The sequence below is a fragment of the Ips typographus genome, linkage group LG14 (genome assembly GCF_016097725.1).
Source record: "Ips typographus isolate SLU linkage group LG14, UJ_Ityp_2.0, whole genome shotgun sequence".
Classification (NCBI taxonomy): domain Eukaryota; kingdom Metazoa; phylum Arthropoda; class Insecta; order Coleoptera; family Curculionidae; genus Ips; species Ips typographus.
Genome location: NC_138435.1, coordinates 5,828,269 through 5,972,447, shown reverse-complemented (window position 1 = coordinate 5,972,447; position 144,179 = coordinate 5,828,269). Strand labels below are relative to the sequence as shown.

The 144,179-nt window shown below is 34.5% G+C and overlaps 4 protein-coding genes, 3 long non-coding RNA genes and 1 pseudogene across 19 annotated transcripts in view; 4 read left to right on the top strand and 4 right to left on the bottom strand.

Moving 5' to 3' along the window:
- The window catches only part of LOC145737513 (uncharacterized), a 5,312-nt gene extending 2,672 nt beyond the window's left edge, over positions 1–2,640 (bottom strand). The window contains exon 1 of the mRNA XM_081992217.1: positions 1,853–2,640. The gene's annotated coding sequence lies outside the window, so the exon portion shown is untranslated. The remainder of the gene's footprint in view (positions 1–1,852) is intronic.
- Positions 2,641–6,690: 4,050 nt separating this feature from the next.
- On the top strand, positions 6,691–7,752 carry LOC145737492 (uncharacterized). The gene has a single exon (XM_081992197.1). It carries the CDS (start codon positions 6,691–6,693, stop codon positions 7,750–7,752), a length of 1,062 nt encoding a protein of 353 aa, XP_081848323.1.
- A 30,196-nt stretch (positions 7,753–37,948) lies between these two features.
- LOC145737491 (uncharacterized) lies at positions 37,949–39,275 on the bottom strand. The gene is made up of 2 exons (XM_081992196.1): positions 39,070–39,275; positions 37,949–38,993 (listed from the first exon to the last, which is right to left on the bottom strand). Exons 1-2 carry the CDS (start codon positions 39,273–39,275, stop codon positions 37,949–37,951), a joined length of 1,251 nt encoding a protein of 416 aa, XP_081848322.1.
- A 667-nt stretch (positions 39,276–39,942) lies between these two features.
- LOC145737490 (uncharacterized) lies at positions 39,943–40,617 on the top strand. The gene has a single exon (XM_081992194.1). It carries the CDS (start codon positions 39,943–39,945, stop codon positions 40,615–40,617), a length of 675 nt encoding a protein of 224 aa, XP_081848320.1.
- An 18,748-nt stretch (positions 40,618–59,365) lies between these two features.
- Positions 59,366–62,096, bottom strand: LOC145737489 (uncharacterized; annotated as a pseudogene).
- A 4,607-nt stretch (positions 62,097–66,703) lies between these two features.
- LOC145737628 (uncharacterized) lies at positions 66,704–71,409 on the bottom strand. Its single transcript, XR_014180444.1, has 2 exons — positions 70,762–71,409; positions 66,704–70,676 (listed from the first exon to the last, which is right to left on the bottom strand). It is a non-coding gene; the product is annotated as an uncharacterized LOC145737628 (long non-coding RNA).
- A 166-nt stretch (positions 71,410–71,575) lies between these two features.
- On the top strand, positions 71,576–92,624 carry LOC145737436 (uncharacterized). 13 transcript variants are annotated; one of them, XR_014180387.1, is made up of 8 exons: positions 71,576–71,855; positions 71,945–72,128; positions 79,723–79,979; positions 80,103–80,288; positions 80,360–86,808; positions 89,651–89,768; positions 90,098–90,360; positions 91,973–92,624. It is a non-coding gene; the product is annotated as an uncharacterized LOC145737436 (long non-coding RNA). The 13 variants fall into 13 exon arrangements; XR_014180382.1 differs by having other exon boundaries at positions 71,577–71,855; positions 71,945–72,140; positions 89,651–89,764; positions 90,188–90,360; XR_014180376.1 differs by having other exon boundaries at positions 71,577–71,855; positions 71,945–72,140; positions 89,651–89,764.
- An 18,208-nt stretch (positions 92,625–110,832) lies between these two features.
- Positions 110,833–114,850, top strand: LOC145737782 (uncharacterized). Its single transcript, XR_014180479.1, has 2 exons — positions 110,833–114,119; positions 114,178–114,850. It is a non-coding gene; the product is annotated as an uncharacterized LOC145737782 (long non-coding RNA).
- Positions 114,851–144,179: the final 29,329 nt, after the last annotated feature.

The following is a 144,179-nucleotide window of genomic DNA, read 5'->3' as shown; positions in this document are numbered from 1 at the left end:
AGTGTTATTTTTATCTTGAATGAAGTTATACTCTTCAGTATACCTATGAATCACTTGCTGTAAAGGTTGATGAGCCTTTCTTACATATTTTAACAACTTCTGCATATAGTTTTCGAAAGGAAATGAGCTAAAGTTATCTAAAGCTCCAAACTCTCTACAGCTATCTACTAAGTGAATAAGGGAATGCACATTTAAAGAAAAAAAATTTTGTCCATAAATATCTTTAGAAAGAGATAAAAAGACAGATATTAAATCTGCGGCATATTTAAGAAATATTTCGTTTTTTACAAGCTCATTGCTGAGCAGTATGGATATAGAAACACTAAGGGTCAAAAAGTGGTGGTATCTGTCTTTGTTCAAAATATTTTTTAATACAACTGGACCAGTATATAATAAGAAATTTCTAAACTCTGTTGCTTTGTACCTCTTGCATTCAGTTATGCTACGTGTTCTTCTTGAAAACTCCATAGGTATGAAATTTCTACAGAACCGCAATCTCCTATTAATTTTTAAAATGTCAGATGCTCTGAGTTTATAAGGTGGCTTTCCAAAAACAAATCCATATTTAACATGACTTAAAAGTCTTTCAACAACACCTAAGCATACTAAATGCATGTAGTCTAAAACAACATTCTGTACTAGGTCAAAATTAGGAAGGAGCTCCATTACTGTGTTACCAATATGATGGTCTGGATTCTGTTTTCACGAAATCCCTTGTCAGTACGTTTGGGACAATTATGTTCAATAAAGTATACATGTCTGTCAGCATCTCCCTCAACCACACATTTTGTGCAGGAATAATATCCTGTGGGCCCCTTAATTTGTAATACAAAAGATTTGGCTGGTGCATCACAAACTAACATAACTAACTTAAATTGTAAAATGACATTTTGAATATTAATAGTATCCCCAAGTTCAAGGCATTCTTGTACAAAATCATCCAAAAGAACATTAGGATGACTAGGCTTTTCATAACCATGATAAAGACCTATTAGAAATACTTCATTTTCGAGTTCAGGAATATTTTTTAGAAGTCCTAAAATAGGCCAAAACACACTATTTGAACTTTTGGCCAAGGGTAACCCATCAATATTAATAGCCAAGTCAATGTTTCCATAATTTTTTATTTGAATATTGTGTCTCTCACAAAGAAGATTTATTGATTTCTCAATTCCAAAATAACAGTAATTATTGTTTGTGACTTTTAAATGAATTACCTTTTTATTAGTTTTAAGTAAAGTTCGAGAATCTTTTGGAAAATCACAATGAGGAAAATGCTTTCGGAGAACACCATTCAGCAATTTATTTAATACTACATGAGGAACTTTATTATCTATAGCCCATCTCTGCAAATCTATCGAGACTAAATGTTTCGATAGATGCTCCTTAAACTTATGTTTCTCACATGTTTCATCTCTTTCTTTACTCTGATTAACTACATCCAGAATTTCAAAATGTCTTTGAGGATTACTCGAGGTTTTAAATGTTTCAATAAAAGATGAACAATCTGAGCTATGATGATCTAGAAATTCTGAGACAGATGAGTTCGTAGATTTATTATTATTTTTACCAGGAATAAAAGGAGGAGCTACTGGATTATTAGTAACATTGACATCATTATTTATATATGATAAGTCACTGCAGGATGCCAGTAAATCCATTTCAGTTTGGTTTGCAATGACCCTCTGAAAAGATCGTTTACTAGTTCCACATCTTATGGCTGTTTTAACAGGTGAAGACATATTTACACAATAAATAACGATGCAAAGTTCAAATGCCAACAAAAAATATTCAAACTAGGAAAATAGGTATTTTCAAACTAAAAAGTTGAAAAACATATTATTTTACATACCTTTTCCAATCGTTGTTTCACACAGTTCACAACCGAAAAAACGGAAAGTCCACAAAAAAACTGTAAAAGTATACCGTCAAGTCGCAGAAAATCGCCAAGGAAACAAAATGGAGTATTGTACCACGCCACACGCCACGATGCATTCATTAGAACACACGTTTTCGACGGTTCTCGTCGCACGACGGCGGTTTGAAGGCCAAAGACAGACGTTTGACCAATCAAAACGCTTGCCTACTGTTTCTATGCCAGCGCAGCGAGCCACGACGGTTACCGAGCGCGCCAATTCGCTAAACGCTAAACGACCGAACAGTGCACAGTAACCTTTATTATTTCTAAAGCTGAGAACCCAGAAATATTAATTATGTACTTACATTATTTATTTATATTCAAAACGACTTGTTCCTAATAATTCACGGAACATTGACATTGAATGATAATATACGTTGTTAAAATCTCATTTCTACAATTATTGCATATATATGTATTTAAATTTAAAAGCTTTTTTTATAGTCTTTCAATTTATAGTTTGAACTCGAAAATTAACGGTATCTTATACAGTTAAGCTTCAGATATTTAATATCCATTGGAGAATGTACTGTCTATATATTAAAATATATCCGGCGCCGAATATGCGTTTTGGGATATACTGTGGCTATACGTGTTATTCTAAGGTATGTATATGCGATTTAGAATTTACTAAGTACATTCGAAGAATATCAAGTGCCTCATATTCGTTTCAAAATATTCTAAGAATATACTATAGATGTGAATGTCCGTTTTATGCTATGTGGGATGTTTTTTCTATTGTTTAAAGTTTTTATTATTGTTCATATAAAACTGGGGACCAGTTTTTCTAGGGCGGAGGCATATGTCACGAATGGAAAATCCGTTAATTGGAAAGTTGGACTGATTAACTTAAAAAACATAAGAGTATTCGAGGATTGCGAAATATTAAGCGCACGAGGCAAGGTCGCATCACGATGCACCGAGTGTGTCATGCACCGAGTGCACCGTATCGGTGATGAGTCACCACCACCTGCTTTACAGAAATGTGAAAAACAAGCGACAATAACAAACTGCGTCAGCCGATCAATCGGGTATAAAATACGCCGATTTTAGCAGTATAGGAGAAGTGTGAACCGATCAACGGTAGTGCGACCAGCTGACCCGAGAAGTCGAAATGTCGACTCTCCTCGGGAAAAGATCAAGTTAATTAGTCCGTTCTCCAAAGTTGTTCAAACGCGAAGTGACCAAGCCAGCCACCAGGAAATGCTAAGTCCTTAGCTTGTGACTATGTAAGTACAATTGTAGAATTGTCAACTTTTAGTGCTTATAACCGTATTGTGCAGACACGTTTGTGTATACCATATTTAATAGATTTAAGTGTTATATGAGAAAAACTCAGTGTTTGATTCCATCCCTAAAACTGAGATCCCGACGCGACGTTTAACGTCGTGAGTCAGTTTAATTGGTGAACCCAGAAGGGCTCATAAATTAAACGTGACAATATTATACAAAGCCACCACAGATAAAGACGGCTTAGAATATGCGCTCGTAATACGACGGGCACTAAGGGAGGAAGTGCTATGGGAAGCCCACAACGCACCCACAAGTGGACACATGGGTATGACCAAAACTCTGAGTAGACTAAGCCCAAAATACTACTGGGACAACATGGTGAAGGACGTGCACAAATACATCCGGGGATGCAGGGATTGTCAAGCAAGAAAAGGACCCTCAAACAGAAAACCCCTAAGGCTACTCCAGCCTATTCAAGTGGGACAAGTGTTCGATCAGCTGGGGATAGACCTGTTGGGTCCTTTTCGAAAAAGCAGTCTGGGAAAGACAACCATTGTGGTGGTAACAGACTATGCAACGAGGTACGCGATAACAGCAGCCCTACCTAACGGCAAGGCAGGGCCAGTAGCAAAATTCTTGCTAGAAAAGGTGCTCTTATTACACGGTGTGCCCCGTACTATTCTGAGCGACAGGGGAAAAGTTTTCCAGTCTGAGATAGTGCAAGAGCTTCAACAAATAATGGGCGTCCAAAGCACCTTCACCACAGCATATCACCCTTCGTGCAATGGGCTAACGGAAAGGTTGAACAAAACATTAGCCGACATGCTGTCGCTGTATTGTAACACAGAACAAACGGACTGGTGTTCATACCTGCCCTTCGTCACCTTCGCGTACAACACAGCGAAACAGGAGACGACGCAATTCACGCCCTTTGAATTAATATTTGCACGAAGCCCGACTCTGCCATTGGATGCAGCTCTCTTAGATAAAGAAACGAGCACGAATGCCAAGGAGCTAAGAGAAAAAGCGTTGATGATAAGGGCATTGGCCGTAGACAACATACAGAAAAAACAAGGGAAAGACAAGGAGCTCTACGACTCTTAGCATAGAGAGGGGGAGTATGAAGTCGGGGACAGAGTAAAAATATTTATACCAATAAGAAAAGTGGGCAAGAGCGAGAAATTGTTGTTAAGGTGGTTTGGGCCATACAGGATTACAAAAAAAATAAGCGAGGTGAATTACGAAGTAAAGCAAGAGGGTGGAAGGAAAACAGACGTGGTGCATATAGGCAGAATACTGCCATTCCACGACGAATGGACGTTGGGGGAAATAGCAGAAGAAACAGAAGGCCGGCTACTCACCAGTAAATTCCATCCTAGCACACTCTTGTGGGGTTTCGGATACCAAATTGGTTAACAGGATAGGTAGTCATAAGAATAAGTGACAATGCATCGTGAGTAAAAAATTAGTAGGGTACTAGATTAAGTTTATTTTATTATTGTTTATCCATTTTGTTTTATATTTTTTTTTACATGTCGCCCGGGTCAAGCCCGGAATGCCCTGAGACACTAGTCTAGGGTTCTATTCACCCCCGGTAAGCGTGCGCCCTCCGCGAACCTCCACAACCATTCCCACAGACACCCCGCACATCATGATCCTCGTCTTCTTGGCAATCGGGGGGTAAGACCATTGTAGTGTTATCTTAAATAAAAGCGGATTACCTGTATACCTGTGGTTTTCTTCTTCTGAGCTACCCCTTAACGTGACAATACTATAGTAGTATCCGCAGATGTGGAAAAAATGTATAGAATGTGTCGAGTAGTAAAGGAGCAGAGACCATTACATCGCATACTTTGGAGAGACAACCGGGACGAGCCTATTGGAGTTTACGAGTTGAATACTGTAACATATGGTACCGCGTCCGCTGCCTTCTTGGCAATCAGGTGTTTGTTTCAACTAGGAATAGGAACTGAAGCAAGTCATCCTAAGGCTTCAAAAATTATTAAGCGGAACTTTTATGTAGACTTACTCATATCTGTCATTCTTTCAAAGGTAGGCTTTCATTTAAGAAAGTGGGCTAGCAATTCTATTCGCGTTTCTCAGGGAATTCAGACTGGAGATCAAAGAGAGATCATTGATTTTGGCAACAATGAAAATACTAAAACCCTGGGTATGTTTTGGAACGGACATGATGATTACTTTTTTTATAATATCACTAACAAGTTTAGCAAGAATGTCACCAAGCGTCATGTTCTTTCCGAAATAACACAAATATTTGACCCTTTGGGACTCTTGAGCCCTTGTATTATTAGAGCAAAATTGTTGTTACGGGACATTTGGTTAGAAAAGTTGGACTGGGATCATTCTTTAACGCAGCCTCTACATACAAGATGGCTAAACTTACGTGACAACCTTCATACTTTAAATAACTTGAAAATAACCAGACAAATTACTTGTAGAAACGTAATTCGTAATGAAATACACGGGTTTTGTGACGCCTCTTCTCAAGCATATGGAGCGTGTGTGTACTTAAATTCATGGAATAAAAATAACGATACTTTTGTAAATTTGATCGCTGCAAAATCAAAGGTAGCCCCACTTAAAACTCAAAGCATTCCTAGACTTGAATTAACTGGTGCTCTTCTTTTGGCAAATCTTGTCACTAAAATACTTAATTCACTCGACATATCCATCGACAGAATCGTGCTGTGGACTGATTCCACCATCGTCTTAGGTTGGCTTCGCATGGAGCTAAATCAATTGCAAGTTTTTGTGGCAAATCGAATCTCTATGATTTTAGAACTTACCCAGGTTAGCAGCTGGCGTCATGTACCAACAGCAGATAATCCCGCCGATTGTGTTTCACGTGGCATTAATTGTCAAGAGCTTTTATTTCTCAATACTTATTGGGAGGGACCCAACTGGCTTTTACTGTCAGAAGAACATTGGCCTCAAACTCTTCCTACTGCTCGTGATTTACCTGAGTTGCGTAAGGTTGCAATCTTACTCAACATAAACTTAGTAACTGATAGCATAGATTTTACGCGATATTCATCTTTGACCAAATTAGAACGCGTAATTGCCTACTGTATTAGGTTCGTAAGGAACTGTTCAAAACAAAAGATAGATAGAACCTCCGGATGTTTGCGGGCAACTGAAATTAAAGAAGCTTCACAGGTTTCTCAAAGGCAAACTTTTGGTGAAGAAATAGCCTCCGGCAATGACATCAATCCTAAAAGCAAGTTAATGCCACTTAGTCCGTTTTTAGATCATCAGGGTATACTAAGAGTAGGTTAGGTAGGTAGATTGGCCAATGCGAATCTTAAATATGCTAAAAAACATCCTATTATTCTTAGTTCGAAGCATCGGTTTACAAAAATGCTTTTTGAACGTGAACATATCCGACTACTTCATAGTGGGCCACAACTTACACTTTCATCAGTACGTCAGAGTTACTGGCCGTTCGAAAAATAGCCCGACAAACCATTCACAAGTGTATAAGATGTTATCGAGCGCGGCCAAAAAACTTGACACCTGTCATGGGTAATTTACCTTCAGAGCGCATTGAACCAGCACCACCATTTTATAATACAGGCGTAGACTACGCCGGTCCCTTTCTCATAAAAGACCGAAATGGTCGAGGATGTAAGGTTAGTAAGGCTTACATTAGTGTTTTTGTCTGTTTTGCCACTAAGGCAATACATCTCGAACTTGTTTCGGACTTAACAACCGAAGCCTTTTTGGCAGCTCTAAGACGTTTTGTTTCGAGACGTGGAAAACCATGTAAAATGCACTCGGACAATGGCACTAATTTTGTTGGTGCAAGCGCAGAATTGAAGCGTTTAGCAGCCTTTTTTAATCAAAACGGCTCTGCTCTTACTGAAATCCTGGAAAATGAAGGAATTTCTTGGTTTTTTATTCCACCTCGCGGGCCTCATTTTGGCGGACTGTGGGAGGCGGGAGTAAAGTCCGCTAAATCACACCTACTGCGCGTAGCAGGAATCGCGATACTCACTTATGAGCAATTTTATACTCTGCTCGTACAGATAGAAGCAGTCTTAAACTCACGTCCTTTGTTCCCCCTCTCTAACGACCCCAACGACCTCACTCCCATAACTCCGGCTCACTTTTTAATTGGCCGACCATTAATGGCTGCACCAGATGTCAATTTACACGATGTTCGTGAAAACCGTCTGAATCATTATCAACGTATACAGCACCTTCAACAACACTTTTGGAGGCGATGGTCCACCGAATACCTAACCGAATTGCAATGTCGCAACAAATGGACCAAAAGGGTTTGCCCTATTGCTATCAATGATCTGGTTGTGATCATCGAAGACAAACCACCTTTAAAATGGGCTTTGGGACGGATAGTTTCGCTTCATCCCGGCACTGATGGAATCACAAGAGTAGTCACCGTAAGGACTGCGGGAGGAGTCCTCAAGAGGCCTGTAGCCAAATTATGCAGACTTCCAGTCGAGGTTGAAAGAGGAGCCTTTCAAGGCGGGGGCGATGTTAAGGCCGAAAATATTCAAAAAAGTGAAGTGTCAGAGTTTGAACATAACCCTAAAAACAAACTCGTGAGAGTGACGGTGTGAACTTAACCGTACTCTGTAGCGACAACAACAAAAAAAAGCGTGTGCAAAAATAATCTTTGTTCTCAACCATCCGAACGAAATCCGAAACGAAAGAAGTGAATCAAGAACCAGCAGCAATAGCAAGTGTGTTGGAACAATTAGCTTTCCACACAAATAAGCAGAAATCAAAACAAACTGAATATAATCAAAATCAATATTTTTGTTTCTTTTTTAATACTTCATTAACTCAAGCAAATTGATAAAGTAAATGGCTGAACAAGTTTTGTCAAACATTGCAATATAATTATAAATCGTTTATTAATTTATTATGTTCACTTTGACTTGCATTTCTAGACTCGTTTATAAATAAATCTCATTTTAATTATAATACCAGTCCTTGAGTATTTAAAATCAATATTGTTATTATTTTATATACGTGATTTATTTCTTAGATTAACAATGTTTATTGAGTTGGGTCATTTTTGTGTCCTCAATTTTTCAATAGGTCGTTAAAAAGGAAATTTTACTTTTGTTTGTTTACAACTTTAAATTCTAGTTTTTTGGGGGAAACAAATTATAGTTTTTAGGGTGTGTACATCTGTACACCATTAATTTTTAGGTATGATTATTTTTGAATTGAATGAAACTAGTTTGATTATTTTGTGGACTGTATTTCTAAAAACGTGATTAAAAAGATACATAACCCTATTTTTTTATAACAACAACCAACCATCAATGTCATGATCCGCGTAGACAACAACGACAATTGACACTTAAAAGTGAGGTTAGAATGGCGCACTTCTTGCACAAAACAAAGGCCTTTTTAGGCGAACACTCAAAACTACCTAAACTACACAATTAGAGGGCTCAAGTCCGAACATGCCGGCCCCCTTGACAGCCTATAGGCTTCAAAGTCAACTAAAAGTTTTCACTTGAAACACAGGCACTAGGCTTCAGTTGGAAGAACACATAACTTAGTGCAAGGTCTTCGAAGGCTTCCGGTTGATGTTCTAATTGTGGCGGCTCGAACTATACCATCATTGCCAGGATGCACTAGTTCGACTACACCCAACTGCCACTTAAGTGGAGGCAGATTATCTTCTTTAATGAGGACTATCACTCCAGGCTGAATCAAATTTGGAAAATTTTTCTTCCATTTTGATCGCACTTGCATTTCAGAAATGTACTCTTTCGACCATCTCTGCCAGAAATGTTGCACAATTTTTTGTAATTTTTGAAACTTCGAAAGGCGTCCTTCTTTAGCTTCGGTATAGTTAAAGGTTGAAAATCGGAACAGTCTGGACTCAAGGGAGATAAAGGACGGGAATTGAGGCAAGCCTCAATCTGAGTTAAGACGTTTGCAAAATCTTCAAAACCCAAAATAGCGTTACCTAAAACTCTTTTCAAATGAAATTTGACCGACTTCACTACAGCCTCCCATATACCTCCAAAATGAGGGGATCTGGGTGGTATAAAATGCCACTTTACATTGTCCAAAGTTAATTTATCTTGAATAGTTATTTTATGTTGATTGAAAAATGTTTGAATTTCATTTCTAGCTCCTAGAAAGTTACTACCGTGGTCAGAGTAAATATTAGCACTTAAACCTCTTCTATCAAAAAATCTACGAAGAGAAGCAATAAAAGCATCGGTGGATAAATCACTCACAAGCTCCAAGTGCACTGCCCTGGTAGAAAGACATACAAATAGGCAAACATAAGCCTTTATTTTTTTAAAGTTTCTAGTTAACCGATCTCTTAAAAGAAATGGGCCGCAAAAATCAATGCCAACATTGTAGAAAGCTCTACATTGGGATACTCTATGTATGGGTAGTTCTCCCATCAAATACTGAACCTTAGATGGATTAAGACGAGAACAAGTCACACAAGTTCTTATTACCTTTCGTACTAAATTTCGACCTGATATTAACCAATAACGTTCTCTCAAATTTGATAAAACAAGTTGAGGTCCTCCATGAAGTAGTCTGATATGTTCAAATCGTACAAGCAACATAGAGAAAGTATGACCGCTTGGTAAAACTATCGGAAATTATTTAGAATAAGTAAAATTTGAGTTTTGTAAACGACCACCTACTCTGATGATATTATCTTCATCAATAAAAGGATTAAGAGATAATAGTTTACTGTTATTAGAAACGCTATTTGATTTTTTAAGGTTATGAAAATCAGTTGCAAATGCATTTTCTTGAACAAGACGAATAAGAGTTTTAAGCGCGACATTCAATTCATCTACACTTAATGGACCAATACTTCTGGATATTATAGAAAGTTTAGAATTTCTTAGAAAACGCTGACAATAAGCAACAACACGTTGAAGCTTTGTGAAAGAAGAAAATCTTTTGAATAAGCTATCATCTTTGTCGTGAACAACAATCGGAAAAGATAAAGGTTTGACTGCTCGTTTTTCAGGCATATCAAAAGTAGAATGATCGGAATTTGAAAAAACTCGTTGAGGCCACTCGTTGATAGACTTATTAAGCCAAGTGGGCCCATGCCACCAAAGAGGTTCACTAACTAGTGAACCAGGATTTAATCCTCGTGAAAGTAAATCTGCGGGATTTTCACGAGTGTTTACATAAAACCAATCGTCTGGAGTAGTATAACTTTGAATTTGTGATACGCGATTAGCGATAAATATTTTCCACTGATGTGGAGATGACTTTATCCAAGATAAGGTTATGTTAGAATCGCATCAATAAAACTGTTTGTCTATATTGAGATTCAAAGCCCTTTTTACGTTGTCAGAAAGCTGAGCTAATAATAAAGCAGCACATAACTCTAAACGCGCTATTGTGACAGTTTTAAGTGGTGCAACTCTTGTTTTTGCACACAAAAGTTGTATCGAAATTTGACCCAGAGAGCTAACTGATCTGATATATAAACAAGCTCCATAAGCTACTTCACTGGCATCTGAAAAGCCATGCAGCTCAATACTAACAGGACTCTGAATCAAAACATGTCTAGGAATAACAATATGATTAATATTATCGAGTTGTGACTTGAAATTTAACCAAGCAGTGTGAACATCAAGGGGAACAGATTTGTCCCAACTTATCTTAGCTTGCCAAAGGCGTTGAACTAATAATTTGGCAATTATAACAACAGGAGCTAAAAGCCCGAGGGGATCATAAATCTTTGCTATTACTGATAAAATTGTTCGTTTTGACCAAAGATTACCAGAAATGGGCTTGATAGAATATTTTAAAATGTCTAGCTTAGGATCCCATATAAGACCTAACGTTTTGCTCTGACAAGCTTCCCCTAATTCAATAAAGTTATCTGTATTTTCGATGTTAGAGCTGGAAAGCACCTCCAAATTGTTACAAGCAAACTTGCGCAACTCAAAACCTGCGGTTTGCATAATTTCTGAAATACGCGATTTAATATACTTAGCTTCCTCCACAGAATTTCCGCCAGTACACAAATCATCAATATAAAAATCTCTGGCTATGATTGCACTTATCTCAGGATCTGTCAGTGCATAATCGATGGATAATTGCTTAAGACAGCGTGTAGACAAAAATGCAGCTGGTGTTGTCCAGTTGTTTGGATTATTTTTCCATTTGTTTTGTAGTTTTATAAGTCTGTCTGTTATTTTGGTCATGTTTGTACGTTCGTAGAGAAGTTGGTTGGATGAGTTGTGTAGTGGGTTTTCTGGGTGTCTTATTTTGGTTATTAGTCTTAGAGCAATCTGTTTCGTAGTCTGAGTATATCTGTTAGTTTTGTCAGTAGCGTTTGCTCTAAGTAAGTGTCCGTAGTCTAGAACTGGTCTACAGATGGATTTGTATATTTGTGTGGCGGTTTTCGTGCTAATACCTTTGTTTTTGTATGTCAGTGATCTAACTAAAGTGTTTTGTCCGTTTAATAGTTTCAGTTCTTGCATTTTTTAAGTGTTTTGTAAATTTTAGTTTTTGGTCCAGTATTACGCCTAAGTATTTTACGGTTATGTTTGGGGAGTCGTCTTTGATCTTATGATTTGGTAGTAAAAGTTGGTTTTTAGTTGCGTTGGGGGTCAGTCTCCATCTGTAAAACCATGTCATAGTATCGTCAGTAAGTGATTGTAGAGTGTGTTTTGAGATTGCTTTTGACGTAGTTTTGTCGTGTACTATAAGTGCAGTGTCGTCTGCGTATTGTAATATGTATGCGGTTTTGTCAAATTGATTTTTGTCCTGCTTGTTGTGATTGTATATGTCGTGGCAGTATAGGTTGTAAAGTAAAGGTGAGAGGGGTGATCCTTGGGGTAGTCCTTGTTCAGGACTGAAAGGAAAGGAAAGTGTGTTGTCTATCCGAACGTGCAGTTGTCTATTTTCTAGTAAATTTCTGATTGTGTAAAGTAAGTATTTTGGTGTATCAAGTTTATGTAGTTTGTAAAGTAGTCCTTTGTGCCAGACACTGTCAAAAGCTTTGTTAATGTCCATGAACAAACAAGCTGTTTTGTTGCCGTTGAGATGCGTTATTTGTATGTTGTTAGTGAAGATGAAAAGTGGATGTATAGTCGAGTGTTTTGGTTTAAAGCCAAACTGGTATGATAGAATGTGCTGTCCAATCTGTTCATGAAGTCTGTGATAAATAATATAAAACTACGAAACACGAAACAAAGCAATCTGGTCTATTGCAAGGGCGTCGCCAAGGGGAGTAGGTAGAAGCAGCTGCCCCCCCCCCCTTGAAATTAAAAAAAAGAAGGAGAATCGATAAAAATGTACAGGATTTTCATGATAAAGTAGTCGAGAAATTTACGAAAAACCCTCAGAGATTATGTTTTAATTAATATAATCAAGAAACGAGTTTACTGAAGAAGTTTCTTGCAATTTTCAATAAAAACCAATCTATTGACTCCGTTTTAAGCAATAAAACTGTGCAAGTCTGTCAAATAGGATTGATGGTTATCAGTCTGCAATGGAGCAATATTGTCACGAAGGAAATAAATCAAATTTATTTCACTTGAACGAAAACATTAAAAATGTGGAATTTATTTTACTTGAGCGAGTTAAATTTGAAAAAACACAAATTTATTTCGGACGAGTTACAAAGTGAACTTAATAATATGGAACTGAACCCGAGCACTACATTTCTAGTTATTTTATATAAAATTAGTTGCTGACTACACATTACATAGTTGCTGACTATACATTACATAGTTTAAGTATTTCTAATAAAAGGGTTAGGTATGTAACATATAACTCCTCCCGATCTAGAAATGAGACTACGTCGAATTTGGAAACTACACTATAATATCTGAAGCTCCGGGATCGTGTGAGGTTTCGGAGGTTGGAGGCATCCTTCTTAGAAGAGGGTAGATCTTTTTGTAACTTAAATAGATGCAAATTAATACTACAATAATATATAATGGAATGGTCCATATATTAAGAACTTGATTTGGTTTGGCGTTTTGTAAAATGTACTTTGTTTTTTCACTTTCACTATTGAGAATGTCTTGTATTTGTTGCACTTTGTTGTTGTAAAATTTAGAGCACTTAACTTTGTTTCACTGAACTTCAGAGGTTTGTACTCGTAATTTCCAATTGTGGTGTTTAACACAGGAAGCTCAATTCTCTTGCAATCGATTTTAGAGTTCTTATAGGTTTTCAAGTAAAAGTTGTTAACAATAACTTCACAATCGTTGCTTACTTCTACAAGGTAAGATCCTTTTAGGGGGACGTTTTCTTTTGTTGATCCACAGAGTTGGTGTGCCGCTACTTGATTTGGGATAATAAGCATCCTATTATAGTATCCTATATAGTATTCTACTTCAACAGGCGTCTGTTGGCATCTTGAAGAGTTTTCATTGAATTTCAGCATCTGTACTTCACAAGGGCTCTGGTCATCATTTGGTACGGAGTTGATTTCATGACAGAGGTATTCTTGTTCCTTCACGTTCTCGCAAGAGTTGTCGAAAGTAGCATGTTTTTCTTCATTGAGGATTAGATATTTTGAGGACGGAAAAATGACTTTATAGGAGTTTTGACTGGGTGTTGGTAGAGGATACAGTCGATAAAGGATGTAATTATCTTTTTCAACAATTGGAACTTCAATTATAAAGACAATTTGATCTTGTTTTGAATAGCTTTTAATTTCTAAAATTCTTTCAAATAAAAGAACATTTTCTTTATTTGGTAGAAATGGCAGTTTTCCAATATTTCCAATTTCCTCTGACATTGTTTGAATTTCCTCTAATAGATCTTCGGGATGTAAGATCGAAATATGAAATGTATTTAATTTTGAGAATGATACTGCAACTTGAAGTTTTTCGAATATGTCATATATTTCTTGATATGACGTGATTATTTGTGTTACCAACATCTGAATTAAAAAGTAGTGTCTATCTTCCAAACCTTTTGCATCTACACGTTTTACAGCACTTTCAACTTGAAGAAGCCGTGATTCTAAAATTAGTTGTTTATGAGTTAAATTTTCGGCTACTTCTTTTATTAAGTTATTGGAGCTTTGCATAATAGTTATCTGTTCTTGTACTATTGTTTTTAGATTGTTTTCATTCTCTAATACTTGATTTATTTGTTTATCATACCTCTCAGCATCTTGTTGGTCAAGGTTACCTGTAAGAGCTTTAACAATTGAGCCTAGTCCATTAATTAGTCCTCGTTTTTGTCTTTTGATCCTTAAGGGATTTATTTGTGAAAGTTGATAATTGATTTTCTTTTCTAATACAGAAGCTAAATTGTATGAATTAAAAAAATTCAATTTTGTAAATTGATGATTTGTTTAATGTTTTTAATATATTTGCTAAGTTGTCTTGCAAAGAATAAAATTCATTAATGATTGGAGTGATATCGTTAATTTGGATGAATGACCATGTATCTATTATATTTTGCGCGTTTCCAAGTTTTTGTGGAAGGATTCCAGGGTTGGAGTTAAGGTTATGATAAATTACTTCTGTCCTAGTCTGGACGATGATCCTACAACAATAGGAGTTTTTAATTCCTTAACATGTACTATTTCTTCACTATTCTTAGTAGAGGCTTGAGATAGGTGATTCGGTCGTCCTCATTAAATATTTGCAAGCAAAACCAGTGTTTTCTTAAAGAACTTTGCTACAAAGTAAATAAGTTGAGTAGAGACATTGAATGAGATTATAAATTTATAAATGCAACTCACCAGATTTTTGGGCTGTGGCCTGTGGCTACTAATAAAATATTTTTATCACAATTTATTTTTATTTTCTTTGCATTATGTGGGTAGTAACTCAACATTATTACTAAATAAACTTGTTTTGAATTGTTTTGATTACATAATGACTGACGGAGATTTGTTATAATTTTGAAACATTGGTAGCACGGCCGGATATAAGTTTTCCTTAACGACCGCTTGGCGCGAGATTTAAAATTTCCGAATTTTAAAGCTGTTTTGCGTCTTAATGGTCGAATCTACAGTATTGAAAAAATTACAAGTTGATAGCCGAAAATGTGCTCTACAACTTTTATCTAAAGCGTTTTTCCATTAAATGAACGGTACAGGGGCAAAAAAATCAAAACCGTTTTCCCATGTTAATCTCCTATGTCCAGGGTGATCTTGGACACCTGGTATAATTTTATATATATATATATATATATATATATATATATATATATATATATATATACGTATTTTTTTACCAAATTATTAAGCAATAAAATGCGCAACTTTGTCTCTATTTAACTAAAGCTCTATCAGCTATAGTTTCTGAGATAGCAATGCTAATGCCTCGAATTTGTAACATCCTGTATATGTATATATCTCTTATTTATTTCCTAATAATGAAAAGGGCTATCGACCATTTGGTTTTTCTGACCGTGATATAATACAATTATATTGGTATCAGATATTTGTATAATATGGGTAAAAGAAAATACTTAGTTTCACGCTCTAAATATTATTTACAGTACCTATACAAAAATTAACTTAAAAATTAGTCCTTTTTTTGGTAAAATGTTCCACCAGTGTATAAGGGGGAAAGGCGTAGCGAGATAGTGTAGTTGATCAAGAGTCCTATTATGCATGATTTATCAATTCTTTTACTTTAATATATGTAGGCACCCAAACATATTTTCTTAATTGTATTAAAAAAACAGAAATAGAGGCTGTATGCCATTGTCTAAACTGCTTGAAAAGGTACTTAGTAACAGAATCAGCAAATGTATTGAAACTCACAAGCTTTTCTCTGAATGTCAGTTTGGATTTCGAAATGAATAATCTACGACTATGGCTATCAATAAACTTGTGGAATTAGTTAATACCAGTTTCGACGCTGGGGACTGCTTTGTGATCTAACGAAAGCCTTTGACTACGTATTATCTAATATTCTTGCTTTACAGTTAAAACATTAGAAATTCTCTTCAGGGAGCGTCAATTTGATACGTTCTTATTTGACTGACCGGTCACAGCTCGTGAGCTTTGATTAGCAACAATTGATTAGGTTAAAGCGCACTCCGTGTCACATGATCATTCTGTTGCAAAATGGAATTATATTATGTTGACTAGGGTAATTTGACCTAAAGAAGCATTGCTGAGATATTGTGTTGAAGGCACTCGTTGTAAAAACATAATTTCTGAAACAGCACTGTAATCAGAAAACAAGTTGAATTAAAATTGTTAAAAATAGATTATGACACCCATTAGACAAATAAAAGTGACGGTGGAAACCAAAAACCAATACGTCGGATCTAAAAAATATAATTTTGCAATGTTGTAGAGGAAGAAGCCACATTTCATGGAACTTCGAATTGCTCAACTATGTCTAAATTTCGGTCTTCTCAAATAACCGAAATAACCATGGTGAGGCCCGAAGAACGAAAGATGACGCAATAACTTATATAATTTTATTATCCTAACAATTTCAGCTACGTGACTAAAAAGAATGAAAAAAAAAAGAAAAAGAATGTCCTGTCATAAAACGAGCTAAATCGTAAACTACACTTTCTTTAAATAAAGGTAACAGCTAAACTCAGGTATCAGTTTTGTTAGCTAGCTTTATGCGTTCAGTTTGCGTGTTGTTTCAAAAGTTTGATAATCGCTTTTTGTTTTAGTTATTGTTTTTGTAGTGTTCATTGTGGTGTTCATTTACGATAAGATACATATATTTAATTTTCTCTTTTTGCATTAATTCTTTACTCTTTAACTGCAGAAATTGTGGTTTTTACTGCCAAGCTTATGCGAAGCTAGTGTATTTGTATCATGTTCTCTCTTATGTCACTGAATCAATAAGCTAAAACAAGAAACAAAAATTCAAAACTTCCGGTTATACCTATCTGTATCCATTTCTGAGATATTTACCATTTTATGTAAAATAAAAATAAAATATACACTTGCAGTACCTAACCTAACTAACTACCTAAGATAACCTAAATTTTAACCCACTACCGAACTATTAGCATTAGTATTAAAAGTAAACAAATAAAAAAATACTATTTCGTACTAATTATATTATAAATAATTTTTAAACATCTTCCATTTAAATTTAATCATAAATAGAATCCATAGGAAAACAACGAAGAATTATACATTTTAAAATTTTGACGCTCTCTAGCTTGGAAACCGTAGCACTAACCAATCAACTTTTATACGTCAATAGAAAGCTTATTTCGTTGGCTATTCATTGACATACAAAAGTTTATACAAAGTGTTGCAAATAACCTAGTTATTGACAATTGTAAGAAAAGATGCACCAAAAAAAGACATAAAAAATGAATTAACTTTGACGCCCTCTAGCGGCCAAACCGTTCAACCTATTAACCCAATAGCTGTTGTGCCACATCTGGTGACATCTGTACTCAACTCTATGAGCTAGATTGTTCAAATGGCCTCCCAAAATCTAGGAATAGCACCATTGATATCACATCATTCAGTAAACAGCGACATGATTGGTGAGATTTTGTTTATCAAAAAAAAATCTTTCGTTACTAGATTGTTAACTCTTTAAAAAGTCGGCAACATCGCGGAGGTTCACCCGCAATGAGTTTAAGTTTCTAAGTGCAGTCTGCGAGAGAATGGGAAGACTCGCACAACAGTTGATTTCTTTCTGGTTTAAAACCGTTATTAAATTTTAAGATTATTAGTTGTGGAATTGACTTTTCCACTAGTTTAATTAATACAGTCCACTTGAAAAAGGAAAATGGTCTTTTCGTGTGGAGGCGAAGAAGACGAAACGCCTTTGGAAGATTACAGTCTTTGATTAGAAGGTCGTCAAGCCGCGGCGATAACCTGAAGGGTGGAATTTAAAACCTGGAGGCCTGGATTTCCAGCAGCGGCTGGTATATTGAAATGTGACGACGATCACCATTGGTTACAGTAAGCAGACCAAAAAGGAAAATCTACCAGATAGAACAGTAAGTCTTGAATTTGGCTCAATTTGATAACACTTACTTACATTAACTTAAATCGACGAAGCCTTATAAAAATAAATACATTTTAATTATAAAATCAAGACAAAATGACGGACGTTAGAGACCATTATAATCGTTTGCAGTTTAAAATAAAGCTAGTTTTAAACCACCTTTAACTCGTTTCAAAGAATGTGTTGAGTTGTTTGATCCCTTCCAAGTTGATAATAGTGCTTTTATGCAATTAGATAGCCGTTTAGCACGCACTCAACCATTGTGTGATGAGTTTAGGGAGTACCAGGACGAAATAGAATTGTTAATTGACACCGAAAATGATGAATTGGCATTATCAGCTGATAATATTAGTCAAGACAAACAAGAAAGATATCAATAATAATATATAATAAAATATATATACAGGGTGTCTAAAAAGTCTGGAATATTGCAAATATCTCGAAAACTGCTGATTTTATTTTTCTCAAAATTTGCGTCTTGTTAAAGTAAATAACAGCGCATGACGTGAGGGTGAAATGAGGTTCGCAAGTATACAGGGTCAGTCACAAAGTAAACCAACTTTCTTATTTCAAACCTAACACACTGTATATTACTTCAGATTTTAAGAGTACTCATAAAGGCCAATTCAACGATATACGATTTTTTTATTTTTTTTTAAAAATTACCTACCTATAACAATGATAGGTGTAACAATGACAGCTAACGTCAATATAATGTTAAATTAATTGGCAAATTTTCCTATTACTTAAAATGGTGTTTTTGAGTGAAAAAAAAAAAAAAAAAAAAATCTTATAAAGTAGTTTGTGTTTTATTTCTAATGTTGGGCTAGTTTTAATTAATTTACTTAACGTTTAAGTGTTTTCATAATTTCCTCAAATAAAATTGACTAATACTAAGAATAAAGTAGCAATACTGTAGATCGTTGAATTGGCCTTTATGAGTACTCTTAAAATCTGAAGTAATATACTGTGTGTTAGGTTTGAAATAAGAAAGTTGGTATACTTTGTGACTGACCCTGTATACTTGCGAACCTCATTTCACCCTCACGTCATGCGCTGTTATTTACTTTAACAAGACGCAAATTTCGAGAAAAATAAAATCAGCAGTTTTCGAGATATTTGCAATATTCCAGACTTTTTAGACACCCTGTATATATTTAATATATACAGGGTGTCCGGAAAATACGTGTACAACGTTTGACGACAGACTCCTGACGTCAAAATATGTCGATCTAAGCCGACTTAGTTATATCCAAAATTGTCTCGTTTAGCCGGTAGAGGGCGTCAAAAATTTGTAAAAATATTGGTTTTTTACTAAATTACGTGAAAACCTGCTAATCGATATTAATGAATTTTAGTATGTAGACTAATACTATAAAATGACGTTTTCTAGTAGTATAGTCACCGGCTGTAAATAAGTGGACGTGTTATAAAGGTGATATAATACGTCAACATTTCTCCTAATTTTTTATATGAACGGCGTTATGACAACCCAGATATTTTTGTCGAGTGACCGGAAGTATTTTGAAGCTATTTTACCTCTTTAATATTTTCCGTTGGATGAGCTGTTTCGCCAGAAAAAAAATATTTACAATATTTAGTATTAATAGTAATAATATTAAAAATACCTGTAACAATAATTTTTTAAGTGACCTAGTTGCTATGGCATTTAATAATTTGACAATTATTGACAAGTCGAAAGTACATGAATATTTAGCGAATATAGAGATAGCTGTCTTTTGTAATAGACGTCATTGGTCGTTATATTGGAAAGTGGAAGGTTTTTGGAGAAATCCAAGCAAATTGCTTCAGTAGATAAAACTCGTTGACTACTTATTTTGGCTTCTCTCTTCCTCTTGTAAAATTGGTCAGCCTTTAATTTATGCAGCTTAATTACTATTTTCAAGTTTCTGATATTCCTCTCTACTTGTCTAAACTGTAAAGATTATTCAGTCATTCCTCTAGTTGTTAAATTGAATCTTTCAGATTCAAGACCCTTCATTTTCGCGATGTTTATGTCGCATTGACTACAAGTGTCCGATCTAGGAAATCCGAATCCTATATTAAATTCTGTAGAGAATATCGTCCTATAAGTTTCATAAGATATTTTAACATCTAGAAACTTTTGTGAAAACATATTATGCTTCTTTTTAACGTTTAGTTCTTCAGGAAGATACAGCTTTGATGTTTTGTGTAAACTGTAATGAGTTTTTCTCCCTTTGAAGGATTTGATGTGATTTCTTATTACGTTTTTTGACACCTCCGAGAGCTTATGAGGACGGTTATGGTGTTTGCCCCTTTTATCAATGGGTGCTACACCTTTTTCTTTTAATGATCTTTGTAACACTTCTAGTTTTTTCCTACCTATGCCGTGTATTGACAGAAATGCTTTACGACATACTGAAACTTCCTTTAATTCTTCGTTGTCATGAAATCGAATATAATGATAAGAAGCATCGTGAAATTGAGCAAGTTGTTCCGCTTTTCGGGGCCTTCTCTGTTTTATTGGCAAAACTGACATTAGGCCGCATAGATAAAGATTTTGTTCATTAACTGATTTCAATTCATTAAACTTTCGAATAATTTCTTTTCGTGCTGTTACAGGAACAGCCTGGAAACATTTATCGCCAATCTAATGGCTGCTTAAATTGAATGTTTTCATCACATCAGTTAGTTTCCCGTATTTTTTCCTTTTTTTAGTTTTTCTCTCGATTTTTCTATTATACACGTCACTCTCACTATTTTCCGAACTCGACATACTTATTTAACTAGGCAAGTATACTACTAAACTTATTAACTTTTTGTTGTCTTAAAGATCTCACGTTTTCACCGAATTAAACAACCAACATAACCCCTCAAAAACAACGACTAAAATGGCGAAATTATCCTAGACCTAGAATAAAAAACCAAACATGTCTATGCAACTCAGTGGCACTGCTGACAAAGCGCCTTATTCGCCAGTGTCGCATGGACATGGCGCCTTTTTCCTCTGTACCCAAATATTTGAATGATAAATATCTCCAGACTTAGCGCGTTTATTGCAAGTTCGGTAATAGGGAATGAAAGTTTGCGAAATGCTCTAATAGATGGCACCATTATCTCAATTCCTTCAAAAATTGACAAAGCGCCTTTTTCGCCTGTGGTCTTCATTTGTAAAAGTGAAGTGCTTATCACGTGAGAATGAAAATCTTACCAAAGTTTGGGCAATCGAAGAATGTGATGTAAAGAATGTGGTTGATAATTTTGCAGAATCCCATTTTTAAAATAATTACTACAGAAATTCTCAAGGACGGTTGGTAGTTAGAATTCCTTTTAAACATAATGCTCAACTATGTAATTCAAAAGGTATGGCCTTAAAAAGATATTATTCTTTAGAAAATCGTCTTTCAAAATTTTCTAAGTTAAGAAATGAGTACAATAGCTTTATGGAGGAGTATGAAAGATTAGGTCATATGACTTTTTTGAGTGCAAATTTAGATGAATTAGGTGATGGTAGCTGTGGTAATGCTTATTCTGTGAGCCACCACGCAGTAATTGGTGAAGATAGTTTAACAACCCGTTTAAGAGTAGTTTTTAACGGATCTGGTATCACTGATAATAATTTGTCATTAAATGACACTCAAGTGGTAGGACCCACCATTCACAAATATGTCTTAAACGCAGACATATCAAAAATGTACAGACAAGTTTTGATTAATAAGTCTGATAGAAAATATCAAAGAATATTTTGGCGTAGCGACCCCACAGATGTTCTTAAGTGTTACGAACTGAATGTGATCACCTATGGATTGGCATCCTCTCCATTCTTAGCCATTAGGTGTCTCTACCAACTCACATTAGAAGATACCCGCTCTTTAGCAAGCAACGAAATACAAAACTGTTGTTACATAGATGATATGTTAACTGAATCACATTCAAAGGAGGAATTGTTAAAGATTCAAAACGAGGTCAGTGAGATTTTGTCTAATTCAGGATTTGATTTACAAAAGTATCTTTCAAATCGATCAGAATTATTAGAGAATTTTAATATAAACAGAGATTTAGAGGCCAGTATTTTAGTGCTTGGTGAAGCTGAAAATAACAAGACTTTAGGCATTTAGTGGAAACCTCAAAGTGATAAAATTCAGTACAACATAAGGAAATTTAGTTTATTTGAATCTGTGACAAAACGATTGAGTTTGTCAATAACTAGCCAGATTTTAGATATTTTAGGTCTTTTAGGGCCAATAAGAATTTGAGCTAAAATTATTTTGCAGTTGCTATGAAAAGAAAGTCTTGGGATGTCAGAATCATTACTAGAAAAATGGATTTTATTTACAATATAAGACATTGTTCATCCTAATAAATTGCAGATTCCACGGCAAGTTTTTTTTATTTCAATTCTCGATATGTAGAAGTACATGCTTTCGCCGATGCTTCAGAAAGGGCATATGGAACATGCATCTACATTCGGAGCAAAATAGATAATGAAGAGTATTCAGGCAAGTTATTAACTGCTAAAAGTAAAGTAGCACCACTTCGTTCAGTCACTCTGCTGAACTGCTCAGTGTGGTTTTGGCATGCAAATTGAGGCAAAAAGTAAAACGATCAGTAAATGTTGATTTTAATAAATGTTTTTTTTTTTGAGTGATTCCATGATCACGTTGTGTTGGATAAAAGATTTACCTGAGAAACGGAAAACATTTGTGTCCAATAGAGTGTCTTTTATCCAGGAAAACTGTAACATCGATGAATGGTTTCATGTTAAATCACAAGACAATCCAGCAGATCATATTTCAAGGGGCTTATCTGCAGAAGAGTCGTCTAAAAGGTATTTTGTGGTTTGAGGAACCTTCTTGGTTGAAATCTGATGTTTCAAAATGGCCTGTAAATTTAAAAGATTCCGGAAACCTTAAAACCATTCCTGAAGAACGAGTACATATGCATTTTGCAGTAAACGTATCTGATCTAGACTTATTTTCAAAATTTTCTAGTTTAACCAAATTAAAAAGAGTGGTAGCTTTATGCAAAAGATTTATTTTCAATTTACAACATCCAAATGAAAAATTAGTAGCTGCAGCACAACAAATAAACGTCTCAAATAATAGTCACATTTTATCCTTAAACCCGTTTCTTGATCAAGAAGGCATACTCCGAGTGGGTGGTAGACTTACTAAGTAAAATTTGCCCTTTTCAAGAAAACATGCTATTATTTTACACAATAAGAATAAATTGACCAAGTTAATAATGTGAAAGTAATGTAGACACGATTTATTAGCATTTGTGAACTTGTTTATTGTATTAAAAAAGGATGCACTCAGGCACATTTACAAGCAAACCAAAAGTTTTCAACAACCAAGCCGCTAAAACCTAATAATAAAAGTCAACGGTCAAAAACAAAAACGCGGAAAATCAGATGTCATTGTCTTGTCAAACGTCAAACGTAAACGTCAACTTAGTAACTAGGTACTTAATGTGTAATCTACCAAAAGAGAGGGGAACTCAACACTATCCGTTTGCTCATACTAGTTATGATTACGCTGGATATTTTTTGCTTAAGGATCGTAAGAGCAGGGAACTTAAGCTTGTCAAAGCATATGTGTGTGTTTTCATTTGCTTGGCTATCAAGACGATACATCTATAACTTATTACTAGTTTGGATAGTGAGGCATTCATTGCTGCGCTTAAGTGATTTATCTCTCGTCGTGGAAAACCCCAGAGCATGTATTCGGATAACGGAACTACATTTTTGGGTGCCAATAATGAATTTAGCACTTTTTGAAAATAAAATTCTCCTAAATTTTAAAATTATTTGGCTAATGAGGTTGTCAGTTGGCATTTTATTCCTCCTCGTGCCCCTAATTTTGGTGGTCTGTGGGAGGCGGGGGTTAAAAGCTTCAAATTTCATTTCAAGCATGTTATTAGAACTATACATTTAGACTATGAAAATTTTATGACAATAGTGACACAAATTGAGGCCATTTTAAATTCGAGACCGATCAGTCCGCTATCATCTGATCCCGAAGATATGCAGCTATTAATTCCTGGGAATTTTTTGGTTGGACGACCACTAACGTCGATACCTGAACCTGATTACTGTGGCATAAGGGACAATCGGATGAGCCAGTATATCGGATATGCAAAGCTTTAAGATTATTAGTTGTGGGTTTGACTTTTCCACCAGTTAAATTAATAGAGTTCACTTGAAGAAGGAACATACATAAACAAAAACAAAACTACACTACTATGAACTCAAGTTGAGATATTTTTAGAAAGCTTATTAAACTCTATACGTATAAAACTCTACCAAAATTAGTGCAATTAAACGAGTTGTTGAGGCTTAAACTAAAGGATACACCGACAAAAGTGGTCAATGTTGACGGCCTTTGGGGGCCAAACGATACTACTTAAGTAATCAACTTTTATACGTTAATGGAAAGCTTATTTCACATGACTTACCATTGTCGCTTTTCCTCCAAACAACGAGGCATTATCATTTTTGATATCCGACGTTTCGTTTTCTAGTTACCATCATCAACTTTAATTTTTACGGCCATATTGAATTTTGGCATATTGTAATAGAGCCTAGTTTTCTGATTACGATGATGTACCATAAGTTATGGTCCAGTTTTGATCATTAAAGTTAGGGTTAGTAAATGTTTGAAAATGTCTGGCAAATGCGTTAGCTTTGTCTTGGTCTGTGTATTGTTCGGTGCCATTTTCGATTATTGTCCCTAGCGGATTTGTTTTCTAGTACCGTGATAGTTTTTTAATTTTCTGCCAGTATGTTTTTCTACTCCTTCGGAAAGATTCGGGTTGGTTTTTTATTCGATTATAATGAAATCTTGGGGCTAATGTAGGCACATTGTAAAATTAGGATTGTACAGGGTGTCGCAGACAAATGTGGCATGGAAAAGTGGTCTGTTTTTTAAGAGGTACACTCTATATTTTATTTAATTCTTGGATAGAAGTATTGATTATAAAAAAGGGTTGTTAAATGAATGACATAATGTAGCATGCCCCGTTTTCGACAAAATTGCGACTAAAAATAAATGAAAATTTTTACATTCGAAAATGTATGGCAATAAACTACGAGTAAATAAATGAATAGTTAAAATCTTAACTTTTCATGAACTATGTAAAAATGCTTATTGTAATTTTGTTTGCGTCAAAAAACTTTTTGGATATGTTTCATCTAGGTAGTTTTAAGAAAAATTGTAGGGGAAATCTACTTTAAATAAAGAGTCTAAGGGCATTATAAAAAATAACGCCCTAGACATTATTTCGTAGATAATTGATCTTAATAGGTGTCATTATTGATGAATCCATAGCCCTGTCGGATATTAAATAATAAAAATTGCAAATAAGTTATCAAGTCTATTTCCAAGGTTTTGACTAACATTTCTTTATTGATACCCTTTAAAATCTACCTTTAAAACCAAAAATTAAGGGTTTTAGTCAAGTTTCATGATTGTTGTCACTGAGATTTACATTTCCACATAAAAAAGTAGTTTTTCAGCTTTGTAATTGCCTTCAAAATGTTGAAAATGGCTCAGAAATCTGTAATTGGTCTATCATCTATTAATGTTCCAGATTTCGGCTATCATTTTCTTGTTGGTAGTTAGTATAGTTTAAAATGTATCTTAAAAGCCAAAAATTAAGCCTTTTAGTCGAGTTTCATGATTGTTGTTTTTGATTTTTACATTTCCAGGTAAAAATGGTTTTGAAGCTTTGAAATTGCCTATAAAATGTTGATAATTGGCTCAAAGGCTTCTATGTTTTTGAATAAAAATTTATATATTGTATTATAGCCAACTTTTACAATTACCACATTCAAAAAAAGAAACCGGAAAGTACAGGTGTGAGTTGTGTGGGCTTTTAGCCTCCATAAAATGTTAAGTTATATGTATGTACTGGCAAAAGTTCACCTAGCAAGTTTTATATTGCATACCTAACCCTTTAATTAGGAATACCCAATGTTTATACTTAAGTCATGTAGTGCAAGTAAGTCAAGCAACTATTTTTATACAAAATTGTTAGAAATAAAATGCTCGAGTTCAGTTCTATATTATTAAGCTCACTTTGTAACTCGTCTGAAATAAATCTGGTTTTTAAAAACCATTATATTTAGTTTGTAAATTTAACTAGCAAAAATAAATGCAATGTTTTATTGCTCTATTTTACCCTGGTATACTTTGCTAAACCGAAATGACACCTGGTTTTAGTATTGAAAGCAGATAAGGTTTCTAGTCTAACCAAAAGCGACTTTTATGACTTTCTATCCTAATAAATTGTTAGGCGCCCTTTGAAGACATCCCAGACAATGTTTTGTCTTGCAGAACTTGGACTGCAAATACAAGGTGGCCAAATGAAATAATATCGCTTCAGTCAAAAATGTAATGTGATAAACTCAAAATGATAAGTCAACATGGGCAGCACATATTAAAGGGGGGTATATTAAAGATGAAGTTTTCAATCTTTCTTTAACAACAAAGGAAAATTGTAAGGAAAGAGTGAGAAACGCGTTTCGTGGTTTAAGCCCAAAGGCAATAAGAGCAGCAACCCATGAGCAGCTGATCCTAAGGTGCGAAAAGTGTCACGAAGCTGAAGGTCGAAATTTCGAACATTTGTTAAATTAATTGTTAGTGTAAGTACAAAAATATGTTGAGCGTTGTTTTTTTTTTAAAGGGCGCATTAAATCGTAATCCATACTAATCTGAATAGGGACACCTGTTTGTGGTTAATGACTAGTTGTCGTTTCTATAACTACAACGTGTTCTGATAGATATTTGTAAAATTCAACACTGGATCTAACTTATTGCAGGTCATGTATTTGGACTCCTTCGGAAAGATTCGGGTTGGTTTTTTATTCGATTATAATCAAATCTTGGGGCTAATGTAGGCACATTGTAAAATTAGTCAGGACTGTACATACAGGGTGTCGCAGACAAATGTGGCGTGGTAAAGTGGTCTGTTTTTTTAAGAGGTACACTCTATATTTTAATTAATTCTTGGATAGTAGTATTGATTATAAAAAAGATTTGTTAATTGAATGACATAATGTAGCGTGCCCCGTTTTCGACAAAATAGCGACTAAAAGTAAATGAAAATTTTTACATTCGAAAAAAATGTATAGCAATAAACTAAATAAATGAATAGTTAATATCTTAACTTTTCATGAACTATGTAAAAATGCTTATTGTAATTTTGTATCTAGGTAGTTTTAAAAAAAATTGTAGGGGAAATCTACTTTAAATAAAGAGTCTAAGGGCATTATGAAAAATAACGCCCTAGACATTATTTCGTAGATAATTGATCTTAATAGGTGTCATTATTGATGAAACCCTGTCTGATATTAAATATTAAAAATTGCACACAGTTTTAAGAAAAATTGTAGGGGAAATCTACTTTAAATAAAGAGTCTAAGGGCATTATAAAAAATAACGCCCTAGACATTATTTCGTAGATAATTGATCTTAATAGGTGTCATTATTGATGAATCCATAGCCCTGTCGGATATTAAATAATACAAATTGCAAATAAGTTATCAAGTCTATTTCCAAGGTTTTGACTAACATTTCTTTATTGATACCCTTTAAAATCTACCTTTAAAGCCAATAATTAGGGGTTTTAGTCAAGTTTCATGATTATTGTCACTGATTTTTACAATCCCACATAAAAAAGTAGTTTTGCCGCGTCGTAATTGCCTTAAAAATGTTGAAAATTACTCAGAAATTTGGTATTATATCCAACTTTTACAATTCCCACATTTAAAAAAAGAAACCGTAGAGTACAGGTGTGAGTTGTGTGGGCTTTTAGCCTCCATAAAATGTTAAGTTATATGTATGTACTGGCAAAAGTTCACCTAGCAAGTTTTATATTGCATACCTAACCCTTTAATTAAGAATACCCAATGTTTATACTTAAGTCATGTAATGTGTAGTCAGCAACTATTTTTATACAAAATTGTTAGAAATAGAATGCTCGAGTTCAGTTCTATATTATTAAGCTCACTTTGTAACTCGTCTGAAATAAATCTGGTTTTTAAAAACCATTATTTTGTTTGCCACTAAAGCATTTTTAGGAGCATATAAAAATGTTATTACACGCCAGCCGGCAAAGACATTTTTCGGACAATTTTGCCCCAATTACCTGGCAAAACTTTACAACCCACCCATTTACAACCCTGTCTAGTCTAGTTTACGCTCTAGGGAACTCACGTTGAAAAAGAAAACATTAAGTCAAAGGAGTCAAAGCGGCCGAATGAAAGCGGCCGAATTTTGATTGAATTTCGTCTCTAGCTTTTACGTTTTGGTTTTTTTGTTTTGTTCGCATCATCAGAGCGAATTTTGTTCTTATTAATGCAACTTTTGTTTTTAAAAAACTTGTATTTAATAAAAACGAACGAAATTACATTTGAACGTTAACCAAGCGAGATATCTTAATGACTAATTACATGCACAAATGCTGCTGTATAAATAGGAAAATAAATGCTGACTTAGCAAAGCTAGTCTGAGGATGTCTATTTAGTATTAGTTCTCTCTCTAGAAATGGCCATATAACTCATCCCTCACTAAGACTGAGAAAATCGGGGTACATTTTCGAGGGTTTATAGTTGTATGTCCACTTTTACATCTACGTCTTACGTCTTTATTTTTCCTATAGTAAAAGTAAATTACAATACCAATAATGATAAAAATAATAACTAATATTAATATAATTGATACGCTAGAGCTAACAACATCGAATTGAAACAACATTCGAAAAAAAACATGATAAAAACAGACCACTCGCCCGTCAGGGGAGTTTTTGCAAACACTTCCTTAATACGACCTTGTGTGTCACCTGTCAAATTATTTGTTGACCTGTCACTGTCACTTTGACAGCACCCAATTAAGTTTGTACATATCCAAAATACTGTTTTTTTTTTTTTTTTTGCATTTTTACTTTAAGTTAGGTTATTCAGAAGAATGATGGTAGGGTTTTAATAAATAAATAAATAGTACAAAAATGTAAAACCATCTCACCTCTCAATAAAAAAGTCAAAAAAGTTCCTATGAACATAAGTCACAAAACTTGACAACAAAACAACTAAAAAAGTTGGCATTGGTGCGCACTTAATTTAGAACACCCTGTATACAGGGTGATTCAGGTTTTAATACACAAATTTTAACCACGTATTCTACGTCCAAAAATAATCCCAGTTTGTCCTATAAACTATATCCCGGAAATGCGTCTTTTAGGAATTACAGGGTGTTGAAGAAAGTTATTTTTTTTTTCAAAACTCTTATACATATTTTAATAAAACTTTGTGGTTTTCATAAACAAAAAAAACCGATTATTCGCCAATTAAAAATTTGTTTTATCTTCACCACTGGCGCGAGTATTAATAAGTCATCTGATAATTTTTAAGAAAAAAAGTACGCCACTGCTTGTTATAAAAATAACATTGATTTTTCCATTTTCTGTTGAATGTATAATTTTGAAGAAAAAAGGTTTCTTGGAAATATTTTTTCCGACGCGCCGATTTCGAGTAATCGAATTGCGAACTTATCGAGGCAATAAACTAATTGTAAGCAACAAAGAACTAAACATTTGATAAAAAATTATAATAATTGATCCAAAAAAACTTCAACATCCTCTATTTCCCGAAAGTCGCATTTCTTGTGTATTAAAACCTGAATCACCCTGTATATAACTCACGCATACCCAAAACAACACCTCACCACCTCCACCAACCCCCCACCTCTCTAAATCTTCTTCAAAGAGTGGACCAATGCACAAGTTTCAGTTTCAGTCAGTCAACGGTCGGAGTCGGACGCTACGTTATTTTCGGGTGACTGTATTTTTTTTGTTTTTTCTCTTTGGAAAAATTAATATGGATTGGACTCAGAGTAAATATTTGAACAGTGTGAACTATTCACCACAACCCACACCCTCACCCAGCCCCAAACAGTCCGCGAAGTTTGGTTTGGTGTACGAGAGTGCTTCCCTCCTCATCGAGCACAACAATTTGAGTGACCCCCAGTATTATTATGAGACACCCATGAATGAGGAGGAGGTGAGTCAGAGTGAGATACTAGATTTGGATAGTCAGAAGGTAGTCAGTCAAACGTGGGAGAAGGAAAAGGAGGGACATACCGTGCAGGGGATGATTAGTTTGGGGAATAATCAACCAATAGGTTACCAAGGGGAGTTTGTGGTTGATGGTGGTTCTAGCGAGGGTGTTTCAGTGTGTTTTAGTGGTTATGAGGCTCCGGCACCGCAACCACCAGCTCCTGCCCCCACCAAGAGTACCAACTGGAAGAGTAACAAAGCACGCAGACCGAAAACCTACAATTGCACCGCGTGCAACAAGTGGTTCACCAGTTCCGGACATTTAAAGAGACACTATAACACCTCGTTGCACAAGAAAGCGGTTAAATCCAGTGGGCTGCCTGATCCAGCTATCATGCCCATCAGCGCCCATCACCATCCAGCTAGGAATTCCTCGGCTAGTAAGGATAATAGTCAGGAGGATTCGAGGAGCAGCGACAGCGTGGTGAATGTGGTGCCTACCTTGACGGAGCAGTACCCAAACGAGTTGTCCTCCCACGTTACGCAGGATACGTTTACCCCCAGCAGTACTACGGGTGATTTGGATGTGAGCCAGCCTTTGCCCAGTTTTGCGCAGGTTCTGGCGGAACTACATGGGTATGCGAACGTGGCTGCTATAGGACAGTACTACTGTCCTCTTCAGGAATACCCTCATCCTGTAATAATGGAGAATTACACCACCAATTTGACAACTGAATTTGGAGGACTTGAGGTGGACACTTTGGTGGAGGAACAAAAGGAGAATCCTCTCTCTCGTCCTTCGGAGGAGGGGAAAATCAAATGTTACGACTGTGATAAGGTGTTCAATCGTCCCTGTTATCTCACTCAACACAACAACACCTTCCATAGTGGCGATAAACCGTTCAAGTGTTCTCGGTGCGGTAAACGGTTTCCTGATGATGAAACCTACAAACGACATACGAAGAAACACGCGGGCGATAAACCGCACAAGTGCGATATGTGCCCAAAAACGTTTAATTACAAAGCGGATTTGAGAAGGCACTTGTGCAGTCACACGGGCAGGAAACCGTACGTGTGCGAGATATGCGGCAAGGGCTTTATCAGGAAGGATCACATGATCAAGCACGTGGACACGCATACCAGGAAGAGGGATAAAATGGCCGCCATCCGTAGCTAAAGCGCCCGCGCGCACTGTTGTTTCTTGAGCCACTCGATATATATAAATTTTTGGTTCACTCTGTATATTTAATTGTTTTTTTTACCTTTAAAAATTGTTTTTGACAGTTTTTCTGGCCACTAACCTAACCTAATAGTTTTTTAACACTCTCGTTTAAAATTATTGTTTTAGGACACTGACATAACCCTATATTTTTAGGACATTTTTTGCAAAAAATTAATTTTTTGGACACTAAACTAAAATTTTCAGACAATCTTTTAGAGTGTTAAAAAATTATATTTTTTACTGTTTTGGCGTGTTTTAGACAGTTTTGTTGTAAATTCTTTAGGACATATCAATTGTTACTGATTTGTGGGACAGTTTCGAAATTTTTTGCTCTCCGGTCGTTATTACTCAAGCGATTTCAATGAAATTTTCACACAACTTAGGCAACACCCCAAAAAAAATGAAACGCTGAAAAAAATCAGACAAAACCCCCCTCTCTTCACCCCCCTCAAGGGGAAAAAATTTGCTCAAAAAACAATTGCTTCGATTAAAATAACTCAAAACAATCAACAGCAACAGCAAGAGAAATTAATATTATATACCAGGTGTCCAAGAGCACCCTGGACATCATAGGAGATTAACATGGGAAAACGGTTTTGAATTTTTTGCGCCTGTACGGTTGATTTGATCGAAAAATCGTATTAATGAAGGTTGTAGTACCTATCACGGACTAGTTTTCTGTATTTTTTTCAGATCTCTAACTTGAGCCCTTTCGTCGTAAAACACGAACAAAAATGAGAAAATTTAAACTTTTAGCCTGCACTGTATAGGCGGTTGTCGGGCAACGGGTAAACAGGTCATTGTTGCTCGTACGGTTTTTCAATCAAATCAACCGTACAGGCGCAAAAAAATCAAAACCGTTTTCCCATGTTAATCTCCTATGTCCAGGGTGCTCTTGTACACCTGGTATGTATTTATTGGGTCAAAATAATACGATTTAGCACAACTTACCTTAGATGAAAAGTTAACGGAAACAGAAATACAGGAGATCAAAGTTATTTTTTTAAAATTCAAGGAGTTTTTCACTAAAATTAGGTATTCCAATGTTTCTGAGGGTGCTAGCTTATAGAGGGCGCCATCTACAATAAATGGTTTGCTTTTAAATCGCTCTAACTTTTTTCTGGTAAAGCGAAGTGACAACTGACATCAGAGTATCTGTTATCCAATATTTTCTGAACAGAAAAGGTATACTTAGTTGGTAGGACTTAGAGAGATCTTAGAGAATCAACCGTTTCCGAGATATTCGGAATTAAATTATTTGGTGCCATACATGATTGCAATTTGTCATCTTCTTGGAGGATGGAATTTAGCTCATTTCTCACTGCAAGTGAGAAATAACTTAAATAAAAATATTCCGAATCGTTGAATTGGTCGGGGATACGAAATATCGTAGAATTACTTTGACCCCCTATATATCTATTTTCGTTGACGATTGGTCTGAGGTAAGTTGTGCTAAATCGAATTATTTTGATCCCAGAAAGCCGCTATTAAATTATTTACCATTACTTAAGTTTTTTGAAAGTTATTTGAAAAATACTATTTTAAAAAAATTACTTTGACCCCCTGTATTTCTGTTTCCCTTGACTTTTCGTCTGAGGTAAGTTGTGGTAAATCGGATTATTTTGACCCAATAAATACGCCATTAAATTATTTACCATTGCATATATCTCATATATATTTCCTAATAATGAAAAGGGCTATCGACCATTTGGTTTTTCTGACCGTGATATAATACAATTATATTGGTATCAGATATTTGTAGAATATGAGTACAAAAAGAAAATACTCAGTTTCACGTTCTACCTATTATTTACAGTACCTATACAAAAATTAACATAAAAATTAGTCCGTTTTTTTTCGGCTTCGCCTCACGCTGCAATCATGTAAAAGCGGCAAAAGTACTTTTTTACGATGACTGCTGTGAGGTGGAGTGGAAGGACAACTCACATCATTTTCGTAGCTCGAACTTATTGTCACCGATAAATCACTTTGACGGAATGTGTTTATTTCAAACAGGTATGTCAAGCGTTGTTATGGAAACGCCGAAAAAGTTGGTGAGTAGATTGTTAGTAGAAAGCGAAAATGCTCTAGAGCAGAAAATGATTCATTTTCTGCTCGCGCGCGGCAAATAACTACTTTCTGCTGTTAAATGGAAGCGTACATGTGGTACTTTCAAAGTCAGTCGTCGAAAAACATAATTTCTGAAACAGCACTGTAATCAGAAAACAAGTTGAATTAACATTGTTAAAAATAGAATATGACGCCCATTAGACTAATAAAAGTGACGATGGAAACCAAAAACCAATACGTCGTATCTCAAATATAATTTTGCCATGTTGTAGAGGAAGAAGCAACATTTCATTGAACTTCGAATTGCTCAACTATGTCTAAATTCCGGTCTTCTCAAATAACCGAAATCATCATGGTGAGTCCCGAAAAATGAAAGATGACTCTAACAGTTTCAGCTTCGTGACTAAAAAATATGTACTTCTATTTGGGAGCGCCCATCAAAAGAAGGTCCTGTCATAAAACGACCCAAATCGTAAACTACACTTTTTTTAAATAAAGGTAACAGCTAAACTCAGGTATCAGTTTTGTTAGCTAGCTTTCTGCTTTCAGTTTGGGTGTTGTTTCGAAAGTTTGATAATCGCTTTTTGTTTTAGTTACTGTTTTTGTAGTGTTCATTTACGATAAAATACATATATTTGATTTTCTCTTTTTGCAATAATTATTTACTCTTTCACTTTATTAACGGCAGAAATCGTGGTTTCCATTGGCAAGCTTGTGCGAAGCTAGTGTATTTGAATCCTGTTCTATTTTATGTCACTAAATCAATATGCTAAAATAAGAAACAAAAATTCAAAACTTCCGGTTATACCTATCTGTATCCATTTCTGAGATATTTACTATTTTATGTAAAATAAAAATAAAATATACACTTGCAGTACCTAATCTAACTAATTAACTAAGCTAACCTGAATTTTAACCCGCTACCGAACTATTAGCATTAGTATTAAAAGTAAACAAATAAAAAAATACTATTTCGTACTAATTATATTATAAATAATTTTTAAACTTCTTCCATTTAAATTTAAACATAAATTAAATCCATTGGAAAACAACGAAGAATTATAAATTATATAATTTCACTCTAAAAATGTTGACTCTCTCTAGCTTCGAATCCGTAGCACTAACCAATCAACTTTTATACGTCAATAGAAAGCTTATTTCATTGGCTATTCATTGACTTACAAAAGTTTATACAAAGTGTTGCAAATAACCTAGTTATTGACGATTGTAAGAAAAGATGCACCAAAAAAGACATAAAAAAACGAGTCAAATTTGACGCTTCCTAGCGGCCGAACCGTTCAACCTATTAACTTTAACCTATAGCTGTTGTACCACATGTAGTGACATCTGTACTCAACTATATAAGGTAGAACGTTCAAATGGCGTCCCAAAATCTAGGAACAGCACCATTGATATCGCATCATTCGGTAAACAGCGATATAATTGGTGAGGTTTTGTTTATCAAAAAAAAATTCCTTCGTTACTAGATTGCTAACTCTTTAAAAAGTCGGCAACATCGCGGAGGTTCGCCCGCGATAAGTTATGTGCAGTCTGCGAGAGAATGGAAAGACTCGCACAACAGTTGATTGCTTTCTGGTTTAAAACCGTAATTAAATTTTAAGATTATTAGTTGTGGATTTGACTTTTCCACCAGTTTAATTAATACAGTCCACTTGGAGAAAGAACATGGTCCTTAAAGCCGAATAGCGATCAGACATAAGACGAAACGTTATTGAAAGATTAGAGACTTTGATTAGAGTGTCGTCAAGCCTCGGCGATAACCTTGAAGGGTGGAATTGAAAACTTGGAGACCTGGATTTCCAGAAGCGGCTGGTAAATTGACATGTGACGACGATCACCGTGGGTTACAGTAAGCAAACCAAAAGGGAAAATCTACCAGAAAGAACAGTAAGTCTTGAATTTGGCTCAATTTGATAACACTTACTTACATTAACTTGACTCGACGAAGGCTTATAAAAATAATTACATTCAAATTATAAAATCAAGACAAAATGAAGGACCTTAGAGACCATTTTAATCGTTTGCAATTAAAAAAAAAACTAGTTATTAAACAATCTTTAACTCGTTTTAAAGAGTGTGTTGAATTGTTTGATCTCGTCCAAGTTGATAATAGTGCTTTATTGCAATTAGATAGTCGTTTAGCACGCACTCAACCATTGTGTGATGAGTTTAGGGGACCACCAGGACGAAATATAATTGTTATTGACACCGATGATGAATTGGCATTATCAGCTGATAATATTAGTCAAGAAAAACCAGGAAGATATCAATTTTAAGATTTATTTTATGAAATAAGTGCGCGTGCTTCACTGATATTGTCAAATCATCATAAAATAGAGTCAATTGATAACATCTCCCGACCGAAATCACATAATTCCCAGCGACGTGTTACGGGGTTTTCAATAAAATTACCAAACATTATAAACAATTCATAAGTTGGAATTTCGAGACGCATTTTATTCAATAATTGATCAAAACTCATCAATGGATGAATTGCACAAGTTTTATTATTTAAAAGCACACCTTGATGTTAGAGTACATTAAAACTACAGAAGATAATTATAGTATTGCCTTAAACATGTTAAAAGACAGCTACGAAAATAATACACTAATTATTTTTAATTTTGTCAATGGTTTATTTAAAGCGCCTTCGGTAGTCAAAGAATCACATACTGAATTGCGTAGCTTATTTGATTTATTTAATAAAAATGTTTAAGGTTTAAAAGCATTAAATCAACCCACAGATCAGTGGTCAGTGTTACTTGTTTATTTAATGGTTACAAAACTTGACCACCCAGCTCGTTTTTGTTAAAGAGAAATGTGAGTTTTTAGAGAAACGTGAAACTGTGAGTACAAAAAGTAATAAAAATCAAAATGAAACAATAATAGAAATTTTAATTAAAAGTTCAAAAATCGTACTCATTACTAACAAATAGCAATAACAAATTTACTTGTTTTTACTGTAAATCAAGTCATTCAATATTTAGATGCAATTCATTTTTAAAATTTGATCCTAATAAAAGAAAGCACGAAGCGGTAAGGCTGAAACTGTATCTAAACTGTTTGAATCCAAAACATGCATTTGAAAATTGTAGAATATGTGCTGCAGCAAGAGAAATAAAGGCAGGCCGAGCGGTTCGAGCAGACGAGAGAAGGGCGCACATAAACATTGCGAATAATCACGACCCGGTTGAAGATAGAAACAGTATTCAACGCAACGATGACCTTGGCCGCATTTGTTTTCGCGCTCCATGGAGCGAGCAGAGCTTTTTTGACGTAACGATGACGTAATTTGGGAAAACCATAATTTGACCAATTGTCAAATTACGTCATTGTGACGTCAAAAACGCTCTGCTCGCTCCATGGAGCGCGAAAACGAATGCGGCCCTTGTCTCGCCTCAAACTACGTTAATAAGTCGGGCTAATAAATATGCGCTGTTGTCTACTGCTTCTGTTTTCATCCTAAATAAAGGATTACAGTTTAAGGCGACTGTTTTACTAGATCAAGGCTCACAATCAAATTTCATTACTGGGAGCTTTTGTAATAAAATTGGTTTTCATAAAAAAGAACTTAATTATTCTGTTTCGGGTGTTGGAAGTAATACCTTTTTGCAAGGTAGATATAAAACTAGGTGTACATTAAAATCACGCATCGGGAGTTTCCAAACAGAAGCAAATTGTTTAGTTTACCGAAAATTACTGAAGCGATGCCGATAAGATAATTTGATTCAAGTTGCATTTCGATACCGGAGCATGTAAATCTAGCCGATCCTGACTTTAACATCAGTAAATGGTGTAAGTGGTATGTGGTGTAAGTATTTTTTATGACATTTTGCTAACCAATCAAATTAAATTGGGAAAATTGGGCACTTTAGCAAATTAGGCTGGCTAATAGGAGGTGACATTAATATTTCGATTTGAAGACCACAGGGGAAAAAGGCGCTTTGTCAAAAAAATCGATTTCGAGAAAAACCAGTTTAAAGGTTTTAATTCCTTACAGTCTTGTTTAAATTTTAACTAGATTTTTGAACTAGGGTAGAAATGACGACTCAGCATTTGTAGTAGCACCTATTAGGTAGATTTTAATGTAGCATGTAGCGTGGTTTACAAAAACAACATTCTTTCACCTGACGTCATAAAAAAAAATGGAAAAACGCGCCATGTCCATGCGCGACATTCTAAGAAGGCGCCATGTCATTAAGTGAACACTCAAGTAATGGTGTTTTCAGCAAAATACTTGCATGCTTGATCTATTAAAAAACAGGATTTTTTATTAATTTTTTTTTGTTTTTAAATAGAAAACTTACCCTGCATGATACTATAAACTAATTTCGAGTCAGAGAAGCTTCAGGTATTTTAATTTATTGAATGTGGAATATTGGAAAAATAATTCTGCGCCTCGGGCCCACAAAATTTTTTCAAATCTTGCAGATTTTTCCACTTAATGGGACTTATTGGTAAAAGCTCTAAAATTTTTAAATAAATTATGATTATACCATTGTAATATTATCAGTAGAAAACTTACGTACCATTGTATAAATAATCGGGAAGTTCAAATTCTCCGTCTCTGCACTTTTGAGTAGGTTTAAATTTTGGGTCTGTTACAGGGCTGGATTCCCACATCCCATTATATGTAGTCCTGTAGTAAATTAGGCGAGGATGCTCTTTAACTATTTTTAGTTCTCGAATCGGTCGAGTTGGAAAGGGGCATTTTCTTCTGTACCTCTCTTTAAAAAAGAACGTCCAGTTCTTAAAATTGCTTTGTTCAACTTCAACCACTTCAAAGGGCATTGGTTTAACTCTAGCTGATTTGAATACTTCAATCCAATCTTCCGGTACTTCAGCTCGGCTCTTTTGATTAATCAAACCAAAGTCTTTGTCGCACTCCAAATAGAAATGCCCTCTTATTGGAAAAGTAAGTTTTATCGATTGTAGCCTCTTTTCAACGTGGACTATATAGTGAAGAATTCGGAACACAGTATAGTTCTTATTTTGCCCCCCGCACGAGTCGCAAAATATTTCTAAATGTTGAACTTCTTCGTTGAGATAGTTGAATACAAAGTGATGAAGCAAGGAACTGACCGGATCACTTCCCTTATTTCCAACAGTTTCTGGAAATGTATAAAATATTGCTTGAGAAGTCGAAAGTACATGAATATTTAGCGAATATAGAGATAGCTGTCTTTTGTAATAGACGTCATTGGTCGTTATATTGGGAAGTGGAAGGTTTTTGGAGAAATCCAAGCAAATTGCTTCAGTAGATAAAACTCGTTGACTACTTATTTTGGCTTCTCTCTTCCACTTGTAAAATTGGTCAGCCTTTAATTTATGCAGCTTAATTTCTATTTTCAAATTTCTGATATTCCTCTCTACTTGTCTAAACTGTAAAGATTCAGTCATTCCTCTAGTTGTTAAATTGAATCTTTCAGATTCAAGACCCTTCATTTTCGCGATGTTTATGTCGTATTGACTACAAGTGTCCGATCTAGGAAATGCGAATCCTATATTAAATTCTGTAGAGAATATCGTGAAATTGAGCAAGTTGTTCCGCTTTTCGGGGCCTTCTCTGTTTTATTGGCAAAACTGACATTAGGCCGCATAGATAAAGATTTTGTTCATTAACTGATTTCAATTCATTAAACTTTCGAATAATTTCTTTTTGTGTTGTTACAGGAACAGCCTGGAAACATTTATATCGACCACAAAGACAGTCCTCGCCAATCTCATGGCTGCTTAAATTGAATGTTTTCATCACATCAGTTAGTTTCCCGTATTTTTTCCTTTTTTTAATTTTTCTCTCGATTTTTCTATTAGACACGTCACTCTCACTATTTTCCGAACTCGACATACTTACTTAACTAGGCAAGTATACTACTAAACTTATTAACTTTTTGTTGTCTTAAAGATCTCACGTTTTCACCGAATTAAACAACCAACATAACCCCTCAAAAACAACGACTAAAATGGCGAAATTATCCTAGACCTAGAATAAAAAACCAAACATGTCTGTGCAACTCAGTGGCACTGCTGACAAAGCGCCTTATTCGCCAGTGTTGCATGGACATGGCGCCTTTTTCCTCTGTACCCAAATATTTGAATGATAAATATCTCCAGACTTAGCGCGTTTATTGCAAGTTCGGTAATAGGGAATGAAAGTTTGCGAAATGCTCTAATAGATGGCACCATTATCTCAATTCCTTCAAAAATTGACAAAGCGCCTTTTTCGCCTGTGGTCTTCATTTGTAAAAGTGAAGTGCTTATCACGTGACAATGAAAATCTTACCAAAGTTTGGGCAATCGAAGAATGTGATGTAAAGAATGTGGTTGATAATTTTGCTGAATCCCATTTTTAAAATAATTACTACAGAAATTCTCAAGGACGGTTGGTAGTTAGAATTCCTTTTAAACATAATGCTCAACTATGTAATTCAAAAGGTATGGCCTTAAAAAGATATTATTCTCTAGAAAATCGTCTTTCAAAATTTTCTAAGTTAAGAAATGAGTACAATAGCTTTATGGAGGAGTATGAAAGATTAGGTCATATGACTTTTTTGAGTGCAAATTTAGATGAATTAGGTGATGGTAGCTGTGGTAATGCTTATTCTGTGAGCCACCACGCAGTAATTGGTGAAGATAGTTTAACAACCCGTTTAAGAGTAGTTTTTAACGGATCTGGTATCACTGATAATAATTTGTCATTAAATGACACTCAAGTGGTAGGACCCACCATTCACAAATATGTCTTAAACGCAGACATATCAAAAATGTACAGACAAGTTTTGATTAATAAGTCTGATAGAAAATATCAAAGAATATTTTGGCGTAGCGACCCCACAGATGTTCTTAAGTGTTACGAACTGAATGTGATCACCTATGGATTGGCATCCTCTCCATTCTTAGCCATTAGGTGTCTCTACCAACTCACATTAGAAGATACCCGCTCTTTAGCAAGCAACGAAATACAAAACTGTTGTTACATAGATGATATGTTAACTGAATCACATTCAAAGGAGGAATTGTTAAAGATTCAAAACGAGGTCAGTGAGATTTTGTCTAATTCAGGATTTGATTTACAAAAGTATCTTTCAAATCGATCAGAATTATTAGAGAATTTTAATATAAACAGAGATTTAGAGGCCAGTATTTTAGTGCTTGGTGAAGCTGAAAATAACAAGACTTTAGGCATTTAGTGGAAACCTCAAAGTGATAAAATTCAGTACAACATTAGGAAATTTAGTTTATTTGAATCTGTGACAAAACGATTGAGTTTGTCAATAACTAGCCAGATTTTAGATATTTTAGGTCTTTTAGGGCCAATAAGAATTTGAGCTAAAATTATTTTGCAGTTGCTATGAAAAGAAAGTCTTGGGATGTCAGAATCATTACTAGAAAAATGGATTTTATTTACAATATAAGACATTGTTCATCCTAATAAATTGCAGATTCCACGGCAAGTTTTTTTTATTTCAATTCTCGATATGTAGAAGTACATGCTTTCGCCGATGCTTCAGAAAGGGCATATGGAACATGCATCTACATTCGGAGCAAAATAGATAATGAAGAGTATTCAGGCAAGTTATTAACTGCTAAAAGTAAAGTAGCACCACTTCGTTCAGTCACTCTGCTGAACTGCTCAGTGTGGTTTTGGCATGCAAATTGAGGCAAAAAGTAAAACGATCAGTAAATGTTGATTTTAATAAATGTTTTTTTTTTTGAGTGATTCCATGATCACGTTGTGTTGGATAAAAGATTTACCTGAGAAACGGAAAACATTTGTGTCCAATAGAGTGTCTTTTATCCAGGAAAACTGTAACATCGATGAATGGTTTCATGTTAAATCACAAGACAATCCAGCAGATCATATTTCAAGGGGCTTATCTGCAGAAGAGTCGTCTAAAAGGTATTTTGTGGTTTGAGGAACCTTCTTGGTTGAAATCTGATGTTTCAAAATGGCCTGTAAATTTAAAAGATTCCGGAAACCTTAAAACCATTCCTGAAGAACGAGTACATATGCATTTTGCAGTAAACGTATCCGATCTAGACTTATTTTCAAAATTTTCTAGTTTAACCAAATTAAAAAGAGTGGTAGCTTTATGCAAAAGATTTATTTTCAATTTACAACATCCAAATGAAAAATTAGTAGCTGCAGCACAACAAATAAACGTCTCAAATAATAGTCACATTTTATCCTTAAACCCGTTTCTTGATCAAGAAGGCATACTCCGAGTGGGTGGTAGACTTACTAAGTAAAATTTGCCCTTTTCAAGAAAACATGTTATTATTTTACACAATAAGAATAAATTGACCAAGTTAATAATGTGAAAGTAATGTAGACACGATTTATTAGCATTTGTGGACTTGTTTATTGTATTAAAAAAGGATGCACTCAGGCACATTTACAAGCAAACCAAAAGTTTTCAACAACCAAGCCGCTAAAACCTAATAATAAAAGTCAACGGTCAAAAACAAAAACGCGGAAAATCAGATGTCATTGTCTTGTCAAACGTCAAACGTAAACGTCAAGTTAGTAACTAGGTACTTAATGTGTAATCTACCAAAAGAGAGGGGAACTCAACACTATCCGTTTGCTCATACTAGTTATGATTACGCTGGATATTTTTTGCTTAAGGATCGTAAGAGCAGGGAACTTAAGCTAGTCAAAGCATATGTGTGTGTTTTCATTTGCTTGGCTATCAAGACGATACATCTATAACTTATTACTAGTTTGGATAGTGAGGCATTCATTGCTGCGCTTAAGTGATTTATCTCTCGTCGTGGAAAACCCCAGAGCATGTATTCGGATAACGGAACTACATTTTTGGGTGCCAATAATGAATTTAGCACTTTTTGAAAATAAAATTCTCCTAAATTTCAAAATTATTTGGCTAATGAGGTTGTCAGTTGGCATTTTATTCCTCCTCGTGCCCCTAATTTTGGTGGTCTGTGGGAGGCGGGGGTTAAAAGCTTCAAATTTCATTTCAAGCATGTTATTAGAACTATACATTTAGACTATGAAAATTTTATGACAATAGTGACAAAAATTGAGGCCATTTTAAATTCGAGACCGATCAGTCCGCTATCATCTGATCCCGAAGATATGCAGCTATTAATTCCTGGGAATTTTTTGGTTGGACGACCACTAACGTCGATTCCTGAACCTGATTACTGTGGCATAAGGGACAATCGGATGAGCCAGTATATCGGATATGCAAAGCTTTAAGATTATTAGTTGTGGGTTTGACTTTTCCACCAGTTAAATTAATAGAGTTCACTTGAAGAAGGAACATACATAAACAAAAACAAAACTACACTACTATGAACTCAAGTTGAGATATTTTTAGAAAGCTTATTAAACTCTATACGTATAAAACTCTACCAAAATTAGTGCAATTAAACGAGTTGTTGAGGCTTAAACTAAAGGATACACCGACAAAAGTGGTCAATGTTGACGGCCTTTGGGGGCCAAACGATACTACTTAAGTAATCAACTTTTATACGTTAATGGAAAGCTTATTTCACATGACTTACCATTGTCGCTTTTCCTCCAAACAACGAGGCATTATCATTTTTGATATCCGACGTTTCGTTTTCTAGTTACCATCATCAACTTTAATTTTTACGGCCATATTGAATTTTGGCATATTGTAATAGAGCCTAGTTTTCTGATTACGATGATGTACCATAAGTTATGGTCCAGTTTTGATCATTAAAGTTAGGGTTAGTAAATGTTTGAAAATGTCTGGCAAATGCGTTAGCTTTGTCTTGGTCTGTGTATTGTTCGGTGCCATTTTCGATTATTGTCCCTAGCGGATTTGTTTTCTAGTACCGTGATAGTTTTTTAATTTTCTGCCAGTATGTTTTTCTACTCCTTCGGAAAGATTCGGGTTGGTTTTTTATTCGATTATAATGAAATCTTGTGGCTAATGTAGGCACATTGTAAAATTAGGATTGTACAGGGTGTCGCAGACAAATGTGGCATGGAAAAGTGGTCTGTTTTTTAAGAGGTACACTCTATATTTTATTTAATTCTTGGATAGAAGTATTGATTATAAAAAAGGGTTGTTAAATGAATGACATAATGTAGCATGCCCCGTTTTCGACAAAATTGCGACTAAAAATAAATGAAAATTTTTACATTCGAAAATGTATGGCAATAAACTACGAGTAAATAAATGAATAGTTAAAATCTTAACTTTTCATGAACTATGTAAAAATGCTTATTGTAATTTTGTTTGCGTCAAAAAACTTTTTGGATATGTTTCATCTAGGTAGTTTTAAGAAAAATTGTAGGGGAAATCTACATTAAATAAAGAGTCTAAGGGCATTATAAAAAATAACGCCCTAGACATTATTTCGTAGATAATTGATCTTAATAGGTGTCATTATTGATGAATCCATAGCCCTGTCGGATATTAAATAATAAAAATTGCAAATAAGTTATCAAGTCTATTTCCAAGGTTTTGACTAACATTTCTTTATTGATACCCTTTAAAATCTACCTTTAAAACCAAAAATTAAGGGTTTTAGTCAAGTTTCATGATTGTTGTCACTGAGATTTACATTTCCACATAAAAAAGTAGTTTTTCAGCTTTGTAATTGCCTTCAAAATGTTGAAAATGGCTCAGAAATCTGTAATTGGTCTATCATCTATTAATGTTCCAGATTTCGGCTATCATTTTCTTGTTGGTAGTTAGTATAGTTTAAAATGTATCTTAAAAGCCAAAAATTAAGCCTTTTAGTCGAGTTTCATGATTGTTGTTTTTGATTTTTACATTTCCAGGTAAAAATGGTTTTGAAGCTTTGAAATTGCCTATAAAATGTTGATAATTGGCTCAAAGGCTTCTATGTTTTTGAATAAAAATTTATATATTGTATTATAGCCAACTTTTACAATTACCACATTCAAAAAAAGAAACCGGAAAGTACAGGTGTGAGTTGTGTGGGCTTTTAGCCTCCATAAAATGTTAAGTTATATGTATGTACTGGCAAAAGTTCACCTAGCAAGTTTTATATTGCATACCTAACCCTTTAATTAGGAATACCCAATGTTTATACTTAAGTCATGTAGTGCAAGTAAGTCAAGCAACTATTTTTATACAAAATTGTTAGAAATAAAATGCTCGAGTTCAGTTCTATATTATTAAGGTCACTTTGTAACTCGTCTGAAATAAATCTGGTTTTTAAAAACCATTATATTTAGTTTGTAAATTTAACTAGCAAAAATAAATGCAATGTTTTATTGCTCTATTTTACCCTGGTATACTTTGCTAAACCGAAATGACACCTGGTTTTAGTATTGAAAGCAGATAAGGTTTCTAGTCTAACCAAAAGCGACTTTTATGACTTTCTATCCTAATAAATTGTTAGGCGCCCTTTGAAGACATCCCAGACAATGTTTTGTCTTGCAGAACTTGGACTGCAAATACAAGGTGGCCAAATGAAATAATATCGCTTCAGTCAAAAATGTAATGTGATAAACTCAAAATGATAAGTCAACATGGGCAGCACATATTAAAGGGGGGTATATTAAAGATGAAGTTTTCAATCTTTCTTTAACAACAAAGGAAAATTGTAAGGAAAGAGTGAGAAACGCGTTTCGTGGTTTAAGCCCAAAGGCAATAAGAGCAGCAACCCATGAGCAGCTGATCCTAAGGTGCGAAAAGTGTCACGAAGCTGAAGGTCGAAATTTCGAACATTTGTTAAATTAATTGTTAGTGTAAGTACAAAAATATGTTGAGCGTTGTTTTTTTTTTTAAAGGGCGCATTAAATCGTAATCCATACTAATCTGAATAGGGACACCTGTTTGTGGTTAATGACTAGTTGTCGTTTCTATAACTACAACGTGTTCTGATAGATATTTGTAAAATTCAACACTGGATCTAACTTATTGCAGGTCATGTATTTGGACTCCTTCGGAAAGATTCGGGTTGGTTTTTTATTCGATTATAATCAAATCTTGGGGCTAATGTAGGCACATTGTAAAATTAGTCAGGACTGTACATACAGGGTGTCGCAGACAAATGTGGCGTGGTAAAGTGGTCTGTTTTTTTAAGAGGTACACTCTATATTTTAATTAATTCTTGGATAGTAGTATTGATTATAAAAAAGATTTGTTAATTGAATGACATAATGTAGCGTGCCCCGTTTTCGACAAAATAGCGACTAAAAATAAATGAAAATTTTTACATTCGAAAAAAATGTATAGCAATAAACTAAATAAATGAATAGTTAATATCTTAACTTTTCATGAACTATGTAAAAATGCTTATTGTAATTTTGTATCTAGGTAGTTTTAAAAAAAATTGTAGGGGAAATCTACTTTAAATAAAGAGTCTAAGGGCATTATGAAAAATAACGCCCTAGACATTATTTCGTAGATAATTGATCTTAATAGGTGTCATTATTGATGAAACCCTGTCTGATATTAAATAATAAAAATTGCACACAAGTTATCAAGTCTATTTCCAAGGTTTTGACTAACATTTCTTTATTGATACCCTTTAAAATCTACCTTTAAAGCCAATAATTAGGGGTTTTAGTCAAGTTTCATGATTATTGTCACTGATTTTTACAATCCCACATAAAAAAGTAGTTTTGCCGCGTCGTAATTGCCTTAAAAATGTTGAAAATTACTCAGAAATTTGGTATTATATCCAACTTTTACAATTCCCACATTTAAAAAAAGAAACCGTAGAGTACAGGTGTGAGTTGTGTGGGCTTTTAGCCTCCATAAAATGTTAAGTTATATGTATGTACTGGCAAAAGTTCACCTAGCAAGTTTTATATTGCATACCTAACCCTTTAATTAAGAATACCCAATGTTTATACTTAAGTCATGTAATGTGTAGTCAGCAACTATTTTTATACAAAATTGTTAGAAATAGAATGCTCGAGTTCAGTTCTATATTATTAAGCTCACTTTGTAACTCGTCTGAAATAAATCTGGTTTTTAAAAACCATTATTTTGTTTGCCACTAAAGCATTTTTAGGAGCATATAAAAATGTTATTACACGCCAGCCGGCAAAGACATTTTTCGGACAATTTTGCCCCAATTACCTGGCAAAACTTTACAACCCACCCATTTACAACCCTGTCTAGTCTAGTTTACGCTCTAGGGAACTCACGTTGAAAAAGAAAACATTAAGTCAAAGGAGTCAAAGCGGCCGAAACGTGCAATCCATGACCGTTTTGATTGAATTTCGTCTCTAGCTTTTACGTTTTGGTTTTTTTTGTTTTGTTTGTTGTTTTAGCCATCATCAGAGCGAATTTTGTTCTTATTAATGCAACTTTTGTTTTTAAAAAACTTGTATTTAATAAAAACGAACGAAATTACATTTGAACGTTAACCAAGCGAGATATCTTAATGACTAATTACATGCACAAATGCTGCTGTATAAATAGGAAAATAAATGCTGACTTAGCAAAGCTAGTCTGAGGATGTCTATTTAGTATTAGTTCTCTCTCTAGAAATGGCCATATAACTCATCCCTCACTAAGACTGAGAAAATCGGGGTACATTTTCGAGGGTTTATAGTTGTATGTCCACTTTTACATCTACGTCTTACGTCTTTATTTTTCCTATAGTAAAAGTAAATTACAATACCAATAATGATAAAAATAATAACTAATATTAATATAATTGATACGCTAGAGCTAACAACATCGAATTGAAACAACATTCGAAAAAAAACATGATAAAAACAGACCACTCGCCCGTCAGGGGAGTTTTTGCAAACACTTCCTTAATACGACCTTGTGTGTCACCTGTCAAATTATTTGTTGACATGTCACTGTCACTTTGACAGCACCCAATTAAGTTTGTACATATCCAAAATACTGTTTTTTTTTTTTTTTGCATTTTTACTTTAAGTTAGGTTATTCAGAAGAATGATGGTAGGGTTTTAATAAATAAATAAATAGTACAAAAATGTAAAACCATCTCACCTCTCAATAAAAAAGTCAAAAAAGTTCCTATGAACATGTCACAAAACTTGACAACAAAACAACTAAAAAAGTTGGCATTGGTGCGCACTTAATTTAGAACACCCTGTATACAGGGTGATTCAGGTTTTAATACACAAATTTTAACCACGTATTCTACGTCCAAAAATAATCCCAGTTTGTCCTATAAACTATATCCCGGAAATGCGTCTTTTAGGAATTACAGGGTGTTGAAGAAAGTTAATTTTTTTTTTCAAAACTCTTATACATATTTTAATAAAACTTTGTGGTTTTCATAAACAAAAAAAACCGATTATTCGCCAATTAAAAATTTGTTTTATCTTCACCAGTGGCGCGAGTATTAATAAGTCATCTGATAATTTTTAAGAAAAAAAGTACGCCACTGCTTGTTATAAAAATAACATTGATTTTTCCATTTTCTGTTGAATGTATAATTTTGAAGAAAAAAGGTTTCTTGGAAATATTTTTTCCGACGCGCCGATTTCGAGTAATCGAATTGCGAACTTATCGAGGCAATAAACTAATTGTAAGCAACAAAGAACTAAACATTTGATAAAAAATTATAATAATTGATCCAAAAAAACTTCAACATCCTCTATTTCCCGAAAGTCGCATTTCTTGTGTATTAAAACCTGAATCACCCTGTATATAACTCACGCATACCCAAAACAACACCTCACCACCTCCACCAACCTCCCACCTCTCTAAATCTTCTTCAAAGAGTGGACCAATGCACAAGTTTCAGTTTCAGTCAGTCAACGGTCGGAGTCGGACGCTACGTTATTTTCGGGTGACTGTATTTTTTTTGTTTTTTCTCTTTGGAAAAATTAATATGGATTGGACTCAGAGTAAATATTTGAACAGTGTGAACTATCCACCACAACCCACACCCTCACCCAGCCCCAAACAGTCCGAGAAGTGTGGTTTGGTGTACGAGAGTGCTTCCCTCCTCATCGAGCACAACAATTTGAGTGACCCCCAGTATTATTATGAAACACCCATGAATGAGGAGGAGGTGAGTCAGAGTGAGATACTAGATTTGGATAGTCAGAAGGTAGTCAGTCAAACGTGGGAGAAGGAAAAGGAGGGACATACCGTGCAGGGGATGATTAGTTTGGGGAATAATCAACCAATAGGTTACCAAGGGGAGTTTGTGGTTGATGGTGGTTCTAGCGAGGGTGTTTCAGTGTGTTTTAGTGGTTATGAGGCTCCGGCACCGCAACCACCAGCTCCTGCCCCCACCAAGAGTACCAACTGGAAGAGTAACAAAGCACGCAGACCGAAAACCTACAATTGCACCGCGTGCAACAAGTGGTTCACCAGTTCCGGACATTTAAAGAGACACTATAACACCTCGTTGCACAAGAAAGCGGTTAAATCCAGTGGGCTGCCTGATCCAGCTATCATGCCCATCAGCGCCCATCACCATCCAGCTAGGAATTCCTCGGCTAGTAAGGATAATAGTCAGGAGGATTCGAGGAGCAGCGACAGCGTGGTGAATGTGGTGCCTACCTTGACGGAGCAGTACCCAAACGAGTTGTCCTCCCACGTTACGCAGGATACGTTTACCCCCAGCAGTACTACGGGTGATTTGGATGTGAGCCAGCCTTTGCCCAGTTTTGCGCAGGTTCTGGCGGAACTACATGGGTATGCGAACGTGGCTGCTATAGGACAGTACTACTGTCCTCTTCAGGAATACCCTCATCCTGTAATAATGGAGAATTACACCACCAATTTGACAACTGAATTTGGAGGACTTGAGGTGGACACTTTGGTGGAGGAACAAAAGGAGAATCCTCTCTCTCGTCCTTCGGAGGAGGGGAAAATCAAATGTTACGACTGTGATAAGGTGTTCAATCGTCCCTGTTATCTCACTCAACACAACAACACCTTCCATAATGGCGATAAACCGTTCAAGTGTTCTCGGTGCGGTAAACGGTTTCCTGATGATGAAACCTACAAACGACATACGAAGAAACACGCGGGCGATAAACCGCACAAGTGCGATATGTGCCCAAAAACGTTTAATTACAAAGCGGATTTGAGAAGGCACTTGTGCAGTCACACGGGCAGGAAACCGTACGTGTGCGAGATATGCGGCAAGGGCTTTATCAGGAAGGATCACATGATCAAGCACGTGGACACGCATACCAGGAAGAGGGATAAAATGGCCGCCATCCGTAGCTAAAGCGCCCGCGCGCACTGTTGTTTCTTGAGCCACTCGATATATATAAATTTTTGGTTCACTCTGTATATTTAATTGTTTTTTTTACCTTTAAAAATTGTTTTTGACAGTTTTTCTGGCCACTAACCTAACCTAATAGTTTTTTAACACTCTCGTTTAAAATTATTGTTTTAGGACACTGACATAACCCTATATTTTTAGGACATTTTTTGCAAAAAATTAATTTTTTGGACACTAAACTAAAATTTTCAGACAATCTTTTAGAGTGTTAAAAAATTATATTTTTTACTGTTTTGGCGTGTTTTAGACAGTTTTGTTGTAAATTCTTTAGGACATATCAATTGTTACTGATTTGTGGGACAGTTTCGAAATTTTTTGCTCTCCGGTCGTTATTACTCAAGCGATTTCAATGAAATTTTCACACAACTTAGGCAACACCCCAAAAAAAATGAAATGCTGAAAAAAATCAGACAAAACCCCCCTCTCTTCACCCCCCTCAAGGGGAAAAAATTTGCTCAAAAAACAATTGCTTCGATTAAAATAACTCAAAACAATCAACAGCAACAGCAAGAGAAATTAATATTATATACCAGGTGTCCAAGAGCACCCTGGACATCATAGGAGATTAACATGGGAAAACGGTTTTGAATTTTTTGCGCCTGTACGGTTGATTTGATTTTTTTTCAGATCTCTAACTTGAGCCCTTTCGTCGTAAAACACGAACAAAAATGAGAAAATTTAAACTTTTAGCCTGCACTGTATAGGCGGTTGTCGGGCAACGGGTAAACAGGTCATTGTTGCTCGTACGGTTTTTCAATCAAATCAACCGTACAGGCGCAAAAAAATCAAAACCGTTTTCCCATGTTAATCTCCTATGTCCAGGGTGCTCTTGTACACCTGGTATGTATTTATTGGGTCAAAATAATACGATTTAGCACAACTTACCTTAGATGAAAAGTTAACGGAAACAGAAATACAGGAGATCAAAGTTATTTTTTTAAAATTCAAGGAGTTTTTCACTAAAATTAGGTATTCCAATGTTTCTGAGGGTGCTAGCTTATAGAGGGCGCCATCTACAATAAATGGTTTGCTTTTAAATCGCTCTAACTTTTTTCTGGTAAAGCGAAGTGACAACTGACATCAGAGTATCTGTTATCCAATATTTTCTGAACAGAAAAGGTATACTTAGTCACTGCAAGTGAGAAATAACTTAAATAAAAATATTCCGAATCGTTGAATTGGTCGGGGATACGAAATATCGTAGAATTACTTTGACCCCCTATATATCTATTTTCGTTGACGATTGGTCTGAGGTAAGTTGTGCTAAATCGAATTATTTTGATCCCAGAAAGCCGCTATTAAATTATTTACCATTACTTAAGTTTTTTGAAAGTTATTTGAAAAATACTATTTTAAAAAAATTACTTTGACCCCCTGTATTTCTGTTTCCCTTGACTTTTCGTCTGAGGTAAGTTGTGGTAAATCGGATTATTTTGACCCAATAAATACGCCATTAAATTATTTACCATTGCATATATCTCATATATATTTCCTAATAATGAAAAGGGCTATCGACCATTTGGTTTTTCTGACCGTGATATAATACAATTATATTGGTATCAGATATTTGTAGAATATGAGTACAAAAAGAAAATACTCAGTTTCACGTTCTACCTATTATTTACAGTACCTATACAAAAATTAACATAAAAATTAGTCCGTTTTTTTTCGGCTTCGCCTCACGCTGCAATCATGTAAAAGCGGCAAAAGTACTTTTTTACGATGACTGCTGTGAGGTGGAGTGGAAGGACAACTCACATCATTTTCGTAGCTCGAACTTATTGTCACCGATAAATCACTTTGACGGAATGTGTTTATTTCAAACAGGTATGTCAAGCGTTGTTATGGAAACGCCGAAAAAGTTGGTGAGTAGATTGTTAGTAGAAAGCGAAAATGCTCTAGAGCAGAAAATGATTCATTTTCTGCTCGCGCGCGGCAAATAACTACTTTCTGCTGTTAAATGGAAGCGTACATGTGGTACTTTCAAAGTCAGTCGTCGAAAAACATAATTTCTGAAACAGCACTGTAATCAGAAAACAAGTTGAATTAACATTGTTAAAAATAGAATATGACGCCCATTAGACTAATAAAAGTGACGATGGAAACCAAAAACCAATACGTCGTATCTCAAATATAATTTTGCCATGTTGTAGAGGAAGAAGCAACATTTCATTGAACTTCGAATTGCTCAACTATGTCTAAATTCCGGTCTTCTCAAATAACCGAAATCATCATGGTGAGTCCCGAAAAATGAAAGATGACTCTAACAGTTTCAGCTTCGTGACTAAAAAATATGTACTTCTATTTGGGAGCGCCCATCAAAAGAAGGTCCTGTCATAAAACGACCCAAATCGTAAACTACACTTTTTTTAAATAAAGGTAACAGCTAAACTCAGGTATCAGTTTTGTTAGCTAGCTTTCTGCTTTCAGTTTGGGTGTTGTTTCGAAAGTTTGATAATCGCTTTTTGTTTTAGTTACTGTTTTTGTAGTGTTCATTTACGATAAAATACATATATTTGATTTTCTCTTTTTGCAATAATTATTTACTCTTTCACTTTATTAACGGCAGAAATCGTGGTTTCCATTGGCAAGCTTGTGCGAAGCTAGTGTATTTGAATCCTGTTCTATTTTATGTCACTAAATCAATATGCTAAAATAAGAAACAAAAATTCAAAACTTCCGGTTATACCTATCTGTATCCATTTCTGAGATATTTACTATTTTATGTAAAATAAAAATAAAATATACACTTGCAGTACCTAATCTAACTAATTAACTAAGCTAACCTGAATTTTAACCCGCTACCGAACTATTAGCATTAGTATTAAAAGTAAACAAATAAAAAAATACTATTTCGTACTAATTATATTATAAATAATTTTTAAACTTCTTCCATTTAAATTTAAACATAAATTAAATCCATTGGAAAACAACGAAGAATTATAAATTATATAATTTCAATCTAAAAATGTTGACTCTCTCTAGCTTCGAATCCGTAGCACTAACCAATCAACTTTTATACGTCAATAGAAAGCTTATTTCATTGGCTATTCATTGACTTACAAAAGTTTATACAAAGTGTTGCAAATAACCTAGTTATTGACGATTGTAAGAAAAGATGCACCAAAAAAGACATAAAAAAACGAGTCAAATTTGACGCTTCCTAGCGGCCGAACCGTTCAACCTGTTAACTATAACCTATAGCTGTTGTACCACATGTAGTGACATCTGTACTCAACTATATAAGCTAGAACGTTCAAATGGCGTCCCAAAATCTAGGAACAGCACCATTGATATCGCATCATTCGGTAAACAGCGATATAATTGGTGAGGTTTTGTTTATCAAAAAAAAATTCCTTCGTTACTAGATTGCTAACTCTTTAAAAAGTCGGCAACATCGCGGAGGTTCGCCCGCGATAAGTTATGTGCAGTCTGCGAGAGAATGGAAAGACTCGCACAACAGTTGATTTCTTTCTGGTTTAAAACCGTAATTAAATTTTAAGATTATTAGTTGTGGATTTGACTTTTCCACCAGTTTAATTAATACAGTCCACTTGGAGAAAGAACATGGTCCTTAAAGCCGAATAGCGATCAGACATAAGACGAAACGTTATTGAAAGATTAGAGACTTTGATTAGAGTGTCGTCAAGCCTCGGCGATAACCTTGAAGGGTGGAATTGAAAACTTGGAGACCTGGATTTCCAGAAGCGGCTGGTAAATTGACATGTGACGACGATCACCGTGGGTTACAGTAAGCAAACCAAAAGGGAAAATCTACCAGAAAGAACAGTAAGTCTTGAATTTGGCTCAATTTGATAACACTTACTTACATTAACTTGACTCGACGAAGGCTTATAAAAATAATTACATTCAAATTATAAAATCAAGACAAAATGAAGGACCTTAGAGACCATTTTAATCGTTTGCAATTAAAAAAAAAACTAGTTATTAAACAATCTTTAACTCGTTTTAAAGAGTGTGTTGAATTGTTTGATCTCGTCCAAGTTGATAATAGTGCTTTATTGCAATTAGATAGTCGTTTAGCACGCACTCAACCATTGTGTGATGAGTTTAGGGGACCACCAGGACGAAATATAATTGTTATTGACACCGATGATGAATTGGCATTATCAGCTGATAATATTAGTCAAGAAAAACCAGGAAGATATCAATTTTAAGATTTATTTTATGAAATAAGTGCGCGTGCTTCACTGATATTGTCAAATCATCATAAAATAGAGTCAATTGATAACATCTCCCGACCGAAATCACATAATTCCCAGCGACGTGTTACGGGGTTTTCAATAAAATTACCAAACATTATAAACAATTCATAAGTTGGAATTTCGAGACGCATTTTATTCAATAATTGATCAAAACTCATCAATGGATGAATTGCACAAGTTTTATTATTTAAAAGCACACCTTGATGTTAGAGTACATTAAAACTACAAAAGATAATTATAGTATTGCCGTAAACATGTTAAAAGACAGCTACGAAAATAATAGACTAATTATTTTTAATTTTGTCAATGGTTTATTTAAAGCGCCTTCGGTAGTCAAAGAATCACATACTGAATTGCGTAGCTTATTTGATTTATTTAATAAAAATGTTTAAGGTTTAAAAGCATTAAATCAACCCACAGATCAGTGGTCAGTGTTACTTGTTTATTTAATGGTTACAAAACTTGACCACCCAGCTCGTTTTTGTTAAAGAGAAATGTGAGTTTTTAGAGAAACGTGAAACTGTGAGTACAAAAAGTAATAAAAATCAAAATGAAACAATAATAGAAATTTTAATTAAAAGTTCAAAAATCGTACTCATTACTAACAAATAGCAATAACAAATTTACTTGTTTTTACTGTAAATCAAGTCATTCAATATTTAGATGCAATTCATTTTTAAAATTTGATCCTAATAAAAGAAAGCACGAAGCGGTAAGACTGAAACTGTATCTAAACTGTTTGAATCCAAAACATGCATTTGAAAATTAGAATTAGTCTTTCAGGTTAATGTTTTTTGTTTGTCACTGAACCAGTTTCCATGAATTTTTGCATCGTCTTTAAGACATACTGATGACCAATTAATTTATCTGGATGGATTGCATTGAAAGCGCGCGCGGCAGCTCGTGCACAGTCGTTATGTTTGAATTAAAAACGTACAATTTCTATTCTTTCGGCAGTCGTGTAAACCATATTGACAATGTTCCTTCAAAACGAACTTACAAGTTGACCGACTGGCAAAAGCATGGAATGGAAAACAAGTATTCGGTAGTGTTATCAGCAGTTTGACCAAAATAACAAAAAAATGTTTTTATTTTTATCTTTTATAATAACAATGGCCATTTTTCTTAATTATTCTCATATGCTATCATGTATATCATATGGTCTCAATTCAAAGCAAATGTACAAATAAAATAGTGCAATTAATTCCTTATTAAATACCCTTTCCAACGATGCACAGAGGGGCAAGATTCTAAATTTGTGGCAGAAATGTTTATTACCAGAATTCTAATAAATTAAAGGTTTGGCATTAAAAATAATATTTAATTTATTAAATTTGACATAATTATAACATAAAACTGGGTAAAATTCTATGATTATTATAATTTTTTCTGCATCATTAAAATATTCAGAAAAAAAACAAATGTGAGTTTGTTTCCTGGACTTGATTTTAAAGAAAATACCTATATTTTTATTGAGTATCTTGATTCAGAGAGTTTTTTTTCTTAAATTCGGCATTAGTTAGAATTTCTTTTATTGGTCAAATAAATTTCTACTCAAAAAATATATTTATTCTAATCGATTTTGAGAAATAATATAATAATAGTTTATTTTTTATTTTGCTTGTTTTAGAGGTACACATACATAACAATACATGATCACATCCTTAAATTGTGAAATTACCTCTGCTGCTGAAATAACCTCGGCCTCGGCCTCGCCTCGCCTCGTTTCTTCAAGTAAAATGATTAACAGAGGAAAATAGGAAAATTTTTAGGTAACTAAATTATATAAAAACAACTAAAAAATAAAATAATTTAATTAACAAAAGTCGAACAGCAAAAAGTAGAGAAATAATGTGAACATTTCATAAACAATATGCTGACATTTTTATGTATCACAAAGTCCTATTCAAAACAAAACTTAACACAGTTCCACATCAGAAGCACTGCCCTCATCACTAGAGTTCATTTGATCAGTTTCCGATTCATCTTCTTCTGGGGAAAGTAAGTCCAGAACTTCCTTCTCAAATGACTTGCTTTTCTTCTTGGGTAATTTTCGTATACTAGAAATTGCCGGATCCGATGTTACCAAAAGTCTTTTAAACACATCTTCAAGTGTTTGCTGCCTAGAGCATTTACGAGCATAACCTTCCCTGTATTGCTTGATGCTTTTATTTAGCGCCTCTTGGGCTTCCTCGGATAAATGTCCGATAGGGAGGCAAAACGACTTAATAATATCTGGTCCATGTACAAGAATTTTGTGGAGAGTTGCGGGCATGTTGTACCATGGGTATCTTTCGACTAATAATCTAGCTGTTTGCAGGCTAAATATTTTAAACCTATCTATATTTATTTTAAAGCCAGATGATATGGTCTGCAGAATAATTTTTAGTCTTGTGATATCTGCATCAATACGAGTAATTTCAGAGGATATAAATACATTTTCAAAAAATCGCCTGGCAGTATTTCCATCGTTTGAGCTACCGAATCCAGGTTTTGGGCGATCAACAATCAAACCCATTCGCGTTTTAAACTGCTCCTGAATTTTTCTTTTGGTTTCAGCAACTACCTTCTTATGGTCCACACCTCTTGCTTGCCATTTTTTAATTGGCATTTTATAGGACAAATGTAGCAAATACTCAAAAAACCGAATCCAGGCATGCAAACTAGAAAGACCGAATGACAAAGTTGATGGCTTAATTTCTCTTTTCAGAACTAGATCAATGTTGTTAAAAGATGTTGATGTTGCTCTACAAATATAACATTTTTGTGTAGACGTTGTCGACGATGCCGCATTGCAAATTTTTCCGTCAATCATGGTAAATAATAAACTATGAGATATATTGAGAAGCTTTCCTCCTAAGTTTATATTTGTAGCCTGAAGCTCTTTTATCTGATTTTCTATATATGTTTTTTCTCTAACGATGATGACAGGAGTTTCGTGGATAAATTGTATCCTAATTGGCCGGCAAAATCGTGGTGAGCTGGTTCTTGGGTTCTGCCAAATAACTATATGTTTTTCAGGGGTTTCATATATTAATCGAAGAGGTACAAAGGATGTTATAAATATAGAGGCATCATCAAACTCTTCATCGTAGTTATATTTTTGTTTATATTGGCTTTGACCAGAAGTTCCGTCACATCCCCACTTAGAAATCAATGTTAATCGAATGTCGTCATTTTCAGTAACTGAATGCAATACCTCTTGCTGAACTTCAACAATGCGTTTCACAGTATTATCGAGAAGTGCCTGTAGCTTTACCTCGGCCACTTTGCCGTTTATTTGCATATGCTCTTTTGACGGATAACAACGTTTTTTAGCCTCCTGAATTTTCTTGTAAGACGGAAATTTCTTTTTATCTGCTTCTCTAATAATATTGTATTGATGTCTAGTCAATTTAGCTTCTATTAATACGGATAAAGCTTTATCTTCAGACAGATACAGTGATTCCCCTTCTCGTCTTTTGAATGCTTGTCTATATTTCGACGCTCGAGTAGGTGTACTAAACTTTACTTCTTTTACTATGGCTGCAGCGTCGACACTTCCCTCAGCTCTAAGGCTCATTTGAGCGGCATATGTCAGTTCAGCTGAACTCATTGTAGAACCAATTAATTTAGTTTTGTTTCTTTTGGTTCTCTCGCTACTGTGTAAAAAATCGTTTGTAGGTCTTCCAATTCTTGGCTTGCATTTGTTGGAGGATTGTAAGAACATAGGAAATGTTATAGTACCTTCCAGCCATTTTGAATTTTCAGTAATAAATCGATCCTTTTTATACTGAGCAGCTTTTATCTTTGCCATAAATTCTGACATGAAACGAGAAGTCTTTTGCTTTATTACCTTAAGTAATGTCTGAGGACAACTGGTAATATTTTTCGCATATAAGATTACGCGTTGAGTCCTGTCATCAATATTTAACAATATTTTTTTTGTCGGGTAAGACATTAATACGTCAAAAAGTTTTCTTTTAGATAATTGGATAGGGTCAACTGACCAGTAAATGAACGATTAAGGCTACTTCTTCTTTTACATTTATTGAAAATTATGAATAAGGTTGAAATGTACTTACATTTTTTTACATATTAATTTGTTTGTTTATTCTCCTAAGTATTATGGAAACAGTACTATATGGAGGATAACTGGTTTTAATATTATTTAGTATTTGTGTAACAATGTCACAATTCCTAGTAAATGAACAGATCAACCTAATCATTGAACAACAAAACTCCAATAAATGAACATTTTATTTTATTACACAAAAATACAATTTTTTTAAAAACATATATTTACTTAGAAGCTAGTAATACTTTATAAAAAACTTCACATTTCCACAGAAAATAAACCATTTGAAATATGTTTTGGTTCAGGAATTTTTTTTAACACTTGTTTACTCTGGTACCAGATTTTATCAGGTACTTTTGGCCATTGCCATTTGTTTGTAATTTTTTTTCCATTACGCTTATTTTATACTCATCTTCAGTTATACTCATCACTTTTCCAGGGTATACTTTGTTTCCATATCTAACCGCCACATAGTCATTGATAATAAATATTTTGGTTGCAGCCGATTTCTGCTTCTTAGATTTCCGATTAATATCGCCATTGTCGCTATTTTGAAGTCCTTGATTCAATTGTCCTATTATTCCTTGTTCGCCCAAAGTTGTTGTTTCACACTTATTTATTTCAGAAAGTTGTCTTGTTTCTCTTCTTTTTTTTGTTTGCAGCGTTGTAGACTCATTTTTTGAAATGTTTTCCATTTTACGTTTTCGACTATTTTTTGCGTTTTTAATATTACCACTTTTTTCTTTTTGGTTTTTCTTTTCCTCTCTTTCAACTTTCCTCTTTTTTACTTCTTCACATTTTAAATTTTTCTTCATTTCTTGTTCCTTATGATACTGGGCCCAGTTATCGGAAGTTATGGCAAATGGCATTATCACACGACTGTTAACTTTGTTCTTTGGTTTGTTTTCTTGTTGTGGCCAATATAGATGTTCATTCCAGAGGTTATTAAGTACAGTTTCTTGAGCATTTCCTATAACAATATTTGAAATTATATTAACCTTACATTTAGTATCACATTTTGTGTCAGTCTTATCAAATGCCTCTTCAGGTACAGTGCGAACATTATCGATTGTATCAAATATCTTATTCAGAACATCATCTAGAAATTCCCTGCAGACATTAGTACTATCACAGTTTTGAGTATTTACATCATTGTTGACTTTTAGTTTTTTATTAACAGCATCTAGATCAGGCTCGATTGAGGCTCTGTTGGGGTTAAGTCCTATGACATCCGTGCAGATGTTTTAAAGTAGAACATCTTCTTCTATAGTACCATAAGTATTATTTAGAGGGCTTATTGGAACTGGTGTATATACAATTCCATTTATTTCTAAAGGTAGGTCATTTATAAATGACTCATTTAAAGGATCTTTGTATAAGTTGGGTAAATATGTATCTCGATTCGATTCATCAGTGATGGGGGCTTGTTCTTGTCCTGCCTTTTGTTTACAAAGTCTCCAAAATAAGTACATACATGTCTTCTTGTTCACAATCATTAAGTCTATTTTCATACTCGTTAATTTTATCTTTCTCTAAAAATTCTTCCAACACTTTAAGGCAAGAGTCATAATCTTGATTTGTAGCTTTATTTTCAAGCCCAAAGATTTCTTTGCGCCTTGTAGATATACACTTGGTGTAATCTACCGCATCCGGGTTGAGTGGAAACAAACCACAAATCTTAAATCCATTTGTAATTGTGGTGACCTTACAAGCATTATCAAATGCTTTTTTAAAAAGCAAACTAAAATTATGACGTGTAATATGCGTATTTGAACTCTGTTTGTGTTCTCGACACACTTTTTTCCATTCTGCCTTAAGGGGTCGAAAAATACTGACGTCGCAGGATTGCAAGATATGAGTTGAGTTAGGGTATAAACAATAGAGAATTATTCCCTTCTCTATACAGAACTCGTGCAGCTCCATGTTGTAGTGAGACTTATGTTCGTCTATGAATAAAATAACCGGAAAAACAATTCTCACTCTTAACAGCCAAGGAAAAATACATATATAAATATACATTTGCAATATACTCGAAAAATGTTGCTGAGGTCATCCATCCCGAGTCGGATCTGCCAATAGCCCATTCTGCTGGAACGGACAACGACAGCTCTTTTGGTATTCTTTTATATGGAAAGACGATCATTGGCGGAACGGCAACGCCTGCTACACTATAATTACATAGCACGGTTATAGATTCCTTTTCGTTCCCAGATGCTATTTCGTAAAGGTTTTTAAAACTGCTCCTCGGGCCCAAAACTAATCCTGATTTCATACATGTTCGCATGCCAGTCTCATCTGCATTATATATTCTGTTTGGATCGGTCATCATGTCCATTATATTTTTATCGTCAATAAACTTTTTTAGCTCGGAAAACCATTGGCTAATTGCAGTTTCTGTTACTGAAGCCCGGCTCTTAGAAATTATTTCCGTGTTTCGCTTTGATATTTCAGGATGCCGTTGTAAAAATAGTTTCAACCATTTATCTCCTGGTCTGTCATCAAGAAATGGGTTTGGTCTAGACGCAATCTTTAAAACCTTTTGAACTGAGTCTTTTACTTCATTCGGGTGCATAGGAAATCCTAACTTGGCTTTATCCAAAATCCATTTCTTGATTCGTTCTTCCTCCGAATAAGTTAAAATTGGCGAAGGGCCCATTTTTCGTGCGTTAGGAACTTTACCAGTTATTTTGTTATGAAGTGTTGATTTCGGGATTAAATACTTTGAAGACGCTTTGTTTAAGGTGATGCTTCCAGAGTTAATTTCAGCAAGTGCATTGGCTAAGTCTTCCTCAGAGTATTTAAAACGTAAATATTTGGCTGCCATCTGAAAAGATGTGAGTGAAATTAGTAATCAAATATTAAATAGGTTCCCACTTTTCATTATTGAAGCGAAAAACCAACACACCTAATGAATGAACACCACTTAATGAACAGGTTATTATGGCGTTCAATAACTGGATTTTACATGACTAGACTAAAAGTATCTAAATAAGGAACTTGCCTACGAATATTAGCTTACTATAAGGCTCATTTTACAATGTTTCTGAAAATTGCGCCAAAACCCAGTAAATGAACACAATGTTCATTCTTTAGCTTTTGATGATTTCGTCGGTCTATTAATTGAACATAGAAATTATTAAAATAAATGTATGCAATATTAATTTCCCTGGATGAAAAGATACTTGCTAAATGTATATAGAGTGTTAACAAAGCTACAGCAGATGGTTTTATTGAATTTTAAAGTTTTAAAATAAGTTTTGGTTAGCACATGTTTTTTACTCACCGCTAACAAATATGGCGTCCACAGGAATCACGCAGTGCCACCACCTCGTCGCTCGAGATTTTACATATCACTGTTGCACTCAGTGTTGCCAGATACTTATTTCACCGAACAGTAGAACGGCGTAAAAAAAAACAGTAGATTGATGTATATGAACAGTAGATTATTTATTAAATACTCAGTTTTAAAAATAACACAAAAATATATCAACAAAAAATAAATTCTCACATTTATGCTAAACTTAATGTAAAATTAAAACGTAGGAAGTAAAAAATACTTAACCAAAAAATTATTCTAATTCTGATTCCGAGTCCGTCAGCTCGGATTCTTTTTTGTACATTTTCGAGTTGTGCCACTTGATTAAATCTTTACTGTCGAAATTGAAACACGAGTTTTTATTTGACCTCGACAAAAAACTTTTACTATGCAGCAACCCTATAATGCTACTTGTGGATAACTTATTCCGTAAGTCAGTTTTTAATAAGTTGACTTGCGAAAAAAGTCTCTCAACATTAGCAGAAGAGTGAGGTAAGCACAATAAATTTAATACAAAATTTGAAAGATTTAAAAACATAGGAGAGTTGTCTCCAAAGCACTTATTCTTAACAGTAACCCAAAAGTGTTCTATACTGGCTGAATGATCTAAACCGATCGTTGTATTACGTAGTAAACGCCATTCATTATCTAGTGTCTGTATTTCCGAGTCCCTAATTATATTCGGAAAGTGCTGTGCTAAGGGAACAATACTAGGGGTATTACCAGCTATTACATTAATCGGATCTATAATCGCTAAGTTTTTGAAAATATCGTTACTAAAATCAAATCTTAAATTAATTTGAACGCAACTTTCGACAAAAAAATCCAAACAACGTGTACGCAGAATGTGTTTTTGCTCACTGGTTAAATTTTTCTCAGATAAAGCCACTTTAGCGCCCAAATAAACGTCTGTTAACTGGTGATAATTATGTGGATTTTTAAAATTTATTTTTTCTATCGGTGTCGTAAGAATTACCTCTCTTTTTATGAAGCACTCTAATAATGTTTTATAAATACTAGATAAATTTGCATGCATTTTGTGTATTTTTGGATTAGAAGATTGCATTTCTTTGTTCATATTATTGAAGAACGGTAATACAAACTCCAGAAATTCTAGAAAACATTTTGTTAGTGGATCTTTCAATCGAGTTAAAATTGCTTCTGCCGTAAGAAGTCGCTCGGTAAACAACGTATCTGTGAAAAATAAAATTAAAGAATCATATTGCTCTAATAATCTTACCACAGCACTTTCCAAAGATAACCAACTAGTTTGTGAAGGATGAAGTAATTTATGAATTTTTGTATTTGTGAAGTTCTGAAACTCTTTCAGAGATTCAATTCGTTTAGGACTGTTGGAGAAAAAGTTGTATGTGTCCCTAACTATATCTTCAACCCCTCTAGGTAATTTTTCACATGCAGCCGAGGCACATAGATGAAAACTATGACAGATGCAACGCATTAAGAATATGTTCGGCACTTCTTCTTTAAATCGGCTCATCACAGAATTGTACTTGCCTGTCATCACACTTGCACCATCTGAGGCAAAGCCAATTAGATTTTCTTTATATGGTATTTTTTTGTTCAGAAAATAGCTAATAATATTTCCATAAATATCTTGTGCCCTAGCGTCCTTCATAGGTATTAGTGTTAGAAAGGTGTCGCAAATCCTAAAATTGTTATTACTTAAAAGTAATCTAAAAATCTGATAAAACAGTTACCTTTTACTTTCATCATCGAAATACCTACAAACTATCGCCAAATGCTTTGTACATGACCTATCTGTCGACTCATCAATGATTATTGAAAACTTTTTGGTTTGTAAAATACTCCTAACGTCCAACTCATTCTGTTTACCAATTACGTTTTTAACAATTGTTGAGCATTTGGTACGGCCACACTGAATTTGCTTGGCAATCTCTGAGTCGGGGCAAATTTCTTTTATTAACTTTGGCAAATGATCTATTGCATTATATGATATGTTATGTTCAGCAACATAGGCGGCCAAATGTATATCGGCTTTCTTAACTGCTTCTTCAAGCGAACTTGTCTTTTTAAAACTACTCATGGAAGTTAACGTGGGCTGTTTCTTGGCAGATTTTGATAATTTTAAGTGAACAGCACTTTCTTTATGTCGCAACAAGATTTGTTTGCCAGTGGAACCGATATTAATAGCTTTATTGCAGACAGTGCAAAATGCCTCCGTGTTGTTTTTCCTTGTCTTAGCCAACCTGCCAATAGGCACATCTTTTTCCCAATCGCGTCTGTATTTCTGATCATACTTTGCTCTTTTTGCAGGGGTTTTGCTAGTAGACGGCCCTTCCCCACCTGACAAACCATCCTCGGAACTAGAAATATTTTACAATTTAAGTAGGGACTAACATTAAAATTTACAAAAGTTAAGTACCTGCTCATCTTCGGCTGGGCTATTTCTAAAACAAATCGTTAGACGTTTTTAACAAAACCAAGCTTAGTCACTAAACGTTCGGTACGTGTAAAATGATGTAAACAGTAAAAAAATACAGGATACACAATCAACTACGGGGACCAGATTGCCTATTAACGTCATTGTTTTATCGAGTATACATCATAGATGGCAGTGGTGGTCAATGGCCTAAAAAATTTGTAAACATCGCCGCCGGTTGGTAATAATTATTATATTATTACTTATTAGCTATTCTTTGGACTTTTGATGGTAAAATCGTAGTAGAGAGGGAAGAATACCACTTTTTTCCGCATGTTGTACTCAGTAATTTTTTCAGTAGATTTTATCATGGAAACAGTAGAACAGAAGGTTGAAGGTTAAAACAGTAAATCTACTGTTAAAACAGTAGGTCTGGCAACACTGGTTGCACTTGTTTGAAATTCCAATAAATGAACGGCGTAGTTGATATGCGCAGTTAGCATTAGAGAAAGAGAGGAATATAATATTTTGTAAGGAGTTCTTGTTTTTGGCTAAAATGTGGGATTTTGTTCATTTACTAGGTGAAGTTCACTGACTGGTCAGTTGACCCTATGTGTATGATGAATGTACGTTTTTCAAAAAAAAAACTTAAATTGTCGTTGCTTCGCTTCGCAAGAACATTTTATTATTTTTGTCTTTTTTGAAAAATAAAGGTCCCTACCTTGAATGGTTAATGTTTGGTGTGACATTGTGGGCGATAATATTGGTCTTTTTTATTGATGGAAATATTAACGCGACAAAATACGCTACTTCTTAAGAGAGAACGAAGAAAATAAAGAAATAAATTTAAATCGACGAATGACCATGTGTTGGTATTAACATGGCGGCTGTCCAACTCATTCTTTTTTTCTTACGGTGGATTGGCGTGATGGTACTGTTAACTGGCCAGTATGCCAGATTTGAGCACCAGATTTCTTTCTTTAGGGACGCTTATAACAAATTGTTTATGCAGAAGTGGCAAGAACAGCAGAAAACTCGAAAGGAATGATAGGTAAGAGAATAATAATAACGTAACATTTATTTGATTTCGTTCTCAAATAAATCTCCTGCTTTAGCCAAGCAGTAGCCTAACCTGTCATAAAATTCCTGACGCACGTTAATGAAAGTTTGATTAGAAATAGAACCTAGTATTTCAACTATTTTCTGTCGCAATTGGCCTAAATCCTCAGCCCTCATATGACGATGACCGTAAAGTTTTTGGGTTACATGCCCCCAAAGAAAGAAGTCATTTGGGGCGAGGTCGGGCGATCGAGGAGGCCAATTGACAGTACCATTTCTGCAAATCAGACGATTTGGAAATGTTTGGTGCAAAAATGCTTGTACCTACTAACCGTCTTGCTGGAACCAGATTTCCTGCAAGTTAATGTTCAGATTATGTACAGCTGGTAGCACGTTCTCTCTTAAAAGGTTTAAATACTTATTGGCATTTAAGTTTCCATCAATAAAAAAAGATCCTATAATATGATTGTTTAAAATGCCAGCCCAAACATTGACCTTTTGCGGATATTGAGTCCGAATAGGTACGCTTATATGCCTATTTTCCCTTGAATAAGCCACAGTAACGGATGGATTGTGATGACCATGCAAGGAAAAAGAGGACTCATCGGTAAATAAAATATTAGCTATGAAAGTGTTGTCTTGGTTAGACCTTTCAATAATGTCTTCACAAAACAACATTCGTTTTTCGCAGTCTTCCGGAAATATTTCTTGTGTTGTGCGTAACTTATAGCACCGGTACTTGTTCCGTTTTAAAATATTTCGCACAGTAGTTCGTGCAATGACAAGCTCCGCAGTAATAGCAGTACTATTACATGGGAAGTTGACTTCTGCCAAACTGTAAACTGCCGTTTCGCGCTGCTCTTGATTTTCATTTCGAGGATGACGGATACCTTCGGGAGGCTGCGGAAAATCGTGATCTCTACATTTGGTACAGTTTTGCGTACACCCAGTATTTTCAAATCTATAGACCATATCTTTAATTGTCGTACTCGCTGGCACAGGTCGATTTTCAAACATAAATATGAATCTTCCGATAATTTCCTCCACTGTACCACCAGAATAGTACCATTTAATAATTTGTACTCGTTCTCTCTCTCAAAAAATTTTGCCAAAAATGTAATTTTAAAAGCATTTTAAGCCTTACCTTTATCTGGGGCGCAAACCGTTAATTAGGTAATTTATTTCACTTATCTAATTAATAAATATTCAGTAATGTAAAAAGTACAGTGTGACCCATTTAGAATGGAAACACCCCTATAAAATTTTAGGTTATTAACCGATTTAAATGATTTTTTTTTTGAAATAATTAGGAATGAAATGTCTATTACGGGAGAAAATTTTAAATATTTATTTCAGTTTTCAGGTCATATTACGATACTTTTTCTTGATAGAAAATGGAGAATGTTTATTAGCGATTTTTTTATTGAAAAAATTACTACGCCACTGAATCTATAGTGCTTTCAAATAGCTGTGACCAAATTTTTTTATTTATTTTTTTTATTTATTTTTTTTTTTTTTTTTTAGAAATTAATCAATTAATAATTAATAATAAACAAGTAAATAGTAAAATAGTAACACCATTTCTATGGCAACAGTTGATGCAGGGTGTTCTTTTGTGACCGTTAGCTTAGAGGATTTTTGAATTTTAATTTGTCATAACTTTGTTATTAATGAATGGATTTTCATGAAATTTTGGTCACAGCTATTTGAAAGCACTATAGATCCAGTGGCGTAGTAATTTTTTCAATAAAAAAATCGCTAATAAAAATTCTCCATTTTCTATCAAGAAAAAGTATCGTCATATGACCTGAAAACTGAAATAAATATTTAAAATTTTCTCCCGTAATAGACATTTCATTCCTAATTATTTCAAAAAAAAAATCATTGAAATCGGTTAATAACCTAAAATTTTATAGGGGTGTTTCCATTCTAAATGGGTCACACTGTATAATAATAGTGTAATAGGTAGTGTATAAGGACGTAATAAAACAGAACAAGAAAACTTCAATTTGCAAATACAAAATGTTTATTTGAAAAACAAAGGATAAACGACATGTCATTTGAAAATAAGCCCGCGTTGATTTTTGAGTTGGGCCGAATACTTTTGACAGGCTGCGTTCAGAATTTTTGATTATCCATAATTGTTTTATAATGACTATGATTTCGAGTTTGCGTACTAAAGAACTAATAGAATACTATTAAGATAAGTGGTCTAAATGATAATGTATTAATAATTCAATTAATTGTACCAAACTAGCCTAGTCTAGATTTTTGAAATTTTGAGAGAATCCTGCTACAAAATAAAATTTAAAATTTTGTGGCCTTTTTAAAAAAACCAACACTTTTACAAACAATTTTAATACATTTATTTACATACATACTATTTAAAAGAACAGATTTTTACTTAAAGACAGTTCAATAATGTTAAATTAAATATTTAGTAGCATTCCATAACTTTCTTACATCAGTAACATCAATAGAAGGAAATTAAGAAAAATATTAAGTAACATTTATTTTTATAAAACTGCCCTTTGATTCTCCTCTTGTATGTTATAAACATGGTGGGTTTTACATTATACTGTAGATTGTCAACACAAGTTCCTTTAGTTATACTAAACAGCATGTTTTTAAACAAAATAGAAGTGTATGTTTCCATTCATTAGAAGGTCAAAAATATTCTCGATGAAACCAATTTAATTTTTAAGTAGGTTATAACAAAAAAAAATGTTGGCATTTGTGTACATTGTCTATCTTGACTACTTTATTTTAACTTGTTCTGATATAATGAGATATGCTATGTTACTCCTACAGCTTAAAACTCAAGTTAATACTTTGACCAAAATATGCCTAAAGGTAAAACCCCTAGACCATATTATTATTTGATAACACCTATTTGCTATGTAAAATATTAACTATGTATTTTATTCATAATCATAAGGAATCAACTAAACTCTAAGAATAGAGGTGCAGACAAACATGTTCAATAAAAACACAAAAGCATGTCATTAGTATTACATACATACATTATTACTGACCAATTGCTACTTGTGTGGAGCAGCATGTGTGGACATGGTTTGCTACAAATATCATGCTCATAAAATAGCAATACGTATTTAGATTTTTTAGTATACCTACTATCTGGAGCATAGGTGAAGGGGGGCATGCTTTTGGCACATCTGAAGATCGGTTGCTTATGAGCAAGCCATAAAGTACATAGTGTCTACTTAAAGCAGGCATGCCTATTGCTAGGAAATGTGAACAGCTGAAGGGTACAATGATTCTTGGCATATGCTAAGAAGCAGGCCTTTTTATGAGCATGTGTGTCTGCACCTTCACTTTGGTTACAGTGGCAGATAGATACGTTGATTGAAAACTTTTTGTTATTGTATTTCCTATGATAAAACACACTATTATACTTACAAATAACCATATTACATTATTTTATGAACTGATATAATCATAGACTTGATATAATAGTTATTAAGTACAGGGTGATTGATTGAATTTTGACCACCCCCTTAACTTCCTTAAATTTGATTTTAGCAAAAAACGTTAAATACAAAACTAGTAGACATTTAGATCTACTTTATTCTTAGATAAACAGTTATTATACAGGGTGTCCTAAATTTGAGTAACGAAACAAACTTATGTTTTTTTAAATACAATGATCAACTTTTTAATCGATATTTGAATTCTACGTCAAATTCTAGGCCTAACTGATGTAAAATGTCTATATCGATATTCAACTGTTTCCGCAGCAGCGTCCTTGATTGATTGAATTCTGGACACCCCCTTAACTTCCTTATTTTTGATTTTAGTAAAAAAACTTGTTGTATCAATTTAGATGTAGATATTTAATTCTACTTTATTCTTAGATAAGCAGTTATTATACAGGGTGTCCCAAATTTGAGTAACTAAATTAACCCTTAATCACATAGTCGAGTCAACATTGTTAAAGTAACAGATGCTGCTTCGGAAACAGTTGAATATCGATACAGACATTTTACATCAGTTAGGTCTAGAATTTGACGTAGAATTCAAATATCACATAAAAAGTTGGTCATTGTATTTAAAAAAAACATAAGTTTGGTTCGTTACTCAAATTTGGGACACCCTGTATATTAACTGTTCATCTAAGAATAAAGTAGACCTAAATATCTACTAGTTTTGTATTTAACGTTTTTTGCTAAAATCAAAATTATGGAAGTTAAGGGGGTGGTCAAAATTCAATCAATCACCTTGTACAGGGTGAATCATCAACTAGAAGATATTTAGGTCTACTTTATTTTCAGATAAACAGTTATTCTACAGGGTGTCCCAAATTTGAGTAACAAACCAAACTTATGTTTTTTTAAATAGAATGACCAACTTTTTATCCGATATTTGAATTCTACGTCAAATTCTAGGCCTAATTGATGTAAAATGTCTGTATCGATATTCAACTGTTCCCGCAGCAGCGTCCTTGATTGATTGAATTTTGACCACCCTCTTAACTTCTTTAATTTTGATTTTAGCAAAAAACGTTAAGTACAAAACTAGTAGATATTTAGGTCTACTTTACTCTTAGATAAAGAGTTATTATACAGGGTGTCCCAAATTTAAGTAGCAAACCAAACATGATTTTTTTAAATACAATGACCAACTTTTTAATCGATATTTTAATTCAACGTCAAATTTTAAGCCTAATTGATGTAAAATGTCTGTATCGATATTCAAATGTTTCCGCAGCAGCGTCCTTGATTGATTGAATTTTAACCACCCCCTTAACTTCCGTATTTTTGATTTTAGTAAAAAAACTAGTTGTAGCAACAGTTATAGATATTTGGGTCTACTTTTACTCTTAGATAAGCAGTTATTATACAGGCTGCCCCAAATTTGAGTAACTAAATTAACTCTTAATCACATAGTCGAGGAAACATTGTTAAAGTAACAGATGCTGCGGAAACAGTTGAATATCGATACAGAAATTTTACATCAATTCCTAAAATTTGACGTAGAATGCAAATATCGGATAAAAAGTTGGTCATTGTGTTTAAAAAAACATAAGTTTGGTTCGTTACTAAAATTTAGGACACCCTGTATAATAACTGTTTATCTAAGAATAAAGTAGACCTAAATATCTACTAGTTTTGTAATTAACGTTTTTTGCTAAAATCAAAATTAAGAAAGTTAAGAGGGTGGTCAAAATTCAACCAATCAAGGACGCTGGTGGGGAAACAGTTGAATATCGATACAGACATTTTACATCAATTAGGCCTAGAATTTGACGTAGAATTCAAATATCGGATAAAAAGAGGGTCATCGTATTTAAAAAAACATAAGTTTGGTTTGTTACTCAAATTAGGGACACCCTGTGTAATAACTGTTTATCTAAAAATAAAGTAGACCTAAGTATCTACTAGTTTTGTATTTAACATTTTTTGCTAAAATCAAAATTATGGAAGTTAAGGGGGTGGTCAAAATTCAATCAATCACCCTGTACATCCTTGGTTGCATTCCTTAGCAATACAGATAGTGGGAGAATGAATTCTGTGTTACAACCCTGTGTGCATGATCTGAAACTACAACTGTAAATTAAAAAGCACAGTCATTAGCCAACTTTACACTTCATTTTACAGCAACCAAGTTGGGGGATGAACTTGCTTGTCACACAAAAAATTGCTCAGCAACCATAAAATTGTTTACAATTTAATTAAAATGGAGCACTGATCTAAGTATTATATCTTTTGGCAAATTGATTGAACACAACCTGAACACTGGATCAGATAGCTTGTATATTGTCTAGTGAACTGAAGCTTTTAGATGTTTCACACCTTATTATATCATTGTCATTCAACTAAGTAACTTTGCTAATAACAACAGAATACTGTACACCCCATTTGTTAGCTGGTTCCTTAAATGTGGCTTTGTTGGTAACTGGACTCTAGACTCAATAAAAGTTGCGATGTTGTATGGCTAAGGTAGCAAATCGGCTTCACTACCTAAAAATAACTTTTTAATAACACTACACTAGGGGAGTCTCCTGCTATTCTCTCACTGACGAATTGTCTGGGGGGAGTTTCCTACCTTAAATTGAGAAGGCCACCAACTAGAGGAACTCTTACTATTGTGTAAATAGTGTTATTTGTTCATGTTTTCCTAAAATCTTACAATAATTGGACTAATAGGAGTCCATTCTGGTATTAATATGCCTGTCACTGTAAATGATTTCTTGTTTACTTTTAATTTGACAATTGAGGTTAGATTTTAATCGCAGATGACAGATGAAATATAGGGAGGTGTGGTAGCGCTATAGCAATTCGACTGCTAAATGAAAAATAAATAATTTCATTCAAATTGTTAAACAAATAGACAGAAATCGGACTAAATACAGCTCGCTGACCGAAGACAGATTATCCAAATGAATGGAAATAAATTAGGAACAATCCAACAACAAAATTGGTTTTGTCGACGGTATTAGATACTTAGGCGTTTGGCAACTCGCTCAAATTTTGGCCTACTTGATATTTTTCCTGCACATGCATTTATCTATGTTTCTCTGTCCGTTACACGGTTTTCCTATGGTCGGTTTTGGATTTACCATACGTGTATAAGCCATAATCTACATGTTAAAAAAAAAGAAACAACTCGAAATTCGTGGATACCTAAAGTTAACAAGACCCAAACCATGGACAACGGCTGTTCCCTCTGGCTCCCCTTCAACCTTCCACCTGGGTTTTAATTGCATATTGTACACCCGAGCACCCACTGTGACGTCATGCAGCGTATCGCTTTATCCCAAACTCGGCTGAATATCTTCGATCTGTACATTTCTGTTGTGTTGCGAGTGTTTACAATGCCTGTCTCATTTTAACTCATTCTGATAAAAAAAGACGCCCTATGCTACTACAACGTAAAACTCAGGTTAGTACTGCCGTCAAAATACGCCTTAAACTTCCGACTTGTCAGCTGTCAGCTTGTCACTATGCATTGCTAGCTTTTTGTCGTGTTGTCAAAAAAATTGCCATGCATGCAGCATGCAGCTTAAAATAATTGTACTTTATTTTAATTTATATTACAATTATCTAATAATTGACGAAGATTATACACTAAAATCAAATGTAGAAATGTAGAGTTTTTGATATGCATAAGCACAATGGATACAACGGCTGCTTGCGCAGGTAAGAGAACACTGATTACAGTGGCAAATTGATACATAACCTGTGTAACCAACATGGCTGCATTACTACAAATTTAACAAATCTTACAGAATCTTATCCCGTATATGCTGAATACTTTCCCATTTTTCATCTGGATGAGAAAGCACAACTTCTTTGAAGAAATTGTCCTATTTGAGGCCCATATTACCCACCAAGAAGTGCAACATATCAATAAAGTTGAAGAGCCAAATCATGTGCAATTTTTGCAACTACATTACAATGGTGGATAAAAAAGTAAGTTTTAAGGTGAGTTAACTGATTTTACTTAAATTAAAGGTGGGTTTATGCAGACGTTAAATTAAAGCAAGTTAGAATTATACTAAATGAAAGTAAGGTTTGTAGTTACATTCAATTTTCAGCATGAAATTAACAGCTAAGAAAAATATGGTTCTGGTGCAATTTAGAGGCCACCTTATTTTTAGTTCTTTTTTGATGAAATCCATGTCAGATTGTTTATTTAACTTACTTTTACCAAAATAAGGGTGGATGAATCACTTTCACACAGGAAAAACTCCTATGGCATTCTCCATACTAAACATAAATGACTTGTTTTTGATCGGTACCAGCACCACCCGCCTGATTGTTGAACATTTTGTTTGGTGCCTAACAACCCTAGCAATGTTGTCAAACAGAACTGTTTTTCTGTTCAAAATTAGTAAAGTCATTCTAAAAATTGATTTTTAATTTGTTAAAATGGAAGTTTCCATATTTTTTCTCTTTTTGAGATCTTAATAATTATTGCTACATATATGAATCAGCCACTCTGGTTAGCACTAGGTTACCATGCATCTTTTTCAATACATTTACAAAAAATAAACATTGCCCCTTGTACTAATCTGACCTTGAATCTGACACTAAGGTTAACATTGTCAACTGTAATTATAGATAGTAAAGTGTCACTTTGCATGTAAAAATTAAAAATACTTATTTAATTTACAAATTTTCAAGTTATTTAACTATTAAACCCTTCATGTACTTTTTGTAACCTGACCACTTTCAAAGGCATTTTTTTACTATTCCTTTCCCAACAAACAGCTCCAACCACCCGTTTTTGGGTAGAACTAAGTTAAATAAACAATATGACATCAATTTCATCAAAAAAAAAAAAAAAAAACAAAAATATGGTTGCACCTATATCGCACCAGACCCAAAAATATACAGGGTGTTACAAATTCAAGGTGTTAGCATTGCTATCTCAGAAACTATAGTTGCTAGAGCTTTGGTTAAAGGAGGCAAAAATTTTTTATTACTTCCGGAGATATCTGATGAAAACCAAAAAAGTCAAATTTCTATTTTATTTTTTTACTACTTTATTATTGATTATTTTGGAAAATCAATGGCACCTTCTGGAGGCACTTTTTTATGCTCTTCAAGAAAACAGCTTTAGTTTTCAGCTCCGACGTTTCGTTTTTTAGATACCATCATCAACTTTGATTTTCCAAATACGGACCTGAACTTTTTATTTTATTTTTTAGGAGTTACAGACCTCCCAAAACTAATGATGTGCCACACTTGTCAAAAAATTATACCTAGTGTACTTAGGTACTTGTTTTTTTTTTTAATGCATTTGTAGTTTATATGTTGTCATAATGAGTAGACAATTTAGATTGATATGATTTAAGATTTAGGTTTTGCTCTTTTTAACACTACAAATAAAGTTTAAGCTGTTTCCTCAAAACTCAACCTCGAATTCAAACATGCGAGTATCTGAAAAATAAATAATTCACCAAAAAACCAACCAGCAATGAACCTAATTATTAAATTATATCAAACTAAATTATCTACTTATTATGACAACATATCAATTTCAATTGCTTAATTTATTTAAAAAACTTTAAGTACCAAGTACGTAATACACTAGATATACTTTTTTGACAAGTGTGACACATCATTTTTTTCAGAAGGTCGGTAGCTACTAAAAAACGAAATAAAAAGTTTAGGTCCTTATTTGAAAAATTGAAGTTGATGATGGTATCTAAAAAACGAAACGTCGGAGCTGAAAACTAAAGCTGTTTTCTTGAAGAGCATAAAAAAGTGCCTCCACAAGGTGCTATTGATTTTACAAAATAATCGCTAATAAAGTGGTAAAAAAATAAAATAGAAATTTGACTTCTCCGGAAGTAATGAAAATGTTTTGACTTTTTTTTACCAAATTATTTAGCAATAAAATGCGCAACTTTGCCTCCATTTAACCAAAGCTCTATCAACTATAGTTTCTGAGATAGCAACGCTAATGCCTCAAATTTGTAACACCCTGTATGCATGTGTCTCACCAAGTTATTTTGTTTATCGGCATTGTCAAATTGGGTTTTTTGTACTTATGTTATTAAAATAAATTGCTTCCTGTATTTGATCAGAACAATTTCTAACAAAGTTGTCCTCCTTACTGTCTAAGATCTCGGAAATAGTTTTCCAGGCATTTTGTTTAGCTAAATTCTTTTTATAATACAAATCATTTTTTGAATCATAATTTTTTGTTTAACAAGCTTTATATTAGCTTGTAATCATATCATTTGGTAGTTCATTGATAGGTACATTTGTACTTTTGTTGTACTAATTTGTTTTCATAGATAAAAGGTTATTTTTTTACCTTTTGCTTAACTGTTTGATTACAGTTTTGGTTTTGTGTTTTGTTATTTGCTCAATTCACTTATGTCAGTTTCCCCAACTTTGGCTAAGTAGATTATAAGGACATCTCAGATAAGTTTACTTTAGACTGTTGTTGCATAGTTATTTTGCATCGGATCTGTCACATTCCAACTTGAACTTAGTTAGTTGTACCGGGTGACCCAATGAGACTGTTTCTCGACCATATCTCGGGAACCGTTCGTTCTATAACTTTGGTGTAAAACAAATTATTGGGTAAATCGGCCATGAAGAATCGCTGGAAAATATTTTCAAGTTCTAAAAATAACCACCAGACGGCATAACTGCCATTTAAATTTTAAAATCGCATTTTCTCTAAATTTCTCATAATAAACTAAAAAGTTTTTTTCTCATTTTGAAAGAGAACCAGTTTATCTATAATTTTGGTTAAATAAAATGTTCAGTTATTTCAAAAACAAAGATGGTGTGGGGTATTCAATTGTTTTTGCAATAACCTGCTTTAACTTTTTAACGGTTTGACCGATTTTAACAAATTTGGTATCGTCGAAAAGAGCATTCTCATTCGAAAGAGGCAATAAGAATCAACCAAAATATAGTTATTTTAGTTGAACCTTTCTCCGCCAGGGGGCTAGTTTTGACACCATGACCCAAATACTAAAAAAAAATCAGAAAAGTCAAATGAAATGATATGACTTTTTCTTTATGAAAAAGTAGCCAAATAACATCCAAATAGGCCAGGGAAAACCGTTTTTCAAAATCTCGATCCTAACCTCAAATATTGGAAAAATTAGATTAATGGATCTTTGAAGGCCAAGGATCGCGCGGTAAATGTTCTAAAACTATTAAATATTTAGCTACAAAATGAATAAGATGTTAAAGAGGCAATTGTGAGTTTAAATAGAATTCATTTAGGCATTGTTTAAAAAAATATACAGGGTGTCTAAAAAGTCTGGAATATTGCAAATATCTCGAAAACTGCTGATTTTATTTTTCTCAAAATTTGCGTCTTGTTATAGTAAATAACAGCGCATGACGTGAGGGTGAAATGAGGTTCGCAAGTATACAGGGTCAGTCACAAAGTATACCAACTTTCTTAATTCAAACCTAACACACTGTATATTACTTCAGATTTTAAGAGTACTTATAAAGGCCAATTCAACGATATACAATTTTTTTTTTTTTTTTTTTTTTTTTTGTACCTACCTATAACAATGATAGGTGTAACAATGACAGCTAACGTCAATATAATGTTAAATTAATTGGCAAATTTTCCTATTACTTAAAATGGTGTGAAATTTTTTTTTTTTTTTTTTTGGATGGGCTAGTTTTAATTAATTTACTTAACGTTTAAGTGTTTTCATAATTTCCTCAAATAAAATTGACTAATACTAAGAATAAAGTAGCAATACTGTAGATCGTTGAATTGGCCTTTATGAGTACTCTTAAAATCTGAAGTAATATACAGTGTGTTAGGTTTGAATTAAGAAAGTTGGTATACTTTGTGACTGACCCTGTATACTTGCGAACCTCATTTCACCCTCACGTCATGCGCTGTTATTTACTTTAACAAGACGCAAATTTTGAGAAAAATAAAATCAGCAGTTTTCGAGATATTTGCAATATTCCAGACTTTTTAGACACCCTGTATATCATCAGAACATTCATGTTGCTCCAAAGGGACTAAACGCATCCTGAAATTATTAAGTCACTTTAATATTACTCTTGAAATTCTTACTTACCTTTAGTTTAGAAGAGAAGCCTAAAAACCCAAATAAATATACTATAACCAAATTATACATATTTTGGAACCATTAACAAAGATTTTTTGTCAAATTTGATGCCCCAAATTTAACATTTTGCGTAAAATTTTAAACTGTTTTTTTTGTGATTTTTTATCTCTGAGGAAGGATTAAGGATATAGTCTTTGCAACAAGGCCAACTTCCCGCGAGGATATGATTGCAAGAATTAGAAATGCCATCTTGAACATCCCAAGAGCTGAAATTGAGGCGTCTGCAGATGTGCATTCAAAATAACGGAGGCCATTTTGAACACCTGGGTCGCCATTAGATCTCTTTCTTTTTCCTCTCATGGGTTTTATTAAAAAACGAAAAAAAAAAACAGTATAAAATTTTACGCAAAATGATTTGGGGCCTCAAATTTTACAAAAAAACTTTGTTAATGATTCCAAAGTATGTGAAATTTGGATATAGTTATTTATTTAGGTTTTTAGGCTTCTTTTTTAAACTAAAAGTAAATAAGAATTCCAAGAGTAATATTAAAGTGACTTAATAAGTTCAGGATCCGTTTAGTCCCTTTGGAGCAACATGAATGTTCTGATGATATATATTTTTTTAAGTAATGCCTAAATAAATTCTATTTAGACTCACAACTGCCTCTTTAACATCTTATTCATTTTGTAGCTAAATATTTAATAGTTTTAGAACATTTACCACGCGATCCTTGGCTTTCAAAGACCCATTAATCTAATTTTTCCAATGTTTGATGTTAGGATCGAGATTTTGAAAAACGGTTTTCCCTGGCCTATTTGGATGTTATTTGGCTACATCTATATTAGGACATATCATTTCATTTGATTGTTCTGATTTTTTTAGTATATGGGTCATGGTGTCAAAACTAGCCCCCTGGCGGAGAAAGGTTCAACTAAAATAACTATATTTTGTTTGATTCTTATTGCCCAAAGGATGCTCTTTTCAACGATACGAAAATTGTTAAAATCGGTCAAACCGTTAAAACGTTAAAGCAGGTTATTGCAAAATCAATTGAACACCCCACACCATCTTTGTTGTTGAAATAACTGAAAATTTTATGTATATATATACAATCTTTATTTCGTTTACAACGAAACAGGCTATCGACCAGTTTGGTCTTTCTGCCTATGTGATAAGAAATACACACTGTAATATGATTACAAAATAAAGTATAACTTAACTAGGTAAAGTATTTACAAAATAACATATTTAAAAAAAAAGTTAGTCTAAAGTAGTTTTGAGGATTATGTTATGTGTAAGTGTTCTAGTAGGGTAGTTGTAGGAAATAGGAATTCTTCATGGCCCAATAATTTTTTTTACACCAAAGTCCTACGACGAACGGCTCCCGAGATATGGCCGAGAAACAGTCTTATTGGGTCAACCGGTACATACATAAATTTGTCTTGGAAGTGTGGGGGAAACAGGCATTAGGCCCACAGAGCCCTTTGTCGGAAAAATCTGACAAAGGAAGAAAACATTAATCAAGATAAGATGTAATTGACATTTGTCATTTGTCCAAATCCTATTCAGGCTGTGCTATAAGCAAATAATAATAATAAGTAATATTAAGTTAAGAAAGTTAAAAGTTGACCAACTTCTTAATTTAACTTAACTAAACTTAATAGAAAATTCAGTTGCATAAATGTCCAGATGCCATTACACATGTTGATGTTTCTTAGTACTAAATTAGTTTAGCTTAATTCTATTTTAACATCCTGCATAAATCCACCTTAACATTAAAATGAAATGTATTGCTGTTTTCATTATTGTTTTACATTTAACACAATAAACATCATTATACACTTTAGTAAACCGAATTGCTCAACATTGAATTAATATGTATTATACAGGGTGTTTTTTAATGATTGCAAAAAATTATTTAAAAATCTATTCTACATCGAAAAATAATGCCAGTTTATTTATACAGGGTGTTACAAATTCGATGCATTAGCATTGTTATCTCAGAAACTATAGTTGATAGAGCTTTAGTTAAATTGAGGCAAAGTTGCGCATTTTATTGCTAAATAATTTGGTGAAAAAATGTAAAAAATTTTCATACTTTGGGAGATATCCGACAAAAACCGAAAAAGTTTTGGGAAATCAATGGCACCTTCTGGAGGCACTTTTTATGCTCCTCAAGAAAATAGTTTTAGTTTTCAGCTCCGACGTTTCGTTTTTTAGATACCATCATCAACTTATTTTAATTAAATTAATTTATTTTAATTTAATTTTTCAAATACGGACCTAAACTTTTTATTTTGTTTTTTAGTAGCTAGAGACCTTCCGAAACCAATGATATATCACGTCAAAAAAATATATCTAATGTATTACGTACTTGGTACTTTAAGTATTTTAAATAAATATAATAAAAAAAAGAGAGTTTCTTATAGTACTTTTCAATTCATTAATTTAAAAAAATATGTTTTTGGTTAATTATTTATTTTTCAGATACTCACATGTTTGATTTGGAGGTTGAGTTTTGATGAAACAGCTTAAACTTTATTTTTAGTGTTAGAGCAAAACCTAATTCTTAAATCATGTCAAACTAAATTATCTACTCATTATGACAACATATGAATTCCAAAGGCATATTTAAAAAAAATAGGTACTTAAGTACAGCAGATATAATTTTTTGACAAGTGTGGCACATCATTAGTTTCAAGAGGTCTGTAGCTACTAAAAAACCAAATAAAAAGTTCAGGTCCGTATTGAAAAATTTAAGTTGATGATGGTATCTAAAAATCGAAACGTCGGAGCTGAAAACTAACTATTTTCTTAACGAGCCTAAAAAAGTGCCTCCAGAAGGTGCCATTGATTTTCCAAAATAATCAATAATAAAGTAGTAAAAAAATAAAATAGAAATTTGACTTTCGCTCTTTGTCGGATATCTCCGGAAGTAATAAAAAAAAATGTAACCAAATTATTTAGCATTCAAATGCGCAACTTTGCCTTCATTTAACTAAAGCTCTATCAACTATAGTTTCTGAGATAGCAATGTTTTTGCATCAAATTTGTAACTGTATAAACCATATTTCAAAAATGCTTTGTTATGAAATTAATGAAATACTTGAGTGTTAGTTCTGTGTTATTGTTTGGGGTTTAAGGCCTCCTTTCTCCTTCCACAAACTTTTTAATGGTGCCACAATGATTTTTTTATGAAATATTCCTGTTAATTTAGAAACTTTTTTGCTTCTTTAGTTTTTTCTGTACCTGTCACAGTTTTCGAGAAAATAACAAATTCACAATTTTACAAATTTGTCAGAAAAAACATACCAATTTCTCTATCAATGTGCATTATGAAATTGAGATGTTTTTTCTGAAAATAAAAATTAAATCTGCTAAATAACTGTCACGCACCAGAAGACTTCTTTTTAAAAAGCTTTAATAATACCAAAAGATACAGTTAAAGAATATGTCTTAACTAGATTAATAAATTTTACCGACTAACTAGAAAAAATATGGAAATGACCAATGTCCGCACTGACTGTGGAGGGGATCAGCTGACAGTGCTGACTCGGTGAATCTTCATTAGGGTTAGCGTACTGAGCGGTGAGATAATTCCTCCCCCCTGAGATCCAACGACGAGGGTTAGTGAGGTAGTTGGACATCAGCTAGCTCTATTTTAAAACGATCCTTAGCTTCTTTGTCCGCTGGTTTACTTCTGCTTTTTGGCAAACAACGGGATCGTTCCATCTTCTTATAAATGAGGTAGGCTACCACTATGATCATAAGGCAGGAACAGGCGATGGTCCATACACTGGGTACATATGATATTGTTTCTGTAGATAGAAACGGCTGATTATTCAACATTTGAGTTTTTATTGATTTTAGGTCATCAAGATTCATGTCTTCGGTGAGCTGAATTTCCATGAAGTTTTTGGGCACTTTGTGTTGATTAGATGGTTTGTTGACCAGGTCAGGAAACAACATGGGTTGAGTTTGGTTAACAAAAAACTTGATGTTGGTTACCGTGCCTTTGGATGAACTAAATCGGCAGCTTACAGGTACTTCGAACAAGTAAGTTCCCATGATAAGTCGTTGAACTTCATTTTGTGAATTGCACTTCAATTTGAACGTTTCTTCATTAGGTACCGTTATAATCCATTGGTTAGAGTTTTCTAATCGTGTGATCATTGTGCCAGATAGATTGATTGGCATTTTTTGGCAATTTGAAGTATCTTTCATTCCCAACAGTTGGATTTCACAGGGATTGTTTGCCTTTAAAGGTTCGATGTCCAGATTTGCGCAAAAGAAATGCTCAGGATATATTTCTTTGCAGGGGTTGTTTGAATATGCAAAGTACAATTGGTTTTTTATTAAGTACTTATTACGCGGTACTATAACTTGAAACTGACTCTCAGTTAGTATAGGAACTGGGTATAAGTGATAATATTTAAAACTTTCAGAAAATGAGATTGGTATTCGAAGTACATATACAACTTTGTTTCCGTAGATAAAGCTTTTAATACTGATGTATTTAATAAATAAATGCATAGTATTTTTATTTAATTTCAAAGGAAATTCATCCTTTTCTAAGAACTGCTTTATTTTGAGCAATTCGACATATAAATCAGCTGTGTTAATTATAGACGGATGCATTTGTTGTAGCATAGAAAATGAGATAGAGTTTTCTATGCCTTGCAAAATTGATGTGAATATTTCAAACATGTTTATCAGTTGGTTAGCAACGTCGGTTATCATATTCGCGTTCTCACGTTGAGTTTGCGTTTCCACAAATAATGAAATCTGACGAAGTCGTGTTTCAAGTAATTTCTCGTTATGCCTTATCTGCTGAACCGTTTCGTTGAATTTATCTATTAAGGCCACGGTTAGAGAATTTTGCGTACGTATTGTTTTTGATAATTTAATTTGATTTGTTTGAACTTGGTTAATCAATTTATCATATCGTTCGCCATCAGTATAATCTAAATTACCTGTGATTGATTTGAAAATCGATCCCAGTGTATTGATTAGTCCTCGTTTGGTTCTTAGAGGTTGAGGCAAAATTTCAGAAAGTTTTGTGTCGACTCTATTTTCGGCAAATTTAAGAATTTTTAGATAATTAGAAATCTCAAATTGATAATCTTCATTTGTTTCTACAAGTTGTTGAAGTATTAGTGATTCATTTTTAAGTTTATTAATTTCTTCAATGATTGGATTCAAGTCGTAAAAATGTATGAGTTCGTGGGAATATTTTTCTACTCTTGCTGATCCTAGTTTTAGTGGAATTATTCCAGGATTGTTATCAAGTTTCTTGATGGCAATTTTTTCTTCAAATCCGAGAATTCCAGTTAATCTGAAATTGAATACCAAGAATTAGTCGAATGAGTATGTTTTTTGCAGAGGTCGTCTTAAATTATCCATGTGAACCTTTGGTTGTCGTTCGGTAGAAACTACCTTTCTTACAGGGTTGGTTCCAGTTAATTTAACAGGTTTAGAATATTTATTAGCACTTTTTTGTCTTATGTGTTTCTTAATGTATACCTTTTGATCAGGTTGAAAAATATTAGTCTCGTCTCGTTTTTCATTCCTTTTCTCAATGAGTTTTTGTTTATTATTCATGAGATCTGAATTCAATTTTGAATACAATAATTTTGTTTTCTCTTTATGGTCATTAATGTAATCGTTTACTAGAATTTTATCTATTTCAAGATTAAATGGGTCGTCATTACAAATATGACCATTTACAACGTCGATAGGTTTTAATTGCGTTGAAGAATGTATTGAATGATTATATGATAAAATAGCGTAAAGCATTTTCATTCTAACTGATATTTTAGCAAAACCTTGAGTGTTAAGTAAACGGATATGTTCGATAATAGTACTATGAAATCTTTCTATTTGTCCATTTGACTGAGGGTGGTATGGTGAAATAAAATGGATTTTGATTTTGTGTAACTCGAGAAGTTCGGTCACAACTGAATTTTTAAACTCGGTTCCATTATCTATGATGATTTGTTTTGGAATGCCATGATGAGAGAAAAATTGAATCAAGTTGTCCGTTATTTCTGTGGTTGAAAGCGAATTTAGGAAATAGGCTTGCGCATATTTGGAAAAACTATCAATGATTGTCAAAAATTTAGATTGTTCCAAAGTAAAAGTGTCAAGATGTACAATTTCGAAGGGTTTACTGGCTGTTGGTGTTAAATTCATTTTTATTTTGATTGGATTACGCTCATATTTGCTTTGTTGGCAAATATCGCAATCATTAATGAAACTTTGTATAGCGTCTTTGGTATTGGGCCAATAATATTTTGTTTTAACACGTTGGTATGTTTCATTAATACCTCGGTGGTTCGTTTTTCCTTCGTGGTAATTTTTAATTATTTCCTTAATACTCGTTTTATCGGTTACATCAATTAGTTTTTTTAAGACATCTTAAAAGTTTAATGGACGGCCATTTAAAATATTTTTGAATTGTGGCTGAAAATTTCTCGTATATATCAGGGTTTTCAAAATAAATGTAATATTGAACACCTGGTAATACATATTCCTTGACAAAATTTACAACATCAATTTCAAAGTTGTTTTCCGATAATTGAACATGTATTCTCTTTTTCTTTTCAAACAAAATTGTAATTTTGGGATTTGCTGGAGAATGTGATACTAAACTGAAAATAATTTGATTTTGACCAAAGTTAACTGCAGTGTTACTCACGGGTATACCTACTACAGGATTTTCAAGGTTTGAATGCACCGTGACGTCATCGTCATCAGCTGGTTGTTCATTTTCTTGCGTAACTGAAGGTACTGTGGGTTCATTAACTCGGGATTCTATACTGTCGTTGTCCGTATGTACGATAAGTGATACGTTGTCAGTCTCGTCTGGAAAATGTGTTTTTAAAGCGTCTTGAATGATTTGATCTATTTCAGAATTATTTTGTTGCGGTTGGTCTTTATCCAAATTATTAGTATCAGTGTTATCTAATAAATGATGAGTTTCATTGGCGTGGATTTCTATTCTTGAAAGAGCATCGGCATTACTATTAAGTTTACCTTTTTTGTACATAATATTATAGTCATACTCTTCCAATTTGATTCTCCAACGAAGAAGTTTAGAATTTGGATCTTTTAGAGAAAAAAGCCACTGAAGCGGTTTATGGTCAGTGATGATATTAAATTTACGTCCGAAAATGTAAGGTCTAAAATATTTCGTAGCCCATACAATGGCTAACAATTCCTTTTCTATAACAGAATAATTTTGTTCCGAATCATTGAGCGTGCGCGACGCATAAGCTACAGGGAGATCTTGTCCTATCTTGCCTTGTGATAGAACAGCGCCAATTGCAACGTTACTTGCGTCGGTGGTCAAGTTAAATGTTTTAGTAAAATCAGGGTATTTTAGTATAGGTTCATTGGTCAGCAAGGATTTACATTTTTCAAAACATTCTATAAATTCGGTGTTATGCTCGATTTTTGCACCCCTTTTTAAACACTTTGTCAAAGGCTTTGTTAATTTAGCAAAATTATTTATAAAACGTCTGTAATATCCTAAAAGTCCGAGAAATGCTTTTATTTGTTTTGTAGTTTTTGGTATGGGATATTTTTTGATAGCTTCTACTTTGTTTGGGTTAGGTTTCACTCCTTCTGGGGTAACGATGTGTCCTAGATAGGCGACTTCCTTTTTCAGAAACTCTGATTTGTCTAGTTGGATTTTAAAATTGGATTCGCGTAAACGATCGAAAACTGATTTTAATTTTTCGATGTGTTCTTGTAAGGATGTAGAATAAATAATTATATCATCTAGATATACGGCACATTTTTCATTCTGGAGACCACGAAGTATGTTGTCCATTACTCGCTGGAAGGTAGCGGGGGCATTCTTCAAACCAAATGGCATGCGCGTATATTCATAATGACCTTGATCAGTGCTGAAGGCTGTTTTTTCAATATCGTCTTGATCCATCTCGATTTGGTGAAAACCACTCGCCAAATCAAGTGTCGAAAAATATTGACATTTTCCGAGCTTATCGAGAAGATCATTGATGTTAGGTAGGGGATACTTATCATCAATGGTTTTCTGATTTAAACCGCGGTAATCAACAACAACTCTCCATTTTTGTGTTCCCGAAGCGTTTAACTTTTTCGGTACTACCCAAATAGGTGAGGACCACGGAGAATTACTCGGTCTGATGATATTTTGATCAAGCATTTGTTTTATCTGTCTCTCAACTTCGGCTCTATGTATGAAGGGATATCGATAGGACTTTGTGTATATTGGTATCTCATCAGTAGTACGAATTTTATGTTTGATTTTACTCGTAAAAGTTAATGGAGTATTTTCGCGATAGAAAATGTCTGAATATTCACAAATTAATTTAAAAATTTTTGACTTTTCTTCAGGATTTAAATGATCCAGACTGAGACTTTCTGGAATTTCACAATTGTTATCAAAATTTTGGTAAGGTATAATTATTTCGCCGTTTTTTATTGAAGTTCGAATTTTAATAACCTGTTCAGTTCGAGGCGACACAGTTATTAAATTTTGGGAATTTTTTAGTTTATGATATGATATTTTTATTTTAGTATAAGGAGTTGTTAAGAAACTGCTTTCAAAATCGACATTAGCTTTTAACTGTTTGAGGATGTCTAAAACAATAAGTCCATTAAATAATTCATGAAATTTAAATAGATAAAATTTCAATTTAAAATTTTCTGGTAGATTGAAAATTTTAGATGCAGGTATTATTGCACTGTAATCATTCTGAGATTGATTGAAAACTGTTGATACAATAAATGGATCGTTTACTATAGAATTTGGAAAAAACCTAAATGCAATTTCAGGGTCAATGAATGACTTTGTTGAGCCGGAATAAATGAGCACTCTAATATTATACTCAGGAAAAACAATGTAAGCTAATTCACTTGCATTTGAGCTGTTGAAATTAAATGAAAATTTTTGAGGCGTTTGTGGTGATATTAAGTTTGTTCGTTCTCGAGAGGCGTTATTGAAAAATTTGAATTTGCAATTTCATTGTCAATGTCACAGGTATTTTGGTTCAACTCAGTGTCATTTGAGGTTTCATCTACTGAATATTGACCTGTTTCTTCATCATAAAAATATGCATATTGATTAGAAACTGCTCCGGTAAACTGTTCTTCCATGTTATTTACTTGTTGAATTTCTGTGTTATATAACTCCTCAGAAATAAAATTCTGGTTTGCAGGTGGGTTATAAGAAGTGGAAGGTTGAGGAAAACGTGGAAAACGATTGGTTGAATAACTATTTCTAGTGCATAAACTCATTGGAGTTGGTTTGTCAAGTTGTCTATTTGGATTAGGTTTAAACACATTTGTATTACGAATTGAATTGGAATTTTGAGGTCTTGGTGAGCCAAATACTTGAGAATTAGTAAAATATCTTTGAGGCCTCATTGGAGGTCTGGGTTGAATTGGAATTGGACCAGTGGGAAATGAATTTTGTATTCTGTTAAAATTATTTCCATTATTAAAAGGAAAGTTCATTGGGAAACTACTGTGTCTTTGAATTGGTTGATTTTGCTTTATGTGTGGGCGTGCTGGTGTCATATTTTGAGCATTTGGTCCAAAGGAATTCTTAATAGGTGGTTTGAAGGATGGATTTTGAAAATAATGAGCGTTATCTTCGGCCAACACGTACTGTAAAGCTTCGCTAAGAGAAACAGGTTTCATACATCTTAATGTTGTCCCTAGCGGTTCTCTTAATCCAGAAAGGAATGTCTTAAGAGCCAGATTTTGATATAGATCTCGTTTTAATTGTTTAGCTAAACCAGTAGTTTCATGAAGATCAATGTATGCACACAGTAAGTTCAAAATATTTAAAATTCTATCGTAAAATTGTTGAGGAGGTTCATGAGGATTTTGCCTCATCATAACAAGATCGCGATTCAGACAGCTTTCGTCTCTTTGGTCTGCAAAATTTCGAGTCAATGTACTTTTTACATCATACCAAGTAGCTACGTTTTGTATATTAATAACTAACTTAGCATTTCCTTGTAGTTTCGAAATTAACGAATTTAGCAGATAGACATTTTTAAAGCTTCCGGGATTTGTATTATCATAGAATTCATTTATAATGGCTTCACAAACTGCTAAGTATCTATTCAGATCGTTCGGGTTTCCATCGAAAACAGGAACACATTTGAGATATTCAGAGTTAAATGCTTGCGACATATTTGCTTCTAAATTTTTATCTTGGTTACTGTTTTGTGAAAATGTATTTGTAACGTTTGATAAAACGGATGGTTTTAAAGAAATATTATATTTATGATTAACTGTTTCAAAAATTTGAGAGTCGGTTTCAAGTGAACCTTCGGTTTCAGAATCGGAAGACATCAAACAATTGTACTTACATAAAACAAACAATCAATATCTTCATTGCGTTTGGTATTGTACTATAAGGCTAACGGTCTAAATTTGGCAATGGAGTCCTCTTCTAAACGTTATCCTTGCGGAGCTGGACGATTTGGTTCCAAGTCCCAGTCTTCTTGAATGGCTGCTGCGTCTTCGATAGATCCAACACACCACGGCACGGAAAGTCTCAAAAATTCAATATTCGGTAAATCGTTAACACGAAAGTCTATCGTTCGATACGATCGACCCCAAATATCCTACCGACTGCGCCAAATAACTGTCACGCACCAGAAGACTTCTTTTTAAAAAGCTTTAATAATACCAAAAGATACAGTTAAAGAATATGTCTTAACTAGATTAATAAATTTTACCGACTAACTAGAAAAAATATGGAAATGACCAATGTCCGCACTGACTGTGGAGGGGATCTGCTGACAGTGCTGACTCGGTGAATCTTCATTAGGGTTAGCGTACTGAGCGGTGAGATAATTTGCTTGAAAACAGTTACCGATACTGAAGAAATAAATGATTTTCTTCCAAACACCCTGTATTTCTTTAACAAACCATTTTTGAAATATGATCTATACAGGGTAATTCAAATTCGACCCTCACCATTGGGATCTCAGAAACCCTATGAGATACGAGAAAGTTTAAATTTGGGTAAAGTTGCGCAATTTAAAGCTCAACCAAATACCGTTTTAAAAATTTCGATTTTCCGAGTGCTTCCGAAGATATCCGAAAAAATCTGTAAATTTGATTTTTTGTTTTTATTTATTTCTAACCTTATTTGAAGAGATATCCCAAATCTACAAGCATCTTTGCTTTGTCATTTTCCCCAGTTATTCGATGATAGATTCCAATTTGCCACACGACATTTCGTTTTTCGGCAGTCATCATCAATTTTCTTTTTTTTTATGGGCGCCATATTGAATTTTTAGCCCACCAAATAGTTTTATTCTGATTTTAGTGATGTATAATGACTTATGATTTGCTTCATAAATGACAAAATAAAATTCAATAAAAACTAATTCTACTTTAGTTGGCTTTGAGTTAATGAGACGTTTTATGAAATGTCATTATTTGACAGTACTTGTCAAACACGATAATTCGGACGATTATTAGAGCAAGTCAAGTTAAAAATGTATCTAGAAAAGAAAAATGTTATTATTATACAAGGATTGCTGCAGAATTTAGGTTAATCAGAAGAGATTTGGTAGCATCTCTAACTTAAACCGGTCATTTATGTTTCCAAGAGAAAGATCATCATTTTAGGAACTTCATTTTTTGGCAAATTGATTTTTTTTGTAATGTTAATTGCAAGTTTAAATAATTTAATATGGAATTTTGAAAAACATCAAATCAAGCTATGTTTTGGTTAAGTTTTAACTAAATAAAGTTATGTGGTGCTGTTGGCTTACTGATTACAGTTGGTTTGCTCTCATATTATTAACTTAGTACCAAATTTGTGTTGAAGCTTAAAATAATATTGCCTCATTTTTCTTCATTGTGTCTAAGTATGTTCAGGCCAATTGCGTGTGACAAGTACTACCAAGTAATCTTCATAAAACCTCTCATAACCTCAAAGCCAACAAAGGTAAAATTAGTTTTTATTCAATTGTTTTGTTATTTAGGAAGCAAATCATAACTGATTATACATCACTAAAGCCTGGTTTATAAAACAAAATTTAAATTTAGCATTAAATTTAGTATTAACTTTAAGAATAAGACTAGTGGTTTTAAATCAAGACGTTCATAAATGAAATTTAACTTTAACCTTAAATTTAGCTGTATCTCCTGACCTTGGATTTACTTAAAATTCTAAATTTTCTTAAAGTTAAGGCTAAAGTTAAATTATCTTGCTACTGCGCAAGCGTCCCCAATGACACAATCAGCTGATTTGTGTTTTGAATTTGAATATTTGGTTACGGTTTTTCCTGGCAGCTAAAGGTCACTGTTAAACGGTTAAACTGAAGCCTAGTAATATTTAGTTTTTCCAATTTCTATTTTTGTGTTTGTGTATTCCAAAATCACAACACTGGGTATGTGGGAATCCCGAATGTCACTTAATATTTTTGAGAGTTTTTGATGTCAAATGAGTGCAAATGACAACTTTGGCGTTTAGTAGTCATTGATTTAAGACTTGAAATATTTCTTTTATGAACACCATATTTTTTTAGAGTTACAGCTAAATTTAAATTTACTACTAAATTTAAATCTAAATTTAAATTTTGTTTTATAAACCAGGCTTAAAATCAGCATAAAACGTACTATTTGGTGGATTAAAAATCCAATATGGCCCCCATAAGAAAAAAGAAAGTTGATGATGGCTACCAAAAAACGTCGGCCGGCAAATATGAATCTATCATCGAATAGCTGGGAAAAAGTGGCAATGAAAAGATGCTTTTAGTTTTGGAATATTTCTTCAAATAAGGTTAGAAATAAATAAAATTAAAAATTAAAATTTTCAGTTTTTTTTTAATATCTTCGGAAGTACTCGGAAAATCAAAATGTTTACTACTGCATTTGGTTGAGCTTTAAATGACGCAACTTTGCCCCAATTTAAACTTTCTCCCAATGGTGAGGGTCGAATTTGAATTACCTGTATAGCAAACTGGCATTATTTCTTGATGTATAATCGATGATTAAGATTTTTTGCAATTGTTAGAAAACACCATGTATGTACTGTTGTCTAAAGACATGTTTAAAGTAATAGTAATAATGAGGTATAGTCTGATTATTATAACTTTAGTTTCATGTCATAACAGAGGTGATTGTATTGCCAACCAAATTTACATAACATGACAATAACATTGCATAGATATGGAACACCGTTTTCCTCTAATGAGTTGAAGTGTAAAGTAATGTTTGCATGATCTGAAGTTTAAACCACACTATTGTCTGGTTACTTACATCATTATTTCAGGCAACTACTAAGCAAGGGCCGTTTTGACATACAAAAAAATGCTCTATAAATCAAATTTTTTTTAAGATTATTTTTTTATTAGACCTTTGTTAACTTTTCTACATAATCGCCATTTAATTTCTAGCACCTTGACATACGGACAATAAAAGCTGTCTAAACTAGAGGATTTGCTTAATTAGTATATTAAGTGAGGCGGCCATTTCCGTAACGTTGCGAGTGACAAATTATAAAATTTTCAGTAGGTAAAAAATAATTTTTTTAATAAAATAGGTTTAATACGTTTAAAGGTATTATATTGCCACGACTAACGTGACGTGTTGAATTGAATGCAAGTTTACTGCCTGGGATCTCGTTTCAGTGTGAAATAAAACACATTACACAGTTACACACCATTAAATTTTATTAAATAAGTTCCTTAACCTAAACAACTCATAACTTACTAACTAATAAGATAAGCGGTTTACTAATCTTATAAAAACGTTACTAACTTCTAATAAAATCATAATTAAATAGGTGTAAGATCAATACACAAAAATAAAGTACAATAGTAATACTTACACTTCTAATGAAGATAGAATCTTGGAGAGAGGCTTGTCACTTGTAGCGCCATTTTCCGAGTTTCTGGTCGGCAAAGCAGGACTGACTGAAATTATCCCTCTAGGATATAACTTCATGCCAAACACTGGTTCCACCAATGAGAAGCTTCCAGACTTAGTCTCTTTTAGCCGACCACTCGTGACGACCTGTCGACCCTCGCTATTTCGCATATGTTACAACCCAGCATCCGGTTATACTCCTCCGGTGCATAGTTTAGCTATTGCATCATAAGTGCAGGTACATTTTAACCGCATTCCACATTTTTTATGTTTCCGCTCAAGTAGGTAATATGAATTCCACATTTTTTAATGTTTCCGTTCAAGTGAAATAAATTTGATTTATTTCTATCGTGACAATATAATACAGACATAACGTAAAAGATCGATAAACAAAGGCTAGTTAAAAAATAGTCTAAAGGCAAAACGCTGTAAGAGTCAGAGTTTTGAACTGCTGTTTCCTATGGTCGAAATTCTTTTCAAGATAAATTTGGACACTCAGGTGATCCGAATTTCTCTTAAAAAAGTTTCTTAGCTTTACCGTCCAGAACGGGGAGCACTTGTTCGATCTCATTTTTTACGAAATACTAAAGTGAGTTTTAGTTTTTTGACGCTGCATCGTTTTAAAGCTAATGCTACTTCAGGTTTGAGTACATTGGTCTGATTCCATCCAGCGACCTCACTATGTCCTTAAGCCACCATCACAATACCGAATTTACCTTTCGTTGTTGAAGTTGCGTAGCTTTTGAAATTTGTTTGTATTGAGTTTTACAGCGCCTTAAAAATAAGCATTTCCGGCGTTTTCACGCCAAAGTTACATTTTCTCTATAATTAATTCGAGAAAAAGATAGTATTCGGAGTAGAATAATGAAAAATAAATTGCTAGCAATTGCTCAACCCTACGTTTCATATAATTGCATAGCGGTACATACAACGTCATGACTTGCATCTCGCTTTTTATTGCGAAACGTGCTTTACTCGTATTGATGACAGTTACCTTCAAAGATTTATGAAAATATCTGCCGCGGTTTTGAAGAAAAATAAATTCAAATTTGTTTATCCAAATTTAAGCAACCTGTATAATAGGTTTTTTAAGGTCTTTTAGTAATAATTAGTTGTTTTAAAGTATGTTTTTGCACCATAATTATTTAGCAATAAAATGCGCATCGAATTAAAAGTTTTTGAAAATGTTTGTTGGTTATTACGCTTATTTGTAGGTACCATCTTTTTTGTTAAGGTGCGGTAATCGTATATTCAAAAACTAGTTTGCTACTTTTGTTTGAAATTACACATGGCTACAGCAGAATTCTCATAACATTTTTTTGTTAGGGAACAATTGAAAAATATCACTTTTGAGGTATCTCAGATATAATTTAAACTTTTTGAAGAAGTTAAAACGGATTTTTAAAAACATTTTCTGTAGAATCCAGTGGCGTAGTAAATTTCTAGCGTCGTCGGTTTTTGAACTATGGTACAAACATTTGATTTTTTTTTAATGGAAACACTTTATAATTTAAAACCGCGAATATTTTTTGTCACTATTAAAAATTCCATTGTTGAACTGACGCTTTAACGGAATCTAGGAACTGATATGATGTGGTATAGTAAATTTTTTTTTTTTTTTTTGGGACGCTATTAATACGTTCCAACTCATAGACTTGAGTACAGATGGAACCAAATTTTGTGGTACGTTGTGAGTTAGGCGTAGGACTGTCAAACGCAGATTTTTATACAGATATGTTTTATTTATAAAATAATCACCTTTTAAAAATCGCAGAAGCAAGTGTTTGTTTTGCAAGCTTAGAAATTGGTTTCAAAATACATACTAAAATTAATATATTTTTTTGTTCCAGACATTGTCCCGGTGGTGAGAAGCAAAACTAGTCGTCCAGGTGAGGAGTGGAATTCCTATTTTTTTATTAATAAATTGAAGATGGAGGCGGGGGTTGTGGGTAGTTTTATTTGCTTTATTGTTCTGCCATATGCAGCATTGAGCAATTACCGAGAACATATATTTTAGTTCCACATTAATGAAAACGTATTACTACTGTTACCGTAATTTATTGATTCGACATCTTCACAATATTTGGCTCAAGAATTTTCATTTAATGTCCGAATAAATGGCGAAGTATTAGGAAAAGTGTCATTCTTTTTAATGTCAATCTACGCATGGCGAACTGAGTAACTGTGCAGAAGTTGACATTGGGAGTGAACATAGACCAGCAATCAACCATTTATATCTATCAAACGTACGATTTACTTTTCAACTGATTGACATTCTGCAGCAAAATCAATCGAGGAATAAATACGATTGCCACCTTTTTTATAAAAGAAACGCCTCTTGGAAAATAGGGGAGCAAAAACACAGTAAACAAAAATTTTTCGAGAGGTTAATAGGTACTAGGTGATTTTTCAATCGCTTTTTTATGTAAGATAATTAAAAACACACAAAAAATTTATAAATCCAAATTAAAACTTTATTAAAGAACGAACTCTAAAACTTAACTAATTGCATATTATGTCAACATTTACAATAGTATTTTGTATTAAATGTTGCAGACTTTAAAAGTTCTGGTTTATCACTTAACGGTGAATACAATTCGGGACAGGAGGGCATAATGCTAGAACGTATGCAAAGTTCTGCTTTCACCATTTCAGTTATATAACTGGTTCATTAAGTTGAAAATCTTTCCCATAAGCATTGCTACAAGGAACTGATATCACTATCTGAACTATTTGTTTCAAAGTTAGATCTTCCACATTTTTGACAAAGTGCACCACTTGTCTACGGCAGAAATATCATCGTTTATGAAAGACGGAGATGCCTTTTTCGAGCAGACAAAATTGTTCAAGCTCTCCACCTGGTTTTCATTAAACCATTCCATCAATTGGAAAATAATACACATTCCTTGTTGTAGCGTGCTGTTGAATCCAAAGGTGACAGAACCAGTTTGTTGTTACACCTAATAACCTAATATACAATGTTACTTAGAAGTTTCAAATAATGAATGTCAAATAGTATTCTTTTAAAACTTGCCAGGATGAATGGGTTTTCTCGGACAAGTTAATTGACCCAAATGATCCAAAAACAATTTTTTTAAAAAAACCTTTTTTTTCTTTAGAGGCAGATTATTTAGGGCGTGTCTAGAATATCATTCTTATAAAGGGTGTTTCAAAAACATTTGCTTATTTTATGCAATAAAAAAAAACATATGCAATAAACATTTTTTTCTAAATAAATTTATTACCAAAGGAAAGCCTCAACATTAAATTTTTATTTATGGAAAAGAGTATTGGATAAATGAGCACCGTTCATGTTTTCACACTCTCGTAATCTCGAACCGAAGTTTTCGATCACTCTCTGAAGCATTGCACGAGGAACAGCGTTAATTTCATCTGGTATTTTTTGCTTCAATTCTCTTAAATCCTGTGGCGGTGGGGTTACTACCTTACTCTTGAGGTGTCCCCATAAAAAGAAATCTGCTGGTGTCAAATCGGGACTTCTTGGTGGCTAGTTAATGTCTCCTCTGCGACTGATGATCCTCCCTGGGAATAACTGATCAAGAGCAGCCAAGGAAGCATTCGTGACATGAGGAGTCGCTCCATCTTGTTGGAAAAACGTGTTTCTATTGTAGCCACCATGGTTCTGAATTGCAGGACTTAAAAAAGTCTTAATCATGTGGCAGTAGCGCTCAGATGTAAGTTTGAGCTTGACCAGATTGTCCTTAAAAAAATACGGGCCAATGATTCCTTGCCTTGACATAGCAGCCCAGACAATAAGGCGAGTGTAATGGCGTCTCATAAAGATTTTGCGGGTTCTGCTCGGCCCAATATCGGCAGTTCTGTTTGTTAACATGTCCGTTAATGTGAAAATTGGATTCATCAGAAAACCATATGTTGTTGCAACCGTTGAAGTCCTCTCTCATTATTCTACAGAACTCTGATCGATTAGCGGGCTCCTGCGATTTTAATTCTTGTGTGATAACAATCTTGTATGGATGGAAATGCATATCCTTGCGAATAATGCGACGAACAGTCGACTTATGCAAAATGAAAGACGCTGCACGCAATCTTAATGATTGCCGGGGATCCTCGTTAACGAATTGGCGTACACGTTCAATGTTTTCGTTCGATCTCGCTGACCTTGGGCGTCCAAGCGGTTTACTAGTCATCGTGTTTCCACTGTTCTCGAACTTTCTTATACAATATTTAATCAAATTTGCACTTGGGACATCTCTCATTCTTGCTATGTTAAAATGATTCCTGTACAAATGACGCACAAGGACATAAGAATCATTGTTTTTATAAAACGCACGAACACAAAAAGCACGTTGCGGTCCCGTAAAACGCTCCATTGCAACTAAATCTTAGCAATGTTGCCAAACGTTTGCCAACTATTTCCTTTCTCCGAAACATGCGTATTGCGCCATAGGACAGATCCAAAAACGAAATTATTTCTGAGACACCCTTTACTGAATTTTTGCTGGACACGAATCACCACCTAACAATAATTTTAATGTTTCTAATGCCCCTGGCTCAATATTTGGTTCATTAAATAGTCAAATTTGTCTATTTACACAATCATGTAATGGAAATGAAGTATACTTATTAAAGTTTCCAATTTGACTAAAGTTAAAAAAATAATGAATTAAACAATCTATGAAATAAGATTTCCCTGATCCAGGAGGTCCTAAAATATGTATAGTATTAACTTTTGGAAGTTTTTTTATCAATAACAATAATACAATCAGTTAAAAAATTTAAAATACTTGTTTCATCATTATTATATTGAAAATGCAGAAGTTCATTTAAAACTTGTACTGAATCTTCAATAGATTAATAATAATCATCTGTATTACCATGAAAAGCTGCATACAATGGAATTTTGTTACTTATCCACTCATAAATATCATTTATACTTTTTTCAACCAACTCAGAATTAAATAAATCCATAGCAACTTGTATTGAAGCGTGAACATTTGCAGTACCCGCTTGCCCAGGAACAAACCGGAGGATGTGGACAAGGTCAGTGTGGAAGATCCACCGTTATATTGTCACGATCTAATTTTTAGTCGTAACGCGGGGACGTGTAGGCTGGGGTCGTAGTAAAGTTAAACTCAAAGATTGGATAACAAAAACAACAACGTTTATTCATAGAGAAACTAATAGAGAAAGATTAAATGAAAACTGAATTTATAAAAAGCATTGTCAGACATAAGTTGGTTTAATTCAAATTATAGAGTTTGTACTTACATGATAATTAATTCACAAACCATTTTGGACGAGGGTAAGTGTCAGGGTAGAGTTCCCTTACTTTCGCGACCGAACCGTTTAGTTTCGCGGATAATTTCTAACTAACCTTCTTTCCAAATTTCTCGGCTATTTATTGTAAGGTATTGCGATCCCTTAGTCAGTTCAATTTCTTAATTGCTTGTCTAAGCACTTGGATCATTGTCCGAACAATTGATGACTTATTGCTGACCGGCGATTGCAACACCTTAGCTAGCTTCCGTTCTAAAAGGTTCGATTGCTTATTTTGCAATTCAAGTGGTCGACGACTTGTTTCGGTCAGTGGCCGATTATTTGCTGACCAAGTAATTAACGTATTAGTAGTAGTTAGTATTAACGAAAATCTACTTGTGACAATATTTTGTTCCCATTGTTGCTTTAAGCATTGCTGCAGATTCGGTTCTAGTGACGTTTGGCAAAATGTCGTGAAGTAGTCGTGCTCCTTTAAGAGATCTACGAACTTCGGAAATGAAATTGTGTATTCGTTGAATTTGTTGCTCCCCTCTAGTTTGATTCGCTTCTTTATTTTCTGGAGTGGTAGTAAAAAGGTCTTTAATGAGCGTTTGCCAGCTAAGTTGTTTTCGTTCTGCATGATTACTTGCGTTAATTCTAACCATTGTAATATCAGGTAAAAAGGAAGTTGCTCCACTTGAATGGCCCAAAGAAGTTCGAGCAAATTCAGAAGACAGGAAATCTCGCATGGTGCCATCATTGAATTGGTTAGTTGAGGTGGTGAAACGTCTTCGCAATCGCTATAAAATATTTAATCTTTATCACGTGCGCTCCATAACTTTACAATTTCTCGACGCTTACTAATTTCTCCCCAATAACATATTAAAGAATTATCATTATTGCACGTATCTACAGCACAAATATTGCAATTTAAGTGGCATTTAGTATGTTCGTGAACCAACATTAAACTTACATCTTTAACATTGTATGCCACTTTTTCCCAAAACGTATTACTTAATGTACGGTAACACTTTGCACAAAGAATCATTATAGTTCCATTTGATTCTATCATAGCTGAATAGTAATAATTGCAAAATGATAACATGGTATGGTGTTGTGTTGGACGATTCCACAATCACCAATTTTCTTGTGCTTCAGTAATTTTTCCAGTTCCATTTTGTACACGCATATCTTCGGGTGCTTCATAGAAATTATTTATTTCTTTTGATTTTCTTTAAAATTTCATTATTGGGGTAAAATTCGCAGCAACGATATCTATCACTTACGACATCTTCACCAGTTTCTAAGTCTGCTTCTGTTTCACTATTTATCGGCACTTCTGGTGATGCAACAACGTTGCACAATTCTTCTAAAGCTTCTGCACATCACTAACTGCTGGTGAAGTAGACATGGTTTAACGTGTTGGACCAATCTGCTTTTTAAACTGTTTGGAAGAAACTATAAACTCAAAATTATCAAAGTCGTGTAAATCATAAGGTAATTCCAAATTTGATACTAATTTTAATTTTGTCAACTCATACCTTAAGTGCGTGCCTTGGGGTAATTATGTTTGGATGCAATATATTTTGCTTTCAAAATAAGATTGATGCTATCATTACATCAAATTCTTCGTTTAGTTCATTGCATAATTGACTAATTAAGCTGAGATGATCAGTAACCGTTTGACTGTAAGTTAAGGAGTTGATTCCTTTTACAGTATTTTTAGAGAAATTATTGAACTTTAACATATTTTCATTAAGTCTTTGTTCGTTAAATTGGAGAGTAGATGCAGTTTTATTATAATCACTAATGGCGTCAGACATTACAGATCTGTGATATATGTGAGCTTGTTGTTTCATCAATAACTGCATGTCGTGATTTTGTTGAGCGACGGCTTCAATGGTTTCTGTGTCAAATATTGCATCATCGGCATCAGGAGTTCCAAAAAGCCGTTTGATAGCATATGAAACACCGTCGAATAATTCGCGTCTAAACCTTTTGACGTCATCGTGACCAGTAAGGTGGCAAATCAAATCGAATTTATCATTTAATTTATCAATATAATGTTCTATAAGTTCTAATGATTATTTACAAGCGAATTTTAGATTACTGCTTTGGTCTTTAGTTTTATTACTTCTTTTACTATCAATTTTTGAAACACATCGAAACACACGTATACATCAGGATTCTTTTCAGGTTGATACACGTATAGAACATTGTTGATTATTGCAGTGAGAATTAAAAAAGTTGGATGAAACAGAGCCATGTTACTAGAACGAATGGGAAATGTAATTAACATCGCACTATTTATATGTTTATACACTATATTTATCAAACATTTCAGAGACACATTAGCGTTAAATTCATGTGACGATAAAAGGTTTTTATTGAATGATTGTTACAATACCCTTCCGTGGGGGGCACTATAAAATAAAAAACAATGTTGCTGCTGCTGCTGTAAGAGAGAGAGTTTTTGTGGAAAATAAAGAACCAAAAGTATGAAAAACACATTTATTCTTCTCGTGCTCCCCATAATTTTATCATTTCTAAACGTTTATGTATATTGTTGCCCCAATAACAAGAAAAATTTAAATTATAAGCGTTTGTAGCTTTACAACACACATCGCAATTCATATGAAAAAAGTCATGTTTATGCACTAGCAAAAAAGACACTCCCTTGTAGTGATAAGCAACTTTTTTGTAAAACTCATCAACAAAACCTTCATGACATTCAATGCAAATATTCATAATTAAATTTATAGATCTTATCTGAAGAACATAATGGAAATTACAAAACACTATTGATTCATGGTGTCGTACAGCACGATTCCATAACCACCAATCCTTATCGCGTTGATTAACAACTCCAGTAATATTTTGGACTCGCTTGTCAACTGGAGTTTTATAGAAATCATTCACTTCCTTTATTCTTAATGTCACGTCAATATTTGGATTATAAGTGTAACAGCTATACGTCCTCACTTACGACATCTTCTCCTATTTCGTCTTCTAAGGCGCTGTCGTTATTATTTTGGTTTTCTTCTCCCAATAACAAGAAAAATTTAAATTATAAGCGTTTGTAGCTTTACAACACACATCGCAATTCATATGAAAAAAGTCATGTTCATGCACTAGCAAAAAAGACACTCCCTTGTAGTGATAAGCAACTTTTATTAACGATTATTTTAGCAGTTCCTGTTAGTTTACCTATTAAACTATTCAGTAAAAAGACATTTTGAAAATCACGCTGATTAGCGGTATTATAAAAATTGTCTATTAACTCTGACAAGTTGACAAATAACGGTTTAAATCGTTGGGGTTTCCATCAAATTCGGGTACGCATTTTAAATATTCAGGCTTAAAATGTGCCATATTAAAACTACTTAAAATTTTAATTGATGAACTATTGACTTCTTGTTTAGTTACTAATGGAACTTCAAGTAATTTTTTGAAACTTTGAGTAGAGTCGGTTAAAGGGTTCTCTTTGCCTTCAATTGACAAATTACTTAACTCTTCAATTATTGTTTCTAAATGCGACATGAAATAAATTGCACTTACATAAAAATTACGGCGAACTTGACCATATTAATACTATAAGGTCCCAAGTTTCTGGATGGCGATGTGGTCCACTCCAAAAATTGTAGTCCTTGCGAAAATGTCCAATTTGGTGACACTTTCCACGAATGGTTTTGTTAAACGATTAAACAAACCACTATTACGATTCACTGTCCAGTAATGTTTAAACCCGGTCGATATGCTCTCGAACAACAAGTTGTTAATTACCGAACTCGCGAACAAATCGATCTGCCAATAAATCGTTGAACGAAAAGTCACTTCGAAAGATGGACCTTGACAGATCCTACCGACTGCGCCAGTTAACTATTTCGATATGGCAAGGCCGTTTTTAAAAACAACTAAAATTTACTAATTACGTTTATTGTGGTTAATCTAACATCTAACTAGTCTTAGAGCTAAAAATGAAGTCCCTTAATAATTAACATAAAAATGGTTTTATTCAATATAACTGCATTGTCAGCATCTGGCTTATTCAGCGGAACTCGTACAGGAGCGTCACATAACTTGCGCTTAATATTTCGCAAGTCCTCGAATATTCTTATGTTTTTAAGTCAATAAGTCCATCTTTTGAATTAATGGATTTTCCATTCGTGACATATGCCTCCGCCCCAGAAAAACTGGTCCCCAGTTTTATATGAACAATAATTAAAATTTTCAACAAAAATAAAAATATATCGTTTAGCCTAATACAAATTTAAATACGAAGACATTATAATAAATGGTTAGTAGGTTTACATTGTATATGAGTATTCCATAGTACTCAGTTAAGTTTGTCTAAGGACACTGGTTACAATCATTTCTTAATAATAAGTTAGTTAGTTCTTATTCTAACAAGAAACCTAATAAAATCTTTCCTTTCCAGTAAGTATACCTAAACAACGTTATGCACTTTTATTTACCCTAAATCTATCCGGTTCTGGCAATGGCAGAACAACAAAAATACTGCAACACTGAGAAAAGTTTAATAGAGGCTTAGTCCTATGAGCAAAACTTCGCATCTCACATCACTGAACACCTTTATGATTAATGTCCCATAAATGTTTGTGGTGTGGGTCGATTATTCAATCGATGATTCGGCTAGCTTGGACCTCAGCATCAACGTACAGGCCCATCGTGAATTCCAATAACGATAATAGCTCATCATTGTCTGCTTTGGCTTTCTTCTCATATACTCAGTGTTACATGAAATATAAGAACAAAGGTAATATGTGCTACTTAATGCTTAATATACAATATCATGTCTTATAACAAAATTATTTTTAGCATCATTTTTAACTCTTATTTATGTGTTAGTATGTACGATCCATTTTCCATTCCTAAAAAATAAAAAATGGAACGTATGAAATTTATTTCCCTAATGCTGTAAAGCAAGGATTTCCGTGTATGCACTGCGCGAACAAAATTAGTCATGTAAACAACTTGAACGGTCGTTTACTGTTATCATTATTTGTTATGTTAGTCGTTCGTCATCAACCAACAAGATTGTCGGAGCGTCGTGTCAGGAATATTCGCCTCCTCAGCGAAACATTTTTTATCGTACCTTATTAGTTCATAGCGCTAAAAAATAATTGGATTAATTTCATGACTAGATTATTCTCGTTATTTGGGTTTAACATGACACCATTATACATTCCAATTTTTTTAATTTCAAAACCACATGTGTATATTATGCTTATATCTTGTATATACATAGCTATTAACAATAATAAAGTAATACAAAAACAATAATAAGCTAATATAAATATAAGTGTAGACCTCATAGCTGCTGATAAGTAGCATATGGCCCCATGTTCTCAAAAGGTTCTAATTGCGCGATAAACGGCTGTGTTACCGCGTGTCCAAGAATTTCTTCAGTTTGTCGATGATTAATGGACCCCCCTTATTGCATCTGCGCCAGGTTATCCGGATTTGGGCACGATGCCGGTTTGCGGACAACCTGACTTGCGTGTGATTCGGGTGGTCCCATAAACGTTTGTCGTCCATATGCACCTCCTGTCATAACAGAGGATGCGCTAGCAGTGTCAATTTCTGATGTTTTCTCCGTATACTGTGTTCGAGGTACTGTTGATACCCGAAATTGATGTGTCATATCCGGTATATAAGCATGCGGATATGTCGAATGACCCGGTTGACTCAAAAATTGAGTTCTCCCGTACACACATGTAGCACAAGGACATCCTTGTACAAATACATCTTCCCATGCCCGCCAAAAATCCTCAGGTCGATATTGTGGTTGTTGCGGTGATATGCATATTGCACAATCACATGTCAGAAATGGAGTGCCCCCATGACATACCTTTTCGTCAAGTAGAAGTATGGTATACTCCTCCGTATGTATGATTTGAGTCCAAAGGGCGTGTAGACACCTCGTAATCCCTAATAATTGTATTGGTACCGCTTGACGAAACTCTTCTTGTAGTTCCCCCAAGTGATACAGTGCCAATTTGTATAAATAAAGTTTGGTGTTTATCTCAGTAACACACCTAATATAAAACAAAAAATTCACAATCCATTCCATTTTTGGCACTTTCGCGAAACTTATAGATTAACTTTACCGGAGTGTTACTTCAAGACCGATTTCTAAAATTACACTGTAAATTGTTTTCCTATTTGGGTCTATTTAAACCAATCCGATAATTAGTCATTATTCATAACTGCGCGTAGCGATGAATCAAATTTGTCTTATCGCTAGCGAATTAGTTGCTTTCTTCGCAAAATTCATATACTAACTACATGTTCAAGGTGATTATTATACCGACAATATTATTTTTTTCATTTATTTATCTTCATTCGTTGGTAGGTACCTACATTACAATAACAACATTCAATATTTTTATTTTCATTGTATGTAACCATTTTTATCTTATAGGGAAAATTAAACTGATATCTGTTCTTGAATTTTAAGAATTTGCGCAATAAAAATTCAGACGCAGATAACAGAATAAAATACTTGGGCCCTGTAAAAATAAGTACACAAGTCAGTATGTGGAGCTTTATTATACATTATAATTGTTACTTTGTTTCAATATTATGCTTCCATTGCATTTCGTATTTTATGCATTACTCGGTCTCTACTGAACAATGTCTAGTCTCATCGAGATATTATTCCGAATTGGCTAAATCAGCGAATTCCATGATTTTAAGCATGGTGCACTCATTAACCTTTGGGAAAAATTTCTCTGATAACCTAATATGACAAGTGTTCAAGTTTCAAAATTTGCTAGTCTCACCATTCCACTGTACTAGTGGGAAGGGTTTTGAATTGTATTTATACGGTTATCTCATCATCTTTGCCACAGTTCGTTCTCCGACTTGAGGTGTTGTGTAAAAGTGCTTTTTTTATTTTTCTTTTTGAAAGTAAGTATAAATGTCTGTTTTTTTTCTATATTAACTGTTAGTCATATATTTTTCTACCAGAGAAAAAATCACTTCATTTTCTTTCTTTTATATCGCTTAGCTTAACCACCAATTGCTTTAAATCGTCAAAATTTCTGTTGCTTGAGCTAAGCAAATAATACATCTCATAATAAGATGGATGCAAACCATTTTCAAAATGGTCCCTAAACGCATCAAAAGTCATTTCTGGGTTAATATCGTTTGCGACTGCTAATAGATCATAATAGTACTTCTTTATATCCTCGACGTCTTGCTGTTTGCGAGTGTTTAATCGAATTTTAACTTTCGGAGTGGCTGTTCTCCTGAAAACTCTTTCAAAAAATCTGATTTTATATTTAGCTATGTTTTCATCTGATTTTCTGGCTCACTAATATAATTACCAAACCATGTATGGGCTGGACCTTCCAAAAAATTAGCTAAATAAAATATTTTGTGATTTTCTGATCAGCTATTTACTACAATCGCTGCTTTTTCGTATTTATTCACAAAAATAATGGGAGAGTCAATAGAAGGGTTAAATGTAGGTGGACATGTAAACTTTGGGGTGGCTGGAGTTTTTGGCTCAGCCAAAGCTGCCTGTCAGGCCAAGGACCTTCTGTTCCTCGCGGTTTAGGCGGAGTTCTACTCAATGAAGCTCTTGGTTTGAAATAAACTTCCGTGGATTGGGGCTTAGAAGTTGATGCCGAGGCTTGGGGAGTTTGAGCTTGAACGCTCACGACAGTTTTGTCAAGAGTATTTTCTTCGTCCTCACTGCTTGTCAAACAAACAACTGAACTGGGTTTGTCAAGCTTTTGTTTTTGTGAAGAAGTTGCCGTTTGTGTCGAAGCAGGAGAACTCACAGTCGAACTGTGATGCTCGGGTTTGAAATCTTTTAGTTCTTTTATCACTTTTTCTGAGTTTCGACCTTTAGCGATAGCTTCACCCACACATTATTTTCCTCAATCTGTATCATACCCCAAAAGATAAAATAAAAATAAAAAACTCAACTATTGTTTTTCATCCATCTCAAAACAGACCGGCGCTTCCACCAAATGTCACGTTTAATTTATGAGCCCTTCTGGGTTCATCAATTAAACTGACTCACGACGTTAAACGTCGCGCCGGGATCTCAGTTTTAAGGATGGAATCAAACACTGAGTTTTCTATTAAACACTTAAGTCTATTGACCAAACATTTATAAGTGGATCCGTATAATACAGCCATAAACCAACACACTAAAAGTTAATAATTCAACAATTGTACTTACATGAATACATCAGCTAAGGACTAGCATTTTCTGGCGGCTGGCTTGGTCACTTTCGTGTTGGAATAATTTTGAAGAATGGACTACTTAACTTGATCTTCTTTCCTCGAGGAGAGTCGACATCTCGACTTCTTCGTTCAGCTGGTCGCTCTCCTGTCGATTGGTTCACACTCATCCAATACTGCTGAAATCGGCGTATTTTATCCCCGATTGATCGGCTGCTGTAGTTTGTTATTGTTCGTCGCCTGTTTTTCATATTTCTGTAAAGCAGGTGGTGGTGACTCATCACCGATACGATGCACTAGGTGCAGCCTGGTGCGACCTTGCCTCGTACGCTTAATATTTCGCAATCCTCGAATATTCTTATGTTTTTAAGTCAATAAGTCCATCTTTTGAATTAATGGATTTTCCATTCGTGACAATATGAAAAAAGTCATGTTCATGCACTAGCAAAAAAGTCACTCCCTTGTAGTGATAAGCAACTTTTTTGTAAAACTCATCAACAAAACCTTCATGACATTCAATGCAAATATTCATAATTAAATTTATAGATCTTATCTGAAGAACATAATGGAAATCCAAACACTATTGATTCATGGTGTCGTACAGCACGATTCCATAACCACCAATCCTTATCGCGTTGATTAACAACTCCAGTAATATTTTGGACACGCTTGTCAACTGGAGCTTCATAGAAATCATTCACTTCCTTTATTCTTAATGTCACGTCAATATTTGGATTATAAGTGCAACAGCTATACGTCTCACTTACGACATCTTCTCCTATTTCGTCTTCTAAGGCGCTGTCGTTATTATTTTGGTTTTCTTCTCCCAATAACAAGAAAAATTTCAATTATAAGCGTTTGTAGCTTTACAACACACATCGCAATTCATATGAAACAGTCATGTTCATGCACTAGCAAAAATAACACTCCCTTGTAGTGATAAGCAACTTTTTTGTAAAACTCATCAACAAAACCTTCATGACATTCAATGCAAATATTCATAATTAAATTTATAGATCTTATCTCAAGAACATAATGGAAATTACAAAACACTATTGATTCATGGTGTCGTACAGCACGATTCCATAACCACCAATCCTTATCGCGTTGATTAACAACTCCAGTAATAATTTGGACACGCTTGTCAACTGGAGCTTCATAGAAATCATTCGCTTCCTTTATTCTTAATGTCACGTCAATATTTGGATTATAAGTGCAACAGCTATACGTCTCACTTACGACATCTTCTCCTATTTCGTCTTCTAAGGCGCTGTCGTTATTATTTTGGTTTTCTTCTCCCAATAACAAGAAAAATTTCAATTATAAGCGTTTGTAGCTTTACAATACATATCGCAATTCATATGAAACAGTCATGTTCATGCACTAGCAAAAATAACACTCCCTTGTAGTGATAAGCAACTTTTTTGTAAAACTCATCAACAAAACCTTCATGACATTCAATGCAAATATTCATAATTAAATTTATAGATCTTATCTCAAGAACATAATGGAAATTACAAAACACTATTGATTCATGGTGTCGTACAGCACGATTCCATAACCACTAATCCTTATCGCGTTGATTAACAACTCCACTAATATTTTGGACACGCTTGTCAACTGGAGCTTCATAGAAATCATTCACTTCAGGATTTATTCTTAATATCACGTCAATATTTGGATTATAAGTGCAACAGCTATACGTTTCACTTACGACATGTTCTCCTATTTCGTCTTCTAAGGCGCTGTCGTTATTATTTTGGTTTTCTTCTCCCAATAACAAGAAAAATTTAAATTATAAGCGTTTGTAGTTTTACAACACACATCGCAATTCATATGAAAAAAGTCATGTTCATGCACTAACAAAAAAGACACTCCCTTGTAGTGATAAGCTACTTTTTTGTAAAACTCATCAACAAAACCTTCATGACATTCAATGCAAATATTCATAATTAAATTTATAGATCTTATCTGAAGAACATAATGGAAATTACAAAACACTATTGATTCATGGTGTCGTACAGCACGATTCCATAACCACCAATCCTTATCGCGTTGATTAACAACTCCAGTAATAATTTGGACACGCTTGTCAACTGGAGCTTCATAGAAATCATTCGCTTCCTTTATTCTTAATGTCACGTCAATATTTGGATTATAAGTGCAACATCTATACGTCTCACTTACGACATCTTCTCCTATTTCGTCTTCTAAGGCGCTGTCGTTATTATTTTGGTTTTCTTCTCCCAATAACAAGAAAAATTTAAATTATAAGCGTTTGTAGTTTTACAACACACATCGCAATTCATATGAAAAAAGTCATGTTCATGCACTAGCAAAAAAGACACTCCCTTGTAGTGATAAGCTACTTTTTTGTAAAACTCATCAACAAAACCTTCATGACATTCAATGCAAATATTCATAATTAAATTTATAGATCTTATCTGAAGAACATAATGCAAATTACAAAACACTATTGATTCATGGTGTCGTACAGCATGATTCCATAACCACCAATCCTTATCGCGTTGATTAACAACTCCAGTAATATTTTGGAAACGCTTGTCAACTGGAGCTTCATAGAAATCATTCGCTTCCTTTATTCTTAATGTCACGTCAATATTTGGATTATAAGTGCAACAGCTATACGTCTCACTTAAGACATCTTCTTCTATTTCGTCTTCTAAGGCGCTGTCGTTATTATTTTGGTTTTCTTCTCCCAATAACAAGAAAAATTTAAATTATAAGCGTTTGTAGTTTTACAACACACATCGCAATTCATATGAAAAAAGTCATGTTCATGCACTAACAAAAAAGACACTCCCTTGTAGTGATAAGCTACTTTTTTGTAAAACTCATCAACAAAACCTTCATGACATTCAATGCAAATATTCATAATTAAATTTATAGATCTTATCTCAAGAACATAATGGAAATTACAAAACACTATTGATTCATGGTGTCGTACAGCACGATTCCATAACCACCAATCCTTATCGCGTTGATTAACAACTCCAGTAATAATTTGGACACGCTTGTCAACTGGAGCTTCATAGAAATCATTCGCTTCCTTTATTCTTAATGTCACGTCAATATTTGGATTATAAGTGCAACAGCTATACGTCTCACTTACGACATCTTCTCCTATTTCGTCTTCTAAGGCGCTGTCGTTATTATTTTGGTTTTCTTCTCCCAATAACAAGAAAAATTTCAATTATAAGCGTTTGTAGCTTTACAACACACATCGCAATTCATATGAAACAGTCATGTTCATGCACTAGCAAAAATAACACTCCCTTGTAGTGATAAGCAACTTTTTTGTAAAACTCATCAACAAAACCTTCATGACATTCAATGCAAATATTCATAATTAAATTTATAGATCTTATCTCAAGAACATAATGGAAATTACAAAACACTATTGATTCATGGTGTCGTACAGCACGATTCCATAACCACCAATCCTTATCGCGTTGATTAACAACTCCACTAATATTTTGGACACGCTTGTCAACTGGAGCTTCATAGAAATCATTCACTTCAGGATTTATTCTTAATATCACGTCAATATTTGGATTATAAGTGCAACAGCTATACGTTTCACTTACGACATGTTCTCCTATTTCGTCTTCTAAGGCGCTGTCGTTATTATTTTGGTTTTCTTCTCCCAATAACAAGAAAAATTTAAATTATAAGCGTTTGTAGTTTTACAACACACATCGCAATTCATATGAAAAAAGTCATGTTCATGCACTAACAAAAAAGACACTCCCTTGTAGTGATAAGCTACTTTTTTGTAAAACTCATCAACAAAACCTTCATGACATTCAATGCAAATATTCATAATTAAATTTATAAATCTTATCTGAAGAACATAATGGAAATTACAAAACACTATTGATTCATGGTGTCGTACAGCACGATTCCATAACCACCAATCCTTATCGCGTTGATTAACAACTCCAGTAATAATTTGGACACGCTTGTCAACTGGAGCTTCATAGAAATCATTCGCTTCCTTTATTCTTAATGTCACGTCAATATTTGGATTATAAGTGCAACAGCTATACGTCTCACTTAAGACATCTTCTTCTATTTCGTCTTCTAAGGCGCTGTCGTTATTATTTTGGTTTTCTTCTCCCAATAACAAGAAAAATTTAAATTATAAGCGTTTGTAGTTTTACAACACACATCGCAATTCATATGAAAAAAGTCATGTTCATGCACTAACAAAAAAGACACTCCCTTGTAGTGATAAGCTACTTTTTTGTAAAACTCATCAACAAAACCTTCATGACATTCAATGCAAATATTCATAATTAAATTTATAGATCTTATCTGAAGAACATAATGGAAATTACAAAACACTATTGATTCATGGTGTCGTACAGCACGATCTCATAACCACCAATCCTTATCGCGTTGATTAACAACTCCAGTAATATTTTGGACACGCTTGTCAACTGGAGCTTCATAGACATCATTCACTTCAGGATTTATTCTTAATATCACGTCAATATTTGGATTATAAGTGCAACAGCTGTACGTCTCACTTACGACATCTTCTCCTATTTCGTCTTCTAAGGCGCTGTCGTTATTATTTTGGTTTTCTTCTCCCAATAACAAGAAAAATTTAAATTATAAGCGTTTGTAGCTTTACAACACACATCGCAATTCATATGAAAAAGTCATGTTCATGCACTAGCAAAAATAACACTCCCTTGTAGTGATAAGCTACTTTTTTGTAAAACTCATCAACAAAACCTTCATGACATTCAATGCAAATATTCATAATTAAATTTATAGATCTTATCTCAAGAACATAATGGAAATTACAAAACACTATTGATTTATGGTGTCGTACAGCACGATTCCATAACCACCAATCCTTATCGCGTTGATTAACAACTCCAGTAATATTTTGGACACGCTTGTCAACTGGAGCTTCATAGACATCATTCACTTCAGGATTTATTCTTAATATCACGTCAATATTTGGATTATTAGTGCAACAGCTGTACGTCTCACTTACGACATCTTCTCCTATTTCGTCTTCTAAGGCGCTGTCGTTATTATTTTGGTTTTCTTCTCCCAATAACAAGAAAAATTTAAATTATAAGCGTTTGTAGCTTTACAACACACATCGCAATTTATATGAAAAAAGTCATGTTCATGCACTAGCAAAAAACACACTCCCTTGTAGTGATAAGCAACTTTTTTGTAAAACTCATCAACAAAACCTTCATGACATTCAATGCAAATATTCATAATTAAATTTATAGATCTTATCTGAAGAACATAATGGAAATTTCAAAACACTATTGATTCATGGTGTCGTACAGCACGATTCCATAACCACCAATCCTTATCGCGTTGATTAACAACTCTAGTAATATTTTGGAAACGCTTGTCAACTGGAGCTTCATAGAAATCATTCGCTTCCTTTATTCTTAATGTCACGTCAATATTTGGATTATAAGTGCAACAGCTATACGTCTCACTTACGACATCTTCTCCTATTTCGTCTTCTAAGGCGCTGTCGTTATTATTTTGGTTTTCTTCTCCCAATAACAAGAAAAATTTTAATTATAAGCGTTTGTAGTTTTACAACACACATAGCAATTCATATGAAACAAGTCATGTTCATGCACTAGCAAAAATAACACGCCCTTGTAGTGATAAGCAACTTTTTTGTAAAACTCATCAACAAAACCTTCATGACATTCAATGCAAATATTCGTAATTAAATTTATAGATCTTATCTGAAGAACATAATGGAAATTACAAAACACTATTGATTCATGGTGTCGTACAGCACGATTCCATAACCACCAATCCTTATCGCGTTGATTAACAACTCCAGTAATATTTTGGACACGCTTGTCAACTGGAGCCTCATAGAAATCATTCACTTCAGGATTTATTCTTAATATCACGTCAATATTTGGATTATAAGTGCAACAGCTGTACGTCTCACTTACGACATCTTCTCCTATTTCGTCTTCTAAGGCGCTGTCGTTATTATTTTGGTTTTCTTCTCCGAATAACAAGAAAAATTTAAATTATAAGCGTTTGTAGCTTTACAATACATATCGCAATTCATATGAAAAAGTCATGTTCATGCACTAGCAAAAATAACACTCCCTTGTAGTGATAAGCTACTTTTTTGTAAAACTCATCAACAAAACCTTCATGACATTCAATGCAAATATTCGTAATTAAATTTATAGATCTTATCTGAAGAACATAATGGAAATTACAAAACACTATTGATTCATGGTGTCGTACAGCACGATTCCATAACCACCAATCCTTATCGCGTTGATTAACAACTCCAGTAATATTTTGGACACGCTTGTCAACTGGAGCTTCATAGAAATCATTCACTTAATTTATTCTTAATATCACGTCAATATTTGGATTATAAGTGCAACAGCTATACGTCTCACTTACGACATCTTCTCCTACATCGTCTTCTAAGGCGCTGTCGTTATTATTTTGGTTATCTTCTCATAATAACAAGGAAAATTTAAATTATAAGCGTTTGTAGCTTTACAACACACATCGCAATTTATATGAAAAAAGTCTTGTTCATGCACTAGCAAAAAAGACACTCCCTTGTAGTGATAAGCTACTTTTTTGTAAAACTCATCAACAAAACCTTCATGACATTCAATGCAAATATTCATAATTAAATTTATAGATCTTATCTGAAGAACATAATGGAAATTACAAAACACTATAGATTCATGGTGTCGTACAGCACGATTCCATAACCACCAATCCTTATCGCGTTGATTAACAACTCCAGTAATATTTTGGACACGCTTGTCAACTGGAGCTTCATAGAAATCATTCACTTCAGGATTTATTCTTAATATCACGTCAATATTTGGATTATAAGTGCAACAGCTATACGTCTCACTTACGACATCTTCTCCTATTTCGTCTTCTAAGGCGCTGTCGTTATTATTTTGGTTTTCTTCTCCCAATAACAAGAAAAATTTAAATTATAAGCGTTTGTAGTTTTACAACACAAATCGCAATTCATATGAAAAAAGTCATGTTCATGCACTAGCAAAAAAGACACTCCCTTGTAGTGATAAGCTACTTTTTTGTAAAACTCATCAACAAAACCTTCATGACATTCAATGCAAATATTCATAATTAAATTTATAGCTCTTATCTCAAGAACATAATGGAAATTACAAAACACTATTGATTCATGGTGTCGTACAGCACGATTCCATAACCACCAATCTTTATCGCGTTGATTAACAACTCCAGTAATATTTTGGACACGCTTGTCAACTGGAGCTTCATAGAAATCATGCACTTCCTTTATTCTTAATGTCACGTCAATATTTGGAATATAAGTGCAACAGCTATACGTCTCACTTACGACATATTCTCCTACTTCGTCTTCTAAGGCGCTGTCGTTATTATTTTGGTTATCTTCTCATAATAACAAGGAAAATTTAAATTATAAGCGTTTGTAGCTTTACAACACACATCGCAATTTATATGAAAAAAGTCATGTTCATGCACTAGCAAAAAAGACACTCCCTTGTAGTGATAAGCAACTTTTTTGTAAAACTCATCAACAAAACCTTCATGACATTCAATGCAAATATTCATAATTAAATTTATAGATCTTATCTGAAGAACATAATGGAAATTACAAAACACTATTGATTCATGGTGTCGTACAGCACGATTCCATAACCACCAATCCTTATCGCGTTGATTAACAACTCCAGTAATATTTTGGACACGCTTGTCAACTGGAGCTTCATAGACATCATTCACTTCAGGATTTATTCTTAATGTCACGTCAATATTTGGATTATAAGTGCAACATCTATACGTCTCACTTACGACATCTTCTCCTATTTCGTCTTCTAAGGCGCTGTCGTTATTATTTTGGTTTTCTTCTCCCAATAACAAGAAAAATTTAAATTATAAGCGTTTGTAGTTTTACAACACACATCGCAATTCATATGAAAAAAGTGTTGTGTTCATGCACTAGCAAAAAAGACACTCCCTTGTAGTGATAAGCAACTTTTTTGTAAAACTCATCAACAAAACCTTCATGACATTCAATGCAAATATGCATAATTAAATTTATAGATCTTTTCTGAAGAACATAATGGAAATTACAATACACTATTGATTCATCGTGTCGTACAGCACGATTCCATAACCACCAATCCTTATCAAGTTCATTAACAACTCCATTAATATTTTGGACACGCTTGTCAACTGGAGCTTCATAGAAATCATGCACTTCCTTTATTCTTAATATCACGTCAATATTTGGATTATAAATGCTACAGCTATACGTCTCACTTACGACATCTTCTCCTATTTCGCCTTCTAAGGCGCTGTCGTTACTATTTTGGTTTTCTTCTCCCAATAACAAGAAAAATTTAAATTATAAGCGTTTGTAGCTTTACAACACACATCGCAATTTATATGAAAAAAGTCATGTTCATGCACTAGCAAAAAAGACACTCCGTTGTAGTGATAAGCAACTTTTTTGTAAAACTCATCAACAAAACCTTCATGACATTCAATGCAAATATTCATAATTAAATTTATAGATCTTATCTGAAGAACATAATGGAAATTACAAAACACTATTGATTCATGGTGTCGTGCAGCACGATTCCATAACCGCCAATCCTTATCAAGTTGATTAACAACTCCATTAATATTTTGGACACGCTTGTCAACTGGAGCTACATAGAAATCATGCACTTCCTTTATTCTTAATATCACGTCAATATTTGGATTATAAGTGCAACAGCTATACGTCTCACTTACGACATCTTCTCCTATTTCGCCTTCTAAGGCGCTGTCGTTACTATTTTGGTTTTCTTCTCCCAATAACAAGAAAAATTTAAATTATAAGCGTTTGTAGCTTTACAACACACATCGCAATTTATAGGAAAAAAGTCATGTTCATGCACTAGCAAAAAAGACACTCCCTTGTAGTGATAAGCAACTTTTTTGTAAAACTCATCAACAAAACCTTCATGACATTCAATGCAAATATTCATAATTAAATTTATCTACAACAGTTACATAATATCGTAATTTCGCACTATTTTCAGTGTCATAATGACCTTTATTACCGCACTAGTGCGTTAATAATCGGTGAACAATTTGTTTGTACATCTGGAGTTCTGTTGCCTCCTCTATCTTGCTTCTTGTTAATATTAATATTAAAAGTAACTTTTAGTTAGATATTTTTTAATTAAAAAACATGACATACAATTACATGAAAACTCAATTATTATTAGGATAAATATTAATGGTAAACTCTTTGCAATTGGATAAATTAATGCCAGATGTTGACATGCCTAACAAGTTGCTGGAAATATTTTTATTTTCTTTTATATTTTTATTTTTATTTTTATTTTTTCAATTAATTATTAAAATAATAATCGTTGTAGATAAAATGTTGTACGTAACACGTAGCATATGTTATTAACGCACTGTGTGATTACACGACTTGGCCTGCGGCCTCGTCGTGCAAGTTTTCACATGCGTGCGTTAATAACATTCATATCCTACTTGTTACGTAAATAACTATTATTAAGGTAAGTTAAAAAATACAATTTTAATTAAAGTAGTCTAGTTTGCAAAATAAGTATATATTTTTCTAAATAAAATACAAAATATGGTAATTTTATCGCATATCGGTAATTAATAATTGCTTATTGCCGAAGACAACTCAGCGATGAAATCTTCATCCATATTTGTCTGTGAAAAAACAGAATCTTGCGTCGATGTATTCTCAACCGATGGTGGCCCATACCGAGTAGTTTTGGAGTCACTACTGTAATTTGAGTTTAGAGAATGCGGCTCGGTGTTTATGTGGGAAATCGACGGCGGCGATGGTTCCAAAATCATAGAAATTATAGACGCTTGCAGTGGAAATGATCGATCTTGTGGTAAAGATCGCAAGAGAGACGCTACGTACCTCCCAAAATGATCGAAGCAATGTTCTGCCGGTGCCGGTGCAGAAATACTAGCAGCGCGTTTGGAAATATCATCTAGCTTTTCAATCGCAGAATTAATATCATTTCCAACAGGTGTCGAACATGACTTCTTTTTGCAAAATGCTATTGGAGTTGAAAGTTGAAGTTTTCTTTTTGTTGGTTCGCTTAGGCATTCCCTCGATGGAGTTGGTTGCTCCTTCGATGTAGTTGGTTGGTCCTTGGATGTAGTTGGTTGATCTTCGTTGAATAATGGTTCTGACCCCATTCCTTCTAGTGAAAGCGGCTCCTTATTTTCGGATTCAGTATTTTTTGCATTGCGTTTATTTACGAGATTCGGATCTTCCTGCAATATAGAAAAAAAACTGCCGTAGCTAATGTGATTTGGTAAATTTCTTTTATAAAACTAAGCAAAATAAAGCAATTTTGTTCTAGGTGCCAACTGAAAAAAATCAATGGTTGGAGATAATAAATGGATTTGAAACGAAATGGAACTTTCCAAAATGCATTGGAGCCTTAGATGGCAAGCATATCGGTATTAGAGCGCCCCCTAAGACTGGATCTGATTATTTTAATTATAAACAATCTTTCAGTATAATTTTGATGGCTTTAGTTGACCATGACTATTGTTTCACATATATTGATGTAGGGGCGAAAGGGAGAGCATCAGATGGTGGTGTGTGGCAAAACTGTAGTTTCAACGAAGCTCTGCAGGCAGATGAGCTCAATATTCCCTCAGATGCCGTTATTGTCGCAGATGATGAGCCTTACAGTAAAAGAAATTTATCTAGAGCAGAACGCATTTTCAACTATAGGCTGTCAAGAGCTAGGCGAATTTCTGAAAATGCTTTTGGTATACTGGTATCAAAATTTAGAATATTTGAAAGGCCAATTGCTGTAAGTTTACAAAAAGTTGATAAAATTGTAAAAACCTGTTGTTCAATACATAATTGGTTACGAAAAACTGGCATTTGTTACGTGCCACCTAGCTTAATTGAAAATTACAATGTAATTTTGGGAACATGGAGACAAGATGCAAGAAATTCGGCTTTAACAAACTTGAGTCTTACGACTCATGACAGGAATCCGAGTAGATTAGCATTAGCCAAAAGAGATAAATATTGCGACTACTTTAACAATGCAGGGGCAGTCAATTGGCAGTGGAACATGTTTGAAAACTAAATAATAAAAAGTCTTAACAGTGATTTTTTTTCAAATTTGTAATGACTATGATGTAGTTATAAACGCAAATAAAATCTTACAAAGTTTGAATGGGTTTCCCTTCCTTTTACATGCGGTCTGAGGAAAGAATCCATTAACTTAAACCACCTCACTTTAGGGATGTAAACATCATCCAAAGAACATCCAGACTTAATACTTTGTTGAATTTTTTTTAATTCTTGAGAATAGGAGCTACGTAAATTCTTGAATTTCATAATTACATGGACGTCTGTGAAATCATCAATTGCCATCGCCGATGCAATCCTTTTAGCTGCGGCTGCACGTGCATTTCGATTTTTATAATCTTCTCTCGTAGGATCCCACAAGACCGGTTCATTTTGATAAAATTCCAGGAACTTTAGGGTCTCTGCATCATTCATCCTTAAAATATTGGACGCCATGACAGACACAACCGTCCTCTTCGCCTGCTCACGATCGACTGCACGAAACAAAAATCAAACCGGTTTGATTTTCTCACGAACGAAATATTTTGGTTCGTTATTCACGAACCTAAAGGTTGCCATGGGGAGTGGTACACGAAAGCGTGAATGACGTTCGTGATTCACTACCCGTGGCAACGCGGCTTTAGAAATGTCTTCATTTTCACGAACGTGGCTCTTGTGTTTTCAATTCGAGCTCGAATTTCGGTCTCTGGATCCAGGTCTTGGGTAACCCAGCAACCGAGATACCTGAATTTTCTCACTTCTTCTATTGAAGTACCATATATTCGTATATTGGCTTGTAGATTTTGATTTCTGCTGACGACCATCGTTTTGGTTTTTGCTGTATTTATTTTCAGGCCGTGTTGGTCACCTGATTTCACAATCTTGTCTACTAGCTCCTGTAAGCCTTCTGAAGTGTCTGCGAAGATGACAGTGTCATCTGCGTAGCGTATGTTGTTAAGTATTTTACCGTTCACCTTTATGCCAATTTCACAGTCCTCTAGCGCTTGCTGAAATATGTACTCGGAGTAAATGTTAAATAAAAGAGGCGAGAGAACACAGCCCTGTCGTACTCCCCTTCTTATTGGTATTTCTGACGATACGGTGTCACCAAACCGAACAAACCCTCTCTGTTCCCAATATAAATTTGTAAACAATACTATTGCTAATACTGTAAACTTAATATTCTAGGGTTGGTTAGTGATTTAGCCAACTTTAGTGACTAAAACCCCTTAATTGGTGGCTGCAGAGCTATACTGGACGACCCCTGGATTACAGGGCGTCTACCGGATCCATTCAGAGTTGGAAAGGCAACAATTACCCCTACTTTTGTTAAACGAGGGTTGCAGAAACCTCTAAACAATTAACACTAATAAAAAGGGACCTCAATGGCTGCAAAACCCAATCGGGCAGCTCTATCTTTCCCCATCTCTTCCTTGCATCTTTCTCCTAAATCCTGAAATCGTTACCCTCTTTAATATTTTTTCCTTCGCTCCTTTGCTCCCTCAGCCCCCAATCAGACGATTACGTCACTCAGAGGATGCTCAGAGGGTTTCTTTTTGGTGGCACACGCACACGACCGATCCGAGTACACCCCCGGGGGTGGGCAAACGAAAAAAAAAATGTATCACGCGCTACGGACCGCTATTTGACCTTCAGCAACCTTCCAGAACCTTCTATACTCCCTTTTTAATTAGGAAAATGCAAATCAAGTTGCTAATTCTGAAAGCCTACCAAAAGAACGTGCAATCTGCGATTCCACGCATACGAGATGACGGTCACGGTTACTTTTTCGAACAGAAAAAATGACTTTTCCGCGAGTAAAATTCGGTTTTAAGCAAAATAATTTTTTCACGTGTCTTTATTCCACGACGTCCCGAAGAGAAGAGAATCTTTAAAAATCCTTTTTTAATTTCTATCTCGGACGAAAAATTCCAGTATTTCGTTTTTTGCACAACATTCCAGCACGTAGCAATAACAAAATTACATTTCTGTACAAGTAACGGCCTCCCGCGGCCATCCCCAACATACCCAACATGTGGCAACAGATCGCAATGAAATTATTGATTTTTCCCTGAAGCGCAACCCCGCCATCTATATTAAGGTCGAGGAATCTTACGATCGCGCATCGGAAAACTGTGTTTTCACGACACTGACACCGGTTAAAAAATGAAAAGTTCGTCAAATGTGAGGTTATGATATCAATAAAAAATAAAATGCTGGAAAATGTGACAAGTGTAACTTGTCGAATGTCGACAACCGACGGCTGACGGATGACTGCCAAGATTCAGAATTATGCTTATAATTATATCAAATATCAAATCAAACTCATTGCATTTGGTCGTAAGACTCAAATATTACACATTGTTAACGGCAAACATTTTTAAAAATTATATAAAATAACAGAGACAATGGAATCCATTAATTAAGTACTTTTTAAATTCTTGAGAAAATTTCGTATCCGTAAAACTCCGATTTTCAAAAGATCATAAGAATGCTACACGCAGGTAGTGTATTTGCATAATTTTCTTTGAATATGATAAGTTCGTTCCGAAAGTAAGTTATTTTGAGTAAATATTTATCACATTATACTCATATGACTTAAAGAACATTCTGTTATCTTCAGCAACAATGTTTGTATTATCACTTAAAGAAACAGGGAGAAATGAAACTTACCATATGACTGGTTTGCGGGGTCTGTCTTGTCCCTGTAATGTTAGAAATAAACCACTCATGTGGAGTAAAACGAGGTTGTTCAACATAAACATATAATAAATAAACTTAATCTAAGAAAAACAACAGTAATTTTGTTTCCTGCTTAATGAGCTAAATCAAACTCCCTTGCCGCTAATATTCAAGGAACAGTTCAATAATTATAGAGAAAGTGGCGCTAGCGACTAATGGGTACACCACAACAATGTTTGTAAAGTCACTGCTTGCAAATAGGCAACACAACCCGAGAGTTTTCCAAGTGAATTCAAAATGGAGCGTCACTTACCACTAAGCATCTTCTTAGGACTATTACATTTGGTACATTACTTGCAACGTCTAGAGCAGCATCAACCATGCAACCATAAATCCAACACAGAACTGGAACTGGTATCAGAGGTAGTCACGCTAAGCTATTTGTGATCGCTGGCAATCAAATCTTCTAGGTTTAATTAGCGTCCAACCAAACTATAGAGAGAGAAACCCCTTTTGGGTTTAATATTTGTCAGAGTACAAATATTACCACTTGTGAGAGTAAACGCAAGCTTTTGCTTGTTTTTAAAAACGTGATGCGTAATTACGCTGCAAACCAAACGAGAGATTACGAGAGAGTGTCGTTACCCGGTAAAAATCCACACACACACCGAAAAACACCGTTTTCGGCGAGCAGACTCCCCCACCTCACGGAACTACGATTCGTCTAGATCGGGCTAATAATAGAACGGTTGCTGCGACGAACATTTTATTTCTTTTGTTGCGAGTTTTCGCAACACATTCTTTGTGGTCTTTGATGGAATATGATAAGAACGTGTTATCCCTTTTGATGTTATGTGGGCACACACCAACGCACGAATTAACTATTAACTGCTCATTAAGTAATGCCTATTAAAATAGAAGATTCTTAAGTTCTTAAAAGCAGTTGTTTTTTGTCTTTTATCTTAGCAGTATACGATTTTCTATCACAACAAAAACAGCAAACTGTCAACTGACAATCTGGCAACAGCGGACACAACTCGTTAAAAGTCGAGATCAAGAATGTCGCTTTTGTATTATATCTGCGTTCGTTGAAAAGGCGCGTGTGAGAAAGAGAGCGCGTCAGCCTGCAACTAATCGCTACGCAATACGAATGCATTTTCAAAACGTCAAGCTCTCTGATGACATGCATCGGCCGATATACTGCCGACTGCTGTAGTAGTCATATTTTTTAATAAAGTGGTTTGTGGTGAGCTTAAATATTAGTTCTAGAAACCTCTTATATGAGACAACATCTGCCTATCAAGTACTATGATTGTAAAGAAAACATATTTGTGCTGCTGCAATGTTCTTTTAAAACAATAAATCCAATACTTAATGAATATAAATTTTTAGATATTTCGTTTAGTCGAACTTACCCTTTCCTATAAATACCATTTCAGAAGAATGTAAGGTCTCCATTCTGTGAAGATGGACTACTTTAATAAAAAGAGGGAATCAAATAGTAATACCAAACCACGGACAACGCCTGTAACTCCTTGGGTATTAAGTGCATATTGTGCACCCGAGCATCCACTGTGACGTCACCCGGCATATCGCATTGCGAAAACAAGTTCCGCTGATAAGGCCATCTTGGATCTGTTGTGATGTCAAATGCCAACTTGTCACTTTGCTGTTGTTTTGTTTTTGTTTTGTTGTGTCAAAAAAAGTAAGATGCAGCTAAAATAATTGTATTTTTATTACAATAGTCTAATAAGTGGTGAAGATTATACACTAAATTCAAGTAAATGTATATTTTTCAATGGTCATAATGCACACAACGCCTGCTAGCCCAGGTTAGATTACTGAGCATATAGGACTAGGTGTGATATAAATGTTTTTTTAAGTACAGTCTAGGATTTGGATTTAACACTCATTCACTATTAGAATATTACCTTTATTACTAATTAATAATTATTATTAAATTACATATTAAAAGCCAACAAAACATTTTTAATTTTCTTCTTTCTGTGCCTCATATATTATGGTCATTATTCGCCGACGTAACGCCCTGTTTCTTACTGGACCTTTTACTTCTTTCAATTCTGCTGCTACAGCTCTAAAAAAATCATGTAAATTCAAAACCTATGCAATCTACAAAAGTTACCCTACTCCACTAAAAAAAACATCAGTACTTACAAAGCAAAAGCATCAATAACTCCTAATTCAGTAGCACTGTTACTCTGTGCTTCAAGAGTCTCCAGAGCATTTGATACTTGTTGCAAAACTGTCAGAGCCCCACTTGACTCCTTTGAAGTGGTTCTTCTTCTTTTTTTACTCCCACCTGAATATTCTGACTGACTGGTTGAGGGTCTTGAAGTTGGTGATGCTAGCTCTGGCTCATAAGGCATTGTATTGGTATTAGTAGTTAAGCTGGGCAGGTCCTCTTGGATATCCTGTTCATTGCTTTTGTTAAGTTCCTCAATAGTCCCATCATAAACAAACTCAAACTGGTTCTCCTCTTGCTCATCCTGACTGTCCATTTGTTCCTCCATGTCCAAGCTGGACCGACTTTCAGTTGCAACTGTTCCTTCCTCTAAGAAGGATAGCAATGGATAACACCATAACGTGGGTATGTATACATCGTCAGCCCCTGCTCCGCTGACAAAACTCTTCTTAATCTTATTCCCCTCATTGGTGAATTGGGTTCTAAGCCCATTAATTTTTTTTCTGATGTCTTCAAGAGTGACCTTAGACATAACAAATGTTTCATTAAAATCATCTGTGATTTCTCTCAGACCGTTCAATCGTTTCGTTTTGTTCCGGTAGTCAATATGCTTTATATTGTATAAGTGGGGCCGCATTTCATACAAAGAAATTAAACACTTTGTTTGTTCCCTTGTGAAAACGTACTGCTTCTAAAATACAAATTCTTTTTTAATAAACATCGAATTATCTGTGTAATAAGTAACTACTTACGTCTTTTCCGCAACTCATAGTGAACAGAATATTTAAAGAATACTAAACTCAGATCAAAACACACGTTTACAGTTCAAGTCTCCACTAGTCCACACCACACAACAAAACACACTGGAACTGAATACTAATAGTCAGTCTCTGAATTTAACCTCACTTTACTTTTCGTTTTTATCTGTTGGCATTACGCAAAACGGCAAGTTTGATCAAATAAGTTGGATGAAAATAGAACCTGTCCTATTTGGTGAAAAATTTGAAGTAAAATTATTTGAAGGTAAATTTGACATAAAATGTTGTTTTACACTGGTAAAATTTGTCCTTGAAGCAGCTTCATGAATAAATTCATGAATTTCTTTGACATCAAAGCGCGGTGTAAAACCTGCTTTATTTGCTAAAACGTGCGCTAAAAAATGTTTAAAACATGTTTAGAAAACAAGTTATATGATAAACTTTTTGTTAATACATCAGCAACCTGATTATTTGTGTCTACATACATGACCTTAAGTACATTATCAGTGATCAAGTCTTTAATATAGTTAAACTTTACATCTACATGTTTTAGCCTTTTATGTTCAAACTTGGTTGTCAGTCGCATGCAAGATTGGTTGTCCTCAAAAATAGTGAAAACCGTCTTTTGGAAACTCAAATCCTCCAATAAACTTACCAACCATACTCCTTCTTTTGCAGCTTCACACAATGCTACAAACTCTGCCTCAGTAGATGACAACGCCACAGTTGACTGTTTTCTTGTTGTCTAAGATACTACACAACCAAAAATCTTGAATAGATATCCAGTTGTGGATTTTCTTCCTTCTAGATCACCTGCCCAGTCTGCATCTGCATAGCCAACTAGCAGATTATTATCATTTGGATAAAATAACTTATATTCTACCGTTCCTTGGAGATATCTTAAGATTTTGCCAAAGTAGTTGTGAAGGTTTTGATTGAAATCTACTACACAAGTTTACTGCAAGCCAACATCAAATATATTAAAGAACAGGCCAGTTCTCTTCACTTGATTGATTTTCAGTATCAGTACACTCATTAATCTCAAAACCTCCAACTTCCATTGGTGTTTTCATTGGTTTGCAGTTACTCATATTAAAACGACGTAAAATGGACTCAATATAACTTTTCTGACATAAATACATACCTTTTTCATCAAATTTAATATTTATTCCCAAGAAATTCTTTAGTTTTCCCATATTTTGCATCTCAAACTTGTTCTGTAATTTTACTTTTAAATCATTTATCTCTCTTTTGTTATCACTGACAATTATTATATCATCAACATATAACAGCAAATAGATGTTTGAATAACTAAGTTTCTTTAGATAAAGACATGGATCACTATTAGACTTTATAAATTGTTCACTTCTGATGAAACAATCAAACTTTTTGTTCCAGCAAAAAGGTGCCTGCTTAAGACCATATACAGTGTGTTTTTTTTAACGCGAAACGTAGGATTTTACGTGTTAAATTTTTAAGTCCCTGTTAGACCATGTTATTTTGGAACTATAACTGTAAAACTTGACGGGTGTGTCTTTAGTACCCTGAAGCTTAAGTAAGTTTACCAATTTGGTCTAAAGAGTAATTAAAAACTTGCAAAAAATCATTTTTTTTCGAATAGATTTTATCGTTTCATACTCCCTGTATGCATTGTTGTTTTTGATACTGGCAGGGCAGGTAGCAGGTACAGTGACATATTTTGACTGCATCACGACCCTACATATTTTGAACGTCAAAAGGGCATTTTATGATTGATTAGGATACTGTTTGGCTTCAAACTGAGGTCACTTTGAACAATTCATTTATAAAAATACTTCTTTTGTTCTTAACTTTATTGATATAAAGTTAATATGCGTATTTTGATCACCCTTTTATACTTTCTACGCCAAATTTTACCTGCTACCTGCCGTGCCAGTATCAAAAACAACAAGCATCTATCATACAGGGAGTATGGAAAGATAAAATCTTTTCGAAAAAAGATGATTTTTTGCAAGTTTTTAATCACTTTTTAGGCCGAATTGGTAAACTTACTTAAGCTTCAGGGTACGAAACAGCCACCCATCAAGTTTTATACTTGTAGTTCCAAAATAACACGGTCTGACATGTGCTTAAAAATTTAACCCGTAAAATCCTATGTTGCGCGTTAAAAAAAACGCACTGTATAAGCAGCTGAACCAGGCCTGGTTAGTTAGTTGTTGAGTTGATGGTTGTAGTGAAGTTGAAGTTGTCAGATAACGAGGTTAAAAGTCAGTGTCAGTTTATTGTTTGTAAACAATATACAGTGTTTACAAGAAGTGTGTTATTAAGGAGTACGACGGTACATTTTGTGTCAGAAGTGGGATTGGAGAATCGAGGAAGAGATCCAGAGGAAGACAGAATAAACCGACAAAAGCAGAAGGTGTGTTGAATACCTGTGAGTACACGACAACAAAGTGCCAAAATGGATGAAGGAATGAAACAAGTTATGGAGATGATTCAAGCAATGAAAGCAAGCCAAATAAGTCAAGAGCAGTTCGAGGAGTTAAAAGCAAGTCAGGACCAAAAGTTCGAAGAAATGAAAGCGAGCCAAGACCAAAAGTTCGAAGAAATGAAAGCAAGCCAAGACCAAATTAAAGACCAGTTTCAACAACAAGATGAAAAATTAGACCGAGTAATAAATGAAATAAAAGGAGAAATGGACAACAGGATGGAAATTTTGGAAGAAAAGGTAAATGAGAGGATAAGCGGTATGGAGGAGACCGTTCAGACCTTGCGAGAGGAATTTGACAAACTACAGGAAAAGTCTTCAAAGCCAACCGTAGTCGCCAGTTCTAGTGTCTGCTCAAATATTAAGCCACCAGTTTTCGACGGTAAGGCCTCATGGCAGGTTTACAAAAAACAGTTTGAGGCTGCCGCAGAGGCCAACAATTGTACATCAAGTGACAAAGCCACTGCCTTGGTTTTGTCACTTCGAGAAGAAGCACTGGAGGTTCTGCAGACTTTGGACGAGAGCCAGTACAAAAACCACGACGACTTAATCCAACATTTGGAGATGAGATTTGGAAATAAGCACCTAGAACAAGTATACGAAGCTCAGTTGTCTAGTAGGACCCAAAGAAGCACGGAAACACTTCAACAGTATGAAGCCGACTTGCTCGATTAGTTTGTCTGGCCTATCCAACGGCCTCTCACGACATTAGAGAGCGAATGGCAGTACGGGCTTTTGTACGAGGTCTTAAAGATTGTGACACAGAGCAAGCAATACGATTAGCGAGATGCCAAACATTGCATGATGCTCTTGCCTACGCTTTGGAGTTTGAGGCGGTCAAGCAAGTATCACGAGGACATACTCGAGTGCGTCAAGTCAGAAGCCTTACACCGGAACCGAGAAACCGATATTCCAATTCAGATCACACAATCACTCAGTCAGACTTGAATCGTCAGCTGGAGACATTTCGAAAAGAACTAATGGGAGCGTTAAATAGAAGAAGTCAGAACAACCGAAACGCTCGAACCACCACGTTTACTCGGTCATTGGAATGCTGGAACTGTGGAGAAAAGGGGCACATTCAATCGCAGTGCCGCAAACCTAGAAGAATGCAGAACCAGGAAAACGAAGAGTAGCCAGTTTTCCGGGGCAAAAGCTGGCTACGCAACACTGTCAAGCCCCACCAACCATAGATAAAGTATCCCGTCTTCAGCACGAAAACACCAGCTTAATAGTGACCGGTAAGATTTGCGGCCGGGATTGCCAAATGGTTGTTGATACCGGTTCTTGCCATACTATCGTAAGGCCGGACATGGTGAAACACTGCAGGATTAGCGACACTGGTACAAAGTTTATATTGGAAACTGCCGCTGGTGAGTCAATGCCTGTTCTGGGAATCCATGAAGCTGAAGTGAAGCTTGGGCGACATGTCTTCAACCATACCGTTTTCGTGGCCAACATAACCGATGACGTCTTAATGGGCTTAGATCTTATGGAGCAACACAAGTTCCAGCTGGATTTGGAGAATAGACTGATCAAGACTGGACAAGACGAGATTGTTATGATGACACCCGAACAAGATATGCGTGTGAGGAAAGTCACGTTGCAGGAAGATGTCAACTTACCTGCAAGATCAGAGACCATCGTTAAAGTTAATTTGGACAGAAAAACGGAATTGAGCAAACTTCAGCTGATAGAACCGAGTTATGAAGAGGAAGATGATGCTGTGAAGAAGGGAGTTCTTGTAGCCCGCACCCTAGTCCAGCAGAAAAACGGCCAAGCATACGTAAAAGTCGCCAATTTGAAAGAATGTGGTCAAAGATTAAAAAAAGGCGATATAATAGCCAAATCCGAACCAGTACTTATGGTGACTAAGGAGTCGCACGAAACAAAACCAAACCCCGACAGTGACCTTCCTGAGTGTTTAGTGCACTTAATGAAAAAGACGAGCTCAATTTTGACTGATCAAGAAAAACAGACTTTTGGCCGTTTGCTTCACGACTACAAGGACGTGTTCGCCTTAAATGAAACGGATTTGGAAAGAACTCATTTAGTGAGGCATAAAATTGAAACAGGGGATTATTTGCCCATTAAGCAAAGACCCAGACGGCTCCCATTGGCTAAGCAGGCAGAAGTGGAAAATCTTATACAGGACATGGCGGATCGCAGAGTCATTGAGCCATCCACCAGCCCTTGGAGTTCTCCTGTGGTACTTGTTACTAAGAAAGATGGGTCGACAAGATTCTGCGTGGACTATAGAAGACTAAATGAAGTTACTAAGAAAGACAGTTATCCCTTGCCCAGAATAGATGACACCATAGACACTCTGGCTAACGCAAAGTGGTTTTCCACCTTGGATCTAAAAAGCGGATACTGGCAAGTGGAGATGGATCAACGGGACAAAGAGAAAACTGCCTTCTCAACTGGAAATGGCCTTTTGGACTTTGCAATGCTCCGGCAACCTTCGAAAGATTAATGGAAACTATTCTACGAGGATTGACTTGGAAAACCTGTCTTGTTTATTTAGACGACATCATTATTATGGGCAAAACATTTGAAGAACACCTGCAAAACGTTGAAGAAATCTTCAAGAAGTTCAGAGGGGCAAACCTGAAATTAAATCCGAAGAAGTGCAGCTTTTTCCAAGAAGAAGTCGAATACTTGGGACACGTTATATCGTCAAAAGGAGTAAAAACCGACCCGAAGAAAACTGAAGCTGTAAAGAATTGGCCTGTTCCGAAAGACAAGCACGAATTGAGAAGTTTTCTGGGATTGTGTTCCTATTACAGAAGGTTTGTTCGTGGATTTGCTGATATAGCCAGACCCCTACACAAATTGACGGGGAATAACCAGCCCTTCGAATGGACTACAACATGTCAGGAAGCCATGGAAGAACTGAAAGTAACCCTTTGTTCTCCACCAGTTTTGGCTTTTCCACGCCCTGGGGAAGAGTTTATTGTGGACGCAGATGCTAGTAATATTGGTTTAGGCGGAGTTTTATCTCAAATCCAAGATGGTGAAGAACGAGTGATCGCCTATTTCAGCAAATCACTATCAAAGCCAGAGAGAAATTATTGCGTAACCAGGAAGGAGCTGTTAGCCGTAGTGAAAACAGTCGAGCAGTTTCACAAATACCTGTACGGACAACGATTCAGACTAAGGACGGACCATGCCTCTCTGAAATGGCTATTTCAATTCAAGAATCCAGAAGGAGAAATAGCTCGATGGTTGCAAAGACTTCAAGAATATGACTTCCACATTGAACACAGAAAGGGATGTTTGCACGGAAACGCGGACGCAGTGTCACGAAGACCTTGTGTGGAAGGTTGCAATCACTGTAAACGCCTGGAGATAGCTGAATTTGGAAAGCCTTGTCGAAGGATCGTTCTGAAAAATGACATCGCATGGGATCGGGAAAACTTGGCTGCCGATCAACGAGAAGACCCCGATTTTGGACAGATAATTAACTGGAAAGAGCGTGGAGAAAGACCAAATTGGGAGGAGATTTCCGCTAAGTCTCCAACATTAAAGGGATATTGGGCATTATGGGAGTCCCTTATTATTGATGGAGATTTACTAAAAAGAAAATGGGAAAGTCCGGATGGGAAAGAAGAACGACTACAGGTAGTTCTGCCAAGAAACCGAGTTAGTGACGTACTGAAAGAAGCCCATAATGGAATTGGTGGAGGGCACTTTGGCATCAACAAAACGTTAAATAAAGTTAGGGAAAGGTTCTATTGGCTACAAAGCCGCTCAGATGTAGAAGATTGGTGTCGGCGTTGCGCAGACTGTTTCAGTAGCAAGGGTCCCAAAACTCGGAGCCGAGGATGTATGAAGCAGTATAATGTCGGAGCTCCGTTTGAGAGGATTGCCGTTGATGTAGCTGGACCTTTTCCCAAAACTAATTCCGGAAATCGCTATGTCTTGGTCGCAATGGACTACTTCAGTAAATGGCCAGAAGTGTACGCAATACCAAACCAGGAAGCCGCTACTGTAGCAGAAGTTCTGGTTGACAACTTCTTCTGCAGATTTGGTGTACCGAGGGAGCTGCATTCGGATCAAGGGCGTAATTTCGAATCGGCAGTATTCACGGAAGTGTGTGACCGATTGGGAATTAAGAAAACCAGAACTGTCTGATATACAATACAATCCTGCTCGAAAGAAAGGAAAGTCACCGAAGCTACAGAGGGCATGGGAGGGACCCTACGACGTTATAAAGCGTCTGAACGACGTCGTCTACAGAATACAGCGAGGACATCGGGCGAAAATGAAAATAGTTCACCTGGATCGACTTGCACCTTACCGACCACCCAAAGCTGGTGAAGTTGATGATCGGGACAATCAACTCTAGGAGGGGGGCAGTGTTGCGAAGCGAACTTTTGATTATTAGTTAGGATTTCTTTAGTTATTTGTTGTTACCCCTGTATGTTACGTTGCTTTGTTTACGTTCTACATTCTTTTGTCTGTGTTCTAGAAAATCCTGGCTTCGTTGCTTATATAGAGAGAGATTTATGTTATAGCTTAATGAGTGTGAGAGAGAAAGTCAATTTCATGAATATTTGGGAACTTTCTTGAAACCATGGAAGCCTATATAAGCAGCTGAACCAGGCCTGGTTAGTTAGTTGTTGAGTTGATGGTTGTAGTGAAGTTGAAGTTGTCAGATAAGGAGGTTAAAAGTCAGTGTCAGTTTATTGTTTGTAAACAATATACAGTGTTGTACAAGAAGTGTGTCATTAAGGAGTACGACGGTACAATATTGTTCTTTTTCCAGTTTAATCTGTGCTACCACATAATTTCATGGGTCATCTGCTTATATTCTCGCCATACCCCATCATTACCTTCATTAACAGCACGCACATATAAATTATCCCTAATTTCCATACATTCCCTAATATCATCTGTTATCCAGACCTTATTAACATATTTTTGCTTAAATACATTCACTTTTACAGGACACATAACATTTAAAATATTCTGAACATCATCCACAAACCTATTTGCCAATACATTAACATTACTGATATCGCTATCCCAAACAGATTCCAACAATTTATTATGCAGTTCATCCCTATTATAAGCCTTCAACGACCTTGATTGAACTACTAGTTCAGAGACTTCATTTGATTTACGAGAAAGACACACAGATATAACACAATGATAACTAACTTTTGGCGTTAAGTGTTCATCAAATGCCAAGCTCTTGTGATTTGTAATGATATAAACAATAGTTTCACTTGTATTAGTTATTCTCGTAGGGGTGTCAACAATTTGGGAAAATCCATTAATGTAAACCTCAGATAATATTTTCTCCCCATAAAAAGATTGCTTTGACAAATCAAAATTAAAGTCACCCATTATGATATTAGTTCCGCCAAAATCACTAACATCATCAAGAAACTCGGCAAAGAAATCAACAAACTGTGCATTTCTACACTGAGGTGGGTGATATAAAACTGTACAAAGATACTTTGCTCCAGACATTACAAATTCCACAGACAACAACCAGACATAATTCTCGACACATTGGACTCTGTTAACCTTATATTTAATATCAGTTCTAATTAAGACCAGTACTCCCCCAGTTCTCCTGTTGTCAGTAACACACTGCTCCAGACAGTACCCATCCACACCCAATTCAACGTGCTCAACGTCTTCTGACACGTGAGTCTCAGATAAAAATACTAACTGTGGCTTCCAGTCATTTAACAATACCACTATACCATCCTTATTATTTAGATACCCTTGACAATTGAAATATATAATACTTTCATTTTTAACCAAATTAGAATTTAATTGCTACTGCAGAAATTTATTTTTTCTGATTTTTTCTATGCGTTTGTATGTTTCGCAATTAACATTATCCCAAACAGTGTGGTTCACATTTAAATTCATTTTGTATTTTTCATTTGACAATACACAATTTATACATTTAACACAGTTTGATACACACTCCTGCGCATTATGGTTTCCAGTACATTTGCCACATATTATTTTGTCTTGACAATCTTTTTGAAAATGACCATATTTGTTGCATTTATAGCACCTAATAATACCGTAGTCATTATATACAAAACATCTATTCCAACCTAAATTCAATTTTTGCTTATTTATAATAAAGTTATAAGTACTAGAGTCAGCTTGAAGAATTAAATTAAATTTTTTATTGATCACCTGGGTTTTCCTTAATATTTTTAACTTGAAATTTTTACCACTGCTTTCTAAATCATTCTGTTTGATTATTTTATCAATAATAATTTCATCGCTATCACCATACTCACATTCATCTATACCCACTGCCTTAATCCTATGATCGTGTATCTTTGGTCTATCAACCTCGTAATTCTCTCCTAGCTTACTCTGTATTTCAGACTGTACGGTTGAAATCTCCCTTTCATTCCCACAACTAAGGATAAGCCCTCCATCTCTAGTAGCTGGCCCCATTGAAACACCAACTCCCAGCTCTCCCGGGTTTACCTTACTTTGCAAATCTTTTTTAATTTGTTTGGCATCCTTCTGTTGTCCCTTCTGCTTTACCAGTAGTACTTTGTTGTTATTTGGCTGTCCTGCCGCAATTGATGCATATGATGTATTCGGACACGTTGTTGTGTTATTTACTGATTGTGATTCCTTCAATTTTGTAATTTCTAACTTCAGTAATTTGTTTTCATCTAATAGCTGATCCATTTTTTGATTCAATGCATTTGTTGTTCTAAGCAGCATTCCCAAAGTAATGCTCATCCCTTCAATAAGACTCTGGTCGTCACAATTATCAATTCTACTTCTTTTTCTGGGTCTTGCTGTTTGTGCCTCATTCTGCCCATCACCATGTACATCCGAGCATTGTTTACATCTCCATGTCGCCCTTCTCAAGTGAAAACCCCGAAAATCGACGTTTTCACATTTACCGTGATAGTAATATTTACACATCGTACACTGGACTGTGCCCTTTGCATCATCAAAAACTGCCTTACATTTAAAACAATTGTTTTCTGTTCCACCGGGATCCTCTCCCGATACTTCCATCTCTCCGACCCTGTTGGTATCACCAGCCAGCAACTATTTATTTATTATTTTTTCCTAAATAGTTTGCTTCGAATCTATTGTTCACACTACAATTTTGATTTTTCACTAAGTTTGGCAATGAAAATAAATATGAGGTAGACAGAACGACTACGAACAATTAACACCACTATCACTGAAAAAACCAGAATTTTCCGATTAATTGTTCACGCACAATTTGAATATTTAAGAGAGCTCGCTTTCATCGAACCACCAACGGTCGGTGAATAAAAAGAAATTTTTTCAATTTTTGAATGATTGTAACTTTTTTATTTAAACTCATAGTTTTCGCTAGAACGCCATTAGAAAGAGGATAAAAAATACTACAAAATGAGCCAAAACTGGACTCTCTAGCTCTTCAGGTTACCGAGATATTGAATTTCAAAAAGTAGTAAAAAAAGACCCCTAATACCCCCCCATTTTTTCAATTTTTTTGATAAATGAAAAATTTTGAAGTGTTTTTTTGTACTTATTTCACCTAATTTAAGGTCGTTTGGTATAAATATGCTCTTTGCTGTGCATTGAAACCCTCCTGAAGCGAAATAAAAAATTGCCAAAATTGCACTTTTTGCAAAAATGAAATTTTTTCAATTTTTGAATGATTGTAGCTTTTTTATTTAAACTCTTATAGATTTTGCTAGAACGCCATTAGAAAGAGGATAAAAAAAACTACAAAATGAGCCAAAACTGGACTCTCTAGCTTTTCAGGTTACCGAGATATTGAATTTAAAAAAGTATTAAAAAAAGACCCCTAATACCCCCCCAACCTTTAAATTTTTTTGAAAAATGAAAAATTTCAAAGTGCTTTTTTTGTACTTATTTTACCTAATTTAAGGTCGTTTGGTATAAATATGCCCTTTGCTGTGCATTGGAACCCTCCTGGAGCAAAATAAAAAATTGCCAAAATTGCACTTTTTGCAAAAATGAAATTTGTTCAATTTTTAATGATTGTAACTTTCTTATTTAAACTCTTATAGATTTCGCTAGAAAGCCATTAGAAAAAGGATAAAAAACACTACAAAATGAGCCAAAACTGAACTCTCTAGCTTTTCAGGTTACCGAGATATTGAATTTAAAAAAGTAGTAAAAAAAGACCCCTAATACGCCCCCATTCCTTAAATTTTTTTGAAAAATGAAAAATTTCAAAGTGCTTTTTTTGTACTTATTTCACCTAATATAAGGTCGTTTCGTATAAATATGCCCTTTGCTGTGCATTGGAACCCTCCTAGAGCAAAGTAAAAAATTGACAAAATTGCACTTTTTGCAAAAATGAAATTTTTTCAATTTTTGAATTATTGTAACTTTTTTATTTAAACTCTGATAGATTTCGCTAGAACGCCATTAGAAAGAGGATAAAAAATACTACAAAATGAGCAAAAACTGGACTCTCTAGCTCTTCAGGTTACCGAGATATTGAATTTCAAAAAGTATTAAAAAAAGACCCCTAATACCCCCCCCAATTCTTTCAATTTTTTTGAAAAATGAAACTTTTTAAAGTGCTTTTTTTGTAGTTATTTCACCTAATTTAAGGTCGTTTGGTATAAATATGCCCTTTGCTGTGCATTGCAACCCTCCTGGAGCAAAATAAAAAATTGCCAAAATTGAACTTTTTGCAAAAATGAAATTTTTTCAATTTTTGAATGATTGTAACTTTTTTATTTGAATCTTATAGATTTCGCTAGAACGCCATTAGAAAGAGGATAAAAAATACTACAAAATGAGCCAAAACTGGACTCTATAGCTTTTCAGGTTTCCGAGATATTGAATTTCAAAAAGTAGTAAAAAAAAGACCCCTAATACCCCCCCAATTCTTTCAATTTTTTTGAAAAATGAAACATTTTAAAGTGCTTTTTTTGTAGTTATTTCACCTAATTTAAGGTCGTTTGGTATAAATATGCCCTTTGCTGTGCATTGGAACCCTCCTGGAGCAAAATAAAAAATTGCCAAAATTGCACTTTTTGCAAAAATAATTTTTTTTTCAAATTTTGAATGATTGTAACTTTTTTATTTGAATCTTATAGATTTCGCTAGAACGCCATTAGAAAGAGGATAAAAAATACTACAAATTGAGCCAAAACTGGACTCTCTAGCTCCTCGTGTTACCGAGATATTGAATTTCAAAAAGTAGTAAAAAAGACCCCTAATACCCCTCCATTCTTTCAATTTTTTTGATAAATGAAAAAATTTTAAGTGTTTTTTTTGTACTTATTTCACCTAATTTAAGGTCGTTTGGTTTTGCCCTCTGCTGTGCATTGGAACCCTCCTGGAGCAAAATAAAAAATTGCCAAAATTGCACTTTTTGCAAAAATGAAATTTTTTAAATTTTCGAATGATTGTAACTTTTTTATTTGAACTCTTATATATTTCGCTAGAACGCCATTAGAAAGAGGGTAAAAAGGACTACAAATTGAGCCAAAACTGGACTCTCTAGCTCCTCGTGTTACCGAGATATTGAATTTCAAAAAGTAGTAAAAAAGACCCCTAATACCCCTCCATTCTTTCAATTTTTTTGATAAATGAAAAAATTTTAAGTGTTTTTTTTGTACTTATTTCACCTAATTTAAGGTCGTTTGGTTTTGCCCTCTGCTGTGCATTGGAACCCTCCTGGAGCAAAATAAAAAATTGCCAAAATTGCACTTTTTGCAAAAATGAAATTTTTTAAATTTTCGAATGATTGTAACTTTTTTATTTGAACTCTTATATATTTCGCTAGAACGCCATTAGAAAGAGGGTAAAAAGGACTACAAATTGAGCCAAAACTGGACTCTCTAGCTCTTCAGGTTACCGAGATATTGAATTTCAAAAAGTAGTAAAAAAAGACCCCTATAATACCCCCCCATTCTTTCAATTTTTTTGAAAAATGAAACATTTTAAAGTGCTTTTTTTGTACTTATTTCACCTAATTTAAGGTCGTTTGGTATAAATATGCCCTTTGCTGTGCATTGGAACCCTCCTGGAGCAAAATAAAAAAATTGCCAAAATTGCACTTTTTGCAAAAATGAAATTTTTTCAATTTTTGAATGATCGTAACTTTTTTATTTGAACTCTTATACATTTTGATAAAACGCCATTAGAAAGAGGATAAAAAACACTACAAAATGAGCCAAAACTGGACTCTATAGCTTTTCAGGTTTCCGAGATATTGAATTTCAAAAAGTAGTAGAAAAAGACCCCTAATACCTCCCCATTCTTTCAATTTTTTTGAAAAATTAAACATTTTAAAGTGCTTTTTTTGTACTTATTTCACCTTGTAACGCCTTTACGTACCGGTCCTTGTACGGTTTTTGCCACACCTAGGGGTAGGTGCTTCGAAACTCGGGCGCCACCTTAGTTTTATTTGAAGAAGCGTAGCTAAGGAACTCGCTTCGTATACCTGGGGAGCTTTTACACAGTCGAAAACAGAGTTCACGTTTATCTGAAAATGGATGAAGGGAGTGGGACAAAAATAAGGAAACACAGGGTGGTCAGCGAAACTAAACAAGTCGTGTTAACCAGGAAAAATAACAGTTAGCAATCATTCATATTCTAACCTACTTAAAAACTGTAGGACAACAGAACAACACAGCCTCGTGTTCATATTAATAAACGGTACAGTCGGACCTGGAGATCCCAACTAAATTAATACGGTAACTTTGAAACGGAAAACAAACGGACAACACAACCTAGTGTTCAGAACGGGGAACGGTACGGAGAACTAAGACGGTTTCGAAACGGTTATTTCCCAGCCAGGGTAAACAGACGGTTACGATAAGACCTGGGTGAATTCAGGTCTGGTTACAGGATTTCGGAGCCGTAGCCTTCGAAGTTAACCGGCAGTGTTATAACATCCAGTACCGGCGGTCCGAAGGAAACAGTTCGGAAATACCTAGGCGATAGTGAGATTGTAGCCTCCGGAGTTGACCAGCAGTGTTATAACATCCGGTACTGGCAGTCCTGAGGAAACAACTCAAATCACCGAGAGGTTTTCGGAGTCGTGGCCCTCGAAGTTAACCAGCAGTGTTATAACATCCAGTACTGGCGGTCCGAAGGAAACGATTCCGAAATACCTTCCCCTTCAAAGCTTACCCCCAGGAACAATAAAATTTACCGTTCAGCTGGTTGAAGCGTCGGTCGGTTCGGTTCGGTAAGAACTGACTGTGTAGCGCGCGGCGCATTACCTGTTTACCAGCTCGCGAGTCGCGACGGCGCGATGTTGCTTCGTTTACGCTACCGCGGCTGCGCGCTGAACCTTTATCGATCGCGGCGGTGCGTTCACCATTCTGTCGTGAAGACGCATTTTAACTTAAGCGTGTGAGGCTGCGCATTGTTTTCTTTAATCTAATATTACATACTAACAAAAAAATTAGTAACTTCGTTACATTTCTCCCTTTCTTACCAAAAAAAAAAACTTTGTTTTATTTTTTTTTAAATCCTTAAACCTACACTACTTATCCTAGCACAAACAGTAAACTACGATTTGTCTCTAATTTCTTCTTAGTGCATATCCTCCATATCCCATTGTCAGGAAACTACATCGGCAAGTTTCAGGTCTTTAATGTGGATTCGTCGAAGTACTTTTCCAGAAACGTCTTTCAAATTATATAATTTTTCAGTTTTGATAAATGTAACTTTATTATTTAAACTCATATAGTTTTCACTAAAACGCCATTAGAAAGAGGATAAAAAATACTACAAAATGAGCCAAAACTGGCCTCTCTAGCTCTTCATGCTACCGAATTATTGAATTTCAAAAAGTGGTAATAAAATACCCCTAATACCCCCCCATTCTTTCAATTTTTGTAAAAAATGAAAATTTTTAATGTGCTTTTTTTGTACTTATTTCACTTAATTTAAGGTCCTTTGGTATAAATATTTTTTTTGCTGTGCATTAGAACCCTCCTGAAGCAAAATAAAAAATTTGCCAAAATTGCACTTTTAGCAAAAACGGCATTTTTTTCGCAAACGGCAATAATTGTAACTTTTTTATTTAAACTCTTATAGTTTTCACTAAAACGCCATTAGAAAGAGGATAAAAAATACTACAAAATGAGCCAAAACTGGCCTCTCTAGCTATTCATGCTACCGAATTGAATGTTTTCAATTAAAAAATTGGAACATCTAGGAATTAGGGATGGTGTTTTAAAGTGGTTTGAATCGTATTTGTCAAATAGAGTCCAACGTGTTAAGTTTAAAAATTATATGTCTAACGTTATTGATGTAATGTTTGGTGTGCCGCAAGGCACAGTTTTGGGTCCATTACTATTTTTGTTATATATTAATGATATGGTCTACGCGCTTAAATGATGTAAGATAGTTTTATTTGCAGACGACACCATGATTTATATAATAGGGAAAAATCTCCGCGAAATGTCAATTATTATAAACAATGAACTTAATGAACTATTTAACTGGCTCTGTAATAATAAACTAAGCTTAAATACAAATAAGTCAAAATTCTGTGTATTTAGCAAAAAATCGAAAATAAACCAGGAAGACATTCACAATGTAAAGATGACTGTAAACGGGGAAAATATTCTTTATGAAAAAGATATTAAATATCTGGGTGTAATTTTGGATGCCAACTTAAATTTCCATTCTCATGTCGATTATATAATGAGAAAATTCGCAAAAAAAATTGGATTCTTAACAAGGATTGGGAAAAATTTGTCAAGGAGTACAAAATTAATGTTGTATAATGCCATTGCGGTTCCACATTTGCAATTCTGCTCAACATTGCTGTTCAATTTACCCCAATACAAAATAAATCAATTGGAAATAATCCAAAACAGAGCAATGAGACTGATTTTAAAATGTAATCATTATACTCCTGTGAAGTCTATGTTGAGTGTCCTAAATATGCTGTCTGTCAACCAAAGAATTATGTTTAGTGTATATTTGTTTATTTTTAAATTAAAGAAACGTTTTTTACCTGACTATATCTGCGATAAGTTAACAGTTTTTGAAGATGTACACAATTATGGTACAAGAAATCGTACAGATTTTATACTGACAAACAGATGTAACACGAATCAGTTGCTCAACTCTGTGCTGTATAAAGGCTTAATAGAATTTAATAAACTACCTGTGATTATTAAAACCTGCGATAATTTGACACAGTTCAGGAGGCTTTTAAAATTTATTTTTTATTTATCTTCACTTCAAGTTACATAATTATTGTACTTAATACTACATAAAATGAAGTGGCGTCTAGGAAGAAACTACAAAGTTCAAATAACATTTACGGTCTGACACAGACCTCATACAATAAACACAATGACATTTACCGGTTTAGAAATTCTTCTATGCTATAAGGCTCTATATTAATTAATATCTTTCTTAATTCTCTTCTAAATGCTTTCTCCGGTTGTACGCTCCTTATTCTGTTTTCCAGTTTATTAAACAATTTTATTCCCATGTAAAACGAACCCTTCTCATATAATGTTAGTCTATGTAGAGGATAAAGAGCGTTATTTGGCGAGTACTGTACCTCCTATGAAAATTTGGCGTCTTGTTACTACATACTGTATTATTATGTTTGTTTTTATAAGTTAACAAAATTACCTCAAATATATATAACGCAAAAGTAGTTAGTATTTTATTTGCTCTAAACACTCCCCTGCAGGTTTGCAAATGAGACATGTTACAAATCACTCTTATAATTCGTTTTTGAATTACGAAAATACTCTGTGCTGAACTGTTTGATGCCCAGAAGATTATACCATATCTCATTACATTTTCGAAGTTTGCAAAGTATAATGTTCTGAGGGCGTGCGGTTCTAGGTACTTTTTTACATTACGTATACAGTAACAAGCTTTGTTCAGTTTGACACCCAATCTCTCAATATTTTCACTCCAATCTAAGAATTCGTCAATGTTGACACCTAGAAACTTTGTAGCGCTATTAAGTTCTATCTGATTTCCATTAATATTGAGAGATTCGGGTACTACAATTTTATTTAGTTTTGATCTAAACAAAACAGCACTCGTTTTTTCGCGATTTAGGTATAGGTTGTTTTTACTGAACCATAAATCTGTTACAAAAAGAAGGGTTTCAGCGCGATCACATAGCTGGTCTAAATTTTTTCCTCTTAATAGGAGGTTAGTGTCATCTGCATATTGTGTTATGCTGTAATCACGAGAGCTGTCTAGTTCCATATGTAAATCGTTCACATAAACTATAAATAGAACTGGTCCCAATATATTATCAGATACTTTAGACTTAAAAATCAAACCGGTTTTAGTGATAGAAGTTCTTTGTGTTCTATCTCCCAGATATGATGCAAACCAATCAAGTGCACTGCCTCTGACTCCGTATATCTCCAGCTTTTTTAGTAAAAGGTCTCTGTTCAAACTGTCAAAACGCCTTTGATAGATCAAGAAACAGTCCAAGTGTCCCCGTCATCCAAGTATTCGAGTATTGTCTGTGTGAAGGCAAATATGGCGGTCTGAGTTGACCTTTTTTGTATATATTCGTGTTGACTTTTTGCTAAAAGACTACATTCATTCATGAATTCTGTCAGCTGTTTACACATAACAATTTCAAAGAGCTTGAAAAACGCTGGAAGCAGGCTTATAGGTCGGTAGTTTTGAAAATACGTGGAATCTCCTTTATTTTTATATATAGGCTTAATTACTGCTAACTTGAGATTCGTTGGGAAAATACCTTCCTTCAGAGAGTTATTTATAATATAGCAAATAATTTCAGCCATTGCTGGCATTGTTTGACATACAAGCCTACTTGGAATTTCATCATCACCTGAACTGCTCTTTGGCTTAATTTTTTTAGTGCACTCAAGAATTTCATCAACACTTATTGGTCTCACCTGCATCGATTCCACGTTTCTTTTTATTTTCGTATCCCATTGAGCTTGGCCAGTTCCTTTGCAGAGCTCTGGAATAATGGCCAGCAAATACTCGTTGTATGAGTCCGCAGTCTCTTCAGTAAACCCCGGTATTTTGGTGTCGTTAATGTTTGGCTTATTTGATATTTCTTTAAAGATCGTCCACATGCACTTGTTTTTGTTTTCTGAATTATTTATTTTCTTGCTGTAGTGATCTGACCTAACTAATATCTTTCTTTATAGTCTCTTTCGTTTTGGCATTTTAACATTAACAGAACATCCAACTGATTTTTGGCCTCTTGAACCTGATTATTACATTTATACAAGAAATTTCTATTGTAATCGGGATTGTATAACTTTTTTGGAAAACAATGGTGAAAAACTGCAAGAAATGTTTTGCTGAAAAGTGACCATTGTTGGTCTACATCAAACCTAGGAGCGTCGAACACATCCAACCATTGCTGCTGGCCGATTAATTCATAAAACTGTTCATTGTTTTCCTTGCTAAAAAATCTTTTATAATAACAACGTTTAGAACAGTCTCTTTCTAGATAAAATGTTATTTTTTGAGCCGTGTGATCTGATATAGTAGTGTTCAAGACACAGCTATTTATTTTTGATTCCGGAATATTAGTGAATATATTGTCAATGCAGCTTTTGCAAGAAGACGTAATTCTAGTGTTTTCTAAAATTGTGGGGTAGATTCCAAAAGATGACATAACGGACAAAATCTGTGTTCGAGTACTGTTACTTTCAAGAAGCTCTATGTTAAAATCTCCTGCAATAAAAATAGTCACATGAATATATTTAAATATTTCTTCAAGCATGGTTTCCAGTTTTTTAAAAAATACTGTTAGGTCACCTTTTGGAGGCCTGTATATGGTTGCTATAATACATGCTGTGTTCTCTAAATTACATTCTATACAAGCACACTCAAAAACTCCACTTACCGAAAGTTTATTAATCTTATTACGCACTTGATATTTAATGTCTGGATACAAATATATTGCTACGCCGCCATATCCTTGGTCCCTGCAGAAACTTGACGCTAATTTAAAACCGTTTATATTAATGTTGCTAAGGTATTCCATTTTCTTCCAATGTTCAGTAAGGCAAAGGCATTTGCAAGCTGTGTATTCCTCGAGTAGATGATTAACTGCGTCCACAGAGTTTCCGATTGATTGAACATTTTGATGAATGATGCTGATTCTACTATGATTCCCATAGTTTCGGTGTTCGCTCAGCTTGTTCTTCTTAGCAGGTTCCCCGTTGCTCCTTTCATAAAAAATCCTGTTGTGCTGTTGCCCCGAAGTTTGTGTGTTCCCGTTGTTTTTCGAGTTTTCTTATGAATGCAGGACATTTTTTGTCTCTGGCTGAATGCATTCGTTGAAATAGCCTAAGTTTTTTACAATTTGGACAATCTTACTTTGGACAGGTGGGCACTTACTTGGTTCATGTTTTCCCCCGCATTTGTGACAACAAAAATCGCTTTTGCAGTATTTAGAAACATGGCCAAAATTACAACATTTAAAGCATATTGCTAAGTTGGTGTGTTCTTGAACGTATGCCCTGGTGAGATCAAAAGTTAGGTTTTCATATTTGATTATCCATTTAAATATTGCAGGTTCAGCTTGTAAAATCCAGTTGTCTTTGTATTGATTTTTGCACGGTTTTTTAGCTACAAAAGTAATCTTTTTCTCAACTTCTGAGCCGAAAGTATCCTTTATTTGGGGATTATCTTCAATTAGTTCGTGAATTAGTTCTTTTGGTTCATATCCTTTCTCTATACCTGTCAACATAAACATTGGATTGGTACTATAAAGCGCTTTGTACTCCACTTCCTGTTGTTTCGACAATACCGTCTGCAGTCTCTGTTGCTGTTAATCAGACTCACACTGAACGACCACTCCTCCATTCTGTAAATGTCTAACGTTTTTGAATGTTTCCTTTGTTCCGTGATTGTTTAATAGAGGTTTCACCGTTTTTAAAATGTCAATTGTGTGTTTAGGATTTTTAGGCTTTATCATAGTTTCGTTTTTTTTTCCTGTGGGTGGTGTAATCCACACTTTATCTTTTTCAACCGTATTACCTTTAGTAGTTACGACTGAGCTGTATGTCTTCTTCCTTGTTACTTGTACAGGTAATTTTGGAAACTCGTCGTATTCTGAGATATTCTGGGTACTAGCTCTGGGGGCGTTTGTTATTTGGAAGTTATTTGTCGATGTTCTGTTTTGAAGACCTAGAGTGACTTCTGCTTCCAGTTTACCTACACTGAATGCCAAGGTAGTTACAATCAGATGAAGGTCAAACGAGGCTTTTCTTATTTCAGAGACGTCGCTTTGTTCTATAACTCTTTTGTCGGTCACATTGTGGATTACTTGTAGGTTTTTCAGGATATCATCAAAGAATGATCGTGTAGTACCATTAGAGTTTCCATGTTCATTTTTTGTTATATCATTTGACATATGGTTATTAGCCTTGTGTTCGTTGTTAATAATATAGTTAAATTTATCTTCAGTTCCATCCAATAGAATATGTTTGGCTATTTTTGTTCGTGTTGATTCTGGAGGGGTAGATTCCGATCTTGGTCTCTTTGGATTGTTGTCATTCTCGGTAAAGCACTCGCTTCTTGGAGGAGTTCTCATAACAGGCGCTCTACTATTGAAAAGTTTCAAAAAATCATCTTCACTGCTTTCTTTTTCTTGCAAATTGTTTTGTTCCGCCATGTCTTGTTTATTTACATCGCTTTGTTTATCTACATTGGTTTGTTTATTTACAATTCTGGAAATTTTTCCTTTTTTTCTATTGCTGGTATCGGTGGTCGAGCTGCCGTCTGTCTTATCGTCGGCTATATTGTCACGATCTAATTTTTAGTCGCAACGCGGGGACGTGTAGGCTGGGGTCGTAGTCAAGTTAAACTCAAAGATTGGATAACAAAAACAACAACGTTTATTCATAGAGAAACTAATAAAGAAAGATTAAATGAAAACTGAATTTATAAAAAGCATTGTCAGACATAAGTTGGTTTAATTCAAATTATAAGGTTTGTACTTACATGATAATTAATTCACAAACCATTTTGGACGAGGGTAAGTGTCAAGGTAGAGTTCCCTTAACTTTCGCGACCGAACCGTTTAGTTTCGCGGATAATTTCTAACTCCCCTTTCTTTCCCAATTTCTCGGCTATTTATTGTAAGGTATTGCGATCCCTTAGTCAGTTCAATTTCTTAATTGCTTGTCTAAGCACTTGGATCATTGTCCGAACAATTGATGACTTATTGCTGACTGGCGATTGCAACACCTTAGCTAGCTTCCGTTCTAAAAGGTTCGATTGCTTATTTTGCAACCCAAGTGGTCGATGACTTGTTTCGGTCAGTGGCCGATTATTTGCTGACTAAGTAATTAACGAAAATCTACTTGTGACAATATTCCTGGATTTTAACAATTTAAGTTGTGTTTCTTGCAAAGAAAGTGTTTCATCACTGTCCTCGCCACTACTATCGCTCATTTAGAGATATTGATCACTTTACTTCACTTTAAAACTTAAATTAGACTTTATTAACTTAATAAACACTTCAAATATTTTGAATAACACGGAGCAATTTAATATACGTTCGCACCGTTGTACTGTTCGCACCGTTCCCCTGTTAAAACCTATAAAATGAATATGATAATTATTCCAGTACCGCTCTAAAAAAATTTTACTTACTCTTAACATTACAGGCAGCCTGTTTCTTTGAGTCCCTTGTTCCATATGAGGAGCTAATATATTTATAATATCCAAAGATGCTTTCTTATTTAATCTAAAGTTTTTCACAAACTCTTGCTCGGAGATAGAAAATGGATTTTGTGCATCGCTTATGGTTCGTCGGAATAAACGCATTCGATTGCGTTCTTCCTCACGTTCCATATCTTCCACGATTAGATAATTAACGAATTGAAAAGCCATACTCAAAACTTAATTTAATACACGAGGTAATGCAGAGGTAGTGTCGAAATTAATTTCTAAGTCGAAATGCAGTTAGAATAGGCACCCTGAAGAACTAGTTCCTATAAAGGAACTGGATTTCCCATCTCTACACTGTGGTACTAAAGGGGATTAAAAAGTACTAGTTTTGTACTGACACTGGCAACGCTGCCAGTACCTAATTTCGAATATTCGAAAAACAGAGCTATCTCCCAAGACGGCCGTTTCGGTACTTACAAACCTCATCAGCTGGGCTGACTCTGTTGGTCTTCATTCCTGAAGACACTTTCCGAATGATCGAGAGTTGGTACTGAAGGAAATTAATTCTTGGACAGCGGCGCAGACTGCAACCTGCTGCCATCTGTGAAACAAAGATGAAGGGTGAACGACAACTGAAGGTTGCGTTCACCAGGTTGTCAAGAAGACAAGGTCTATATTTCACCAAAGACCGATATACAGAGCCCGCGTAAATGATGAGACTTGGAACGCTTAAATGATGAGATTTGGAACGCTTAAATAAAATCAAATTGTCCATCTTTTCACATAATAATGACGGCAAAGTGACAGTTTTACGGCACTTTCGTTTATTTTTTTCTAATGGAATGGGTGGTCGAATGACACCTTGTTTTGAAGGTTTGTTCATGTTCCAGTCAACCTTCAATTTGTACGTCATTTGTTTCAGTGGTTTTCGAATAGAAAGAAAAATAAAACAAAAATAAAATTAAAACTTAACTAAACTTTCAAAAACTCTCAGAATAAATAGAAAAGTTACTACTCTAGAAAATCAAACATTAAAGGAAAAATGTGGATATTTAAGCAGTAAATACAAACGCGAATAAAAATGCACTAAACAGTGACTTCGTCAAATATTGTAGTTTTAAAATATCTAATAGGTATTTTTTAGGTAATTTTATACAGCGCTAAAAAAAACAACAAACTCACCAGATATTTAGCTAGCGATCGGTTATTCGAAAACCACTGATGAACAAATGACGTACAAATTGAAGGTTGACTGGAGCATGAACAGACCCTCAAAACAAAGTGTCATTCGACCACCCATTCCATAAGAAAAAATAAACGAAAGCGCCGTAAAACTGACACTTTGACATTTTAAGCCGTCATTATTAGGTGAAAAGATGAACAAGTTGAAAATATTTAAGCGTTCCAAATTTTGTGGCAATAGCTATACAGGTTCAAAAAATAAATTATTTACGCGGGCACTGTATATGTTAAGCAGAAAGTTCACATAAGTGAAAGTTCTGAAGTTTCTTTGCCTGGTAATATCAAATATTACAAACCTACAAGCTTGCGCTTGTCCTTAGGTATGCAGGCATCAGGCTTGTAGGTTAGGTTAGGTTTTGTAATATTTGCTATTACCAGGCAAAGAAACTTCAGAACTTTCACTTATGTGAATTTTCTGCTTAACATATACAGGGTGATTCCAAAGTTGGTGCTTTTCTTTCACCTGCGAATAGGGCTTCAAAAAATAAAGTTTTTTTTCCTTTGACGTTTTTGAAATATGAACAATAACGAAGATACAGGGTGTCAAAGTTTAACTGAAAAAATAAAAATGTGCTTGATGATTGAATGATTTTGGCCAAACCACTTGAAGTAATTAAACAAAATTTTGTAGGTGTCAGTAGCTACGTGGAAAGGAAATTTTCCAAGAAACAACAATTTTTTGCGTTTACCAGTGGCGCGCGTATAATTTTTTAAAAACATTTTCGAAAAAAAATATTACCCTTCTAGTTTTTTTTTTTAATATAAAATTTATTATTAAATTCCTTGTTCAATTCTAAAAATAAAACCCCCTTTTATTATTTTTTGCTACGACGCACCGCTTTCGAGTAAAAAAATAAAAACCATCTTAATGCGTGCCTAAAATTAAATGCTGTTTTAATTTAAATTGTCAAATTATTAAAACTTAGTTCAAAGGCGGCTGAAATCTTTTGTTTATGTTTATGTCTGATGATAAAGAATAACCTGTAGTTAATTAAAATTAAATTTAAGTTATTTTTTATTTTGTTTTTTTTTCAGTAAAATTTTGACACCCTGTATCTTCGTTATTGTTCATATTTCGAAAAAGCGTCAAAGGAAAAAAAAACTTATTTTTTGAAGCCCTATTCGTAGGTGAAAGGAAAGCACCAACTTTGGAATCACCCTGTATATCGGTCTTTGGTGAAATATAGACCTTGTCTTCTTGACAATCTGGTAAACGCAACCTTCAGTTGTCGTTCACCCTTCATCTTTGTTTCACAGATGGCAGCAGGTGGCAGTCCGCGCCGCTGTCGAAGGATTAATCTCCTTCAGTACCAACTTTCGATCATTCGGAAAGTGTCTTCAGCAATGAAGACCAACAGAATCAGCCCAGCTGCCGCTTCTCGGCCTTTTGGCTAAGATCAAAGTGTCGAGAAGTCTACCGAACGCCAAGTGATAACCAGTGCATAACTGATCTTCTTGCAATTGTTAACAT

Coding starts and splice junctions, on each gene's coding strand:
- LOC145737491 (XM_081992196.1), bottom strand. CDS start 39,275: ATGTCGAGTTCGGAAAATAGTGAGAGTGACGTGTCTAATAGAAAAATC. Junction 38,994..39,069: donor CAAAAAGAAATTATTCGAAA/GTTTAATGAATT, acceptor CCAATAAAACAG/AGAAGGCCCCGAAAAGCGGA.
- LOC145737490 (XM_081992194.1), top strand. CDS start 39,943: ATGGAGGAGTATGAAAGATTAGGTCATATGACTTTTTTGAGTGCAAAT.
- LOC145737492 (XM_081992197.1), top strand. CDS start 6,691: ATGGGTAATTTACCTTCAGAGCGCATTGAACCAGCACCACCATTTTAT.